We start from the raw sequence: 115,571 nt of genomic DNA, 5'->3' as shown, positions 1-115,571 counted from the left end.
ATTGATTTACAATTGAATTCATCTTTGTATATTCAATAATTTATATTTGGACTTATGCACCTATTTGGACATTAATATGTAATATTTGCTTCAACACTATTGTCAGATAAAAGTATCCAAATTTAACAAAAGACAGTGAAAGTATATACTTTGCAATCATGTATATAAACAAATCTACTGACATTTTTTGATTTATTTTGGAAAAAACATGTGCACTCTAACTTCAGCAGCTGGTGTTGCCCAATTTGGCTGAAATACAACTTAATGTAGCTTTGCCTTGTAAATATCATTCTGGTACGAATGGTACACATTTTTGCCCTCTCTTCACAGTACTGCTTTTACTGTGTCAACAGGACTGAGATCTTGGCTTTCACTCGGCTATTCCATAACCCTCCTTTTATTCTTTTTGACCTATTCTGTTGTTGCTCTGTTTGTTTTACAAGTTCAGTTTCACATTGTCTTTATATAGATTACCTCAGATTTTCCTCAATAATTCTCTGGTTCAATGGGGATTCATGGTTGACTCAATGGGAAGTTGGCCAGGCCCTGAGGCAGCAATGAATCCCCAAACCATTATGCCCCACCAATTGGCACAAGCATATATGTTCTATCTTAAAGATGTGACGAGGTCATGCTTATGCTCTCAGTTTCCAAGGTGTTACGCTGCTATTTTATTGTGCTGGGGGACATGAGGGATGTACTACTAACTTTTCTCAGTTTCCTCCAATTTTAAATTTTAGAAGGAGATGAGGTCCTGGTCCACACCTGCGGATTACCTGGTTTGGGGGGACCGTTGCTGTTCCTGTCCTTGTCCACTTGGTCATACTTCTGACCTAGTCTAAAATCAAATATACTCTGGATTTAGCCAAGAGAAATTTATTTATTATTCCAATTGGACTCTTAATATCTCACCCGGCACAGCCAGAAGAGGACTGGTCACCCCTCTGAGCCTGGGTCCTCTCTAGGTTTCTTCCTAAAATTCGACCTTCTTAGGGAGTTTTTCCTAGCCACTGAAATTCAACACTACTGTTGTTTGCTCCTTGGGGTTTAAGGCCGGGTGTCTCTGTAAAGCACTTTGTGACAACTGCTGTTGTAAAAAGCGCTTTATAAATAAATTTTGATTGATTGATTGATTGATTGCTTATATGCATTGCATCCTTTTTATTAGTAATGGTCTAAAGTGTGTAAAGAAGGGGAAATGCTGTTTTCTGTGGTCCAAATAATGAACTCAACTGCTTTAACACTACGACATACAGTGGATGTAAAGTCTACACACCCCTGTTAAAATGCCAGGTTTTTGTGATGTAAAAGAATGAGACAAAGATAAATCAGGTTACAACTTTTTCCACTTTTAATGTGACCTTTAATGTAAACAATTCAATTGAAAAACAAACTTAAATCTTTGGGGGTGTGCAGACTTTTTATATCCACTTGGGGTGTGCAGACTTTTTATATCCACTGTAGAATAAAAATAGGTGAAAGGTGAAAGGGCCTGTATACTTTATTAATTTTCTTTCCAATTTTCGGACTCCTTATTATGAATTGACACCTGTCACTCTAACAAAAAAAAAATTAAATAAAAAAAGAATAGCAACAGCACTGAATCCACAAGCAGTAAAAAATTTGGCACATTAAGTAATCGTTTACAGAGATCATAGCTGTACTAATGAACACTGCGCTTCACTAGTTAGACAGCTGTGCAAACAGGCAAATACACTGAACTAGCTTTTTAGAATTAGCACAAACATACTATGTACAATCAGGCTTAGCTTACCAGCGGATCCTGTTGCTGAGATAATTAGATTCAGAGACCTTTAACATAGAAATACGGACCATTAACATAAAAATACTCAATTGCATGAATTTATTAACCTTTCTGAAATTACTTATTTGGAGTGGTAACTAGAGCTCTTGGACATTTCAGGTTAAGGGTTCAAATCTTTCTAGGAATCTGAAAGACAATTTTGGCACTTCACAAAACATTTTTTATATTAAAGGCCCATAGTAATTTTTCTCCATAAGCCATTATTCACATCGGTCCCAGCCTGAAATGTGCATTATTAGTATTGTCCAAATTCATAAATTGAAACTGTAAAAATGGCAAATAAAGATGCACGGAAACAAACTCAGAAAAACTCTTCAAACTAAAATCTGTAATAGGTTGTACTATCATCGATTTTATTCGGCAGTGATGTAGCTAGAAAATGCTAAGTTGTTGTTCAGGGTTGTTAATAGTTATGTCGAAATAAGGATCAATACCATTGTGAACAAACTGACCATTGAAAATTAGACTGAAAATTATTGTAAATGCTAAACCTCTGTTATATACACAGTGGAAGGACCTAGTAGAAGTTGAGGTGGAGAACTTCATCAGGAATATAGAAAAGATATTGGGTCTTGCCACTGTCCTTGCTGTGAGAAGAGTACTTGGGTGCATTAACTTGATGTATTAATCAGGCAAATAATTTGTTTATTGCAAATGCTGAACTTTTTCTCTTGTCGTTTACACAGTAAAAGGACCTGTCTCTGGTGAAATTGATGTTGAGGTTGAAGCATCCAGCGAGCAACACCAGGAAGAAAGAAAAACTAGGATGTCTCGCCACTGTCCTTACTGTGAGAAGAGTTTCCAGTTCCCATCAAATCTTAGAAAGCATCTGCGAATACATACTGGCGAAAAACCTTACTCTTGTTCTGACTGTGGGAAGTGCTTTACCTTTTCACATCATCTAACAAATCATGCGAGAGTGCACACAGTGCAGAAGCTTTATGCATGTTCTGATTGTGGAAAGAGTTTCCCGCTACCTGGCAACTTAAAGCGACACCTGCGAACACATACAGGAGAGAAACCATACTCATGCCCTGACTGTGGAAAGTGTTTATCTCAACCAGAAAATTACATCAGCGAACGCACACAGGTGAGAGATCATATTCATGCTCTGACTGTAGGATGTGCTTTACAACATCAAGCAATGTGACTGTTCATCAGAGAGCACACACTGGGGAGAAATCATACTCCTGTTTAGACTGTGGTAAGTGTTTTGCAATATTGAGTAATTTACGAGCTCATCAGAGAGTGCACACAGGGGGAAAGCCATATTCCTGTTCTGACTGTGAGAAGAGTTTCTTTCGACTGTACAGTCTGAAATTGCACCAGCGAACACACACTGGGGAGAAACCTTCCACCTGTTCCACCTGTGGGAAGTGCTTCATTTCATCACATAATTTGACAGATCATAAAAGACTACATGCAGACGACAAGCCATACTCCTGCCCTGACTGTGAAAAGTGCTTTACAATGTCAAGTAATCTAACTGTTCATCAGAGAGTGCACACAGGGGAGAAATCTTACCCATGTTCTGATAGTGGAAAGAATTTCAGTCGAATGCACAGCCTAAAACTTCACCAGGAAACACACACAGACTACCAGAATGAAAGGCATAAATCAAAGTAGAGCACACAGACTCAAACCTGCTCGGTTTTCTTCTGCTCTTACTGTGGATGGGGAAAAGTTAGGGAAAAGATAAAGTAGCAATAGTCTTTCAACATAAACAAGGTGTCCTGCACAAAGATAAAGTATTAAGTGTAATATCATCTGTCTGACAAGTTACTGCTGCTCAAAATGTGTTGTCCAGTTGGAAGAGATAACAAACTGATGGAACCAGTAGGTTAGGAAAACTGAACCAGTCATGAATTTCTTTTAATGAGGATCCTTTTTTTATATAAACATCCCCTTTTTGTTTGTGACATTGTGTTGTGTAGCTTAAAATAATGATTTCTAAGGCTGTTGTCAAAAAACCTCCCAATCAGAGGCTGTTTCAAAGTCATCATGTTTGACCGACCCTGAGAGAACTCAATAGCCACTGAAGGTTTTTAAATACACCTATTAATTGCATTTTTTTAGCCTGTGGTGGCTAAAGATACCTGAAGTTTGAAATGTATGTTTAGAGAACTGAACTACAGACTACATTTAGGGTGAAGAGCCATACACAATAATTTTGTAAACTGAACGTCTTTTATATATGGGGGATATTTGTAGGATTTTAACTCTACTACTAGCATTAATACAAGCAGAAATCACCAGTAGACATCTGCAGCTAGTGTTTCAAGTTAATGTTTCAAAGTATATTTTCCAAAATTGATCAGAATTCCAAGGATATTCCCTATTTACACTTTCTCGCCAGGCCGTCTATCAGTTTGCAACTTGTTATTCTTTAGAAGCGGGATTCTTCACAGTGCCTCTTTAACAAAACTGCTTACTTATTGTGTTTTTAAATGCTTGTAATTAATCATTGATGACAGTTCTAGGACTGTTTTATATGGTTAAGTTATTCCACTCAGCACAAATGTGCCTGTTCTTCTTGATGTGTAAAGCAATTTTGTCTTCTTGTCTTCGGGATAATTTCTGGTCATTTGCCAAATTACACCCACAGACAGTAGGGGACCAGTACATCCTTGTGGTTTTTAGATGCTATTAAGACAAAAGACACAAGGATGGTTTGCAGAGTTTTTGATGTATTCAGAAACCTTTGGCGATCAAAAGTTCACAAACTGATGGAAGCTACAATCCTGACTCTGTATTTTAAATGCAGTTATTAATGCATGCTGTCAATTATGAATGCATGCTGACTGTTTTTTTAAACATCTTTTATAAGAGCTTAACATTTTGCTAGATGTTGTAATAAATACACAATAAATCTGGCCCTCAGAGCCAGTTCCACTCCATTTGTTCATTGCAAACCCCTTATCAAGTACTTATTCAAACCTGTGACCAATTCAATAAGGTGCACAATTACAGGACATATTAGGTGATATCCAACAGGAATGTTATATTTAACGGTTTGGTCAATCCTCTTTTTGTATGTTATGTGGAGAAATGCATACAGTGCAGTCCATAAGTATTTATATACAACATTTAATTTGGAAAGAAGCATTGACTCAAGAGGTTGGTGCAGACTGTCAACTTTTTGTGGGTGCAAATCTGAGTCGGTTTGAAGACCTCACATTAATAAAAGGACTGTAACTTAAATGAAAGGTTTGCTATTTTTGATCCTGGGGCTTTTTTTGATTATATAGCTTAATCCTGAATTGTGGAGACATTTATTTTTTTTCTGCAGTCTCTCTCTAAGTTAAAATGGAACTATGATGGGGCAACCTATGTAGTTGTGCTGTTTCAAAACAGCTGAACTATGGTGCTGACCTCATTGGAGTTTACTAGCTAGCAACAAGCACAATTTACGGACATTTATCAAAATGTTTTGAGAATGTGCCGTCCCCTATCGGGTTAATAAAATGAAATACAGGCTGTGATTCTGGAATGTTATCAGTCAGGGAAAATAACTGACTTGGCCATTCCCAACAGTATGAACATTTTGTCAATGCTCCGTAGTAGTAATAATTTCAGTACCTCCCCATACTATTTGTGCAGAATGGGACTTACAAATGAATTATTCAAATAGCTATTACATGCCTACTTAGAGAATTGAGAGTTGTGCGTTTGGTCCCTCCAGCCTCTGCCTCTTTAATTTTATTTGGGGACTTGGAAGGTTTCCAAAACTGCAGGGTTGATAAGAGCTTGAAAGTTAATGCCATCTGTTGCATGCGCTGGAGTCGATTCAGCCTCATCCACGGACACATTAAGGTCCTTGATGGCATTAGGTAGCAATAAATCCCACTCCTAACGAGAGTTTAGTAAACAAACCCGGTTGTCCAGACAGATTTGTATCGGTTTACCAGTAGCAAATAGAACTTGTTGGCATTTTTGTTGGCATCGTCAATACCTCTTCCAAAAAATGTGTACAAAGACTTCAGTGAAATATATAGAGTCAACCTATTAATATCTGGCCCTGTAAAGGAAAAACATAGGTACAGACGCATTTTGTGTTATTAAACAAAACCCATAATTTTCTGTTGTTAAAGTTCATTAACGCTCATACTGTTGGCCACAATGTAACTCAGTTGATATGAAATCCATATCGCCCTATACAGAAAAAACTATTCTATAAGTCTCAGTGATTTTTTGCATATAGTCATTATTCCCTCTCCTGAACATTTCCTAAAATACATTAACTGCGGCATATAGAATGTTTTTTTCTGTATGAGAATATGTATTTCATATCCATTGATTTACATTGTGGCCAATGGTATGGGCGTAGTAAATTACATAGTGCCCCTTGATTTTTTGCATATAATCACTCTAGACAGTCTCCTGAACATTTCCTACAATACATTCACTGTGCCATATAGAATCGTTTTTTTCTGTATAGAGCAATATGAACATGTCTATTATTGTGTTTTGCATTGGAGGCAAAAGAGGGTGTGGAAAATATTGTTTTGCTAGATGTAACACACCAGATGTGCCTTGGTCTACTGACCATTTCCTACATTGCTTTTTCTGTGGAACATTAAGTTGTTTATTGAGCTAGGAGGCTATATGTATTCCATATTCAGTCATTGTCTGAATTTTGAACTTGGTACGTGTTTTAATATCCAGTTTGTATTTGAATTACTCTTAAATATGATAAAATATGAATTGCTGTCAATGTTTTGAGAGGTAAATTTTCATAAACAATGAATAAATTCAAATTATATCAGTTTTGAAGTAATTCGTTGGCCTCCGTTATTTTGAAATGTTCCCAATTGATGTGACCCGGAAGTGTTTTTTGAATGTTGCTCACAAAACGCTGGTAGCGTTATGTTGGCAACATTAGAGAACGTATTTTAATGCCCACGTTTTATTGAAATGACTCTTAAATATGATCATATTTAAATTGTTGTCAATGTTTTGAGAGGTACATGTTCTCGAACAATGAATAAACTATTTTTTTTAAGTAATTCGTTGGTGACTTTTATTTTAAAAAGATCCCGATTTCCGTGACCCGGAAGTGTTTCTTTAATGTTGCTCAAAAGACGCTGATTGCTCTGGGGCGAATCTGTTTCCGTTATGTTTTGGTACTATTGGCAGTGAGCGTACTCAAATAAATTACATAAACCAGTCTGCAAATAATAATGTATGATTCAGTTTTAACGAGAATATGTATCAGGTAAGAACCTTCCTGATTAGAAGTCTGTTGCAGGAGTCTGTAAAGTGGCTAGACAAGGCCTTATCTTAGCTAGGTAACGTCGCGTTAGCGCATTCATTTTTACTTACATTTTGCTGAAATAATAAATAATTGGAAACCAATGTCTTTACATATGTTTAATTTTAACGTAGGCAAAAATCGAAAAATTATAAATACTGGATATTTGGGCCGAAGTGGCCACGAAGAAAAGAAAATATACAAACCCAAAAAAGCCGGCTTAAATTTAGCCTTTATTTTGTATTTTTACCAACCATACGAGTTAGCGTAACAACCTTAATTGAATAGCTGGGCTAAGTAATAAGCACTCAAATTACAACAATAGTTTTCTTTTCCCTTTCTACAGGTTGGTCTGGTCTTTATTTTAGAACAGCGAAAGTAGCCGCCTGTCGTTCTGCTACACCAAGATAAAACCTAATTTAACTTTTCCCCGGTTCTGATTATATAAAGTTCACTGGACACATCATACGAAATGGCTTCAGTAAATGACAGCAGTGAACCACTCCAGCTCAAGGTGACGACTAAAGAAGAAGAAGAGGAAGTGAAGATTTGGGAATATGGTGATGGGTTTCAAGGTAAAAAAACAACCTTTTTAACCGAGGGTTTAGGTCAGTGGTGAATGTTTTGGAGCTAACCTATCCTTCACTTAGCTTAGGTTTACAGTATTTTCTGTATTGAGCCAGGTAGATTTAAAGTATACGTTAATTAAAATGTTTTGTTCTCATTTACCCAGAAGAGGAACCAGAGGTTCAATCAATGGAGCTAGTAGCCGGGAGTTCAACACTGGGGCTAAATATCATAATTAAAGAAGAGGAAGAAACTAGAGAATCCGTTGATCATGGTAAGAGCAGGTATTATATAGCATTTTTACTAGGGCTGTAATGGTACAAATATTTGTAACTGTATCAGTCTTCGCAGTTCTCAGGGGAACCCAAATTAATACATTTCAAAAAATGTGTTGAATACCTCTTGAATAAATGATTCAGCTGAAAACATGATTATAACATGGTTGTAATAATTGATGGTTGCTTTTCCAACTGTGGTTTTGTGATCCAAACTCAAAGAGGAACAGCTAGTTTTCCAATGGCGAGTGGTGTTTTTTGATAAACTAACACTGTAGAATCCTCTAGTTCTGTTTAAATCTCCAGTTTGGCAGCATTTTGGCTTTCAAGTAGACTACATCATGATGAACAGAGAGTTATTGATAAAAACATTACCTGTATGTCACCAGTGCTGGACAAAACTATGGTGCCAACACCCAGACATGTTGACATGTATACACTGACATCACTCCAGTATCAGTATCCCCGAAGCCACACAAACAACACAACTTTGTCTCCCCAGTGCGTTCAAGCAGTGCTGGCTACTTTAGGTAAATGGAGCCACAAGAACTTGGTCACTGAAAAGATTCAGAATTCCCATCACTACATTTTGATTGGGATAAAAAAATAACAAGAGCAATGGGTGTGTTTATGGCCTCATATATGCACCCGTACTCTGGCTGAGGATAGTGTGTTTCAGCTCATAAGGTGCTTGAGCTGTACCACAAATGTGCGAGTACAGGTACAGCATTCTGCTGGATTGGAGAGGCTTTCTTGTTAACATTTTGATGTTTGCTCTTGTATGACAAAATTGTTCTGTCAGCAAGATTATATATTCTCTAAGAGCTAAAAACGAGGGGCTAACTAAAATTTTAGTCTGTAGAAGACGACATACGAGCTGCACTCTTAGTACAAGAAAAGAGAGATTACTTGGTTTACTTTAGGCAGTCCTAAGGTGATTCACCTCTTTTTTGTTGTTTCTGTGATGTGGTGGGTATGGAAACCAGATTGACGTGTACATTTTTAAAAATGTTTACTAAAATAATAAAAAAAGAAAAGGACTGAAAACAAAAAGTACAGGAGCTCAGTCAGGAGGCTCCTGAATTGCACCGCAGAAATGAGTACTTGTGTTCTAGCTCGACAAGTTTAAAAAGTACAGGTTTATTTGGTAATTCATGTATTTCAGTTTGATGCAATGATTAGGCATGTGTGTTGCCTTTATTCACGTTCTGTTGTCATTCTCACAGAAGAGTCCCCTAACTCCTCACACCAAGTGGAGGCATCTCCTTCATCAACGAAGCACCATCAGGAAGGGAGCAAAGGAAAGGGCCCTCCATCACTGCCCACACTGTGAAAAGAGTTTCCCATTCCCATCTTTTCTTGAAAGACACCTGCGGAATCACTCTGGAGAGAAACCTTACTCGTGCTCCATCTGTGGGAAGCGCTTCCCTGCATCACACCATCTGACAGTGCATCAAAGAGTGCACACTGGAGAGAAGCCTTACAGCTGCTCTGACTGTGGGATGAGTTTCTCTCAACTGAATGGTTTGAAAGGCCACCAGCGGACGCACACTGGAGAAAAGCCTTACTGCTGTGCCATCTGTGGGAAGCGCTTCCCTGCATCCCACCATCTGACAGTGCATCAAAGAGTGCACACTGGAGAGAAACCTTACAACTGCTCTGACTGTGGGATGAGTTTCTCTCAACTGAGTGGCTTGAAAGGCCACCAGCGGACCCACACTGGAGAAAAGCCTCACCACTGTTCCACATGTAGTAAGAGTTTCTCCTATCTGAGAGACCTGCAACGTCATCAGTTGATTCACACAGGAGAAAAGCCCTATTCCTGTAACGATTGTGGGAAGGGTTTCACCTCACCTAGCCGTCTAACAGTTCATAAGAGAGTGCACACAGGAGAAAAGCCATATCAATGTTCAGAATGTGGGGAGAGTTTCTCCTTTGTGGGTACCTTCAGACATCACCAGCGTGTTCATACAGGAGAGAAACCATACTCCTGTCCTGACTGTGAGAAGTGCTTCACCTCTTCCAATCAGCTGACTGTTCATCAGAGGGTGCACACAGGAGAGAAACCTTTCTGCTGCTCTGAATGTGGGGACTTTTTTTCTCAACAAAGTAACCTGAAATCTCACCAACGAACACACAAGAGAGGCTTTACTCCTGCTCTGACTGCAGAGCGGAAAGGCCTCATGACTGAATAAATTTCTTCAAATCGTTCTTAGAATCCATTCATGAGAACACAGAGGTCCTAGGGTAATGAGAGACCTAAAGATTAGCGTCAAATGTCCTTAATTGAAGAAGTGGTGTTTTCCATATACACTCACCTAAAGGATTATTAGGAACACCTGTTCAATTTCTCATTAATGCAATTATCTAATCAAGCAATCACATGGCAGTTGCTTCAATGCATTTAGGGGTGTGGTCCTGGTCAAGACAATCTCCTGAACTCCAAACTGAATGTCAGAATGGGAAAAAAAGGTGATTTAAGCAATTGTGAGCGTGGCATGGTTGTTGGTGCCAGACGGGCCGGTCTGAGTATTTCACAATCTGCTCAGTTACTGGGGTTTTCACGCACAAACATTTCTAGGGTTTACAAAGAATGGTGTGAAAGGGGAAAAACATCCAGTATGCGGCAGTCCTGTGGGCGAAAATGCCTTGTTGATGCAAGAGGTCAGAGGAGAATGGGCCGACTGATTCAAGCTGATAGAAGAGCAACTTAAATAACCACTCATTACAACCGAGGTATGCAGCCAAGCATTTGTGAAGCCACAACACGCACAACCTTGAGGCGGATAGGCTACAATAGCAGAAGACCCCACCGGGTACCACTCATCTCCTCTACAAATAGGAAAAAGAGGCTACAATTTGCACTAGCTCACCAAAATTGGACAGTTGAAGACTGGAAGAATGTTGCCTGGTCGATTTCTGTTGAGACATTCAGATGGTAGAGTCAGAATTTGGCGTAAACAGAATGAGAACATGGATCCATCATGCCTTGTTACCACTGTGCAGGCTGGTGGTGGTGGTGTAATGGTGTGGGGGATGTTTTCTGGGCAACACTTTAGGCCCCTTAGTGCCAATTGGGCATGGTTTAAATGCCACGGCCTACCTGAGCGTTGTTTCTGACCATGTCCATCCCTTTATGACCACCATCAATAAAGCTATGCCCTTACACCTAAATTAACTTCAATATGCTTGGTCTAACTTCACAGTGAAACCGAAACAAACCGATACATTTTAGTTTTTTTGCTAACACTAAAGAACAGACCCACGTAATGTGTTATTGATGCATATTTCAAGTAAAAATATTTAATATGCTTATGAAACACACGTCTGGTCAGTTATTTAATTTTGTCTGTAGTTTTTGTAATATAAACTGGATTAAGGCTGTTAAAGTCTGTTTCTTGTTTTTCTTTCCTCTTTGATTTAGGAAAAATATTAACAAATAAATATGTTTATCTCTGTAACACCCAAATACAGACCCAAATTAGGAAAACATTTGTATTACATTTTATATATACCTGTTTCGGTCCTCTGATTATGTTTATGCCTTGTTTGTTCCATAATCAACATTAGTAGGGGGAATGTACTCACATTGTGAAATGCTGTTACAGTATGAAATTATTAATGTCATAGAGAATCCTTTCTTAATGTCTGAAATTAAGTATACTGTATATATTGATAAACCCCTATTCAGTGGATTTTTTGTGTGTATGAAGAATATCTACCTTACTTTCAGCATAAAATGTGTTTGTCACTGGCATTCTTCTGTTTTAAGAGTAAAATCAAAGTTTCTTTTTTCATTCATATTTGATGAGCCATTTTGAAATTACAGAGTGACCAACTTAAATGCTCATCTAGGTTTTTGACACTTAAGAACTTTTCAGCTTGAGTTGTGATTTTATGTCTAAAACATGTTCATTGAAGGAGGTACAACACTTTGTAGGCCCTACAAAGTTATACACAATATAGAGCAGTTCTGCACATGAGAACTGGATAATCCATGATAATCTATGGCATATGATGAAGCTGATTTAACAGTCTGATCATTATACAAGTGCACCTTGTCCTGGTGACAATAAATGGCTGCAGGTTTTGTGTAGTTCTGTTACATAACACAATGCCACAGATGTTTTGTGTTCTGAGGGAACGTGCAGTTAGCATGCTGACTGCAGGAATGTCCACCAGACCTTCATATCTAGTTTCTTCTTTCTTTGTCTGAGACCGGCCATCTGGACAACAACTCGTGAATAAAAAACACTGCACTTAATTGGGAAGGTTAACTTGATGAATTTACATGGCAAATAAATTGTGTTATTGCAAATGCAGAACCTCTGTTGTTATATACACAGTGGAAGGACATAACACTTTCAAAATTGAAGTTGAGGTTGGAGTATCCAGAGAACATCATCATGAAGAAATCAAAGCTATGGGGTCTTGCCACAGTCTTTGCTGTGTGAAGAGTACTTGGGTGCGTTAACTTGATGTATTAATCAGGCAAATAACTTGTTTATTGCAAATGCTGAACTTTTTTCTCTTGCCGTTTAAACAGTAGAAGGACCTGTCTCTGCTGAAATTGATGTTGAGGTTGAAGCATCCAGCGAGCAACACCAAGAAGAAAGCGAAGCTAGGGTGTCTCGCCACTGTCCTTACTGTGAGAAGAGGTTCCAGTTCCCATCAAATCTTAAAAAGCCCCTGCAAATACATACTGCAGAGAAACCTTGTTTGAGTTTCCCGGGACCAGGCAGTCTAAAACGATACCAGCGAGAGAGACTGGAGAGAAATCTTACTTATGCCCTGACTGTTTTCTCTCAAACTGACAGCCTAAAATTACATCAGCCAACTCACAGAGGAGAGAGAACATATTCATGCTCTGACTGTGGGATGTGCTTTACAATATCAAGCAATCTGACTGTTCACTTGAGAGCACACACTGGGGAGAAATCGTACTGCTGCCCTGATTGTGAAAAGTGTTTTTCTCAAACTGACAGCCTAAAATTACATCAGCGAACGCACAGCAGAGAGAGATCATATTCATGTTCTGACTGTGGGACATGCTTTGCAACATCAAGCAATCTGACTGTTCACCAGAGAGCACACACTGGGGAGAAATCATACTCCTGTTCAGACCTTGGAAAGTGTTTTGCAATATTGAGTAATTTACGAGCTCATCAGAGAGTGCACACAGGGGAGAAGCTATATTCCGGTTTTCATTGTGAGAATAGTTTCCTTTGACTGTACAGTCTGAAATTGCACCAGAGAACACACACTGGGGAGAAAGCTTGCACCTTCTCTGACTGTGGGAAGCACTTAATTTCCTCATATAATTTGACAGATCATAAGAGGCTACATGCAGGCGATAGATCATACTCCTGCCCTGACTGTGGAAAGTGCTTCACAATGTCAAGTAATATAACTGTTATAGCTTGAAACAATGATTTCTAAGGCTTTTGTCAAAAACCCTCCCAAACAGAGGCTGTTTCAAAGTCATCCTGTTTGACAAACCCTGAGAGAACTCAATAGCCACTGAAGGTTTTTAAATACACAGAGACCCATTAATTGCATTTTTTTTAGCAGGTGGTGGCTAAAGATACCTGAAGTTTTATATGTATGTTTAGAGAACTGAACTACAGACTACATTTAGGGTGAAGAGCCATACACAATCATGTTTGTAAACTGAACTTCTATATATGGGGGAAAATATGTAGGATTTTAACTGTACTACTAGCATTAATACAAGCAGAAATCACCAGTAGACACCTGCAGTTAGTGTTCAAGTTAATGTTTCAAACTATATTTTTTTACACTTTCAGATTGCAATGACTTCTCTCCTTATACTTGCTTTAGACATGCCGTATTTCTTTCCCACTCTAAACCACCTTGACTAACTAATAGTATTCTAGTCTCGATCAGTAATGGAAGTGAAGGAGGATACATCTTGTGTATTTGTTTAGAAGCAGTGCCCCTTTAACAAAACCTCTTACTATTAGTGTATTTAAATGCTTGTAATTAGTCATTGATGACAGTTATAGGAGTGTTTTATATGGTTAAGTTATTCCACTCAGCACAAATGCGCCTGTTCTTCTTGATGTGTAAAGCAATTTTGTCTTCGGGATAATTTCTGGTAATTTGCCAAAATACACCCACAGACAGTAGGGGACCAGTACATCCTTGTGGTTTTTAGATCCTATTAAGACAAAAGACACAAGGATGGTTTGCAGAGTTTTTGATGTATTCAGAAACATTTGGCCAGAGGCGTTGCTAGGATCACAATACATTCGGGGCTTAGCCCCGCCGACAGAAAGCAAAAGGTTTTGAATGTACATGAGGAACATTATATGTACATGCTAGCGGCATACGCATACGCGATCAGATTTATAGATGCATAGATCAGGGGCTATTTATATATTAAAAAATTGTGGTCAATTTGAGATCCGGGGCTATTCATAAAAGATCGAGTTGCGTCACCTATGCCTAACGACGCCATTGCATTTGGCAATCGTAAAAAAATCACAAACTGATGGAAGCTACAATCTTGACTCTGTATTTTAAATGTCAGTTATTAATGCATGGTGACTGGTTATTTAAACATCTTTCATAAGATCTTTGAATCTCGCTAGATGTTGTAATAAACACACAATTACTGTACTAAGCCTGGCCCTCAGAGCCTGTTCTAGTCTACTTTCGGTTTTGCAACCCATTAATCAATCCTGTGACCAATTCAATAAAAGACCAATTCTAGGATAGAGATTATATCTAACAGGAATGTGATGTAACGGGTTGGGCAATCCTCTTTTTGTCTGTTATATGGAGAAATGCATACAGTGCAGTCCATAAGCATTTGTATTATATATGACATTTAATTTGAAAAGAAGCATTGACTCGAGAGGTTTAAGAACATACTTTTTATCATGACCTGAAGTGTACACTCCCGCACACAGATGGCGTAACGTTTTCATTTGTGTTGTTTAACAGCTCAGTTGATACGGAATAAAGATTCCGTAGCAACAATAAGACTTCGGGTTTTCGGATTTTGCCTTCGGTAAAACGCGATTTTAATTATATTAAATGTATCGATTTTGACACTTTGCTTAGTGTATACTGTAAAAATGTTCTCTAGGAAATGTTCAGGAGAGTGGGTAGAATAATTATATGCAAATAAATCTAGGGGCACTGTGTATTTGCAATTGTTGCTGGCATTTTACTCCACCCACCCTAGATCCTATTGGCCACAATGTAACTCAATGGATATTAAATATATATTGCCCTATAGAAAAAAATATATCTATACGCTGCAGTGAATGTATTGTATGAAATGTTCAGGAGACTCTATAGATTGATTATATGCAAAGAAATCAAGGGGCACTGTGTATTTGCAATTGTTGCTGGTGTTTTACTCCACCCATTCCATTGGCCACAATGTAACTCAATGGATATGAAATACATATTGGCCTATAAAAAAAAAAAACTGTTCTATACGCCGCAGTGAATGTATTTTAGGAAATGTTCAGGATACTCTATAGATTGATTATATGCAAAGAAATCAAGGGGCACTGTGTATTTGCAATTGTTGCTGGTGTTTTACTCTGCTCACCCCATTGGCCATAATGTAACTCAATGCATATGAAATATATATTGGCCTATAAAAAAAAACTGTTCTATACGCCACGGTGAATGTATTGTAGGAAATGTCAAGGAAGGTGGATAGAGTTATTATATGCAAAAAAATCAAGGGGCACTGTGTATTTGCAATTGTTGCTGGTGTTTTACTCCGCCCACCCCATTGGCCATAATGTAACTCAATGCATATGAAATACATATTGGCCTATAAAAAAAAAACTGTTCCATACGCCGCGGTGAATGTATTGTAGGAAATGTCAAGGAAGGTGGATAGAGTTATTATATGCAAAAAAATGAAGGGGCACTCTGTATTTGCAATTGTTGCTGGTGTTTTACTCCACCCATTCCATTGGCCATAATGTAACTCAATGCATATGAAATATATATTGGCCTATAAAAAGAAAACTGTTCTATACGCTGCGGTGAATGTATTGTAGGAAATGTCAAGGAAGGTGGATAGAGTAATTATATGCAAAGAAATCAAGGGGCACTCTGTATTTGCAATTGTTGCTGGTGTTTTACTCCGCCCACTCCATTGGCCACAATGTAACTCAATGGATATTAAAAATGTATTGGCCTATAAAAAAAACTGTTCTATACGCCGCAGTGAAAAGTGGGTGTTAAAACACGCTCAAGGGTAAAATTCAGACAATGCCAATGACAGAATATGGAATACATATTGCCTCATAGCTCATAAACTATTGAATATTCCACAGAGAAAGCAGTGTAGGAAATGTCCAGGAGAATGTATAGAGTAAGACAAACGTGTCTAATCATGGGGAACGGTGTGTTACATCTAGCAACACAATATTTCCACACCCTCTTTTTCCACAATGTATCTTAATGGATATGAAATACATATTGACTCATACAGAAAAAACAATTCTATACGCCGCAGTGAATGTATCGAAATTACTCTTAAATATGATCATATTTGAATTGTTGTCAATGTTTTGAGAGGTACATGTTCTCAAACAATTAATAAACTCAATTTATCTCAGTTTTTAAGTAATTCGTTGGTCTCTTTTATTTTGAAAAATTCCAGATTTTCGTGACCCGGAAGTGTTTCTTTAATGTTGCTCACAAGATGCAGATACAATTTTGGGACAATTGGCACTAAACACTGTACTCTGTAAATTACTTAAACCAGTCTGCAAACAATAATGTATGATTACTTTTTAGCGAAAACATTTATCAGGTAAGAACCCTCCTCATTAGAAGTATGTTGCAGGATACTGTAAAGTGGCTAGACAAGGCATTATGGTTAGCTAGGTAACGACGTTAGCGCATTCATTTTTACTTAAATCTTGCTGAAATAATAAATAATTGGAAACCAATGTCATACTTTTAATTCTAAAATCGGCAAGATAGGCAAACTGGATATTTGGGCAGAAGTGGAAACGAAGAAAAGATAATATACAAAGCCTAAATAGCCAGCTTACATTTGGGATTTATTTTGTATTTTTACCAACCGTTACAATACAAGTTAGCGTAACAACGTTAATTGAATGGCTGGGCCGCCAAATGACAACAATAGTTTTCTTTTCCCTTTCTACAGGTTGTTGTTCTGGTCTATAATTTAGAACTGTGAAAGTAGCCGCTTGTCATTCTGCTACACCAAGATAAAGCCTAATTGAACTTTTCCCCGGTTCTGATTATATAAAGTTCACTGGACACATCATACGAGATGGCATCAGTAAAGGACAGCAGTGAAACACTCCAGCTCAAGGTGATGACGAAAGACGAAGAAGAGGAAATAAAGATTTGGGAATATGGTGATGGGTTTCAAGGTAAAAAAAAACACATTTTTTACCGAGGTTTAGGTCAGTGGTGAATGCTTTGGAGCTATCCTATCATTCACTTAGCATAGGTTTACAGTATTTTATGGATCGAGCCATGTAAATTTAAAGTACACTAAGTACATTAATTGAAATCTATTTTGTTGCTTTATTTTGGGCTTTTCAAAACACAACTTATTTCAATCACAAAAAAGGCAAGATGACTGTAGTTTGAATACTTTAGTTTTACTGCACATTTTGACTTTTCTTTTTGTTCTCATTTACCCAGAAGAGGTTCAATCAATGGCGCTAGCAGCCAGGAGTTCAACACTGGGTCTAAATATCATAATTAAAGAAGAGGAAGAAACTAGAGAATCCATTGATCATGGTAAGAGCAGGTATTATATAGCATTTTTACTAGGGCTGTAATGGTACAAATATTTGTAACTGTATCAGTCTTCGCAGTTCTCAGGGGAACCCAAATTAATACATTTCAAAATATGAACAGAGAGTTATTGATAAAAACATTACCTGTATGTCACCAGTGCCGGACAAAACTATGGTGCCAACACCCAGACATATTGACATGTATACACTGACATCACTCCAGTATCAGTATCCCCGAAGCAACACAAACAACACAACTTTGTCTCCCCAATGCGTTCAAGCAGCCGTCCGCAGAAGTCTGATATTGATGTTCATTTGGCTCTATGATTTCCTTACTTTTGGAGCATAATCACAGATTATTTGACTCATGCACAAATTATTCATTAGAGATTGCATATCCGCGATGCAGAATCAATAAATAGTAGGGAGAGCGCATATTTCCGTTTCAGCAAATTTTTCAATTCTAGCACATTTTTAGTTTAGCAACATTTGGTAAAAACACATGCCAGACCATCAGGTTCAGGTAAGATGACATTTTCTCATGCATTTCGTACACAATTATAGTCTCATACAGCTTTACATTGGCAATTTACACTTGTTTCATTGATTTGGGTTGTTTTTAATAATTGTGAATGAAGAGCCCCTCCGAGTCAAAGAAGTTGGCTACTTTAAGTAAATGGAGCCACTAGAACTTGTGCTTGAGCTGTACCACAAATGTGTGAGTACAGGTACAGCATTCTGCTGGATTGGAGAGACTTTCTTATTTACATTTTGCTTATGATTTCACAACTCTGGCTAATGTTTTGTAAAAGAGAAACCCATGACTTTTTGCAAGATTATATATTTTTTAAGAGCTAAAATCAAGGGGCTAACTAAATTTTTAGTCTGAATAAGAGAACATGATTAAGGCCTGTTCTCTAGTAGTAGTATTACGAGCTGCACTCTCTACAAGAAAAGAGAGATTACTGGGTTTACTTTAGGCAAACCTAAGGTGATTCACCACTTTTGAGTTGTTTCTGTACTGTGGTGGGTATGGAAACCAGATTCACATGTTTAAAATGTTTACTAAAAAAATAAAGGACTAAAAAACAAATGGCACCGGACCTCCATCAGAAGGCCCAGCCTTCAGAAAGGCACAGCTGAAATTGGTACTTGTATTCTGGCTCAATAACTTACTCAGTAAAATACAGCTTTATTTGATAATTAATTTCTTGCAATTTGATGCAATGTGTTACCTTTATCCACGTTCTGTTGTCATTCTCACAGAAGAGTCCCCTAACTCCTCACACCAAGTGGTGGCATCTCCTGCATCACTGAATCACCATCAGGAAGGGAGCAAAGGAAAGGGCCCTCATCACTGCCCACACTGTGAAAAGAGTTTCCCATTCCCATCTTATCTTGAAAGACATCTGCGGAAACACTCTGGAGAGAAGCCTTACTCCTGCTCCATCTGTGGGAAGCGATTCCCTGCATCCCACCATCTGACAGTGCATCAAAGAGTGCACACTGGAGAGAAGCCTTACAGCTGCTCTGACTGTGGGATGAGTTTCTCTCAACTGAGTGGCTTGAAAGGCCACCAGCGGACGCACACTGGAGAAAAGCCTCACCACTGTTCCACATGTAGTAAGAGTTTCTCTTATCTGAGAGACCTGCAACGTCATCAGTTGATTCACACAGGTGAAAAGCCCTTTTCCTGTACCGATTGTGGGAAGGGTTTCACCTCACCTAGCCATCTAACAGTTCATAAGAGAGTGCACACTGGAGAAAAGCCATATCGATGTTCAGAATGTGGGGAGAGTTTCTCCTATGTGGGTAGCTTCAAACATCACCAGCGTATACATACAGGAGAGAAACCATACTCCTGTCCTGACTGTGAGAAGTGCTTCACCTCTTCCAATCAGCTGACTGTTCATCAGAGGGTGCACACAGGAGAGAAACCTTTCTGCTGCTCTGAATGTGGGGAGTTTTTTTCTCAACAAAGTAACCTGAAATCCCACCAGCGAACACACAGGAGAGAGGCTTTACCCCTGCTCTGACTGCAAAGAGGGAAGGTCTTATAACTGAATAAAATTCTTCTTGTCATCTTTAGAATCGATTCATGAGAACACAGAGGTTCTAGGGTCAAGATTAGTGTCAGATGTCCTTAATTGAAGACGTGGTGTTTTCCATATACAGTAGAGAGAACAAGCATTTGATAATGTGCCGATTTTGCACGTTTTCCTCACATACAAAGCATGTAGAAGTCTGTCATTTTTATCATAGGAACTCTTCAACTGAGTGACGGAATCTAAAAAATAAATCCAGAAAATCACATTGTATGATTTGTAAGTAATTAATTTGCATTTTATTGCCTGACAAGTATTTGATACATCAGAAAAGCAGAACTTAATATTTGGTACAGAAACCTTTGTTTGCAATTACAGAGATCATACTTTTCCTGTAGTTCTTGACCAGGTTTGCACACACTGCAGCAGGGATTTTGGCCCACTCCTCCATACAGACCTTCTCCAGATCCTTCAGGTTTCGGGGCTGTCGCTGGGCAATACGGACTTTCAGCTCCCTCCAAAGATTTTCTATTGGGTTCAGGTCTGGAGACTGGCTAGGCCACTCCAGGACCTTGAGTTGCTTCTTATGGAGCCACTCCTTAGTTGCCCTGGCTGTGTGTTTCGGGTTGTTGTCATGCTGGAAGACCCAGCCACGACCCATCTTCAATGGTCTTACTGAGGGAAGGAGGTTGTTGGCCAAGATCTCGTGTTACATGGCCCCATCCATCCTACCCCCAATACGGTGCAGTCGTCCTGTCCCCTTTGCAGAAAAGCATCCCCAAAGAATGATGTTTCCACCTCCATGCTTCACGGTTGGGATGGTGTTCTTGGGGTTGTACTCATCCTTCTTCATCCTCCAAACACGGCGAGTGGAGTTTAGACCAAAAAGCTCTTTTTGTTTCATCAGACCACATAACCTTCTCCCATTCCTCCTCTGGATCATCCAGATGGTCATTGGCAAACTTCAGACGGGCCTGGAAATGCGCTGGCTTGAGCAGGGGGACTTTGCGTGCGCTGCATGATTTTAATCCATGACGGCGTAGTGTGTTACGAATGGTTTTCTTTGAGACTCTGGTCCCAGCTCTCTTCAGGTCATTGACCAGGTCCTGCCGTGTAGTTCTGGGCTGATCCCTCACCTTCCTCATGATCATTGATGCCCCACGAGGTGAGATCTTACATGGAGCCCCAGACCAAGGGAGATTGACCATCATCTTCTTCCATTTTTAATAATTGCGCCAACAGTTGTTGCCTTCTCACCAAGCTGCTTGCCTATTGTCCTGTCCTTACACAGCTCTCTGGTCTTGGCCATTGTGGAGAGGTTGGAGTCTGTTTGATTGAGTGTGTGGACAGGTGTCTTTTATACAGGTAACGATTTCAAACTGGTGCAGTTCATACAAGTAATGAGTGGGGAACAGAAGGGCTTCTTTAAGAAAAACTAACAGGTCTGTGAGAGCCGGAATTCTTACTGGTTGGTAGGTGATCAAATACTTATGTCATGCAATAAAATGCAAATTATTTAAAAATCATACAATGTGATTTTCTAGATTACATGCTTTGTAAGTAGGAAAACCTGCAAAATCGGCAATGTATCAAATACTTGTTCTCCCCACTGTATGTCTTCATTTATCTGGTATTAGAAAATAAAAGTGGAAGAACCTGAGAGCAAAAATCCAAGTGTTACAGTAATGTTGTGTAAAAATGCAGCCAAATAAAGTAAAGCTATGCCCTTACATGACCTTCCATATGCTTAGTCTAACTTCAAAGTAAAACAAAAACGAACAGATACATTTAAAAAAAAAATTGCTAACACTAAAGAAATGACTCAAGTAATTTTATTGATGCATATTTCACGTAAGAATATTTAATATGCTTATGTAACTAACGTTTGGTCAATTATTACATTTTATTTGTCTGTATTTTATGTAATGTAAACCGAAGTAAGGCTTTTAATAAAGTCTTTATCTTGTATTTCTTTCCTCTTTGATTTAGGATAAATATTAACAAATAAACATGTTTAACCCTGTAACACTCAAACATAGACCCAAATTAGGATACCATTTGTATTACATTTTATATATACCTGTATTGGGCCTCTATGCGTTATTAGTTCCATAATCAACATTAGTAGGGGGAATGTATACACATTTTGAAAGGCTGTTACAGTACGACATACAGTATGACAGCCCATGTCATAGAGAATATTTTCTTAAAGTCATTTTGTCTGAAAATAAGTATACTGTAAATAATGATCAATCCCCATTCAGTGTTTGTTTTTCATGTATGATGAATATCTACCTTAATTTTAGCATAAAATTAATCTTTGTCACAGGCAGTCTTCTGTTTTAAGAGTAACATCAAAGATCCTTTTTTCTTTCAGATTTGATGAACCATTTAGAAATTACAGGGTGACCAACTTAAATGCTTGTCTAGGTTTTTGTCACTTAAGAACATTTTGTGATTCTGTGTCTAAAACATGTTAATTGAAGGAGCACTTTGTAGGCCCTACAAAGTCATACACAACAACCCTTGAGAATGCCCTGTAACCAAAGCCTTTGAGCTTGGAGTTGGGGATTATGAGGTGGCCTGCAGTACTGGAACGGAATGTGTGTGTTGGTTGATCATCGATGCTATCCCTGCATTTCAGTTGCACATGCTACCTTACTCCTTCAATTTACCTCAATTGCAAATTCAGAATGCCATTGTGAATTGCCACAACTATTTATCTCACTTGTACATACATTATATTTAATGCCTGTCAATTTTCAGTACATGTGTGAATTTTCCACCCGCACATTTAGAATTGCCATATGTAATGCATTTGCATCAATTGCACATTTATTCATTCCACTTGTATATAGATATTTTTTTCTGCACTCCTCTATTTGCACTTCTGGTTAGATTCAAACTGCATTTTGTTTTACTGTATAATGACTGCTCAATGAACCTGAACCTGTCCAAAACCTGTTTTCAGAAAAATATTTATGTTTGTGTTAGACATTCAGCAAGCGAGGCCAGAATCTTTAAGTTGTAATGCTTTCGCAGCTTTGGTCATGGGGTTTTGTTTTGATGTGTGCAACAATTGGGAAATGTAATAAAAAAAGTCTGTGGACGATTCTGTATTGGTCAACACAAAATGTACCCTCCGGGACGAAAGGTGGCAACCGAGATTCCGTTTACCGTCATAGCAGGAAGCGATTGAATTACGGCGTCGTCTTAGAGAGGCCGTTTTCTTAGATAAGGTATGTAAAATGAGTTGAGTTCGTTTCATATAATTTGTTAACTTCTTAAATTGGTATACATTGTTCAGTTTGCATGTCCAATCTATGTACAGCCTTGTGAGTAACCTGCAAATAAGAAACGCGTGCACGTGTTCAAAATATGTACATTTTTCGGTTCATTTGCAGCTAGCTAGTTAGCTAACGTGTTAGCTCAGTCATTCACAGAACAAGGACCAACAACCAGAGGCCAGTTAGATCGTTAGTTAATTACCGCTAGCCACCTGTATAAAAAAAATCTGGGTACTTATATTATCTCGCTAGTATGGCTAGCAATTAACTAACCATAGCTGGATATCGAACCAACTAACCCGAAACGCGACCACGATAGCTTTGCAAACCGTCAAGCTGTTGACTTCGGTTGAGTTAAATAGTCCACTCTTTTTGCTGCGATTAGAAACCAATACTACTGCATAACACTGTACTGTACTGTACTGCTAGTTACTAGTTAGTTCAAAGGAATAGCCGATCCAGATTTGCGTTCTGTTCGTTTGAACAATTGCTACGTTACTTACTCGTAGCTAACACCTAATTTTTCTCTCGTCTTTTGGTTACGTTTTATAATATTTAAAGTTAGGGTCTATCTGATACAATGGGCACAAATCTGTTGTCACTGTTATCATGTGACTGTTGTTCCTTTATGGTCAATCAAAACAAAAAGACACATTGCCATTTATTTGCCTGTCATATATGTTTATTGTACCAGGTACATTTAATTCAGTTGTTAGCAGTGTAAATACCTAATATGTTTGGACAGTCGCCTCCATACCTATTTGCATACTAGGTAAATAGGAATGAATGTTGTTTAACAGCTTGATATCTTACAACAAAAATATTGCATGAAGCTAATAATACCCAATAATATGTTTGGACAGTCGCCTCCATAATTATTTGCATACTAGGTATATAGGAATGAATGTTGTTTAACAGCTTGATATCTTACAACAAAAATATTACATGAAGAAAATCATGTATCATCAGAATACAAAGATTTTATTCAAAAACATGCATCCCATTTTACCCCTATGTTTAGTACTTGTGTGCACCATCACTTTCGTAAGATAACAGCTCTGAGTTGTCTCTCTTAATGTTTGAGGAGATAAAGGGATAAAGGCCATTCCTCTATACAGAAACGCTACTTGGTCTTTGCTTATGGACTCTCTTCTACTCATCTTAAAGGTTTTCTAATGAAAGTTATATCATGGGACTGATGACTATTGGTCAGTGATACATTTTCATGTGGATACAAATGGGTAGATGAACAGTGTACAATTTTATCAACCAGGAAATAACAGACAGATTTGACTTGTCCCCGTTTGTCGTTCATCAATTTGCTAGTGGATGCAATGACCACGGCTCTTGGTGACACTAATGAAAGGGTGCATCTTTTCCATTTGACAACAGAAATCAGTCGGGCTTGTACTGTCCCAATAAAACGTCGCATTTTAGAATGAATATTTTCTGGGTGAAACAATAGTGTAAAACCTTATTATGCTGTTGATGAAAGTATGTTATGGACATTTTGGGATATTACAATGCAATGTTGCTACATATTGCTCTTTTCTATTTATTGTAGTGCATAGATTCTAAGTAGGCAGCAAGTCAAGCCAGTGATTTTCATTATCGTTCTTTGTGTGTGATTCTATTTCAGGAGAACGAGGGGCCTTTTGTGCCCCTTGAAGGCAGTACTCAACATTATTTGTATGTAAGCCTCAGCACAGTTCACATGAAAGACATTTGAAGATCTAGCTGGCTAACCAGTTGTGGTTTCCACCCATCACACGCAGGACAACATGAGTCGAGAGAGGGAAACCTTGTTGGACGAAATTGAACTGAGTTTATATACTTTAACAGATGACAATTTACGCTACTTGTGCAAAAGTTGTGGAATAGGGGGCAAAGATGGATCTGAGGTCAAAGGGAAAAGTCAGCGCTCATTGCGTCGTATAATAGGGGAATATTGTGAAAATGTTAATTTAATAGATCCCGATGACCAGGGAATATCTCGGTTACTCCAACTGAAAGAAGATATAAAAAGAATACAGAAAGATGCTAGCTGTATGCCCACAAGGACCAGCCTGTCAGCTACAACAGTGTTGGGAACGACACAAATAAGCTGCGACACTGAACAAAATAAGGAAGGAGGAGTTTGGATGCCCAACAGCAGGAAATCGACTGAGCCAGCTCCAAAGTGGCTCATTGTAACAGAGCAGACCGTGCCACTGGGTCCGGAGAGTGACTGCGGAGCCCGGAAGATACGGCGAGATGCGAAAGTACTGCTAGAGGACTGCAGGTCGGTGCTAGGACAGAGATTTGACATCAAAGTGGAAGATGATGAGGAGAGGATTTCGGGCTTTGCTAATGAAGGTATGAATAGATCCAATTGCCCTACTACAAATGGGCATTCTATATATATATATATATATATATATATATATATATATATATATATATATATATATATATATATATATATATATATATATATATATATATATATATATATATAGGAGATATATATATATATATATAGGAGATATATATATATATATATATAGGAGATATATATATATATATATATTGGAGATATATATATATATATATATTGGAGATATATATATATATATATATTGGAGATATATATATATATATATATTGGAGATATATATATATATATATATTGGAGATATATATATATATTGGAGATATATATATATATATATATTGGAGATATATATATATATATATATTGGATATATATATATATATATATATTGGATATATATATATATATATATATTGGATATATATATATATATATATATTGGATATATATATATATATATATATTGGATATATATATATATATATATATTGGATATATATATATATATATATATTGGATATATATATATATATATATATTGGATATATATATATATATATATATTGGATATATATATATATATATATATTGGATATATATATATATATATATATTGGGTATATACACAGTACCAGTCAATAGTTTGGACACAGCCACTCATTTAAGGGTATTTTCTTGTTTCATTACGATTTTCCACTTTTAAAGTTGAGAGAATACAAAAACTGTGCAAATGTCAAGGCAAAGGTGGCTGCTTTTATGAATCTAAAATATAAATGTTTTGGTTTATTTAACACTTTTTTTGGTTACTACTCGATTCCATGTGTTATGTCATAGTTTTCACATCTTCACTATTATTCTACAATGTGGAAAATAGTACAAATAAAGAAATACTCTTGAATGAGTAGTGTCCAAACATTTGACTGGTACTGTGTATGTACCCAATCAGATGTTGATGTATATGTATACATTAGTTTTGTTAGTATTCTATTGTAATGAGAGAATAGTAGGGAAGAGGTACATGTATATTTTATTGTAATGACAGGAGAGTATGATAGATATTTTATTGTAATGACAGGACAGTAGGATCGAGGGACAGGTATATTTTATTGTAATGACAGGACAGTAGGATAGAGGGACAGGTATATTTTATTGTAATGACAGGACAGTAGGATAGAGGGACAGGTATATTTTATTGTAGTGACAATACAGTAGGATAGAGGGACAGGTATATTTTATTGTGGTGACAGGGCAGTAGGATAGAGGGACATGTATATTTTATTGTGGTGACAGGACAGTATGATAGAGGGACAGGTATATTTTATTGTGACAGGACAGTAGGATGGAGGGACATGTATATTTTATTGTAGTGACAGGACAGTAGGATAGAGGGACAGGTATATTTTATTGTGGTGACAGGACAGTAGGATGGAGGGACATGTATATTTTATTGTAGTGACAGGACAGTAGGATAGAGGGACAGGTATATTTTATTGTAGGGACAGGACAGTAGGATAGAGGGACAGGTATGTAGAGGGAGACATAGACGAAGGGCACAGATCGTTCAAAATTATATACCTCTTATTTAAATAAAATGTTCTTCTCTAAGTTCATAGTGTAACTTGCTGTGACTGGTGACATCAGTTTCTGTTGTCTTTTGTACAGGCGACTGTCCGCCTGACTCCCGACACTCCCGATCTCGCGAACAACATCAAGAAGCTGACAAAGGCAAGAGATCTCTCCACAGACCTCAACGTAAGAAGAGATGCACAAAACGAGATCACCCCAAACCACAGCCGCACTCAGAAAAGACCTCTTCTCATTGTTCAGACAGCGATGAAGATTTGTCTTTGAGCTCTTACCAATGCCCTGAATGTAAGAAGAGGTTCTCTAGCAATGCAGGCCTTCAAAAACACACACGAATACATAGCGGTGAGAGGCTTTTCCAGTGTTCGCATTGTGACAAGAGTTTCATTAATAGTTCAAACCTTCATCAGCACCTACCAGTTCACTCCAGAGAGAAGCCTCACCACTGCTCTGACTGTGGGCGAACTTTTTCCACTGCACGCTATTTAACTAAACACAAGAGGCTACATTCGGGGATCAAGCCATTCTGCTGCATCCACTGTGACAAGAGGTACACCCGGTCAGACCAGTTGAAAGTTCATATGATGACACATACAGGTGAGCGCCCTTACCACTGCGGTCAATGCAAGAAGAGTTTTAAAATGAAAGCAAATCTTAAAGATCACCTGTTATTGCACGAGGTTGAGATGTCTCACCGCTGCCCCGAATGTGATCAAAGGTTCTCAAATGTGGAGTGTTTTAAAGAGCACATGTGTTTGCATACTGGAGAGAAACCTTTCCACTGTCTGCATTGCAAGAGGAGGTACTGCACTCCAGAAGAGTTTAAAGATCATATGAAAACTCATAATGAGGAGCAGCCTAGCCAGTGCCCTGAGTCTAAAAATAGATTAGTATGTAATACAAATACAGAAAAAGATTGTCAGGAAGTATCACATGCTGTAGAAGAAAGTTCTGATCCTAGTCAACACATAGAAGATATGCCTTGCGCGAAGCCATTCCACCTTCTGAAATCCGAGAAGAGGCCTGGTACTTCTGACAAGTTGAAAGAACACTGTGAAGAGCAGCCTGACCAGTGCACTGAGTCGGAAAATGAAACACTAAGTTTGAGAAATGAAGTTGCACAATGTCAAGGAACGACCCAAATTGTTGAAAAGCCCAATGGTAGCTCTGACTGTGGAAGAGAGTTTGGGCAAGAAGATAATCTGACAGATCACCAGCAAACGCAAACTGGAGAAAATACAACCCAGAGTGAGGAGAACACAACACGCACTGGAAAAAAGCCTTATCACTGCCCTGAATGTGGAAAAGAATATCATAGCGCTTCGCACTTCAAAGAACACCTGCGTTCGCACACTGGTGAAAGACCTTACCAGTGTAGTCAGTGTGAGAAGACTTTCATAAAACAAATACATCTTAAGCGACATATCTATTCACACACGGGAGAGAAACTTTACCATTGTGGAGAGTGCAATTTATACTTTCTCAATGAAATTGAATTTAAAAGACACAAGCACACTGGAGAGAAGCCTCACCAGTGTCTTGTATGTCGAGCTAGCTTCCCTTCATCCGAAGATCTAAAAGCCCACAAAGAAGTTCACATAGGAGAAGATCCACACCACTGCTTTGACTGTGGGCGAAATTTCTCCACTGCCGGTTGTTTAAAGAAACACAGGCTTTTACATTCAGGGGAGAAACCTTTCCGCTGCCCACAGTGTGATAAAAGGTACACCAGAGCTGACCAGTTAAAAGAGCATATGAAGACACATTCTGAAGAGAAGCCTTACCAATGCCCAGTTTGCGAAAAGAAATTCCATGATTCTAGCAAATTGAAAGTTCATCAGAGAGCAGTGCATTCAGCATCATCTTACATTTGTTCTGACTGTGGCAAGAGCTTTGCTCTACTGGGCAACCTTAATGCCCACCTGCGAACGCACACTGGAGAAAAGCCACACCAGTGCCCCAATTGTGAGAAGAGGTACACAAAACGATCACATCTCAAGGAACACATGCGGGTACACACTGGTGAGAAACCTTACCAGTGCTCTCAGTGTGAGAAAACGTTCACAACGCAAACGGGACTTAACCATCATGTATACACACATACAGGAGAAAAGCCCCGTCACCACTGTCCTGACTGTAATGAAATCTTTACATCTTGGAAACCATTTAAAAGACATAAACAAGAACATACCGGAGAGAAGCCTCATCTGTGCTCCAACTGTGGTCTTACCTTCCTTATAGAAGAAGACCTAAGAGCACACGAAAGAACGCACACTGGAGAGAAGCCTCACCTCTGCTCTGACTGTGGGAAAGGTTTCTCTTCAGCGGGTAACTTAAAAAAACACAAGCGGTTACATACAGGAGAGAAACCTTTTCACTGCGAGCATTGTGAAGAGAAATTCACAAGATCAGATCGGTTAAAAGTTCACATAATGTCACATACTGGAGAGAAACTGTATCAGTGTCCTGAATGTGAGAAAAGCTACACTAATTCGACTCAGTTGAAAAATCACCAGAGAATAATACATCGGGGTGAGAAACCATTTCTTTGCTCTGAATGTGGAAAGAGCTTTGGAAAGCTAGGCAACCTCACAGACCACCAGCGCATGCACACCGGGGAGAAACCGTATGTCTGCCCAGATTGTGGCAAACAGTTTGCACATGCAAAACACTTAAAGATTCATCAACGTGAGCACACCGGAGAGAAGCCCTATCAATGTCCTGACTGTGAGAAGTGTTTTAGCCGGGCAGATTACCTGAAAACACATCAGATGACACACATGCCTCCTCACATGCGTTCCTTGGCAGGAGACAAGCCTCACCGCTGCTCTGATTGTGGGAAGCGTTTCAGGCAAATGGCAGGTCTTAGGGCACATCAACAAACCCACACCGGAGAGAATCCATATGAATGTACTGGATATGAAAAAAGTTTTGTAAACCTTTAAAAAAAGCAAAGTTGCATTCTGGTGAGAAGCCATAGTACAGTTTTGACTGTGGGATGAACACAAATAGGAACCTTCTAGAAGCCAGGTCTGAAAACAAAACAATCATTGACCTATCCAAATAGTCCAATCATTGACCGCTAGATGTAAATGTGATTATACTAGTTTATTTAGCTGTACTTTGGTACCATGTTTGGTACCTTGTAGTTGGCATGTGAAGATTCTGTTAGCATAGGATAATGTGCAGTCACAATACATGAGCTACAAGTCTCCTATTGAACTGCGACCTGTAAATGTTCAGTTTAAACAACAAAATATTAGAGACAAACAAAAAGAGAACACGATTCTGTGTGTGTGTGTGTATGTTCAGGTTGGAACAGCAGGGATGTGAATCTTGTTTTAATGTCTACTTGGTCAATTATTCCGATGTTAAATATAAACTTTTATTTCTGTGATTTCCACCATGTTCCCTTAGAATAACTTGGGTCTCTACACACATTGAGTCATATTGATTCTACCTTTGCTGAGCTGAGACAAATGTTGAAGTTGCCCTGACTTAAGTGATGTGGTAATTACAGGAACTTTGCTATAAAAGGCAAAAAAAAGAAGTGTTAGTACAGTTTAGACTCGATTACTAATCCTAATGCAAAATGTTGTCCTAGCCTGTTGTGTCATTTTGGTCTAAGAAGTAATTCTCCCAATTAAGTTCATTATTGATTTATGTGTGTGTCTGTTGTGCACACTATCGCCACTCAGTCTACGATTTCTCTAAGATGCCAGTTATTTTTACCACCAGATGGCAGTGTTTCATCTAGCTTTGAGGAAGTCATCTTAATATTTACTTACCCAAACTCATTTGTTGCACAATTACAGTTTCATGGTTGCACAATAATTGATATTGATCTTTTTAGGGGTTAATTACACCCAGGAAAACAAAGAAAATAATGTTTGCCGAACTTCAGAATTAAATCAATCTGCTTTAATAAATCTACATAGTTCAAGTACCGCTTTTTATAGGTCTGTAACATTTTCAAATTTACTTTAGTCTTTGAAACTCAGGAATCCATATTATGTGCCTCAGTTGGCCTTCCTGTCTTGTATATCCTGTTTAAATTATGCCTGAAAGCAGTCAGACAAATTCCAGGGGTGGAGGATGGAGGAAGCTTTTTCAGTAGTCTTGTCGGCTTCTCTGCTGGACATAGTTAGTTGTTAGTGCTCCATGCAATTTTCTGGAGGGATCCCTGGTTGATTCTCTACCCTCTGTGACTCCATTCATCACTACCCTTCTCTCGCCCATAACAACCCCCTGCCGTTTGGGGAACAAGACCTGACTAACCCCTGGAGCCTGGGCCTCCCAGCTGAGTGCAGGACCATGATGGTTTACACAGAACATTCCAGAATAACATTGGGCTCCATTTCAGACAGGGGCCAGCTCAGTGTGAGCCACTAGTATCATTAACTTAGTTTACTCAATAGGTGGCAGGGTCCAGGGTGGTAGCTGTCATTCTGTAATTATGCATGGATTGTTGTTGAGCTTGTATTATAAACATAATACACACCATTAACAAACTCAATTTGGTGGGCTATTAATGTGTAACAAGAAACATGCACTCCAGACGTTAACTGAGCCAACAGTGAATTTTGAAATGTTTTACACATGGAATGACTGCAGTAGTAAGAATAAGAGACCAAAATAGTAAGGGTTGCGTGCGCCAAAAAGATGAGTCTCTAGACAAGGGGAATTGAGTGATGTAAGATAGTCACGTTAGTGTTTTGAATCGTTCCCATTTCTGGTAAATGGATCCATTCACTGATCAACTTTCCTGGGATGCAGCTGTTTCCCTAATAACAGGACAGGGCTGGTAGTACTGACAGATTTATTGTAATTTACCGAACCACACCTCACAGAAGAGAGGAGTCATGCCCCCAGTTGTAAGATGTCTTTGGTCCATGGTCTATCATGGCAGCCGTTTTGGCACATCGTGTATACTAGTGGGCTTCACCATTCTGTTTTGGTGAATGAATACGTAGATCAGTTCCCTGAGTTTTTCCTTGTAAGCAGATAAGGTAAAACTCTAGACCCTGGTAATAGTAATAAATTTTACCACTATTGCAGAAAATTCATTTATGCTTACACTAGACCGAGTATTTATAACAGGGTTCCCCCACACACTTACCAGTAGTTTATCAAAATATTCGTAACTAGTTTTTTTTTCTGCAGGCACTAATGAACAAATCAAGGATGCAATACTGGAGTCTCCCAGCTGCTATCTAACTTATGCAACATTGTTTCTATTTCTCTTGTGTTAAACCATCTGTTTAACAAAAAGTCTAACCCTAACACTATTTTGCAAATCATTTCCTGCCCTGTGCAACTAGTTTAACAACTGACTTGGGGTTGAAAGAAGTACACCTGACAGATGTACATCATCATTAAGTAAATATGTTAATGCTATCAGCCAGGTTGTGACAGTTCTATTTAAAACAGTTCTTAGTTTTTTTCCCCCCTCATTGCCTGTGAGGTTGCCTTCAATCCGCTGGTGTAAGTCAGTCAAAAAATAGCATGGGGCCTGTGAAAAGCATTATTTTTCGAGACATAAGTTTCTAAAGAAGACAACACAATTTTGTTTTAGCTAATTCAAATAATGTGATAATATTTTAGAAATAGGCATTAAAACTCAATCTAATTGTTAAATGATCCATGGTATGATCTTAAAACAATCCCATATGTTAGCTTATATATTTCAAATGTGGGGCCTTAGGGAATAAGACAAACTACTGTGGTAGTTTTATTCCAGACCAAAATGTTTTGAACAAAATCAGGAAATATACAACTTAAAATATTTGTTTCATTAGCCTTTACTTATTTTGCAGTACTTTTTATTGAACACTAAATATCTGGAGAAGTTGCTGTAGAGAAACAACAAATGTGCTTACATTCAGGCTAGAAAAAGTATATTATGCTAGAAAATGGTTTGGAGGTCACTGCAATAGGTTATGGGAAAGAATAACAGTGACTGTTTCATCTTGACTCATCCTCATTGAGGGTGAGCTGTAGAAATCCTGGTGAACATTGGTTAATCTCCCTGGCAATTCACTGGCCCACCTCCACAGAGTTTGAATTTGCCTCCCTGGCGACTTCAATAATCTGATTGGTTCCAGAAACTGAGTATTAAACGACCATTAATATTGTTAGAGATTATCCGATCAGTCATTAATTTGTTTTGTACATACTTAAAAAGATATCGAATGGTGGTTTCAGACTGCAAGTACATAGTGATTGACTGAGCAGAGGAATTCTATTCATGGTAAGTTATCAGAAGCCACACCTTCACCGATGTGTGCAATACCTCAACGTTTACTGGCAAGTGGAGGTTGTGCATGGAGACTATGAAAGGCGGAACTCTTAAATGAATTTCAACATTTTACTGGGTTTGTCTGGCTCCTTGACACTATTGCTGGCTTTTGAATCAGTGAGGGAAGGTTTCTTGTTGGCAGGAGTGAACAGATATATATATGAATTTTTTAACAGCATTTGTAGCCTATATTTGAGCAACGGGAACCTCTTAAATGAGATGGCTCTGTGACGTTGAGCATGTGTCAAGTGATTGTAATCCCGCCAAACTGCTGCTGTTTTGAGATTGAATCCATTGCCATTTTTTTTCACTTATTTTCGTTTGATCCGGGCTGTGTAGCCTATGTCCCAGTATCTTAGCATGAATGCAATTCCAGTTATCCTAGAACATCTGTTCATCTCCTTTAACTCGGTGGTGAAAGGGTTTGTTTTTGATGGTTGTCCCCGGTTGACCTACAGTGAAGCTTTACACCGGATGAAAGTTGCTACTTATTTATTCTTAGCTGTAGATTCTCGGTTGCCTGCTTGTTTTCAAGATTCAGAATGGTAAAGGCGGAAATGCCGATTATGCTTTAAATTTGTTGTCTTTGAGGAAGGCCTCTATATATTCTTCTCAATATCCGAATGAATTTCTTCACAGAAAATGTTCTCCCCTGTTACCTTTCAAGAGAATAGACATGTTGCTACACCTTGCAGATTATTTATGTTTCTTGACAATCTTAGGAATCTCTCAGCTTGTAGCCCTTCCAGATGTTAGGTCCTTTACTTTGTGTTGGCCAACCAGATTAATCAAACTAGCTTAATTTATATAGCCCATTTTATACACCAATGTGCTTCACAGACAAATTTGAATAAATAAATGAAAGTAAAAATAATACTCATATTCCAACAGGACAATTACTCAAAAGACCAGACCTCAATCCAATTAGAAATATGTGGAAAAAGTTTCAATTTGTTGTTCACAAAAGGTCCTCATCCAACTTGACGGCGCTTAAGCAATTTTGCAATGAAGAATGGAGAAAACAATGTGTCCAGATGTGGAAGGAGTAATAGCTGTAATTGCTGCCAATGGTGGCTCTACTAAATAGTGACTAAAGGGTGTGAAAACCTATGGAGTCCATGATTTTAAATTAGTTTACTCAATAGGGGCAGTCACCAATAATATGCTATGCTTCATCTCTTCTCCGGGCTGGGTCTGGCCACAATACTTTGTCCACATCATAAGATATGTTTTCTCTTGCCAAACATTGAGGGAAGTATCCCCTAGCATGGTGTATCCAACCTTGGACAGAGGCAACCTCTATGTCCCCACATGCGTCCTCCATTGCCTGGAGAAGCGGCATGCGGGCATAGGGTTGGTGATCATACACTTTCCAGCACCAGGCTTAGAAGAATTCCTCTATGGGATTTAGAAAAGGTGAATATGGGTACAAACTACAAATTGTGGATGGGTGGCAAACCAGTTTTGGACCAGAACAGCCTAGTGAAAACTAACATTGTCCCATATAACCACAAATCTAGCAGGCTCCTGATCTGGATCAGGTGGGGACAAGCATTGTGTAAATTGCATCCAGAAAAGTGAGCCGTACAGACTCAGTGTGGCCTTGTGATGGAGGACCCCGTTTTGAGTGATGGCAGCACAGTTATATTACCCCCCACTGTCCAGGGACTTTGGTAATTGGTAATCTCCAATACTCTGTAACAGACAAAAGGATATACAGATGAGTAAATACGCTATATCTGAAGTACTAGAAGTAGTGTTGCATGCATACATACCTCTACAAAATCATGTTGCAGATTCTTGACTCTGTCAGTTTCTCTCAAATGGCACCTTGTAAAGTTGTTTCATCGTCATTTGGTGCCATTGGAGGATCAATCAATCAAATTTATTTATAAAGCCCTTTTACAGAAACACCCAGCCTTTAACCCCAAGGAGCAAACAACATTAGTGTTGAATTTGGCTAGGAAAAACTCCCTAAGAAGGCCGAAACCTAGAGAGGACTGAGGCTCAGAAGGGTGACCAGTCCACTTCTGGCTGTGCCGGGTGAGATATTATAATATTATATAAATGCATGTGGGCTAAATCCAGAGTCTATTTTAATTTAGACTAGGTCAGAAGCATGACCAGATGGACAAGGATAGGGACAACACGGGAGGGAGGAGGTGTCAGCACAGTGGCAGCTGAAATTATCAGGTATCGTCTTGATCTGCAACACAACCAGGAGGATTTTGGACAGGGACAGCAATGGGCCCCCCAAACCCGGTGCTCAGGTGTGGACCAGGACTTCATGTCCTCCTAAAGTTTAAAACGAGAGGTGACTGGGAAAATTCAGAAAATGCATTCCTCACATGAACAACGATTTATAGTGGGGAAGGAGAACTGACCCTACTCCCCCAGCACAATAGTATAGCAGCGTAAGACCTTGGGACTGAGACGGGGGGGTCCGACGACACTGTGGCCCTACCCGGGGGAGGCCCCGGACAGGGCCCAACAGTCAGGAAATCAATCCACCCACATTGCCAAGTATCAACCAAAGGGACACCCACCAACCGCAACCACCCTGAATGAGGGCCAAGTATTGCCAGCAGAGTACAGCCCAATTGCACAAGTCCGCAACAGAGAGACAACAACAAGCCAGTGACTCTTCCCCCGAAAGGCATTGGAGGGAGGGCAATCCCAGTGGTGACGAGAGGCCACCTGGCAAGACAGCAAGGGTGGACAGAATCAAGCCTTCTGGTCACCTTCACGCCCCTGGGCCAGGCTACACCCAATCATAAACCGTGTTTTTAGTAAACACTTGAAAGTTTGCACTGAGTTTGCACCTTAATTGGCAGATCATTCCACAGTAGTGGAGCTCTATGAGAAAAGGCCCTGCCTCCGGCTGTTTGTTTAGAAAATCTAGGTACAATTAAAAGGCCTGCATCTTCTGATCGTAGGTTACGTGTAGGTACAGTGGGGAGAACAAGTATTTGATACACTGCCGATTTTGCAGGTTTTCTCACTTACAAAGCATGTAGAGATCTGTAATTTTTATCATAGGTACACTTCAACTGTGAGAGACGGAATCTAAAACAAAAATCCAGAAAATCACATGGTATGATTTTTATATAATAAATGTGCATTTTATTGCCTAACAAACAGTAAGAATTCCGGCTCTACCAGACCTGTTAGTTTTTCTTTAAGAAGCCTTCCTGTTCTCCACTCATTACCTGTATTAACTGCACCTGTTTGAACTTGTTACCTGTATAAAAGACACCTGTCCACACACTCAATCAAACAGGCTCCAACCTCTCCACAATGGCCAAGACCAGTGAGCTGTTTAAGGAAATCAGGGATAAATGTGTAGACCTGCACAAGGCTGGGCTGGGCTACAGTACAATAGGCAAGCAGCTTGGTGAGAAGGCAACAACTGTTGGTGCAATTATTAGAAAATGGAAGAAGTTCAAGATGACAGTCAATTTCCTTCGGTCTGGGGCTCCATACAAGATCTCACCTCGTGGGGCATCAATGATCATGAGGAAGGTGAGGGCTCAGCCCAGAACTACACGGCAGGACCTGGTCAATGACCTGAAGAGAGCTGGGACCAGAGTCTCAAAGAAAACCATTACTAACACACTACGCTGTCATGGATTAAAATTCTGCAGTGCACGTAAGGTCCCCCTGCTCAAGCCAGCACATGTCCAGGCCTGTCTGAAGTTTGCCAATGACCATCTGGGTGATCCAGAGGAGGAATGGGAGAAGGTCATATGGTCTGATGAGACAAAAATAGAGCTTTTTGGTCTAAACTCCACTTGCCGTGTTTGGAGGAAGAAGAAGGATGAGTAAAAACCCAAAAACACCATCCCAACCGTGAAGCATGGAGGTGGAAACATAATTCTTTTGGGATGCTTTTCTGCAAAGGGGACAGGACAACTGCACCCTATTGAGGGGAGGATAGATGGGGCCATGTATCGCGAGATCTTGGCCAACAACCTCCTTCCTTCAGTAAGAGCATTAAAGATGGGTCATGGCTGGGTCTTTCAGCATGACAACGACCTGAAACACACAGCCAGGGCAACTATGGAGTGGCTCCATGAGAAGCATCTCAAGGTCCTGGAGTGGCCTAGCCATTCTCCGGACCTGAACCCAATAGAAAATCTTTGGAGGGAGCTGAAAATCTGTATTGCCCAGCGACAGCTGGAAAACGTAAACGATCTCTGTAATTGCAAACAAAGGTTTCTGTACCGAATATTCCGTTCTGCTTTTCTGATGTATCAAATACTTATGTCATGCAATAAAATGCTAATTAATTACTTGAAAATCATACAATGTTATTTTCTGGATTCTTTTTTTAGATTCCGTCACTCACAGTTGAAGAGAACCTATGATAAAAATTACAGACTTCTACATGCTTTGTAAGTGGGAAAACCTGCAAAATTGGCAGTGTATCAAATACTTGTTCTCCCCACTGTATGTATGGCTGGATCATTTCAGCAAGGTAAGTAGGAGCAAATCCATGTATTGAGTTATAGGTTAACAATAAACCTTAAAATCAGCCCTTACCCTAACAGGCAGCCAGTGTAAGGACGCTAGTACAGGAGTAATGTGTTCAAATATTTTTTTGTTCTAGTTAGGATTCTAGCAGCCGTGTGCAGCACTAATTGAAGTTTGTTTATTGATTTGTCAGGTTAACCGGAAAGATTAGCATTGCAGTAATCTAGTCTAGATGTAACGAAAGCATGGATTATTTGCAATGTTTCGAAGATGAAAATATTCAGCTCTTGAGACATATTTTATATGTTCATCAAAGGAGAGGTCAGGGTCAAGGGTAACGCCGAGGTTTCTTACAGTTTTTTTTATGCAGCCGTCAAGGTTCACAGTGAGATCTGCTAACAACGCTTTTTGTTTCTTGGGTCATAAAACGAGCGTTTCTGTTTTTCTTGAGTTTAAGAGCAAGAAGTTCTCTGTCATCCACTTCCTAATATCTGAAACGCATGCTTCCAAAGTAGCAAATTTTGGGGCTTATCCATGCTTCATTTAAATATATAACTGTGTCTCATCAGCATAACAGTGAAAACTTACATTGCGATTTCGGATTACATCGCCCGGAGGCAGCATACATAGTGAGAACAATAATGGGCCCAGAACTGAGCCTTGAGGAACACCAAAATATACCATATCAGAGGATATGCCATCCACACTAACAAACTGATATCTTTCAGATGAATGAGATTTAAACCAGGCAAGAACATGTCCACGTAGCCCAATATGGGTTTCCATTCTGTCTAAGAGAAGGGAGTGATCAATAGTGTCAAACGCAGCACTAAGATCAAGAAGCAACAGGCCGGATGCAGAACCTTTGTCTGAGGCCATTAGAAGGTCATTTGTTACCTTCACGAGTGGTCTCAGTACTATGATGGGGTCTGAAACCGGACTGGAGCATTTCTTAAATGTTATTAGTCTTCAGGAAGGCATTCAGTTGTTGGGAAACACATTTATCTGGCCTATAATTGTTTAATATGTTGGGATCCAGATTGGATTTTTTTACAAGAGGCTTAATTTCCGCTATTTTTAGTGAGTTTGGTACACATCCGATGGAAAGGGAGCAATTTATTATGTTCAACGTTGGCTGACCTAGCACAGGAAATAGCTCCTTAAGTAATATTGTTGGAATCGGGTCTAGCTGACAGTTTGTGGGTTTAGAACTCATTACAAATTTAGTGAATGTGTCGAGCAATACGGTATCAAAAAGTGTCCTCATTGACACCTGGTCAGGGAGGTTCAGGACATTCTCCGGACAACTGAGATTTTGAGGACCATAACTATTTAAGGAGGAGTCAGTTATCTGTTTTCTAATGGTGATGATCTTTTCATCAAAGTAGTTCATGTATTCATTACAACTAAAGTGAAGACCCACTTCACTTGTTGAGCTTTGCAACTGTATTGAAGATACATTTTTTCTTTGTTCACCTCAATCAAGTTGGAGATATAAGCTGATTGAGCAGACGTGAGTGATTTTCAGTATTGTAGTGTACTGTCTATCCAGGCTAGTCTGAATACTTCCAACTTGGTGGAGTGCCCCTTTCTCCAATTTTCTGGAGGCTTGCTTGGAGGATGTGTTTTATGATTGACAGGCTTGCAGCATTGATGTTGTTAAATATGATGTCATTATTTAAGATATGCTCTTTTACAGTGGGGCAAAAAAGTATTTAGTCAGCCACCAATTGTGCAAGTTCTCCCACTTTAAAAGATGAGAGAGGCCTGTAATTTTCATCAAAGGTACACTTCAACTATAAGAGACAAAAAAAGAATCCAGAAAATCACATTGCATGATTTTTAATGAATTCATTGGTAAATTCCTCTGTAAAATAAATATTTGGTCACCTAAAAAGAAAGCAAGATTTCTGTCTCTCACAGACCTGTAACTTCTTCTTTAAGAGGCTCCTCTGTCCTCCACTCGTTACCTTATTAATGGTGCCTGTTTGAACTTATCAGTATAAAAGAGACCTGTCCACAACCTCAAACAGTCCCACTCTAAACTCCACTATGGCCAAGACCAAAAAGCTGTCAAAGGACACCCGAAACAAAATTGTAGACATGCACTAGGTTGGGAAGACTGAATCTGCAATAGATAAGCAGCTTGGTGTGAAGAAATCAACTTTGGGAGCAATTATAAGAAAATGGAAGACATACAAGACCACTGATAATCTCCCTCGATCTGGGGCTCCACACAAGATTTCACCCCTTGGGGTCAAAATGATCACAAGAATGGTGAGCAAAAATCCCAGAACCACACGGGGGGACCTAGTGAATGACCTGCTGAGAGCTGGGACCAAAGTAACAAAGGCTACCATTAGGAACACACTACGCCGCCAGGGACTCAAATCCTGCAGTGCCAGACATGTCCCCCTGCTTAAACCAGTACATGTCCAGGCCCGTCTGAGGTTTGCTAGAGAGCATTTGGATGGTGCAGAAGAGGATTGGGAGAATGTCATATGGTCAGATGAAACCAAAATAGAACTTTTTCGTAAAAACTCAACTCGTCGTGTTTGGAGGAGAAAGAATGCTGAGTTGCATCCGAAGAACACCATACCTACTGTGAAGCATGGGGGTGGAAACATCATGCTTTGGGGCTGTTTTTCTGCAAAGGGACCAGGACGACCGATCTATGTAAAGGAAAGAATGAATGGGGCCATGTATCGTGAGATTTTGAGTGAAAACCTCCTTCCATCAGCAAGGGCATTGAAGATGAAACGTGGCTGGGTCTTTCAGCATGACAATGATCCCAAACACACCGCCCGGGCAAAGAAGGAGTGGCTTCGTAAGAAGCATTTCAAGGTCCTGGAGTGGCCTAGCCTGTTACCAGATCTCAACCCCATAGAAAATCTTTGGAGGGAGCTGAAAGTCTGTGTTGCCCAGCGACAGCCCCAAAACATCACTGCTCTAGAGGAGATCTGCATGGAGGAATGGGCCAAAATACCAGCAACAGTGTGTGCAAACCTTGTGAAGACTTACAGAAAACGCTTAACCTCTGTCATTGCCAACAAAGGGTATATAACAAAGTATTGAGATGAACTTTTGTTATTGACCAAATACTTATTTTCCACCATAATTCACCAATAAATTCATTACAAATCCTACAATGTGATTTTCTGGATTTCTTTTTCTGAAATCTGATTTCTAATAGACTTTGTAGATAGTTACTTTTTCAGAATATCATAGTGGACCTGCAACTTTAACTTTCTCAACTTTCACACAGCATTTCACTTCACTCGTAATTGTTCCATCACTAATCGACGTACATTATAATTGTACACACTGTGGGGTTAAGCGCACCTTAACATAAATGTGTTCTCCCCATGTTGTCATGTCCTTTTTTCTCAGAGTGCAATGTTGACTGTATAATTAGTAGAGTTCAAAACATTCTCACACTTAAACCATGAAAAGCAAAAACCAAAGGACACCCAGATACTTAATTAAATCCATGCCCAGACTAATAGAACAGGTGAAAGGGCAAAGTGTAAAAAACATTGAGCAAGGACTTGAATATAATGAAATTCTGGCAGCTGGGGCAACAAACACACTTCACAAAGCATGATCTATGGGTCAATATATGAGCTCCAGCACCAGTGATTCATTACAGAAATGTTCTGTACAAAGTGGCACCTTATTACCTGTTTAGTGGACTACTAAACAAAGTATGTTGGTCTTTTTCAAAAGTAGTATACTGCATGATTGGGTGCCAATTCATATCACTTGCGGTGCTTTTATTAGTCCAGTTCAATGTGCAGTCATTGGTAGGATGGCAGAAGAACAAAGCATGGTCAGACCTAATCTTTCTATGGTTATCTCCTTGGTATGAATTTATAAGGTAAATCCAAAAGGAGCAGTAAACTACTGTTTCATTAACAGCATGATTGCAAAGGTTTACTTTTCACTGAAACAATTTTGCACTCTCAGTATGCCTAAATGATGCATCTGTATTGCGTAGATTGGAACAGTGTTCAGTTTTTTTATACAGTGTTAAGATTATTACTTCATGATCCATTACTTGTATTCAAATCCAACATTGATTTTCAAAAGCCCTCTCAGGCAAAAAGGATGATAACACTCTGGCAAAAAGTAGGCTGTGTCTTTACCATAGCTATTCATCTGCTCAGGGTAAAACAAATTGGAAAAGATTGTCCAAGCCAAACCATGGACTTGTCTGGTGGACAACAGGCCATGCTGGACTGATCTAGTGCATCCTGGGTTTGTTTTGTCTCATGCAAGGGGCAAAATAGAAGAGCAGATGAGAAAGCCATATATAATTGTTTCCATCTAGTCTGTATAACTCACACTGATGTCATTCCATTATAGCAATTTTTGTCATGCAGTCTTGTTGGTTAGTTTGATCAACCCAGGACTTTGTACACAATGATTACGCATGGTTTATGAATGTTTCCCAAAGTCCTTGTGTGGGTGCTATTCAAAATGTGATTGAACAAAACACGTTCTGACGCTTTCAGAGGCTATTCTCACCTTTAAACTCCCATAGTGCTCAGTCAACTCCAGCTCTGCCTTTCCCCCTCTTGTCCCTTCCTTTCTCGATGGCCGTCATTTCTCACCCAACCCATTTGGCCCAATCACAACCAGGCATTACTCAACACTATACAAACAGACAAGGCTAGCGCTATTGCCAAGCCGGGACACAGACTTCAAACAGCGAAAAGATGTTGATTAATACCAGGGTATTTCCTAACATCTGTTTCACTGGGAGTATCCTCAGTTCATAGAAAATAATAATATATTGGATTTGTAAAGCCTTTTCATTATAGAGGAATAATCTCCAAGTGCATGAAAAAGAAAATAATGATATTAAATAAATAAAAGAACTATCAGATACAAATAAAATAGGAATATACACATAATATATACATTAAACTATAATGATAACTAATATTATAATATAAATGGGGAAAGTAAGCCTTAAACTCTAGTTATACCTTTACTTGTCTTTCATTGGTGCAAGGAACAACATGCGGCCAAAGTTTTTGAGAATAATTAATTTCCTTAAAACCACACACACCCATGTGCATCAATGAGCCTTGGCCGCCCAAGCAGTTCACCGCTTTTCCTTCATTGGACCACTTTTGATAGGTACTGACCACTGCAGACCGGGAAAACCCCACAAGGGCTGCAGTTCTGGAGATGCTCTGAACCAGTCGTCTAGCCATCACAATTTGTCCCTTGTCAAAGTCGCTCAGATCCTTATGCTTGCCCATTTTTCCTGCTTCTAACAGACTTTGAGGACAGAATGTTCACTTGCTGACAGGTGCCATGATAACGAGATTATCAGTGTTATTCACTTCACCTGTCAGTGGTCATAATGTTATGGCTGATCAGTGTATATGTTCCCTCTGCTCCCCTTGTCTTTGTGTGTGATCGTCTCCTCTGGAGTTACGTCAGGTTGTTCGCTCTCTTATTTTCTATGTGACCTTTACTGCTGGGTCTAGTTATTTACCTCTTGAGGTGGGTGAATGACTATACCATCTACGGCAGGGGCTGAGGTCAGTGTGGGATTACTCATTGGAATTCTGAACCCTGGCAGGGGGGTCTGGGTGGAACAAACCACTACAGTTGCAGTCTTTGGGAGGACGTCCAAAGGGAGCTAGCATGTCGGGAAAGGGTCTGCCTGTTCCACCCCAACATCAGAATACTGCCATCCCTATGGACCTGGGGGTGGCTGCACTACTGGGCAGAGGGCGTGGACGTCGGGTGCGGAGAGCCACCAAGAGGAGACTAGGCCGTTTCACCGTAGCACCTGGTTCACGCTCCGCTGGGCAGGCAAGACACTTCCGTGTCATCCCAGGTAGCCCATGCTTGCTCACCTATAGTTTCCCTTCTCACTCAGTACACTGTTCCTATTGGGTTTTCCGGGTTTCCGCAGGCTGCCCTGTGTAAGGCGCTAGTAGTTTCAGGCACAGCTGGGAATTTCATGGATAGGTAATTTGCCTCGCACGCACGTACTGTATTCCCCTCAAGGTTCTCATCTGTCCTTTGCCTGTTAGAGCTTTAGACAACCGGGTCTAGTTTGGTTGCAGAGCACACAGTTATGATCACCAATAATGTCAAGTAAAATGTGTCTCGAAAGAAAACCCACGGAAATATACTGTGGCGTACTTTTGGTTGTATACCCTGTCTACATCTGTGGGAACAAGGGAACACTAGCAGTAGCTTACCCTGTAATGACCTGTGATATGATTATCTGGTGACTGATGTCAAATCACAGAGCCAAACCAATCAATAATGTCTCTGTTACAAACAGGAAGAGTTGCATACAACACACAACTGCATCCTCCCAGCAGTCTTCTACTAGATACAACCTGGGTTAAATCTGGATTCATCATATTTTTTTCAGAACAAACGCACACTTTGTTTCTTTTTTGTCACAAGGACATCCTTTGACATCATCTACCTTAATTATCCTCCTTTTTATATTTTTATACCAAGGACATTATGGGTCAAGGCCACTGCAAAGCCCTAACATAGAACTTCTGGGGCGTAAAAACTGACCTGAACATCTGTTCCCAGCGCTTTTGTCTGACATCTTCAGGAAGGTCACCAAGGTTACTTCTTTTGCGTAGAAGGATGTCGTGGATGTGTTACTTTACATCAGCCATTGTTTCATGAATCCCTAAGGAAAGGCGCACACTAATCCATATTCAAAGTGTCTGCGCACAAAAATGATAAGAGTAACAAGAGTTTTGACAATTAACTAGTTCTATAGAAAGATCCTAGAGATGTGATGGCGATAATGTAGGTTAATCAAATGTACTTTTTTGTGTGTATTGTCATTCAAGTTTTACAAAAAATGTATATCACAGTAAGGACAAAAATGTTACAACATCCCAACCACCGTTTCTCCACTCAAGCTATCCATCCCCCAACCCAATCAGCCCAGTCTCTTCCCTTCCTCTCCACCCAATCCCTGTCTACCATCCACTCACCCCAGTCCTTTTTCATGGCACTGTAATGTTAAGCTGCCAGCCAGTTAGCCAATCTGTTTCTCCCTCTCTCTTTCCTTCACTTTCCCCTCTTTTATTCTTTTACTCCAGTAGATAACAACCAAATATTTTATTCTCAACTGTGACACGCTATGATAGAAGTTGTTAACTTTTTACACTAAAGCAGTTACCTTAAAGGGGCCATAGCTAACAATTGTATTGTACCATTTGAATAAATACAAGCATAAATGTCCAGAAGACATCTGCAGTTTTTTTCTACAAAAATGGTTTAGAGATATTGAGTGTTAGAGAGATTCTCTATTTAAACATTCTCACCGGTCCATCCATCAGTTTGCAATGCTGTGTGTGCTCATACTTGCTTTATATTTTTTAGCTCTTTTTATTATTAACTAGACTTATTCATTAACAGGAACAAAGGCAGAGACTTAGGTTAGACATAACGAAAGCTTTACTGGAAAACGGTACCAAACACCAGGTCAGAAAATTCCTCTCTTTTAAGATACAACTTACATTCCCACAATCCCTAATGCTAGAACTATATCAAGAGAGATCCACATAGACCACAAATAATTACTTCGAAAGCAACCCAAAACATCACCCACCCTGGACTAGCTAATACTATTCCGGTCTTGTTTGGTAAGGGGATAGGAGAATACAAGTTGTATTAAGTTTAAATTCAGCCTTGTAAACATTAGAGACAGGATTCTACACAGTTCCCCTTTCAGAAACATATCCCAGACCATGTACATAAAGATTGTAGGTTGTCTGGGAAAAATGTCAATCTACTTGAGGTGGCTATTTAGTTGAGTTCCTGTATGAAGTAAATAGGGCAAAATCATTGGAAACTGATTTTGTCCAGAATGCTTTCCATGACCAACAACCAAGATTGAGCTAGCAGGCACCGGACCTACCACAATGAATCGCTAGAGTATGGCAAAAGAAGGCTCTGATGTCAACCTGTTGACACCTTGCAGTACTGAGCTAATTTGTGCCACCATCTGTTGGACCTCTCGGATAGTTGGTGTACTGCAAAATCACCTGGTTGTAATAACACCGCTATACTGCAAAGTGTCGAGTTAGAATTTTAGGCCATTTGATGGCCCTATTAAAAGGGCTTTTTCATATTGTTAGAATTTTAGTTTCTTCAAACAGGAAAATATTTTATTAAAAAGAAAAGTTATTAAAATAGCCACGAAGTTGACTGACAGGCTTTACAAACTGCCTCCTGTCTTTAAACCTTTCCCTCAAGGTGTCAAGTGTACCAAGTTTGATACTTCTATCAACAGATGCACAATCACCTCACTTATCCACTGAACAAAACCTGTCTCCATTTATCGCTAACCTAATCTCTCTATTTTAACTCTGCTACCCAGAGCATAGTGAAGGCCTGCACACACCACTCCTTCTGTTTTCTATGTAAAGAGACTCCTATGGCATTATGTCAAACATTATGTCAACCCTTCTACTCTTCCATCCAGGCCTCCAACCTTTCTACCGTTCCGGCGGATGGCAATGACTGGCTCAACCCAAGGGAAAAAAACTAGTTTCTGTCTTATTTCTTTCCAAAACTGGCTTGTGGTTTCCTCATCTCAGGAACAGAGGCACCTTGAGAATAATAATAAAAAAAAGCTGACTGTGTTTAAGTTCCACAGCAGATTAACAGACAGAAAAGTGACTAAATGGCCATTTCATAATACTGACAATTCTTTCAATTGTAACTAATTTATATTTTCTTTGGCTTCTCATTCATAAAGTTTAGAGAACAGAAAGAGAAAGGACACACTGAATGTGTCCTGTCTTTAGCTATGTTAATCTTTAAATCCTCCGATCAGTAGACTTTGACAGGCCCATTATTATTATTAATAAAATTATTAATAATCCGAGACTACACTCAAGAGAAAGGTGACAACCAGCCCGTAATGGTACTGAAAAGACTGATGTTTTCAACTTCCATCGGCAGTCTGCAGAGTAATAGACAAGTCGACCCAAACTATGTCTGGAGAAGAGCTTCACCCAAGAAAGATGGTAAGATGGAGGACCAGACTGGATTTCCACTCTGCTGTGTTAGTGTGTGCGTGTGTTGCAAGCTTGCCTTAGTGAACGTGTGTGGGATGTTCGGCCCTCTCCTTCCTGGTTATGAGAAAGAGGGGAGCAGTGAGGAGTGGAGAAGAAGAATATCCAGCTTCAGTAGACACCATTGTACTCAGTCTAAATTTGACAGTGCAGCAACCAGTCATAAAGAAGCATTCACCCAACTGCTTTTAAACCATCTGGTTTGGCTCGGTTATTAAATATGGCCCTTTGACTCCATCCCCTATCTTCCTATCTTCAGATGTGTTCCGGAAGAGTTCCCTTGTAAAACCAGACAAATCCATTAATGTTTTTTTTTTCTGTCATTGGCACACCAGTGAAGTGTTATATGAACTCGCCTTTAGAGGCGTTGGGGAGATGGGAAAATGGCCAAGGATTCACTTTACACTGGCTTCTCCTGGAGGGAGAGTGCACGTTTTCATAGTATTAAAGTAAAGATGTTGATGTGTGTATTTTGTGTGTGTCAATCAATCAGCCCAGTCCCAGGTGTTAAGGTCCTATTTTATCTAGGATCACCACTGCCTCAGGAAAGGCTCATTAAGGGGGTTGTGGGGCTAGAGGGGGGTCGGGGGGTTCACTGAGAGAAAACATACTCCCGTCCAAAACTGAGCTCATACCCAGAGTGGGGGTGGGGGGGTGTTGGACGGACTTGTGGAGGGATATCGGGGTCGTATTTCACTGCCGGTAAAGAAGTTAAACACTGCATTGGTCCAACCACGATACAGGGCAGCTTTGAGATGGACTAAGCTAAGTGAGGGTGAGGGGGCTAGAGAGACAGATTGCAAAAGTTACATTGAAAAAGGGAGAGAGCAATTATAGAGAAAAAAGGAGGAGAGGAATAGAGAGGGAGCAGTCCTACTTTTGGCTGAACCCTCCACCATTGTATGGAGGCCATTTCCATCAGGGATCGTAGGAGGTACATCTGGGACAAACAGAGGATTTAGAATTACGATAGAATACAGCTCGAATTCCCAATGTTTATTCCTCTTCCTTTAGATAGGCCTGATGCATTGTTCATTCCCTGAATGCAAAAAAGGGAGGGAGGGAGGAAGAAGCTGGCATGGTAAATTGTTGCAGAAACACGTCAGCTGTCCCATGTACTGAGTGGGGATATTGAAAGCATTGTGGTTTGTGAGGACTTCAAACCACTTTGAATAAAAGGCCAAAAGCCCTCAAAACTTGGCCTGGGTTTTCTCCGTTACTTTGGTCTGTTAGCTGTTAGGTGTTTAAACATCTCTAACAAGACCTGGCAAGGAGATCATTTGTTTTGTTTTTGTTTCAGCTGTCAGTCTCTCACCTCCCCCTAACTGAGCTTAAGTTCTTACATCATCGAAATGATCTTCAGCCAGGATCAGAGTGAAACACAATGGCATTTGTTGTTGTTTTGGCACAATAGCATTTTGTTAGAAGGGAACGTAATCCATAATTACCGGCAACATTTCCTTCTGTGATGCGTGTAAGTGCAAGATAGAGCTGCCCCTAGGAAAATGTGCGAGTTCTATTTCATTCTGTTTTTTACCTTCCTTCCTGAGTTTGGTGAAGTCTGTTTTTCCCCCTAAACAAGCTTATATGGCCTTCTGTCTACCTGTTGTAACATCCAGACCATGGAGCCACCCCTAGGACTATAGTGTATTGGCATGGCTCCAGGCCAGCCTTCCTCCTCTCTTTCTCTGTTTCTCTTCCCTCTTGTTACATAGTGCTCTAGGAGTCACTAGAGCCTGATGTGACAAGGCAGCCGTCTGACTTCCACCTGTCCACCTCGGGCAATCCTGAACCAAATTGCTCAGCCCTATGCTAGACCCTAGGGCATTATAATAGGTTTCAGGAGGTAAACCATTTTCTAAGGATTAGTTTCATTACAGAAGTTGGTTGAAACTTTAGGGTCAGCAGGTCTCCAAAACTACATTAGTTGTCAACTTCATTTCAACAAGATATTTGGATGTCTTGTCAAAATGCCTCTACTCTTATCAAGACAAGACATCTGACCATAGAACCCAGTTCCAATCAAAGTTCCAATGATGTATAGCAAACTCCAGGCGCTGGTGTTTGTGTTGATGAGAGGCTTTCTTCTGGTAAGACGTACAAATTGCTTGTGGTGAAAGACAAAAGAGAAAGTTTATGCTGAAAGAACATTGTGTTGGATTTGAACTCATTCTGTAACAGTACATGTGAAATAGAGGCAGCTGCATCGACCACTGATCTACCCGAGGCCATTCCCAAAATACATTTTAAATGTATATTTTGTTCTTATGAGTTTGACATTCTGAGGTTGAAACTTATCATAGGACCTCAGGGACACATGATTTTATTATATGTTTGGCCAAATAAAATATTAAGACAGCTATGTTAGAAAATCCATTTGAATTACATTAAATCCCCTGTACAGAATGCAAAGTAACTCCATGCATACAGAAACACAGAACTAACTGAAATCCTTATCTAATGTCAACTAACTTCTGTACTGTTTTGCCGTATTTGATACACTCAGCTTTTCCAGCGGAATGGAAAGATAATCTTTTCCCACACTTCCCAAGACCAAGCAATGATTTCCATAATTCTGATAAAGTTCCCTCTTGTGAGGCACGTCATCTGTAGGATGGAGCTACCCCTGGTATTAAGTGTCTTGGTGTGGTCTGTTCCATTGTTTTCCCTGTTTCATAATAAGGTGGGTGAAGTCTATTTTCCGTCTAATCCAACTGATTAGTCATAAAACATAAGATTTGGCAATTGTTTTATACATTACATGTATCTACTATAGTGCCTCCAAAGAGTTTGATGTCTTTCAGATGAATGTAATAACAGCCTTACTCATTCATTATGTTATATCTTCATAAATGGAGCCAATATTTTCCGCTGCTCAATACCTGCATCTCCCAAGCACAAATTATCCCCTTACCTTTCCCTAAATTCATTATCCAATTATTTTACAATGTGATTGAAGCAAAAAATTATTTATTTTACTATGAAGCAAAGACAATAATTCTATCAATTTCAAACATTTCAGAATGTCTAGAGTGCTTGAAGTGTAAAAGTGTAATAGTTTTCTTTTGAAGTTTGAGCAACAGAGTTATTTTAGGGATGGTATTTGTGAATCAGGTAGATCTAGGACATGAGCATTTTGTTTAAACATGTTTCCCAATTCATTTTTCCAGGGAGTGGCCTGGGGTGGCACGGGCTAACCCTGGAATCTGATTGGCCACCCCAGATGCCACTCCATTATCCTTAACTATGATCATTATCTGGCGGGACTTTAATTTGAACTGTCTGACAGGTAACCAACCTTATGTTAATAGGTGCAATTCAGTCTTAAACCTGAGTGGCAGTAGTGCGCCAGAGTAGTGTCTAGCCTGTCAAAAACCCAGATAAAGGTTTTGATTTTGAGCTCCTCCATGAACTGCCAACTTAACGTGGTGGAGGGGTTTGAGTATCCGAGTGACCCTAGGAGGAGCTATGTTGTCTGGGGCTATATGCCCCTGGTAGGGTCTCCCAAGGCAAACAGGTCCTGGGCGACGGGTCAGACTAAGAGCGGTTCAAAAACCCTTTAATGATGGAAACAATTTTGAGGACTGTGACGTCGCCCAGTATGGCGCAGCCGGGGCCCCACCCTGGAGCCAGGCCAGGGGTTGGGGTTCGTATGCGAGCGCCTGGTGGCCGGGCCTTTCCCCACGGGGTCCGCCCGGGCTCAGCCAAAGGAGCGACGTGGGGCCGCCTTCCTGTGGGCTCACCACCTGCAGGAGGGACCATAAGGGGTCGGTGCGTAGAGGATCGGGCTGCAGTCGAAGGCAGGGGCCTCGACAACACGATCCCTGGACATGGAAACTAGTTCTAGGGACGCGGAACGTCACCTCGCTGGCGGAGCCTGAGATTGTGCGTGAGGTTGAGAGAGGCTAGAGATAGTCGGGATCACCTCTACGCATGGCTTGGGCTCTGGAACCACACTCCTTGGGAGAGGATGGACTCTTAACCACTCTGGAGTTGCCAATGGTGAGATGCGGCAGGCTGGTGTGGGTTTGCTTATAGCCCCCCAGCTCTGCAACCATGTGTTGGAGTTTACCCCGGTGAACGAGAGGGTCGTTTCCCTGCACCTACGGGTCGGGGATAGGTCTTTCACTGTTGTTTGTGCCTACGGGCCGAACGGCAGTGCAGAGTACCCGACCTTCTTGGAGTCTTTGGGAGGGGTGCTGGAAAGTGCTCCGACTGGGGACTGCATCGTTCTACTGGGGGACTTCAACGCCCATGTGGGCAACGACAGTGACACCTGGAGGGCCGTGATTGGGAGGAACGGCCACCCTGATCTGAACCCGAGCGGTGTTCAGTTATTGGACTTCTGTGCTAGTCACAGTTTGTCCATAACGAACACCATGTTCAAGCATAAGGGTGTCCATCAGTGCATGTGGCACCAGGACACCCTAGGCCGTAGGTCGATGATCGACTTTGTTGTCGTTTCATCTGACCTGCGGCCATATGTCTTGGACACTCGGGTAAAGAGAGGGGCGGAGCTGTCAACTGATCACCACCTGGTGGTGAGTTGGATCCGATGGCGGAGGAGGAAGCTGCACAGACTCTGCAGACCCAAGCGTACTGTAAGGGTCTGCTGGGAACGTCTGGCCGAGTCTCCTGTCAGAGAGATCTTTAACTCCCACCTCCGGCAGAACTTTGACCTTGATCCCGAGGGAGGCTGGAGATAGTGAGTCCGAGGGGACCATGTTCTCCACCTCTATTGTCGAAGTGGCCGCTCGGAGCTGTGGCCGTAAGGTCTCCGGTGCCTGTCGAGGCGGCAATCCTCGAACCCGGTGGTGGACACCGGAAGTAAGGGATGCCGTCAAGCTGAAGAAGGAGTCCTATCAGGCCTGGTTGGCTTGTGGTACTCCTGAGGCAGCTGACGGGTACCGACAGGCCAAGCGGACTGCAGCCCGGGTGGTTGTGGAGGCAAAAACTCGGGCCTGGGAGGAGTTCGGTGAGGCCATGGAGAAGGACTATTGGCTGGACTCGAAGAGATTCTGGCAAACCGTCCGGCGCCTCAGGAGAGGGAAACAGTGCCCTACCAATGCTGTTTACAGTGGAGGTAGGCAGCTGTTGACCTCAACTGGGGATGTCGTCGGGTGGTGGAAGGAGTACTTCAAGGATCTCCTCAATCCCACCGTCATGTCTTCCATTGAGGAAGCAGAGGGTGAGGGCTCAGAGGTGGACTCGTCCATCACCCGGGCTGAAGTCACTGAGGTAGTCAAGAAACTCCTCGGTGGCAAGGCACCGGGGGTGGATGAGATCCGCCCTGAGTACCTCAAGTCTCTGGATGTTGTGGGGCTGTCTTGGTTGACACGCCTCTGCAGCATCGCATGGCAGTCAGGGACAGTGCCTCTGGGATGGCAGATGATGGTGGTCCCTCTTTTTAAGAAGGGGGACCGGAGGGTGTGTTCCAACTACAGGGGGATCACACTTCTCAGCCTCCCCGGGAAAGTCTATGCCAGGGTACTGGAGAGGTGAATATGGCCGATAGTAGAACCTTGGATTCAGGAGGAACAGGGTGTTTTTTGTCCGGGCCGTGGAACACTGGACCAGCTCTATACCCTCTACAGGGTGCTGGAGGGTTCATGGGAGTTTGCCCAACCAATCCACATGTGTTTTGTGTATTTGGAGAAGGCATTCGACTGTGTCCCTCGCGGCATCCTGTGGAGGGTGCTTCGGGAGTATGGGGTCCTGGGTCCTTTGCTAAGGGCTGTCAGGTCCCTGTACAACCGAAGCAGGAGCTTGGTTCACATTGCCGGCAGTAAGTCAGACATGTTCCCATTGCATGTTGGACTCCGGCAGCGCTGCCCTTTGTCGCCGGTTCTGTTCGTAATTTTTATGGACAGAATTTATAGGCGCAGCCAGGGGCCGGAGGGTGTCAGGTTTGGGGACCACACGATTTCGTCTCAGCTCTTTTGCGGATGATGTTGTCGTGTTGGCCCCTTCAAACCAGGACCTTCAGCATGCACTGGGACGGTTTGCAGCCGAGTGTGAAGCGGTTGGGATGAAAATCAGTACCTCCAAATCCGAGGCCATGGTCCTCAGTCGGAAAAGAGTGGCTTTCAGGTTGGTGGAGAGTTCTTGGGTGAGAAGCTCGGTCACCCGAGAGGAGCTCAGAGTAGAGCCGCTGCTCCTCCACATCGAGAGGGGTCAGCTGAGGTGGCTTGGGCATCTGTTCCGGATGCCTCCCGGGAAGGTGTTCCCGGGCCCGTCCCACCGGGGGGAGACCCCGGGGAAAAACTAGGACACGCTGGAGGGACTGTCTCCCGGCTGGCCTGGGAACGCCTCAGTGTCCCCCCCGGAAGAGCTAGAGGAAGTGTCTAGGGAGAGGGAAGTCTGGGCATCTCTGCTTAGACTGCTGCCCCCGCGACCCGGCCCCGGATAAGTGGAAGAAGATGATGATGATTTTGAGCGTGCCGGTTATCGTTGAGTACCAGCTGCCAATAAACCAACAGAAGAGCGGTAGATCAACCATGCGCCATGCGATAAACATTTTTATGCTTGGTCATATCTCGCTAGTCACTACTTGTCGCTCTTGAAAGATGTGAGTAGACTTAATACACATACTGAGCCTGTGGTTAAAAAAGTTTTAGCCGTAATAAACTAAATAGTTTCACCTCGTCTTTTTTGATTTCCATGATGCTTGTTAGCAAATCTGATCTGCTTCCTATTGGATCATGAACTTTAGCAGGAAATGCTGGTGCTGCCATCTTTTGTCAACGGTGCTAATGTTAGCTATGTACTTTAACACAATGCATAATTGTCATTATTACACCTTACACATATACCCCGACCCAGTCCGCCCCACATACAGGAAAAAATGCAATAGTGTATATCAGGCGTTTGTTTTGCATGTCACATTGATTCATGCATACATAATAAAACGTGTTGTGCAAGATATAAAGTGAGATGTGTCATGCGACTATTACAGAATGAAAAGAAATCTGAACATTAAGAACATTTTCAAAAGAAAAAAATCCAGAACAGCAGAGCTGGATCCAGTGCTAGCCAGTCAGAGGATGAGAGTCAGCTTGACACTGGAAGGGATATACAGCAGGAGCTTCCAGATTTAGCTTTAAACATGGGTATGTCCAATCCTGATCATTCCAGATTCCTCTTTAGTAAGTACTTTCCATTGGTAATATTAATGACATTGCAGTTAATTGTCAGACATTGAAACTAAAGTTAAAAGTCAATTGTGTAAAAGTGCAATACTCATTTATTTTAGGTTGTTTAACATACCACTTAGCCTACTTAAAAAAGGCTGATTCTATTAACATTCTGCAGACAACTTATTTTGTGTTTTTGTAGACTAGCTAGGATACTGGTGATGAAGGCCTTTCAGCTCTACCTGCACATCACTGTATGTATGCATTTTCCTTCTTTAAAACTTTGTCTGCTTTGACTTGGGATGTGGATGTTTCACTTTTGCTATATTTATATACAGTGGTTTATACTGTCATTCATAGCAAAGCCCATTTTATCAATACAAATATAAGCTAAATATGACTAATTTGACATACAAATAAATAGATACCACTGTTAAAATCCCTGTATTGTTCAGGTGTGTCAAGTTAGCCACTCTCAGTCAAACACCTGTCAATGCGAAGTATCAGACAATACCTGCAGGTCATGCAGTGTCACATGGGGATAAGTGATGTGGCAGCCCTTGTCACCCCACCTGGATCTCATGGTGTGCCTTAATATTGTATTTTTCATGGAAAATATATTGTCCAAAATTAATATATTGTACTTTCATCTGTATTCAACAACTTAGATTTTATATTTCTCACTGAAACGTGGCTAACAGAAGATTGTTACTGTTCTCAACGAGACAGCCCCTGAAAAATGTGGTTGTATGAATACGTGTCGAAATGGTTGGAGTGGCTGCCCTATTCAAAGATATATTCCAGTGCAAAGAAAATACACTTGGTAATTTTATTTCTTTTGAATACCTGTTTTCATTGAAGGGTGCTCCCAAAATGTTGCTTTTAACCATTTACAGACCTCCACGATATTCTGCAAATTTTATTGATGATTTTGCTGAACTACTGTATTATATCCGTTGAATACTTGTTTATTATAACAGGGTATTTTAACATCCACATAGGTAGTAATACGGACTATAATGCCAAATAACTTTTATTTGTCACTACTTGACACTTCTGATCTCACTCAACATGTGCAAGAGCATAAGCACACTTGAAGCCTCATTTTAGATCTGGTTATCTCAAAATGTCTCAATATTTCCTCAGTCATGGTTGAAGGCTTGGCCCTGTCTGATAATTTCTGTGTCTTTTTTGAATCCCTGATCACACCGGATGTTCATGTAAACTCTGCTTCTGTTAAGATAAAGGGTACATTAATGAGAGTACTAATGCTCAGTTTAAGGACATAGCTATCTTACCAACAATAAGTGCAGAGTCAGTTCATGTACTCCTGGATCATTTTAACGAACAAAATATTGAAATTCATGGATCGTGTTGTAACGGTAAAGGTAAAGAAAACTCTGAGCAAACAAAATACTCTGGAGAAACACCATGATGGTAAGTGCCCTGAAAAATGAATGCAGAAATGTTGGAGTGGAGAAAAACTAAACTTTAAATCCACTATGACATCTGAAAACAAAGCCTTTGTAGCTTCAACTATGAATTACGCAGGGCTAGACAGCAACATTTATCTGGAATGAACAACAAGCACATTAAAAATACCAGCACTCAACAAGCTTACAACCACCTAAAGCAGATAGCATCAGAACTCTTGTCCATTGAGAAATTTTATGAATTTGCTTGTTTCTTTAGTGGAAAAAATCAAGTATTAGACGGACCAACTACACAGTCAAACAATGACACTGTACCTTCACTGTGACCACCAAAATAACTTATGTCACAATTTAATACAATTGATCAAAAAGCCATAAAAGAGACATCTTAAAGCTTCCACATGTTGTCTCAACACACTGCCATCCAACGTTTTTTTCTTTTTTCTAAAAACAGCTGCCATTAAGCCCCTATTAAAAAATAGAACACTGGATGCATCTATATTGAACAACTATAGACCTTTATCAAATCTCCCTTTTATAGCCAAGATCATTGAGAAATTTGTATTCAATCAACTTAGCTATTTTGTGAACTCAAGCGGTCTCTTGGACAAATTTCAGTCAGGCTTCTGACCTCACCACAGTACTGAAACGGCACTGATAAAACTTTTAAATTATATATAACTGAATACTGATTTGGATAAAATAACAGTTCTGGTTTGATTAGATCTGAGTGTTGCATTTGACACTGTAGATCATAGAACAGTTCTGGACAGGCTGGAAAATTGGGTAGGACTCTCCGGGACAGTCCTTAATTGGTTCAGGTCTTATTTAGATGGTCGTAGTTACTTTGTCATCTTTGGCAATCATGAATCTGATAGGGTGTCTATGCGTAATTCCCCAGGAATCCGTTCTCTGTTCAATCTCTATATGCTACCCCTGGGCCAAATTCTGCAGAACAACATGAACTACCATAGCTATGCAGATGATACAAAAATTTACAGTATAACATTTTACCAAAGTGTGACAAAGGCAAAGACATCTGTTTATAGCTCAAATATTTTGATAATGGTGTTACAAACACAGTGTGACCCGCCTAATGATTAGGAATTGTTGTTTTTCAATTACAGTGGGTATAGAAAATAATCCAATTTTGTTGCTTTGCAGCCTGAAATGAAAACGGACAATTTTGTTTTTTGTTTTATTCAGCTGTATTTACAACTTATTTACAACATCCAAGTGAACTTGTCAGAAAAAAAACAGAATCACTGAGTTGGAAAAAGAATCACCACCCTCCTAAAAATGACTTGTAAACCCAACCAGGTGTAGTTAATCACCTTCTCAATAGCACACAAAGCCAATTGACTTTCAACTGTGATCAGCTATGGTCATTTTGATTAGCTCAGCATGAAACAAGCTTTTCCTGAAGCATTTCAGTCCTTGGTAGTGCAACTGAAGAAAACAATCAACTATGGGTGGCAAGGCAATGTCAAAAGATCTCCGGGATAATGTTGTGGACAGGCACAAGTCAGGAGATGGATAAAAAATGTTTTTAAAGGATGGATACAAAAAAAATTATAATGTCAAAGGCCTAGAAGCACAGTGAAGTCTATTATTAAGAAGTAGAAGGTATTTGGTACAACACAGACCCTCCCTGGGTCAGGACGTCGCTCCAAACCTGATGAAAGAGCCAGGAGGAAACTGGTCAGAGAGGCTACCAAGAGGCCGACAGCAACTCTGAAGCAGTTGAAGGAATTCATGACAAAGAGTGGTCATTGTGTGCATGTAACAACAATATCACAAATTCTCCACAAATGTAGCTTGTATGCGAGGGCTGCAAGAAAAAACCCACTCCTCAAGAAAGGCCACATGCAGTCACGACTGAGCTTTGCCAAAACGCACCTTGAAGATTCTAAGGCCACGTGGAAAAAGGTGTTGTGGTCAGATGAGACTAAAATTGCCTCAATGCCAAATGATATGTCTGGCGAAAATACAATACAGCTCACCATCCAAATAACACCATTCCTACAATAAAGCATGGAGGTCGTAATATCATTATGGGGTTGTTTCTCTGCAGCAGGGATTGGAGCACTTGACAGGATAAAAGGAAAAATGGATGGGGCAAAATACTGTCAAATTCTTGAGGAAAATCTGCTGTTCTCTGCCAGAAAGTTGTCAATGGGAAGAAGATTTACCTTCCAACATGACAATGACCCAAAGCACACAGCAAAACTTACCACAGAGTGGTTGAAGGAGAAAAAGGTCCTTGCATGGCCTAGTCAGAGCCCAGACTTAAACCCCATTGAAGATCTGTGGAATGACTTGAAGACAGCAGTCCACAAACGGTCACCATCAAATTGAACTGAACTTGAGCAGTTCTGCTAAGAAGAGTGGTCAAATATTGCAACGTCTAGATGTGCAAAGATAGTAGGGACACATCCCAACAGACTAAAGGCTGTAATTAAAGCAAAAGGTGGTTCAACAAAATACTGACACAAGGGGGTGATCCTTTTTCTAACTCAGTGATTGTTTTTTATTTTTTTTCTGAGATGTTGGTGTTATATCTTTCACTTGGATGTTATAAGTTGTAGTCAAGTAAATAGTTTGTCCACACAGGCTCATTTATTAATATGTTTGTTGGCACTTCATTCTATTACTAGTTTTTTTTAATGTGCATTGTTTTCTTTTATATGTAGCCTACTATTGGAAGTACAAACTCTTTAAATAAAGTATGGAAGATTTATATTACATTTGTAGGGTGCCACTCTGTTGCGTTGTGATTGGTAGGCTTTTCAATACAGGAATGTAAAGTAGATATGGGTAGCGGAGATAAATAGTAAATTAATGCTAATCAGATGTGTGTGCGTGTGCACATGCTCGTACTTCAGTGCCCCATTTGGGTCACCCCAGTCAAAAAAGTCTGGACACGGCACTGTTCCAGAGCTCTGCTTGTTCTAATCGTTGTGTCTATACTCATCTTTTCTGGCACACCCAGCAGAGACAAACATAAAATCTGCCATTAATTACAGACCAACATGGTGTATCTGCCTCCCTCTTCCTGTAAAAACTTCTGGAAGAACCTAGTAGGTCTGTTTTGAAACATCTGGATGGAAATTTTACAGGGCATGAGCCTATATTATAGACATGCATTTATATGCTACCTCCAATCTCTGAATAGTGGTGTGGGTGGGGGCATGTTCATTCACGCGCCCATGTGCTTCCAGTACAGAGTCTTTGTCCTTGCAGTAATTCTCAGCGTTTATTCATGTGCATTGTCTGGATTCTACAGTATACGGTCAAACACATTTTTTTGTTGTCATGAACACTAAAACTGATTCCATGAGAAGATTCGGGTGACCCTGTCCGAAGAAAAACCACAGCCAACATAATGTCATTCAAGGCATTTACACTCAGCAGTGGAGGCAAGACTGTAATAGGTATTTTTATCCCTGAGTGCTCAATTTTTTATTTTTTTTTAGCCCCATGGGATCTTTACATGGGGGATGGGCAGAGAGAGTAAAAGTGGATCCAAAGAGCCCTTGTCCAAGTGACCAGGGGGACAGAACAGACAGACAGTAAAAAAATAAGAAAAGTATTTACTACGAACACACATGGCACAATTCTACTCATTCTTAACATGCAAAGTTGATACCAGGCAATTTCAAAATGGGCCTAGAGACCAGGAATACAGAAAGAACATCAGTGAATACAACAAAGAGATTCTGCTTTTATGAGGTGAGTTCAGGTTTTGTTATTAATTTAGCACTGTCAACACTTTTTATGCTAGACTTTTATAAAGTCATAAAATGCCCATCTCTGGTTGCAACCAGCCCTTCAGCTTTATGAGTAGCAAAGTGTATCAATTCGCATACAAATTAATGATTTGTGTGTTTTTCAATACCATGTAATACTTCACTTTGTCTGGTTGTCTGCTCATTTTAAGGTTCATTTCCACGTATAAAAATGTTCAGACATTTGAAGGGCTGCCAAAGGCTGCTCTCTCCTTCCTCCACTGAGACGGACCAGATGCAGTCCCCAGGAAAATAAAGAGCTAATAATTAACATTGTCAGATGTTCCTCACAAGTTTATAAAACAATTACAGTTAGGTCTGGAAATATTTGGACAATGACACAATTTTCATAATTTTGTCTCTGTACGCCTCCACAATAGATTTGAAATAAAACAACTGAGATGAAATTAAAGTGCAGACTTTCAGCTTTAATTCAAGGGGTTGAACAAAAATATTGTATCAATCGTTTAGGAATTGCAACCATTTTCATACACAGTCCCCTTATTTCAGGGGCTCAAATTTAATTGGACAAATTAACACAATCATAAATAAAAAGTTCATTTTTTATATTTTGTCGGGAATCCTTTGCAGGCAATGACTGTTTGAAGTCAGGAATGCATGGACATCACATAACACTGGGTTTCCTCCTTTGTGACGCTTTGCCAGGCCTTTACTGCAGCTGTCTTCAGTTGTTTGTTCGTTGGTTTTTCTGCCTTAAGTTTTGTCTTCAGCAAGTGAAATGCATATGCAGTTAGGTTAAGATCATGTAGTTGACTCGGCCACTGCAGAATATTCCACTACTTAGCCTTAAAAAACTCCTGGGTTACATCTGCAGTATGCTTTGGGTCATTGTCCATCTTTAAATTGAAGTGCCATCCATTCAACTTCGCTGAATTAGGCTGAATCTGAGCAGACAATATATCCCTCTATCCTTCAGAATCCATCCAGCTGCTTCTGTCACATCAGTAAACACTAGTGATCAAGTGCCATTGGAAGCCATGCATGCCCATGCCATAACACTGCCTCCAAAATGTTTTTCCAGATAATGTGGTATGTTTCAGATCATGAGCCATTCCAAGCCTTCACCAAATGTTTTTCTTACCATCATTCTGGTACAGGTTGATCTTAGTTTCATCTGTCCAAAATGCTGTTCCACACCTGGGCTGGCTTTTTTGATGTTTTTTGGCCAAGTCTATTCTGGCCTCTCTATTTTTTAGGCTTATGAATAGTTTTCACCTTGTGGTGAACCCTCTGCATTTGCTCTCATGAAGTCTTCTCTTTACGGTAGACTTGGATAATGATATGCCTACCTCATGGAGAGTGTTCTTCACTTGGCTGGATGTTGTGAAGGGGTTTTTCTTTACCATGGAAAGGATCCTACAATCATCCACCACTGTTGTCTTCCGTGGACGTCCAGGCCATTTTGTGTTGCAGAGCTCACCAGTGTGTGCTTTTTTTCTCAGCCTAAGGATGGCCTGTTTCACAGCCACACTTCCAAGTGCGAATACCACACCTAGGATCAACTCTAGACCTTTTACCTGCTTAATTGATGATGAAATAAAAATTGAATAGCCCACACCTGTCCATGAAACAGCTTTTGGGTCAATTGTCCAATTACTTTTGGTCTCTTGAAAAATAGGGGGCTACATATTACAGAGCTGTAGTTCCTAAACCCTTCCTCCAAATTGGATGTGAATACCAAATTAATGCTGAGAAACTGCATTTTAAGCCCATATTCATTATTTAACTGTAACTTGAATATATTTTGTTTGACAGACAAAATAACAAAACTTGTGTTAGTGTCCAATTATTTCCAGACCTAACTGCATTTATTACCAGTGAGATCAAAGACATTAGATCTTTGTAAATATAAATGTATTGCCAATTTAAGGATTGCCATTATTCAGTGATAATATATTGGGTCTATATCCTATCAGATAACACATTGTTACTTCAGCACTCTTTATAATAGGGTAATGTTGCATAGGCTTTTAGTTTAAAAATAATCCTGAACAATAGATCTCTGGCTATATTTTGACAAAAAATTTATCATTTTTCAGAAAGGTTTGGCGAGCACTGGAGCTTATTACTGTTGCCGACTTAAAGATTTTATTTGCAACATGTCTACTGACTTCCTGGTGTGGATACAGTATGTTGAAAGATAAGGTAGCTGAGGAGGGATACAGGGAGGTCTGAATGACCTAACACGGTTGAATGAACTGAAGTAAACTGACATTACTGTAGAAAAAATTATGACTCAGCATCTACATCATCCTAAGCACCTAGAGGGGCGTAGGAACCTGCAGTATGACATCCTGTCTAAGGGAAACAAGGGTCTCACTGCTGCAGACACACCCAGGTAATAACCTGCAATAACTGATGGTCGATGAGTGTTGTGGTTCAAGATGGCTGCCATTTATAACCCTTATGAGAGACATATGTTGGCAGGTGATGAGGTGAGTTTCCCTCCACAGGACCACTTTTCTGACAGTATATGGGGAAGTCAATGAACTGCAAACTGTAGTCCAAATAAATCACCTTCTGGCTTAGTCATTTAAGCAGACAGCCCAAGGTTAAAAAGAATGGGTAAAGCACCAACCACCCCCAGGGGGACCATTGAATGTTTGTTGTTTGTCCCAACCTTATCCCTGTAGTCGACTCATGTCCCAGGGAATTACATTTGACTTTGCACAGGCAAACCTCAATTTAAGGAATATGGATGGTAAATATCTGCTAACTAGCTACCTACTTAAATTTTACTGCAAGTAAACTGCACTTGCATCATGAAGTATTAGCTACATCAGTTGCAATTCCAACAAATTTTGTAGCTACCTAGCCTAACATTATAAAGCACACTTCTAGAACCTAACAAGTTAGCAGAGCCTAGGCTCCATTAGCTAGCCATGTTGGCTGGGGTATGGCAAGGCCACACCTCCAAATTGTCCCACCTTGGAAGTCTGAAGCTCCCCTTTCATGAATGTTGAATTCATGGTAGGTGTTATGTTTGTTATTTGCTGCTGTTTTCCATCTGATTGTTACTGCCGGGATTGGAAACATATTTCATGGGAGTTGGACAATATGCTAGTATAGCACACTGAAAAGAAATGGACAAAAACAAGGAAGAAAAAATGTGATGATTCAACAAATAGGGTAAAATGGGGCAAATACGTCTCCCCTAAGATCAATATTTATTTACTGAACAAAAAAAGAAAAGTTGAGTGAAGATGGCAATGCGTAGGGTAATGGATTTTAAAGCAAAATAAATGGCAACAGTTGACAGATTAATTAGTATTTCATAAAGTGTATTTCATAAAGGGGCATTTTTTCCAGCTACTGGGGTAATATGCCCCCTCATGGGGTAGGTTGACCCCCAGGGAATCTTATCCCAATAGAAGATAATGCCTAATGTTTTTTACGAATTGGCCACATTTTTACACCACTTACATTTTCCTTACATGCCATTTTATACAGCAAAACTTACTATAATTTAAATAAGGCAATGTTTTAAATCCAAGCAGTCCTTAAAATGAGATACATAATAAAAAAAAAAATTGTAGTTGAGAAGGTGGCTGAGAAGATGTCATGATACAGAGGAAATTTGTAGTTAAGACTAGTGGCAGCCAGAGGAGGTGTTGGGGGATTTTTACATGGGGGGGCTTCTTACCCCAGGGGGGTCTTGCCCCATGTTAACCTGCAGTCAGAATTCGATTAAGAATGGAAAATTGCGAAAGAGTCCTTTCTCCTCTAATTTCACCAATCAAGGATCATGTTTGTGTCATGAATACCATTGCATATGCAGGTCAAATTGAAGTGCAGTCTGATTCTAGCCCAGCTGTAATCCATTGGTTTTTCAAAACCATTTTAATGGGATTAGAGTTTGTTGACGTAAATGTATTCCACAGCTAGATTGAAATATTGTTGATGGTGTTATCTGTCCACCATACAAACACAGAAAAATGCAAATATCATATTTTCCATTGTTGCTGCAAGGTTTTATGGGTATTTTTACTCCATTTCAGTTGATACAAAGGCTAATACTGACGTCAAAGTCGAACTGTTGGCCCTATTTCTCTTTCAGTTAAACTGTCCATAGCAAGCTAGCCTATCTAGAGCTAGTTGTAAGCTACCCTTCATATTTCTCTCTCCAGTGCCACACTAGCCTGGGAAAAGTATACAAAAAGTGTTAAGTTTGCTAGGTTATTGTTATACCTCAGGCAAGATAGGTGACAAAAAAATCAGGCAGACGCTATTTGCACCCAGGTGTCCGTAGCCAACAATGCTATTTGTACCCAGGTGTCCATTGCCAACAATGCTATTTGCACCCAGGTGTCCGTAGCCAACAATGCTATTTATACCCAGGTGTCCGTAGCCAACAATGCTATTTGCACCCAGGTGTCCGTAGCCAACAATGCTATTTGTACCCAGGTGTCCGTAGCCAACAATGCTATTTATACCCAGGTGTCCATAGCCAACAATGCTATTTGCACCCAAGTGTCCCTAGCCAACAATGCTATTTGCACACAAGTGTATGTACCTAACAATGATATTTGCACCAGGAGTGGAAATAGCCTATGTATCTATTTACACCCAGGTGTATATAATGGCAGACAATTTGTACCCATGTGTCTGTAGCCAACTACCCGAGTGCAAATACTGAAACTAATCACACCCCAATACTATTTGCATCGATCTACATTTACTTTGACTAGTACACGGTAAACACCCTATGATTTGGTGAGGTAGAGACTTCATTCATCTGTAAGTTTCAGGTTTATTACTACAGCCTGTGTATGCATGTCACTAATACAAAAAACACCCAGAATTAGTTCTACCTGTTGTAATTTTTTCATGATGCAGACAAGCACTATATTCACATTTTGGCCTTGGCCAGGTAGCACAAAACATGAATATCTGTGCTGAGCCTTGGAATTATTAATCACATATGTCACAAGAACAATTGTATAAAACCAAATTCAGGACATCAAATGCACCTTTGAAACTTTGATAATATGCATATAAATTCCCCAATGTACCCATCCAAAGTTAGCTAGCGAACATCATTGTTACTACATCATCTGTTACTACAGTCTAAAATTGAACCATTAGCCCTATTTTTAGTGGTTAAAAACGTAATATAGCTATATGGCAACACCGCACAGTATTTCAATTAACTGCAGGAGATACAGTTGCTAAATTAGCTGGGCATAGCTAACCATAGAAGTTTGCACATTGGATCATTTAATTTAATTATACCAAGAGCGAGAAAATACAACGTTGTTGAACATTTTATATTTTGTATTTAATGTAGCCGACCTTTTTTAATTGAATCCTCCTTTGCCACCTGCAACCGTTGAGGCACGTAGCCATCAACTTTTGTACATATTTTTTTACTTTATTGTTATTGAACAAGTACAGCACAAGGACATGCAGTAAAATGCATGCCCCCTTTGAGGATCAAACTCACAATCTAAAGATCACGAGACTAACGACCTAACTACTGCGCTGAGTATGCTGCCAGTGCCGGATGACCAGTATCCTTTGGTGCCTGCTACCGTTGATGCACGTATCTCTCCGTCACGTAGTGTCATTTATTTGGGTGAGTGTAAATAGCCTATTAGCAGCCTTGTGGCTATTAGACCCCTGCTGTGTCAAATAGACACCTCGAAAAAATTATTCCAAACCAAACATTGTAGCTATACAGTTGTTATATAGTTATCTGCTTAGGTTATCTAGAGTTCAAAATACATTGTTTCTGTATTTTTTTCTTGTATTCCCGTAGACGCTAGAGGGAGGAAACTACAAATTATTGTAATGTGTAATTCGAGTAAACAACCATCAAAGCTGCAGTCTTACAAATAAACCTATTCAAATCTCAATTCTGAAATGATGTCAGGGTCGATTACAATAACTGCTGTCTGTTGCAATGCTCAAAGCAAGGGGTAAATCAATGAGGGTGAGACTAGAAGGCAGCCAGCAGTAAAATCCGATCTTTATTGCTGCGCTAGTGATCCTCTGGAGGCATTACTGTACCTCAAGTGTTATATTTGGAAGTATAAGAATCACAAGAGTCTGATGCTTAATAGGAGGATTTGGTTTGAAGCTTTCTGTCTTTTATCCCTTTTATTGACTGTTTGATTTGTTGAGTCTTATTGGCTATGCTCAGATAAAGAACAGCTTGTCTGCAAAACAAAGTACCTGGTGTAAAGGAAAGACAGTGACCTGTCATCTTCCATTGTGAATAATGAATGCAAATCAGTTTGGCCTTTTATATCTCCAACCTAAACAACATGGCGCAGCGGCTTTGATATTGCAATAAATGGATTTTACATGGTCTTGCATGTTTGAAATACAGCACTTGTACCAGCAATTTGTGGTGAGTAGAGAAACCTCATGATATTGCTGTTGGGATTCTTGAAACGAACGACTTGGAGCTTGTCTGAGGGAAGTGAAATGATAGGCTCCAGACACTAAGTTCAAATAATTACCAACATCTCCGTGGACCCAACAGAAAAACACACAGGAATGGGTATTTTCCATAACACATACTTTGTCTGTATGTGTATGTATACAACACTCTTGCCATACATATTTTACCAATTACTCGATTGCGAGCTGTTGAGTGTGTGGCTGTGTGGGTGACCTAGCCGCTGGGGAGGTGAGCTCTAGCCAAAGATGTTGTGGGAAGGAAATGAGTTGAAAATAACAAATACATGCAAGGAAACAGTGCCAATGTACAGTTGTAACAGCTCTGGAAACACTGTAGTCTTGCGTGCTCCAATAGTGGCTCAATCTCCTTGACCACAGAAATGTCCTCAGTCGACCAGTTGGGGGTGGGCTGGGTTCATTGCTGTAAGTGAGGGTTTTGCTCAAAGGAAGGAAACGTTTCAAAGGTCATTTTGTGACTTTCTGAACCTGAGATATTATAGCACTGAGTAAACAATGCTCTAGACCTCTAATGTTGTTTCCTCAACCTGAATACCATTGTGGGGAAAATCTAATGACTTGCCTTTTAAACATTTGATTTCATATTAAATTCAAGTTAGCTGACCAATTAAGCTTATGTAAATGAAAACTATGCAGTATGTTGAAATGTCACATGCACCCGGTGGGATTTGATTTTAAGTGCAAACCTTTAGAACTGGGTGTTCTTTCATGTGTTAATGGTAGGGGTACAATGTCAAGGTTTGTTTAGGCCAACTTATAAACTAGTTAATTAACCATAACATGCCACAGTGATATTAAAGGCTATTAGAGCCTGTGTTTGGTACCATTACCAAAAGGGAATTGCACAGGAGGGTTAAGTAATTATTGGGAACACAGTGAGAAGCTTGACATCTAAATTGTAAAACCTTACCAGGAAGTTGATGAAGTCATAAGGCAGAGGGTTTAATATGACTGGATCACATTCAGTAGACAGAAATGGAAGAACACAATGTTGAATAGAAAACAAAAATGTGTTCTGCTGCCTTGCCTCTTCAAAATCATTTGCTAAGCACTGAGCTGACGCCCTGCAGGTACAAGCACAAGGTGTCATGGGAATTTCAAGTGGAAATATTTGCAAGGACACACACGATCCATTGTAAGACGTATTTCCACAGGAGGTTGTGTGTTCTTTAAATGCTTTTAGGGACAATGTTGGTGTGGCTTTTCCTTTTCATGCTAAATTGTGGGCCTTCTGTTGCAGAAAAAAACAAGATTATATCAAAACTCTCACCCGCAAGTCGAACCCAAATTACATGTTACTGCTAATTGTAGTTGTTTTTGGGGTCAGACTTGTGTCTTTAACCAGAGCGTTGGGTTGGAGCATTATTTCTCATGATTACAGGGTAGGCCCGTGTTCTGGTAGGATTCACAATTAACTGTGTCGAGTCCATACCTGACGGTACTGCTGCAGCCTGCAAAGAAGGAGGATAGTAGTTGGCATAAAGGGACAGTTTTGATCTTTTTGATATGATGTTAGGGGGCATGTACACTACATCTGTGAAGTGACAGAAAATAATCAGACTGAAATTCAGAGTTCCTTTTGAAGTTTCCTTTTATAAATAATAATGCAGGGTAAAAAAAGAAGGGGTGTGAATGGATGGAAACCTCTGTCTTCAATGCCGTTCAATAAGAGATGTAAGAGAATAATGGCACCGAGACTTGTTGAAATGTTGCATGAGTTGGAAAATACAATGGGAGGGATCTTAGAACTATTAATCCATACAGAATATTTATAAATGCTTTGAAGACCTTGTCTGCACTTACTGACTTCTCTCTTCAACTTCAAATTTTGTCTAACCAATAGGTCCTGCGTTCAAATCTCGTTACAGTCAAAGCAAATTTGGCATTAGGATTTGTTCCGGATATTTAAAAACATTGCTGGCTACAACCTTCAGTAGCTATGTTATAGTAAGCCTGAAATTACACTGTTCTCATTTATGTTGCAACTATTTCTGGTGTGTTTTCGAAGTATGCATCCGTGCATGCTTTTTGGGTCAGGATAGACAAAAACTTTGCTGGCTACAACCTTCAGTAGCTACGTTAGTAAGCCTAAAATAAAAATGCAACTATTTCTGTTGAATTTTTAAAGTACACGTCCGTGCATGATTTTTGAAGTAATATAGGCAAGATAAAAACCCCTTGGGCAGGGTAAGGGTAGGGGTTTCCAGGATTCCGCAAAAGTCAGTTATCATAACCTATATTGATAGTTATTGTATCAATGTCATTCACAAATGAAAGAAAAACAAATGTTTTTGCACAATGAAATAGCTTTGGTTGGGTTAAGTTCAAGTAGTAAGTTAGATATTAGTAAGCCTATTACTGGCTAATAAGCTGTTTAAACGGCCAGTGGCAAAAGCCATGCATTTCATAGATGCTATTTGTAGTGGAGGTAAACTTAATAAGAAACATTAGTCAGTTTAACACAATGCTAAATGGTGTCTAGCGAAATATTCAAACTTGGCGTGATGTTAATGCTTGACAAAATGATCTAATGTCGAGATGCTTTACCGATACTGGGTAAACCTACAGTGTTGTGGTGTAGTGGTTAAACACACAGCTGCTTAAGTGAGAGATCCAGGTTTGAATCCAGTGAGGGCCACAACTTTCATCACTTATAATTGCGGGCCAGCTGAACTAGGCATGCCTGGTTCCTTTTCTGTTAGTTTTTTTGCTGTTTAATAAGCTGTTTTCTGCTTATTCATTCAAATTTCGACATCATTCACAATTTGGATATCACAAAATTGGCAAGAAAAACAAAGTACATGAAAGATAGAGAACTGGAACCATTGCGTTGTTCAGATATGTCTATTAAACAGAAGAAATTATTATTATATGTTGACATTTATAGATGCATTATGTAAGTTGCTTCGGATGAAATCATATGCTGCATACTATTCATTATTATGTAGTCAAGTCTAAAACGTTTTGGAGAAAAACATATAAGTATTATAATAATATAATATAATTATAATATAATTGTATATAATTCAAAGACAGCTATATTGAATGCTCAAAAAGGTGACACTATTTGTTCATGCTAATACAATTGCTCAGAGAAACATATTTGACCAACTCTGCTTTCTATTCTGTACAAACCTGACTGAATGATTAATGTGATTTTAACCAGACTTAATTATGATATAATGTAAATGGCCAAAAAATTTAAAGAAATCAATCAATGTCTTAGTTGTAGTAATAAGACATCTGTTCATATTTAGATCTAGCCACCCATAATGACCTACGATTGATGGGATTTCATTCTCTCTCTGTTGAAAAATGGTTTAGTGTTCTTGGCAAAGCTCATCTTTACCCAATATTGAATATTGTACATATATGATATCAACAGTTTGAATGTATGTGCTTCCATTTGGGTTTGCTTGTGTGTGTGTCTGTGTATGTGTGTGTGTGAGAGAGAGGAAGTGTTTTGGAGTGTGTTTTTGCTTGAAGAGGGCTGTTACAGCAGGCTCAGCCAACACATTCTCCCCAACAGCGGCCATGCCTACAGGAGCCAGAGACTGACGCACATAGACTGGGTTCATTTGGATCAACGTCAGACACGACCCCCTAGACAGAACATTTAACGTTGGCATTTTTCGTCATTTGGCAGACGCCATTATCCTGATCCACTTTTAATTTGTGGATTCATCTTAAGACAGCTGTGTCAGACAAAATTATCTCAGTCAAAGTGGGTACACACACAGACAGAGTCCACTACATTAATTGCCCATGTGCTGAGGAGTGGTGTATACAAAGGTCCTCTGTTCTTTTACGCATGTAGTGTAATTTTGGGATCCCAGGCCAAAAGCCTTGTCCTGTTTGAGGTAAAAGTACTATTTATAGAACAGAACATATCCCTCACAGCAGCTTTATTATGTCATGCCCTGCCAACACACTGTAGCCATGATTCCCATGCATGATGTAATAAAAATAGTATTGAAAGACAATGGACTTGGCCGTTATATCATTGTTTGATGGTTGATATTTTGATATTCTTTGATATTTTGGTTGCACTTTTTGAAGTTTGCCTTATGTCTCACTACTCCCTCAAAAACACAATGCGATCTGAGTCATAGAACCTCTTTGAAAGCCCTGGAATCATAAAGGTGAATTTCCCATACCTATGGCTTTTTAAATTGCAATTAGCGTCTGTGTATAAATATTCAATGAGTTTGTTAGCTCTCACATGGATGCACTGAGCAGGCTAGATACTGAGCCATGGGGAGCAGAAAAGAACTGTCAAAAGACCTGCGTAATAAGGTAATTGAACTTTATAAAGATGGAAAAGGATATAAAAAGATATACAAAGCCTTACAAATGCCAGTCAGTACTGTTCAATCACTTACTAAAAAGTGGAAAATTCGGGGATTTCTTGATACCAAGCTAAGGTCAGGTAGGCCAAGGAAGATTTTAGCCAAAACTGCCAGAAGAATGGTTTGGGATACAAAGAAAAACCCACAGGTAACCTCAGGAGGAATACAGCCTCTGGAAAAAGACGGTGTGGTTGTTTCAAGGAGCACACTATGACGATACGACAAAGAATCCTTTACTGCACCAATGCCACCAAAAGGCTTGGTTACAATATGCCCGACAACACCTTGACACGCCTCACAGCTTCTGGCACACTAATTTAGAGTGACCAGACCAAAATAGAGCTTTATGGTCACAGCCATACGCGCTATGTTTGGAGAGGGATCAACAAGGCCTATAGTGAACAGAATACCATCCCCACAGTGAAGCATGGTGACGGCTAACTGATGTTTTGGGGGTGTGTGAGCTCTGAAGGCATGGGGAATCTTGTGAAATTTGATGGCAAGATGAATGCAGTATGTTATCAGGAAATACTGGCAGACAATTTGCATTCTTCTGCACGAAAGCTGCGCATGGGATGCTATTAGACTTTCGTGCACGACAATCACCCTAAGCACAAGGCCAAGTTGACCCTCCAGTGGTTACAGCAGAAAAAGGTGAAGGTTCTGGAGAGGCCATCACAGTCTCCTGAACTTAAAATCATCAAGCCAGTCTGGGGAGATCTCAAATGTGCGATTCATGCAAGACGACCAAATTCGGGACCTGTCATTGATGCTAAAGGGGGCAATACACAGTATTAAGAACTATGGGTATGCAGACTTGAACAGAGGTCAGTTCATTTTTTTCTTTGTTGCCATGTTTTGTTTCATGATTGTGCCATTCTGTCATGACCTACAGTTGAATGTGAATCCCATAAGAAATAAAATGTGTTTTGCCTGCTCACTCACGTTGTCTTTACAAAAGGTACATATATTACCAATTCTCCAGGGGTATGCAAACTTTTGAGCACAACCGTATGTACAAAATGTGAGTGTGAACTCCAAAGCTGTTTGCTTAACTCAACCTGGCACTGGTAGTACTTGGAGGGATGGGAAGGACGACAAGATGGAAGGATTAGAACGGGTCTGTGAGAAAGATACCCATTCAGAGGATCCGGGGAACGTTGTCATAAACACAGTGTTTACTCCATGGTGCATATAGCAGTGAGGAGTGTGGCCCCTCCCCCCGGGTTAGAATTGATTTACTACCGTCCCCTGTTTGCAGTGGCCTTATCTGCTCCATAGGGCTCCCAGCGCCCGTGACCTCTGCTCCACGCCGTTAGTCGGACCCTTTAACTCCAGCTAAGAGCACCCTTAAAGAGCTTCTTAGAGATCTGTCTGTCATAGCCCCGTCTCCCGGTTTTTGTCTAATTGGTCATATATTTTATCTATCTCCCTAAAGCACTAAACCTATGCCCCTCTCTACCGCCATATCATAACAAAGCCATAAACGATCTACCTCTGTTAGTCTTTAAACAACAGGACCCTAAAAACAAACCCTCTTTGTCTGCTGGTACATGAGAACACACAGAGCCTCTCACTAAGGCCCAATGTGAATTCATGGACAACTAAAGTTACTCTTCATCTGATAAACACTCAGCTAGAGCACAATAACCCTGGATCTTGTATATTACCCCACATTAAGCTACGTCTATTACACTGGTCCTTTGACCATCACAGGGATCTTTAAGAACAAGGCCAGATAAACAGAAGGCCCTAACTTTGTTTTGCAGACACACTCCACCGGCTCCCTATTACGAAACATGTCAATGTGAAGGTAGAGAGGGGCGTCAGGCATGCTTGTCAGTGGTAAGAGGAGGCAGAAAGAAATGACTAGACCATCAGTCACTGTTTTCTTTAAGCAGGTAACTCACTGTAGACAGCCAGATGGATCTGGTATCACGGAGGGAAATTCCATTTACAGTATTTGTGGAATATTTCATATAGGGCCAATCTGATGGTGGGTTTTTGCAGTATCAAAGAATGGTCCTTTTCTATTTAGGCTATATATATTTCACATGAGTAAGGATTGCCTTCAGAAACACGTTACTGTGAAGGAGAATGCATTTTTGATAATTTTGCTGGTTAAATGCAAATTAAAATTCTGTATTACTTTTGTCCATGAAAACGTATTATAGTCTTTATTGAATAGCTTCGCAACAAAGAAGGCTACATCTTTCGATAACACCCACTTTTCTGATAAACAGCAAATGCACTGCAAATGCATTGGTTCTTTAAATGTTTTAAAAGGTTTGTCTGCTTCTGAAGCATACAAAGTAGTCAGGAATACTATTAATCACTGTATAAAACAATACTGGCGATGCAGTTCCTTGGCTGTAACTCCTCTGGTCTCAGTAGGTGGCATCATCCCATAAACATCTGAGGCTCTGAATGGTATTATGGGAGTTTGTCACGCATTCATCTCAGACTCGCTCCCTGTGCAGGCAGCTTTAGCCCAGGCAATTCCCTCGTTAACTGTTAGCTAGACTGCTTGCATGACAAACTACGCAATGTTGCACATTACTGTGGACATTGTTTTTCTTCATAATCCTGGACTATCTGACCACCAATTTCCAGTTGCAACAACAAATTCACAAATCCAAAGTAGGGATTTGCAAAAGCTTTGCTATAAATTCTCTGACAAACCTGGGATTGCTGGATGCTTTTCCAGACTCCCTCCACCTACCCAATAACATAAGAATAAAAACATCTGTTCCCCACCTAAAATCTTAACTTAATCCTACATAATGGATATGCAACAAGAAACCAGCTCCCTGATTTACAGAAAACATGAAAAAAAACTAAACAGCCATACAAAATTGGAAGTATTTTGACTAGCCTGGAAAGACAGTATGGTGCAACACTATAAAGCAGTCACTACTGCTTGATTAGCCCACTTTTCCAACCTGATTGAAGAGAAAGTAAATATATATTTGATACAATTTCAAATAACTAAAAGCATCATTCTCCATGTAAAGTTGGCCTTCTCTACAGCAGTGATAAATTCATGAACTTCGTCGATGAAAGGTCATGATAATTAATGTGAGTTCCTCCCTAAACATACATATCTTTCCAAACTCGGTTGTCTTGACACTACACAGGACTGACAGGGCCTCGGTTCAATGGCGACACTTGAGTCTTAATCCTGTATCCCTCGACACATTTATTAAAATATAAACCTTCCAGCTGTCTACTGGACCCAATTCCAACCAAACTGCGAGACAACTGGCTACAATTCAAAACTTACTGTGGTGAGCTTTCTGGCACCCAGAGTGGCTGAGGCATCACCCAATTCAGTGCAACGCAGAATGGAAGAAAACTCCCGGGGCTTTATGAGTCCAAACTGTTTCCCAGACTTGCCCTCTACAAGATCATAAGCAGACTGCATCATTGTCATCTTTCATTTGCTTTTCACCCCCTCTCTGCACCCCCACATTGCCAAGTGAAGCCGTGTAAAAATGGCCATCCTGCCAAACCTTGACAATGGTGACGTACTGTACTGGATTACAGCAAAACAGCTATTTGATCAATTAGATGCAATTCACCACACTGCTGCCTCTTGTCTCACCATGTCCCCCTCAACATTCATCACTGTGACCTTTATACTGCGGTTGAGCTGAAACCTCACTCCTTAACATTTGTTACTCCAGTAGTAACTTGTTCTCCAGTTGATATTGCACTCTGGTTTTTCCTAAAGCTCATTCTTTTTTTTTATCATCACTTATTTTAGTTCACCTCAGCCAAATGAGAAAATAACTTTAAGACTGACGCATTCATTACTCCTCATTCTTACAAAAATAAGTTACAAAAATAAAATATTCTGTCTGTCATTTTTGTCAAAATTTGTAAAGGACATAAGTTGATCTATAGGATGTTCTTCACATGTACAGTAAGATATATCAGAAACACAATTTTTTTTTACTTTGCAAACCCCTTTTGAACTTGCTGGTACACTCTCAAAGTCTCTAAATGATTAGAATTATTGCTAATGTATGTGGAATGGGAAGTGCAACAGCTGTGATATAGGCTAGTAGCTTGTTAGGGCATTGAGATGGGGATGACAAATGGTGTAAAGCTTCGATACTGGCTCTGAAGGTTGCATGTTACAGTACATCACAATAATAGACAGAGCCTTAGTTTGTGCTATCACAGCTATTGCCAGTACTAGTGCGTTAATGTTATTTTATTTTGATTTATTTGCTTAGTTTAGCTTTTCCTAAACTGTGGCTATTAACATACAATCACTTGGAATGATTCCCTTAACTTTCGAGTTTTGTTTTGTTTTTATTTTGATAGTTTAGGTACCAATGCCCTAGCCTAACCCAATCTTCAATAGGTATTTGTGTAAAAAAAATTATGCCTCTTTCATCCATTGACTCTTATCATGTGTGGATGAACCAGTGAATTTGTGATATAATGTTGGAAGTTCATAATGCCATTGATATAAACATATGCCCCAGAGCCAGTGGAAGCAAAATCACCCCATAATATCAAATATGCACTACCATATTTAACATTATGTTAAACCTAAGGTTATTTTCTGTATAGGCGTTCTCCTATCAATATTAAATACCTGGTGTGTGTTAAATACCTGGTGTGTGTTGCCAAAGAGCTCTATTCTTTCTGTCAGCTGGTTATTTCTTGCCAATGCTGCTTTGCAAGCTCCAGGCATTTACATTTGTTGGGTACTGTAAACACAAAATACAACCCCTCCTTTGACCAATGCCAAATTTAGGTGAAACTGAAGTTATGTCAAAACAGCAACAGAAAGTATAGCCTTTAGGGACACGTGTTATATTTGACTTAAATCACATGGATGCAGTAGATGTGCTTAAAGCTGTTCATGGGGCCTTTGCTATCGGAAGGAAAAAATAAGTAAATGCTTTCAATGAAAAATAAATGTTCCTAATTATAAACTGAGGTCATTACACTCTTAATTTGGAGTTTCCAAGCGTAATAAAATAGTAATTTTGTGTAAAGCCTGAAATGGTTTGGCAGTGGGGTCTGCAGCCTGACATTTTCGCTTTGTGGAGGAAAACCAACTATGTTAAACAATACACTCACACACACTCAGCCACACACAGACCAGAGAATGAGTAAACGTGGCAACAGGCGTTTCATTTACGCCACAGTGTGTTTGTGTGTGTTTAAGTGCCAGTGTTCACAATGTGTATGCATGAGAGTGCCTGGATTCTTTAGTCTCTGTCTTAAATATGCTTTAGTTCAGGCAAGGGTGTGTTTGACAACCTTTGCGGCTGCCTACTTTAAACTCTTATACATAAAAAAACAATCTCAATCTATTAATAGTAATAGTAAGGCATGTGTAGAAAATTCCACATGCCTTACTACACATAAGGCAAGTGTAGAAAATTCCAGAGGCACCCATAAACTCACTCACCTTCCCTCCTGCCTACCCTCTCCCTTTGCTGGGGCCTTGGCACTGGCTGGTCTGGGCAAGGCCTCAGTGCATTTCACTTTAATTTCATCTCCTCTGAGTAACTGGAACCAGCAGCCAGAGAGAGATTTGGACTGGGGAGAGAGGAAGGGGGGGGGGGGCTGAGGTGAGAGAGTGAAACGAGAGGGAGAGAGAGTTGGCGTTTCCTTTGTAATGTCCTCATGTGGTAATATTTTTCATGGAAATTGAGAGGCAGAATATTTTTCATATACTCAACTCAATCACAATCTGTTAAAGGGCATCAACAGTGTCTCTTCCAGATTTTGAATGTTTATCCTAACTCTCCTTCGCTCCCCCTGTATTTATTATAATCCCTCTCACCATCCCTCCCTCTCTCGACCCTCACTCCATCCTCTCCTCTCTCCCCTATCTTTTTTTCCCGTCAAATCTCTGAAGGGAGTCTGGGTGAAAACTAAACCACCCTGAACGAGCACTCTAAACAATCCCCTGATCTCAGTGGTACTTATTGAAAAACAACAGGACATATTTCTATTGCCTCAAGCATTCAACAGTCTTTGAGTGCCCATGTAAAATACACACACATCATGTCTTAAAGGTAGATCTTAGCCTTCTATTGTATGATACTATGTTGCGCTAATGATGCCCAGTTCTGCTTGTTCTCTGGGTTTCCCAGTGGAGACTGCATACAGGTATGCTACAAAGTGGGATCAAGAGTTAGCCGGCTGACTTGTTTTTATTAAAGAGGCTTTATGTATATGTTTTGCATTGTAATATCAGAAAATCTCCATTAACTGAGGCTGTCCGTCCGTCCGTCCCTGACTGACTGAGTGGCTGACTGATAACCCCTTGTTGAATAGCGTAGTGGTTACACTACTCGGGCTACATAACCCGGTCCAGGTTAGACTCCTGTCATTCACGAATGGCTAATTAGCTGTTAAAACTGCCAGTGGTAAAAGAGGACTTGTTCAGAATTGACAAAAACATCGCTGGCTACAACCTTCTGCAGCTACGGGAAGCCTAAAATTAAACTGTTTACTGTAGTCATGGCCAAACAAGGCTTCATTAGCGTTTTTTTAGCAGCAGGATATTATGCTGGCAGCACTCAGATTTTCATTATCACAATAAAAGCCATCAATAACATTTAGAAGGCCATATAGTTAACAATCTAGCATGTAAAAAAAGAACAGACAAGAGCAAAATTGGAATGGACATTAAACATAAAATGACAAGCCTAGATTGGCAGAATAGATTGTTAACTATATCGCCTTATTTAATTCAATTATAGCTTTTATCTTGAATCTGAGTTAGCGCTGCTACCATAATATCCTGCTGCTAAAAGAACGGACATCACCAGTTTACTGTTATATTGCAACTATTTCAGGTGGATTTTCGAATTATGTCTTAGAATTTCTTCAGGATAGTCAAACTCTTCACTGGCTACACGATTCTCTCGTCTTTTCACTTGATGTAAAAGTCTGTTATCGTCACCTATATTGATACAGTAGTTATTGTATCAATGTCATTCACAAATGGCAAATAAGCTGTTAAAACGGCCAGTGGCAAAAGCCATACAGTTAATAGATGCTGTTTGTTGTGCAGGTAAACTTAATAAGAAACGTTACTAAGTTTAACACAATGCGTAATGGCGTCTAACGAAATATTAAAACTTGATGTGATGTTAATGCATGACAACATTATATAATGTCAATATGCTACACCATGGATGTAGCACAAAATTCTGGGCCCTGTACATAGGCGGTCTCTGAGGGCCCCTCCCCACTTTATTCAAGATTCAAACATTTTTGAGGGCCCCTCTACACATTAGGGCCCTATATACTTAGTACCCAACGCCCCTGTGCTAAACTGACACCCTGTAAATGGTCAGCTCTTTGGTGTTGTGGTTAAAGACACAGACTTTCACATGGGCGACCTAGTTTAGAATCTAGAGAGGGCAGCCATGATCAACACTTTCTATTCCGGGCCGGCTGAACTAGGCTTGCCTGGTTTCTTGTTTTTAAAGAAAAACACGCTAAAAGCCTAAACAAGCCCAGAAACAAAACACAGTGTTAATATTATTTATTTAATTGTTACTATGGAAAATGTCTTACTGTTACTTATTTTGTGACTGAACAGACTTTAGCTACCCTAGCTGTCTTTTGCGTAGCAGCACGAGGTCGACTGACTTTAAGCTAGCTATAAGGAGCATGTTAGCTAAAATTATTAATCACTGCCAAAAACAATGCAGTAGATCAATTGAAAGACATGCTCTAACCAAACATCCACGCAAAATATTAAAAAGCCTTTTCAAATAGCGTCTTTCAAGATGATCTCAGACAATGGGATCAGATACGTGCTTCTAGTCTGTATTTAATAGAACTTGCCGTGTCCCATCTTTCATCTGGATGATGTGACACTGAGGAGGCGGAACGACTCACACGTTGTGTTTCTTATTACCAGCAGTGTGGCTCAATTCTAATCCAACCCAGAGTTTCAGTATGAGCAGGAGGGGGAGGGGTGGGGTTTGTGGGAGCTGCTGCATCTGCACAGGACAAGGAGATCCCATATAGCTGGCTTGGTGAGGGCATGGTGCTTGTAATGCCAGAGTCTTGGATTTGAATAGCAGGGCTGGGCGCAAGAATGATAATGTACGCATTCATTACTTTCAGTCACTCTGGATGAAAGCGTCTGCTGAATGTCTTAACTTAAATGTAATGAGAGAAGAAAGGCATTAGTAGAACAGACACACAATAAACCAAAACTAGAGAGTTTTACATCTTTGAAGTGGAAAAGATTAAGAAACAGGGGCGAGAGAGAGACAAAGAGTATGAGAAAAATAATACAAGAAAGAGAGTCATGCTATGCAAGATTTTACTGGAATGGCATTTCCTTTGACCAATCTATGGATTGGTCTCTATCCTAAACTGTCAACTGTACGTTCCTAAATGGTTGTCCTCCCCTCTGCATCTATCCCAGACGAAGACTTTGATGATAGGACTTTTGTAGGGGTTCTTACACTGTGAAAATATCCATTTGGGATGCAGTAAAAGTGGACCGCAGGGCTTCAAGAGCTGTTGCCTTCTCAAACATGGTAGTTGGATCCATATTAAAGCAGGAATCCAGTGTTAGTTTACTCAGATTTGCTGTGCTTTTGCAGTTGTCCGTGAAGCCACACAGTAAAACCACCGCTCAGTGTAGCAGCCCCTTACTGTAAGGAACAGGCTAATAATCGACCTCACAGCACATGAATAAACACTAAACAAGGTTTGACGTTATTAGTGAGGTTCACAACAACATTGCTGCCAGTTGTGCTTGGACTGAGAGAATGTTTACTCTGAGTTTCAGTAGCTAGCTTTATCCTATGACAAGTGTGAAACCTGAAAGACTTACAGGTGGCACTCTGTTAAAACCAACACCTCTTGCACTGTAAAAAATGTATACATTTGGAAGCATTTTATGTCTGCTTAAATTTTTCCCATGTTTATTCTATTTACAACATCAATGCATTCTTTTAAATCACATTATGTGAACTAAACATCTACATAAAAAATTGAGACACATAGAAAAAATGACTTCTGTGGCCTGTGGTGCACATGAATTGTTGTAGCAGAAATGCATGTCACACTATTGAATAATTCTTATGGATGACATTCTACTAGGAGTGCCAAGATTGCTGACTGGTGGCTTCCCTCCCTCTTTCCCCTTTCTCTCAAACAAGGAGAGACTCCCCCCAGCGCTGCAGTCAACGGACCTCAGCAGACAGATTTGGTTCTCTAAACTCGGAGCCTCACTCTAGCCATGCTCAGAGAGTATCTCAGTATTTCCACATTCAACAATGAAATACCTTGCCAAGCAACAGAAAGCCTGCTAAAGCAACATCCAACTGGCGTCTAGGCTGCTGAATCTAATTGATTTCAGTCTATTCTTGTCAAAGTGGTATTTAAACACGCAACACATAGCCAAAGAATTTCACTTGCAGGACAATGGGGAGATCAGTAACTCATCAAAACAATGTATGACACGAAAAAACTTCCAATGACTTCAATCGGAAAATTAAGCTCCTGCTTAAAATCACATTACTGCACTCAGAATTGTACAACTTGGAATTTAAGTGGTCAGACTGGAGTGAATATTTTTTTAGAGAGAGAGCTAGATAGAAAGACTTTGACCTTAAGTTCCTTTCTTTGGTTGCCAAACAAAGAGAAATGCTTCAGTTTGCTATGGTCCAAAAGCAATGGGCTCAGAGGCAGAAGGGAAACCACACAGGGATTCAGCCATGTTGGAATTCCTCCTGTGAATACCCTGGCAGGACTGCTGCAAATAGATCTTCAGCCTGAAGCCCATCTCAGAGACAAACGCACGGGCAGACTTGCAGACACATACACACATTCTCACCAACACACATTACTGGCGGGCCAACACACATCCCTATTATTCATCCTTTGGAAGAGGCGCCAATGTAAGCTCATAAATTTAATCTGTGATGATTGTGTGTGTGTGTGTGTTTCTTGTGCAGAGGCTGTTACGGGGCCTGTGTGTCTTTAGAAGGATAGTGTCTTAAGATGTTCATTTGCGATCAACTTTGCCCAACAGAGGATGATTTGGGATCGAACTTTGGTTGTCCAACAGGCAAGGGATTCCAGCAAAACATAACAGCAACCCTGGTAATTGGTTATAGGCGAGGGTAATGATGACGTAGTCTAAATAGTAAACTGCTTCACAAGCCTGAATTGCTGACCTGTGCTCACAGCCTAACACTGTGCAGCTCGATTGGCATTCGCCAGAGAATACCAGAATTGGCAGGTCTGCCATTAGCTCTCCGTTCTCTGAGAGTACAGTAGGTTCACACTGAGCACATGTGACAGACGTGAATGAGTCTGGAGATTCCATGGTGAACGTTATGCTGCCCGCAACATCATCCAGCATGACCGGTTTGGCGGTGGGTCAGTGATGGTCTGAGGAGGCATGTCCTTGGAGGGTCGCACAGCCTTCTGCGGCAAAAATCGCTTGTCGATGGTTCATATTGAAATGAATAGGAGCTGGGTGCGTGGCTTTGGTCCTGTATGTGTACCATGAACTTTAGCAGGACGTGCTGCTGCTACCATCTTTGCATCCTTTTGTTGCCCCTTACTAGTGGAGAAAAAACGCAATGTAAAGCTGCTTTGGTTGCACTGAGGTAAATTGAGTTGTCTGTTATTTATTTGAAAAAGGTATTACTTAAAAAAAATAACTAATGTGTTAAGTTACTCGTTACCGTTAAAAAGTCATCTGACTACTGTAACGCATTACTTTATGTGTTTCCCCCAACACGTCCTTTGACCTATGTCTCTTTCCACACTAATTTCCCCCTTTCTTTCTCTAAGTGTCTGTCTTTGATAGTGTGCTACCACTATTTGAACATGCTGTGAATTATCTGCAAAAAAACCTTTTTTTATCTGAAAGATATCCAAAAGGTAAGCCAATACATTTATTTTCAGGAAACAAACTTAATGATAATTTCAGTTGAGTTCTGCCTCCGGCTTAGTATAAACGGAACTGTAATGATGAGATGGTGTTTACACACACTTTGCTTATTTATCACATGCGGGTTGCAGAAATAGCCTAGTCGGAGTTAAACTGTCAGGCAGAGAGAGCGTGTAGTTCTCAAACAGTTGGCTCTTAAGTTATGCAGCTCACTGAAGAATGGAGGAAATGTTATAGAAAATATTTTTCAAGTAAAGTTTAGGCTGTCTACTGGAAATTGCAGAGGAAATGATGGTTATGCAAAGTAGCATTTAAAAAGTTTGAAGCAATGCGCCAATTAGTCTTCATGCAATGGAAATGCCTATCTTGATGCTTTCTCATTTAAAAATATGATACATTAACCCCCCAATAAAGCAATGCCTATATACACTCAAACAACTGCTATATAAAATGTGCTTACTGACAAGAAAGGGCTAGACATTTGTTTCTATAAAAGGGGTCCATATAAACATTACCCAAATTCCTGTATCCGGAAAAACACTTATACAATTCCTCTCTGAAAGGGATCTGACTGACCCTTTGGTTTCATGGTCCTGTCGCTGACAGCAGATAATGCACAGGGCATTCAGGACCATGTTCCCAACATCCCAAGTCACATCAACACCTCTAAAAATGTCCCTTGGAGGTAGACAGACAGAAGGGACTGAAAGACAGAAGAAAGCAAGTTAAAGTGGGTGAGGAAGAGTTGAGCCATATTCAGACCGAGTTTTGTGGGTCCTCATGACTGAACAACTTGAGAGAATCAGGCAGACCAGAACAACACTTCTATTCTGCGCACAAAGACAGAAGACACACAGGAAGAGAGCCCTCGCACGTCACAGTACTGACATGGTTCTCCTATTTGGCCACCTGTTTCGAAGAAATAACGGCTTGTATTCTGTAGAGGGAAAAACTATTATTAGGGATGATTCCGGCATTATAGACATTGTCTTTCCTTGCAAAATTACAACCTGCATGTTTCACAGCAAAGTGCAAATTACATTCCATCTTTTGAGTTACTATTGTGCATCCCGGTTTGCACAATGGAAGAAAAAAAGTACACTGCTCAAAATAATTCAGGGAACACATTACCATCACAGCATAACACAAAGTCAGTTAATCGTCCTGTCCAGTTAGGAAACAAAAGTGATGGTTTTGCAGGTGGTGCCCACAGATAATTGCTCTTTCCTTACCCTTCCTGGCTGATTCTTCTCTAGTTTTGCTAGTGTCCTTGTCACTACTGGTAGCATGAGGCGGTACCTGCATTCCATTCAGGTTGCACAGGGAGTCCAGCTCCTCCAGGATGACACATCCATTAGTGCCGTTGCAAGAAGGTTTGCTGTGTCTCCCAGTACAGTCTCAAGAGCATGGAGGAGATACTAGGAGACAGGCTGTTACACAAGGAGAACTGGACAGGGCCATAGAAGAGCATCAACCCAGCAGCAGGACCGGTATCTGCTCCTTTGTGTGAGGAGGAACAGGAGGAGCACTGCCAGAGCCCTACAAACTGACCTCCAGCGGGCTACTGGTGTGCATGTTTCTGACCAAACTGTCAGAAACAGACTCCATGAGGGTGGCATGAGGGCCCAACGTCCTCTAGCCCAACACTGTGCAGCTCGATTGGCATTTGCCATAGAATACCAGAATTGGCAGGTCCGCCATTATCTCTATGTTCTCTTCACAGATGAGAGTACAGTAGGTTCACACTGCAAAATCTGCCTGCAAAATCATCCAGCATGACCGGTTTGGCGGTGGATCAGTGATGGTCCGGGGAGGCATATCCTTGGATGGCCGCACAGACCTCTAGCCAATGCTAGCCAACATACCCTCACTGCTGTTAGGAAACGGGATAAAATCTTCAGACACATTGTCAAACCTTATGCTGGTGCAGTGGGCCCTGGGTTCCTCCTGGTGCAGGACAATGCCCGGCCTCATGTGGCCAGAGTGTGTAGGCAGTTCCTGGATGACGAAGGCATGGATGCCATTGACTAGCCCTCAGGTTCCCCAGACAAGAATCCAAAATTGAGAAGCTCTGGGACATTATGTTTCAGTGAATGCAATGCCACTATGTAGTGCCACAGACCGTCCAGGAGCTCACTGTTCCCCTGATCCAGGTCTGAGACGAGATCCCCCAGGACGCCATCCACCATCTCATCCCAGACAATGTCAGAAGTGCATACAGGCACGTTAGACCATACTCACTACTGAGTCACATTATGATTTACTTAGATTTTCGGTGTGAGAATCGGTTGGCGATTTTGGTTTCCATAGAACGTTGTTATGTCATTATGTCTCAACAAATTACACAATGAACAGTAAAGATTTTGATCTTTAATATATTTTGTTGATCAAGACCCGATGTGTGATTTAAGTGTTCCTTTAATGTTTTTTGAGCAGTGTTTATTATTTAATGGGAAATTAACACAACCAGTCAAGATATGATAATCTGATTGTAAAACACATTCCTTCAAAAAGTAATGGACGTACAAATGTCCAGTGTCTAAAGAGAAACAGTTCAGTAGGAATACTTTGTGAACATTCAAGCATCCCTGGTTGGTCGTCGACTTTCAAAGTATGTTGCATTATGCACGATTAAAGGACATGATGGTTGGTCTGCAGTCACCTTTCAATTTGATGCAGTTACTTTCTACCAACTGCACCTTGCAGCCGTCGCCTGTTTATTCAGTCAACCAACCATTCAGTCCGTTTAGTCAACCAGTCATTTGATTGTGCTTTCGATATGACCAACACAGGAAGGATGTGTTGTGATTCAGGATGTGTTGTGATTCTTATATACAGTGGACAAATAAATTAGATATTTGAGACCTCTTTCTCGCAAAATAGATGTTTACACACATTATTTCCATTTGTTATAGGGTAGACTTTTGTATGTGGGACACTGAGAAGGAAACATCCGGTATTCAGAGATGCATTTTCAACTTTAATTATTTTTAAATTCATTTCACTAGGTAGGTATGCAAAGAACACATTCTCATTTATGGCAACAACCTGGGAAAACTCTGAGTTCATTGTCTTGCTCTAGGATTAGAGACAGCAACCTTTCGTTTAATGGCCAAACACTTGACCGCTGGGCCACCCTGCCCCACATCTGACATTGATGTTAGAACTTGCCTCAGGTGATTCTTTTTACGCCTGCCATGTTTGGGTTTGGCTCGAGGTGAGACAAACTTCTGAGATATCAGCCAGGCACGTATTCTCCCTAATATACAAACACATCTCTCCTAAGCGTTGTGGGTCATCTCAGCTGATCTTCAGGCCATCTGGGTTCCATGTAAACAGCAGTTACCATGCATGCCCCTTACCTCATGGAGGCACTCTCTTTCTCACACACAAACAAACAAGCTATCTACACCATCTACTCTTCAGCTGATGTAAATCTCACAGAGACATGTCTGTGAATTATTGGACTGGCCACTCTAAACAGCTGGCCTGAGGGGTTGAACTTATGACTGAAATTGAATCTTCGTGACATTTATTTTTTTCCATGCATTCTGCTATTCAGATTAGGCTAAGTTTACATCAATTTGAGACTGTCATTAATAGAACGCTCTGGTTCTATTCCAACAGAACACTCAGGGGAATTACTTTCCAAGAAGTCCATTGGAATTCCTATCCAACATTCAATGGTAAATCTAGGATTTCCTATAAACTGTGTGCAGGGTTGCAGCTGTGGCATCAAGCAATCAGTATTATCCTTGGACTGCCCATTAAGACCTTGGAGGAATGGCTGCTAGAGATATCTTAAAAATTTAGAGATACTTCCTGAAAAGCAGGACCAGCATTGGCCATTACAACTGCCTTGTTAATGGGTTCTAATGGGCTTGGTTGTCCACAGAGTAACCTTTCTAAGGGTTGTGGTTTGTTTCATTCTTTCTGACCTGTCTAGCCTGGGTGCCACACCAGGACAGCCAGAAAGATTTGTGGTGTCTCAGTTTGTCCTAGCATTTTCACACAAAATACTAAATGGGAGAAGGATTTTGGATATACTTTTTAAATTTTTATGTTTTTCTTAAAAATTCATAAGAGGCATTTGTAGGCCATTTTTATGACATGAACCATACATATTGGAGAGGTTATACTAAGTATTGTGTGCTTTTCACAATAGTTTATTCAATAAATAAATTGCCTGACTGTAAGGACTCATAGGGTAGGGTGACCAGACAATCCCTGTTTTTGGTGGCCTGTGCCCAACTGGAGTGGTCCCTGGAAAAGGTCCCCGTTTTTAACTGTGGGTTAAAATCAGCAAAGAGAAATAATATTTTACGTGGCAAGAAAGACAGGTTAGTAGAGCCTACAAGTTGATGTCTCAATTGCGTTGTGCTTGTTTTGGTAGAGGGGGCAGGTCGCTATAGCAACTACATTAACTCTTCTACTAAATACTTGCTCACGCTAATTTTAGAGAAAACTGCTTTGGAAAACTCGGCCAGAAGCTCACAAGCGGCAAGTGAATCCACAACATCACCACAAATGTATTTTCAAGACAGGTTTGTCTGTAGTGTTGCTGTATTATAGCTAGTTCTCTTTTAGTGTGCGTGTGAGACTAAATACAATGAACTGGAATTGTGTCCCCCTTTTGTATTTTATAGGTAATAACATTGGACATTTTAATGGTATATTGACCGCCAAACTGGAAATGTCCCCATTTTTCATTTCAAAAATCTGGTGACCTTATCATAGGGATAGGCATTCACTGAGAAGATTAACCTTGAAGCCCGGAAAAAACAATGAGAGTTGAAATATTCTTAGACGTTTAGTTTTTCTGACGTTTTTTCATTGAGCTGAAACCTAGTTATGATCACCGATGGCTCACCCAAGGCTTCCAGGCTTAGGCAAGGTGACTCAGTTCTGTTCCACCATTGGACACTCAACATATTTACAAGTTGTATAGTTGTACTGTGAATTGCCTGTGTTTTGTCTTAGTGGTGGGTGAATTCCTTCCATTCCAGCTGCGGCATACCCTACTGAATCAAACAGAAATATTCCAGTGCATGAGATTTTGCTACATGTTTCTGTTAGGGCTTTTTACACTACCATGTATTTTGCAAAATGCATGAAGGAATGTAAACTGAAGTGATTTGAAGATGGTTATGCACAATAAGGTATCTTTTCTGTCTTGTTTACCCTTTGAAGATTACAAATGTCCTAAAACACCCTGCTTTTAAGATTAGATCAAAAGGAAAGATGTTGTTCAGCTCGTCAGTGGTGGAACAGCTTTCCCTGGAGGCTAGGATAGCAGAGTCTCTGACCATTTTCTGAGGAAATCGGTCAAAAACTAGTGCATTGATTAGACTGCATTAACAACTAAGCTGTATAGCTTTCTTAAAAAGGGTCCTGTACATACAGTTTGCGCTCAGATGCTAGTGAAATTAGCACCTCTCCCAACTAGCGATCATGAGCTTCACTCTGGCTGTGCTCAGGATCGAACGCTATGTAGGAGTTAAGTCCCCCTGAGTGGTCAATAAAACACAGCATGAGGTGAGTTAATGATCAGAGGCAAGATGAATGCCAAGTGACTCAAGGTCTACAAATGCTGTAGTGTGCCACCACCATTAGTCGCTCTGGATAAGAAAGACAGCTCAATTACTAAAATATAAAACAGTAATCAATGAGTGGATCATCTCTAACCAATAACAGTATCAAAGCCAGTAACATAAAAAATAAATCGTTGCTTTCCCCACGTTACCCATGTGTTCTGGCTCAACCCATCAGTTCCTGATACCAATCAGATGTTTTGTTTGATTTTGTCACCAGGGAGGCATCTGGGAGGTGTTTGAATCCTGACTCCTTGCGAGAAGAAGCTAATCTCAGCGGGCCAGGTGTTGCCGTTGGCCAGAGCAAGGAGTCTGAGCAGCCAGGCAAAGGTGTGGAATGCTTTATCTCCTAATGCTAGACACTGACCCTTCTGTGGTTCCTTTGTCTTCCATTTTTAAGGTGTGTGCACGCTTGCCTGTGTGCATGTGAGAGGTGTTTCAACAGAAGGCAGCTCCCTCTTGAACTCTGTGGCAGGCTGGCGTCCTTGTAGGTCATGCCAGACATTTGGAGTAGTTTATCCACTGCGGCTAGATTAACCAACACACCCACATGGCAGGGCAGCATGCAGGAAAATCAGCTTCATCAGACATAAGGCCAGTGTCAGGGTCCCAATGTAGTGGAACTCTCTGTACTCCTCCAAATGACATCTGAAGGCTTCAGGGAGTCACTTGGGGCCAAAATGTGAGAGAGAATCTATCATAGTTGATCATGTTTGATCCGACATGGTTGATCACACATCTCTATTTCAACCTTCCCCTTAGCTCAGTGTTTCCCAATGTAGGGGTCCAGACTACATGTGGGGACGCCTAAAACTACAAAGGGGTCACGAGAAAATAAAGAAAATAACTGCACTGGTATATATCACAAGGTATACATGAGTAACCTCTGAAAGTCACAAAACAGCCTGTTTTGATGGGATACTTCGAGATTTCTCTGTGTGCAGTTTGAAAAAAGTAGAGGTGTAACATATCATTAGCTTAGCAGAATTGCTGGTTTACAGTGAGTCAAGTCAAATCTAATCCTTTACCTGGGTGCCCCACTTACCCATACTTTATCATACTGGGCCCAAGCAACCTATACAACTGAAGTTGTATACAGCATTTTCATCAAAGAAAACATGGCTCAAAATACGCAGAAAGCCTCTGACCTGGTTACATCTGTCTTATTGCTTTTAGAACCTCTTAGCCTCCACTGAAGAGGCTGGAGAGTGGGGGTATAGGGAATGAGTTCATTTGTATATGCAGGTGTGTGCTTTACTATGTAAATAATGTTCCAATAATGCTATGTTAAAGTGATGGTTTGACCTCAGCGCAGTGTTTACACTGGCTTCAGCGTCAGTGGAAAGTGGTGTCATGTCCCTGAGTTGGTTGTCCGCAAAGAGACAACAACAATGATGCAGTGATGACGCTCTGGTTTTAGAGTGTGTGATGTTTGGTATACACATGTATTTTGTCCCATGTGCACGCATGCACACACACACACACAAAGTCTTAAAGCCGTGATGCCTGATGTTACAAATTGACCTTGGTTATCTTCTCTTGGCTTTGAGAAGGGTTATGTTATCAGTTTCACAACCTGGTGTCTGTGGAATGAACAGAACACCAGGCCGTCAGAGCTTGCAATTTTAAGAGTAGAATAGTCAACTCTTAGAATTTTATAAAGATTTAAGGAGTAAATATATGGATCCTCAGTAGAGGGTCTTGGAACTGGTTTCTGAATATACAACAATCTGATTAACAGGAACTGCCTGATACCATCAAATCAGCATGGTCCAACATCCCAATGGAATGTTTCTGACACCTAGTAGCTTTCATACCCCAAAGAATTCAGGCTGTTCTGAGGGCAAAGTGTCCAACCTGGTGGAATAGAGGTGAAACTAATAAAATGACCACTCAAAATATTCAACAGCAGCTTTGTTTCCTTGTTAGCCTAGTACATTTTTTATCAAAGAAATACATGTTTCTACCTTCCAGCAGGCTCCACAATTCTTACTGTGATATCAGAAATGGGAAGGTTATGAGCATCCATTCCTTCATCTACTCACCAACCATCTTGTTTCGTTGAGACTGACCTGCTGAATTCTTTACCGTCCCTTAATCTCATTCATTATTATGCTCTTTTACCAATGCCTCTGGTAGAACTGGAACCTTCATTTCTAGAAGGAGTTGCTGTTTAAACTGGCTACATTGACTACAGGTGCATTGACTACAGGTGCATTGACTAAAGGCGGAGCATCACTGAGAAAAAATCCAGGCCAGGGCTTACATTTAAGCATTACACAATGAAGTCTGCACTTATTGTATTCGGCTCTTGTGACAAATACAATTTGATCTGGACTCCTAATCTGACTGTCTTTTGGCAGTCATATTTGTTTTGTGGTCTTTTCCCGCTACAGTATCTTAACTATCTCTTAGTGGCCAAGTAGATATGTGGGATTAGATCTGGTATTTTCAAAACAAGACAAAAGGATGAATGCATAAATAGAAGCTATGACTTCATATTAGCCAGTGAGTCCTCCTTGGTCTGCCAAGGTTTGTCCAATAAGCTTCTGAGATCCAGCCTGAGAAAGAGCCAGTGAATTAGTTACTCCCTCCCCCTGGATGTACTGCTCAACAGGTTCCACTTTGTTTCGGCTTTTTATATGCATCAATTTGGGTGATTCTTCAAAGGACTATTAGGGGATTGGGTTAAAGGGCCTGGAACAGTGTGCTGCTCCACTACTCAAAAATGTGTACAGCCAACTGGGACAGAAAATGTGTTAGGGTGTAGAGGGACTTCAGGGTGTATCATTCTCCCCTGTGTGTATCATTCTCCCCTGTGTGTATCATTGCTGTTTCCATTCAGTCATTCAGTTGTTTCCATGCAAGGGATTTTGTTACCTATTAACAGACAATGGATGGAATGTATCACTTGTCTTGAAGTAGGATGGCTGTCTTATATTCTTACTCTTACCTCCTATCTCTCCATCTTTCTCTCTTTCTCCATCCTTTCATCTCCAATCTCAGTCTCTTTCTCTCGCACCCTCTCGTTTTCCCTCTCTCTCTGTGATCCGTTATCAATTCAATTTAAATTCAAAATACTTTATTGGCATGGAAAACATTGCTTTATATTGCCAAAGCAAGTGATAAAAATAAAGGAAAGGAATGAAACATTTAAAAAATGAAATTCCAAGTAAACATTACTCACACTCACAGAAAAGTTTGTCTCTCCCCAACTGTCTCTCTCGGGGGTTTAGTTGGTCATGGAAGTTTTTGGGCGTGTATGGAGACAGTGGCCAGCTGTGAGGAAACAGGGGAAGTTCCCTCCTTAGAGCTCTCTGCTCCTTTCACTGTGTGTTCTCAGACAGGGAACCTGAACCTACATCAAAACAGAAGCTTGGTAGAGATCGGTCACATTAATACCCAGACACGAAAATGTAGTATAGACAGGCACATGCCCAGATGAAGCCCTAGGATGACTGAGACACCTGCCCATTTGCCCTTCTATGGCATTGTCTCAACGCAGCGACTCACATCAGATTTGAACTGCGGCAATCCTTTCTCCATGCAAAGCCTGCTTCTATTTTATTCCACACTGCTCCTCCGACCCCATTAAAGTGGGTCATTGTGTGTGAGGCCGCGCTTACTCACCTGACAACCTTATCTAGCTTTTTAAGTGCCCGAAGGTATCATTAGAACTCAATGAGACCAGGATCGCCCTGCTGATTATGTCGCTTCCTTTCCAGTTGATGCTGGCAGATTTGCATTGCCGATGGGGCTCCCCAGCCAATCGTCAGCTAAACCTACGAATCTAGGCTTAAGTTGCTGCCTTCGTTCTTATTGCATGAACAAGCTACACACCGATGCCAAGTACATTTTAAATGAACACAGCCTGAGGCTACTTTGGAATTGCTAGCATGTTGTCTAAGATACTTGAGGGGTTCTAGTAGCAGTTCTAATAGCAGAACAGATTCAAATCATGTAAAGAGTAACTTGTTTTGACAGTGTAGCCTAGCTAACTAGCTGAGCCATTTAGCTTACATTAGCAATGTCCACACGATGTAACCCAGCCCTGTAGGGATTCTAGCAAAGATTCATAACTCTCTTTGATCTCTGAATTTTGCTTGCTTTTCCTACACTGTGTAATGAGATAAAGGGTATGTTAACAGAACATAATGAAGAATTCTTAGTGAGTCCCACCAGTCTGTGCACAGCCCTGAGTGTCTAGCTTGGTCCCTTTCAGTCTTCAGAAATAGTAAAAAAAATACGTATTCACTGAATCTGATAACAGAATCCACAATATGTTTTTTAAATAGTACCGACATTGCTTATAACAACTATATTGACGGAGGTGTTTACTTATGGCAACTGAAATGGCTTTCTTGTGATTATAACTTGTTCGTCTCTCTCTGATTCTCTGTCTCTTTCGGTGTCTCAGTCTCTCAAGATCGTTTAGATGAAATTTCAATTGAAAGGGTTTTATTGGCGTCGGAAAGATTTGTTGACATTACCAAAGCAAGTCAAAAAAGAGAAAGATAAAATAAAAAAGCGGAAGAAAAAACATCAGAAATTCTAAACAAACATTACACATGTTGTTAGGTATGTGAAGTGTTGTAACAATGTGTAAATTGTTAAAGTATGGATGGCAAGGGAAAATAATATCTAATCAATCTCTCTCTCACTGAATCTCTTTCAGTGCCCCTCTCTTGATTCTTTGTCTTGCTCTGATTCTTTTTCTCACTCTCCCGCTCTCTAAATCCTTTGTCTCTGATTCTCCATTTGACTCTGTCCCTCTCCGATTATCTTTCAGACTCTTTCTGACTCTCTGTTCACTCTGTTTCAGATTTCCCTCTCTCTCTACATCTCTTCCATTGGCAATTCTGCTGCCTTCCTTGCATAGAGCCCCTCCCTTCATCTGTTGGAACAAAGCCTCAGTGCCAATTCTTACCGACCACGGATCGTCAAGATCAAGGCAGACAGCTTGTTTTCACAAGGCAGCAGGCGCAAACACACACACACACACACACACAACAGACCCAAACACATCTGGGTCCCATCAGCATTGTGGAGGAGCCTACAGACCCAGGCGTTCCAGCAGAGCAGTGTGCTTGGGCCTGGCTCGGTGCCCAAACTAGCTGATAGAACCAGATAAGCTTTTGTTCAAGGTTTGGTGACTGATGGGAAATGGAGTGCTGTGGGATGACAGTGAGTAAGGGAGACAGATGGGGATAGAGAGTGAGAGAGACAGAGGGAGAGGGTTGTTTGAGAGAATTAGGGTTTATACAAGGATCAATTGCTTTGGGTTTGTCCAGGCATGTTTTGCAGGTTTGCTGATGATGATGTTAATGCAAACATGTCCCAAATATATTTCTCAAATATTCGTCCTGAACACGCACACACGAACACACATTCCCGGAATTGCCTCGTCAACTTTTAGTGATTCCACAGCCCGGTCATACCAATGAAAACAGCACACTCCAGGAGAGGTCTACAAAGCCTATTTTCAGGTCTACCAACCAAAATACAGGGTGTGGAGAAACCCTGGCTACGGATGACGGGCAAAATGAACAACTTGTTTCCTGCCCTTTCTCTCACTCTCTTCTTCCTCAAATGCAAGCAGTTTAACCTATTCATTTTCTTGACCAGCAGTATTTTTCCATTTCTACCACCTGAGTCACTTTTCAATGCGCAGCTTTGTAAAGCAGACGAGGCACATCCTTTTTCTGAAAGCGAAAAGGAGATAAATTTACAGACACCCGACATGCTTTATATGAAGAGGGAAATCATGTTATGAAACTCCCCTCCCAACCTGGTGTTTTTCATTAGCGTGATGTGGGAACAAAGCCTTCCGTACTCTTTCATCCACCAGCTACCTGTTGGACCTAGATCAAACATCTTATTGCGTTAGCTGGTAACTATCACATCAGAGAACCATCCCAGGACGCTGTGATGGTCTGGTGTGTGTAGAGTCTGTGGAATTCAGCCCATTGCCATCTGACAAACATTATAGGATGGACAGTAGTTGATAGATGGGTATTAGTGTTTTTGGTATGGTGGTTTGTTGGGGAGGTCAGCCCCAGGTAATGGTTCGGGTTTGGTAGATGGATTTCTGGAAGGGTGTAGAAAAGTTTACTGAACCTCTTGAGGGTTTTAGTGCATCTGTGGTTAAATAAGGAGTTAATGGTCTGAAAGACCCTTATTGACACCAGAGCAGGCAGGATACACTGGGGTACCCCATGCAGAAAAGGATGTGTGAGCATTTAGTTCACTAAACATTATTAATCACCACAGAAGAAAGAAATGGGCAGCAAACATGTTGCCATTGGCTGTAATGGTCACACTACTAGGTGGTGATGTTTTCCAGTTGAAGGCTTACAGCTTACACCAAGGTTTCACACTGTCCTTGTGTCCAGGCTTTGAATACAGGAATCAAAGGATTAGGAAGTTTGTCTCATCTCATTCAAATCGGCAGTAGCTACAAAATGACAGGGTGGCTGTAGGATAAAGTATATTTTTTTGTGTTTGGAATGAAGGGTGCAGGTATCGTACCGTCCACGGGGGACTGGTTACATGAGATAGAATTGACTCATTCGCAAAATGCCTTGAAGTTGTTTTGTGAGAATGGGGGGCAGGCTCTCTCAAAATCCAGGGGTTGTATGTTTGATTCATGTCAGGGGACACCTGTAAACAGTTAACAAAACCACACCATAACCTTTTTTACATTAACCAAATTCACCTGACCTACTTCAAGTATCTTCTTTAACTTAGTTTATAGTCAAGGGTGGAAAGAGAGCTGAACATTTGAGTTAGTTGGAAGAACTTTGTGATGTGTACAATAAAACGTTGCATGCATCTGTTTGACAGATTTTGTCATCATATACACAATTCTGTATGGAGAAATAGTCAAAGATCTCTTCCAAAGTGTTCTCTGATCTCATAAAGTATAAGAAAAAGCACTGTACCATCCTTGGTAGGGGAGTGTGCCTAAAAGACTGAAAACAAGAGTGCCAATAATATAAAGACACATTTTATATTATGTTTACTTTGGGGTATATGTTTACTTTGAAAAATGTCTTTGGTGGATTCTGGTTGATCATTAACACTTAAGTACACTGAACGTCATTAATGAAGTACTCTATGCTCCATGTTTGAAAAAAGCAAATACCTTGTTACATGTTATTTCACACAGCCTCGTCTTCATCAAGGGTTGCAATAATGTATAGGTGACCGTGTGATAAAATATTACCAAATTGGAAAATGTTTCACAAAGCTAAACACACATATCCATACAGTACATCATAAACAGACACTTTTCTCAAGCAAAACTTTGGATAATCCAAAATGTATTGATTAGGTTTAAACTGTAACCTACCCAACCCTGACCTTACCCTGCCAGAATGTACAAGAACACCTGACAGTCGATGAAAGAAAATCTAGTGAAAGACAATAAAGTCTAGCTCCTGTTATGTATTACATCAAGGCCCACATTCCTCTCATCTGGAGCCAAGTGTCAGACACATATCTTACATTGTTGTGAACCTGTTCCCTGATGGAGGGATTGACTTGTATATTTTCCTTCTTCTCTGTTCTGTTTCAGGGAGGTTTGAGGCCCATTCTCCCATCCTTCTCAAGGTAAGCAGGGTTAAACACTTACAGGTGTCTTAGTCTCTCTCCCTCTGTCTCACTCTCACTCACTCCGTCTCTATTCATTCTGTTGAGTTTGTTGTCTTGGCATGATGTAACAATGTACATGCCGCCAAAGCATAAACATAATGCTCTGTCTCCTTCACTGCCCATTATACTGCACAGTACTATGAAGAGAAGTCTAGAAATACAAATATATGTGGGGATCAGCGATAGCATCACCTCTCACATGTCCTTCTAGTTTCGTGACGCTCAGTTCCTTATGCTGTTGCTCATGGCAACAATTCCCAGCCAGCTCAGAGGGTCAGTCAGAACGTCCCCCTTCCAAGTTGTCGGCTTCTTATCACAACGCTCACGCAACCAGGAGGTTTTCACTGTAACCTATGTGTTTGGAGGAAGACCACGTGATCCAGCCTACAACCTCACTTGAACGTACATGTGCCTGACCCACCAGGAGAGTCTGTAGATACATACAAATTAAGGAAAGCTTGCCCTCCATGGGGATCACGGCACTATCAGTATGCCACAATGCTGAAGCATGGGTTGCAATCTGGTGCACTGCTCTTTCAGCAAAAAAAAGTCCTGTCTTTCACTACTTTCCTTTCCAGTGAAGCATAAGATTCTTATTTACATTTTTTAAATATGTAAACTCCTGCCCTTTCCGAGGTCCCGGAAAGTCTGGTTGTGTTACAGACCTAGCTTCTGCCCGACGATTCCTGCTCACACTGCCCACATCTCACCCGGTCGTCTCTGTCTTTGTCCACTCGACTGTGCAGCTGATCTGGACTCTGTCTAAAGACTCTGAACACAACCCAGCTGTATTCATTGACCCGCCGGTCATCTGAATGCACTATATATTGATGTGGTCAGGAAGGTAATATACTCTAGTAATCTTCACCCGGTAAAGCCAGACAGCCATCAGAGTCTGGCTGTTCCCTAGATTTCTTATGTTCCAACCATGCGAGGGAGTTTCTCACTGTGCGTCCATTACTTGTTATTGCTTGCTCACAGGGGTTTCTAGGCTGGGTATCTGTCTGAGCACTTTGTGACAGCTGCTGATGTAAAAAGGACTTCATAAATACATTTGATTGATGTACTGTACTGCAGGGCCGTAACTTAGACCCCTGAAAGCCAGAAAATAAATCCATAAACTGCCATCCCAAATAAAAGAAGAATTTTTCGCAAAAGGTGGTTAAGCTGTCGCACAAAATAATAGGTTGGTTAAATGTGTTATTATTGACTCTTTCCCTCACTGGGCCACTGAAGAGGGCCTCATGACTGTGACTTAGTCTTTCCATAATGGAAGCCTGAGTTCTGTGTTTTGGTAGTGTTGTCTTGCCAACCAAGGCAACTCAGTGTTGTAATAATGCTGAACGCAGCCTTATCCCCAAAAGATCACCTGCCTCATATGTGTCATGTGTTTCCTTACCAGTCAGGGGTCTAGATACAAATGAAAAGAATTATTCTCAGGGTTCCATGCTCAGTATCCGAGGACATAAAAGATTGAGACGTATAATTGTTCCAAACCATAGATCAAAACCAGAGCTCTGGTATCATATTCAGCCCAGCAGTAGAGGAACCAGCTCCCTGATACTATCGTCTCTATTCTGTCAGGTCTAACTTGACATTGAACTGTTTCCAGTCATAACAACAGGAGGCGTGTGGTCAGGCTGCTCTCCGCTTCTCTGCTTGAGTAATGGTGCTCTTTTATAACAGAAGATTCCTGTTTCTTTGTGCCGAAGCATAATCACAGTATGGTCTGAGATTGGGTTACTGTGTGTGTGTGTTTGTGTGTGTATGCGTCAGTCAACAGGCTAGCACCCTGCATCCCACTGCAGGTTTGACTCTGAAGCCAAGTCAGTCATGGTCAGTCCAGGGACTGTAGACCAGGTGCTGCTGGAAGGATGGTTGAAGGACCAGTAAGAGGGCACATTTATTAAAACCCAATGCCCCAGGGCAATAAAAAGGTAGTGCTGTCTTTGGAATTAGACGTTAAGTGGATCCTGAATGCTTGTGCTCAATAATGATCCCTAATTTCCCATCTGACCCTTATACCAACATGGCTACTAATCATCCCTAGCTTCAAATTGGTTCATTTATCCCATCTCCTTCGCCTTGCACTATTCCCCATTGCTGCACATGTTCTCAGTCAACTTACCTGATGATAAAATGCTGGTAAATTAATATTCTAAGCAACAAGACCACATCAAGGTTGTCAAAAAGTATTTTTGAAAATACTAAATAAAAGCTCAAAATTACAATGTAACCCATATTAGTCTTCATATGTATTTCAAAAACCTTTCAAAAAAAGGGACAATTTCTGCATTCATGCACAAACACACAGACACGTGCGCGCACACGCACGCGCACACACACACACTCACACTCAAACACACGTACAACGACACATTGACATGTTCACATACCGCAACAAACAAAGAGACACACAGGACTAAATCCACACTTACACACATTTGTCACTCTGTTTGACACAAAGCCCAAATGAGCCCTGAAAAAGAGACAAACAGGCCCTTGTTAAGGTCAACACACATTGCCTCCAATCCTCTAATACAATCCCTACACAGCAAACATGAGCCGGCAGGAATTCACAGCTCACTTAGACAATTGTAAACAACTTGTTAATAAGCAACCACTGGATTTTGCAAGCCGGACATGACTGTTGTTTCCCTGCATCCACAGACTTGTTGGAAGACAATTTGTAGAAAAATGGTGTGTTCACTGTGACATGTATATAAATATTCCCAATCGAGTGCACCATTGCTGGCTAGAGCCCGTTGGGCTGTGGTAATAAAGAGCAACATGTACAGTGGAATAGTGGGCCGTTTGGGATAGAGCCAACTGTCTTTGTCAGTTGAGACAGGTCAAACTCCTAACTTTGAGGGCACATACTGGAGTTAGTGAAATTCCCTCCACCCCCTTTACACACTTTGCTGCCTTCTGTTGTCTTTTCCCCCTAAAGAGAATACATAAGATTTATCATTAGAAATCAACCCAACTTACTTCCTATGTCCAATGTTTAAGAATCATTTTCAAGTATTTCAAGCTTAGTACAAATTGTAGTGAAGATATACTATTTCCAACACAGACCTGATTGGCTGGAAGAATGATGTGGAGCACACCCCCTTAGTTGGTCTGTTAAAATCGCAAGAGCCCTATGACATCATGCAGTTGGCCAATAGCTTGGTCCAATACAAGGCTAGGACAACTTAAGATTCTAGAGAAAAGTGTGTGAAAATTAAAAAAATTATGGGACCAGCACATTGCCAGAAATGTTTATGCTATTCACACAATTATGTGGTAACATTTCATCATCCTTCACACAAAAAACACAACTGGTCATAAAACCCTAAGCACATTTCACATTCACTGAGTAACACACGCTAGGTCAAACATCAATGTGTCATCTAGAAAGTTTATACTTAGTACATGCATAGCTTTTGATAGGATTTTCTTCCATATTGTTAAAATAATTTACTATCACAATAATCATTCATCTTAATTGATCATCACTCATCCATTGGGGTGAATATATTATCTAGATTTTACAATACTTTGCCTACCATGTTCAGATTGAAAAATACAGAATCACTGCACTAAGGCCATACATTTGTATGTGACCTCAGTGGGATTCAAACCCACAACACTGGTGTTGGTAGTATTGTGCTCTAACAACAGATCCACAAAAGACTGCTGCATTGCTTATGTACAATACAATAGTGTAAAATACAGAATATGATTGCCATCTATAGTAGTAACCACATATGGTAACCATATAAGAGTGACCACTGGCAATGTCTTTCACATGTCAAGACAGAGGAGAAAATCAGAAAGCCACTGGACAGGGTCAAAACACCTAACTGAGCTGCTGTGAACCATCACAGCAGATATTCATTGTGATATGGACAAAATATCAGGGCCAAAAGCCTATGACAGAATTGATGCAAACTACTGTATTGTGTGCTAAACAACGTCATTTCTTTCTAATAATATTAGTTTCCAATTGATCAGTCAATAAAACACATTGCAATAAAAGTTAGGTTTTTGCGTAAATGATTTCAGATGTCTTCACTGATCACAATTCTGAATATGGGATAGAACTTATGGAAATTACTTTCTGCAATTTGTTATCGGTAGTGTACAGTAAAACTTTTGCCTAATGTGAAAACAGCTAAATACACTGTAACAGATTACCTTTAGCACTTCAAAAAGTATTTTTGAAACACATGACTTGCATTGTTTGTTCTTGGACTAATTGATTGTTACAATGACTAAACTAAGAGAATTGCACTATATTTTATGTTTGGATGTACTCATTATATTTCACCAAAATGTTTACAAACCAAATGAGATTTTTGAATGCTGAATTTAATAAGTTACAAGTGTGAACAGTTTGGAGTTTTGTAAAAAGATTTTTGAAAAACCACAACATACCAGTGATAATAGTACCAAAGCAACACATTTTTTTTAAAGGACCACTGTAAATCAGTTATGCTATGTTTTTGTGGGGTACTTTGCATGTGTACTGGATTTCACTATGTTGGCAATATATTTGTGTTGCTGCTGTTTACTCACAGTCATACCCCTTGCTGGTCCCTTGTCAAGCAACACTAAGCTATATTAGAATTCCTCGTCCTAACTTTGTATTGTTGAACCTTGGCCAATAGTATAATCCCACCCAAACAAAATGTAATTCAAATTCAAACACATCACAACACTATCATCATTTTCACCATTTCAGAGTGTTATTTTGACCCTTTAGTGTAGAAATCTAATTCCCCCCAAATTTGAATGTACTGGCCTTTAATGCTAGCAAAACGTTACATTAGTTACTTGAGCAGTTAGACCTTACGGTGGATTGGAAAAACAACCATTAGGCAAAGGGAGGTTTATGGCACGACCATTCAACCTAACACATTTCCAGAAACCTGTGGCATTTGGCAGTAAGGTGAGAAGACATAACAGATCTGATTTGAACCTGCTGTGTGCCATGTAAACACAGAGGTGATACCTTCTTTATTGTTTCCTTACTTGGGCGTTGTGCCTTTAGCTTTCCGAGCTAGCACTAGTGTTGTTCTTAAGCTTGGCCCTGTAAACTGGATCTGGGTATGGTAACTGATTACCTTACCCTCCCACTCACCCCTAAACACAAACTCTGAAGTCAGGGACGCCCAAGTTCAAGAGCCAAGTTGTTAAGTTGGAAACACCAGACCCAAGGCTCCACTACTTCATTACTGGTAATGAGGCTTACTCCATGTATTCAAGTTTTAATTCAGGTTTAGGTTTCAACTGTATTTTCCAAGAGGACAATAGGTATTACAGCAAATTATCTTATGAATAACATTGAACTTATATACTGTAATCCACATTGATCATAGTTGTATCCACAGTTGTAGTGAGAAGCAATGAGGTAGCTAGGACATCAAGTCTGAACCATCCATACAAATACAGAGTGATCAACATTTGTACCAGGGGCCCAGCAAGAGTCTAGCAAATCAAATTTGCAAATTGTTTTCTGAATTTCGAGACGAGTAAACCACATATTAGCAACTTGCAAACAAAAAATTCACATTAAAAATAAAGTTGGCGTCAACCTCAGTTTCGTCGCTATATACAACAATATTACATCAATTTTACACCAAGCCACATTTCTGTGTTTTTAGGGATGTATCTGTTAGGCTTACTACACACACAAAACAGGCACATGCGTGCGCACACACACACACACACACGCAAGGACACACACAAGCACACGCGTATACAGCGCTTGGATTTCAATGTAGGAACATTACAATGACCCCTCCACCCTACACACACACGCAAACAGACATCCTTTGATTTCAATGAGGCGCTTTGCCGCTGCTGAAGTATCAAAGTGTTTTTGCCGGCTGTAGATTAGGCCTAATCTCCTGGTGCGTAACATTGTCGCAGTTTTGGCCAAGTCCAGAGCTGCTCTGCTTTTCTTGGCCCCACTGGGCCGTCCTTGCAGTAGTCTCCCTACTGTTAGCAGGGTATTAGCCTCTCACTAGCCCCTCCAACCGCACCACGACCCCACCGACTGTGGGGGTGGGTGTGTGTGTGTCTGTGCTTCTGCATTTCAACCGTAATCAAACCCTGAGAAAGACACTGCACTGTTTAAACATATGAGCTCATGGCTATTAAAGACACTAAGAGAGGATATCCAACCTCCAGGCCAAAGATATGTCTTTTGGAGAAGAACAAGGTTTGGGTATGCAGTAATGCACCCATTAACACACAATTCTGGCTGATTAGCACTAACCGCGACAGAGTCATTTGTGTATCTGTTTAGGCGTAATAGAGGCTGATTCGATTCGACTAATTAATATTCATGTTATCAGATGGGTGTGGGGTTTCCACAGGCTGTGTGTTCTGGCCAAGAATGTGTTTTTCCACAGGCTCCTAGTAGACCCATAAGGGTTCCAAAGTCGTGATTGAACAGAAGGAAAGAAGTGATTGTAATCTGTTATATTTAAGACAGTAAACACGAGACAGGCATTCTTCGTTCCATGTAGCTCAGTGCAAGACGGCGCCAGTGTTGTAGGTTTGATTCCCACAGGGGGCTGTATGAAATGTATGCACTCTCTCTAAGTCCATCTGGAAGAGAGGGTCTGCTAAAACACTTACATGTAAATGTTGCCGATCCAAAAGACAGGGACTGTAAAATTTCAGTAACATAAAGACGTTGGAAAAAGCCATGGATACGTATGTCTTGTGCATTTAGTAATAAAGAAAGTTCACTGCGATTAGCTGTTTTTTTGTGTGTGGATTTTTTGGCGAAAACCAATCTAATGAAAAGACTGAAAAGCGACTAATATGGCCTACTGCCATAATCAGATTAAGATCTAATTATTAAAGTGAATGTAAATGTGCCCCAATTGCTGTTATTGGGGGACATTTTCAAGACAAGGCTCATTCCATTTATAGATCCTTGGTCAGACAAAGGGAGTCTTTGCTGGAGGCCAGGACCTTACCACTGGCCCAAAATGGAAACAGGAGTGGGGGGATATTTGGCTTGTATGGAGTTACAGAGCTCCTATGGACCCTGTGGACTGATGCTGGTGGTGGGGAGAGTTTGGGAGGGGGGTGGGGGGAGGGGGAGTTGGGGAGGGGGGGGGTTGGGCAGAGGGGGGAGGAGTTGGGGAGAGGGGGGAGGATCGCTTTCTGTCCCTCCAGCCTTAACACAAAGGAGAGCTTTCTTTCCATCTCTCCCTCTTTTTTGCTTTCTCAACTCCTTTACCCATAAAGCCCCCCCCCTCCCCCCCGTCCCACCTCTCTCAACTGCATGCATCATTGGGGAACCGGAGGGGGGTTCTTGTGAAAAGTTGCTGCAGAGAATGTTAAACTCACTAAGGGACAAGGTCGACCCCCCTCCAACCCTGGCCGATCCACGCTGGTCCCCATAACGCCACAGTGATGTGAATACCTGCTGTTCTTAAAGAGAAGAGGCAGAGGTGTTTTGACAGGATAATGGCGCTATTGAATTCTATGCTCAGGAGGCAAGGCCACTACAAGCCAGTTACACTTGAAAAACCACTGATTTGTGAGCAGTTTTTTCTCCATATTCCCCGGGATTGTATTCCTGCAATGTAATACCACCCAGCTTTTAAACAGCAACCATCCATTCAAACTAATAAAGAGAAGCCAAGGGAGGTTGAATAGTACCGTTATTACTGCGAAGGCTGGGATTTAGAAACGCTGGTGGTTTCAGGACCTTTTCTAAAGTTGAATCGTTAGTGTTATGTGCCGAATGCAGACTCCCATTTTACAGTCATTGTCGAAGGGCTGGTACTGATATAAATGAGGTGACTGGGCGACCATATGAATGATGCATACCCTGTGAATGAGGAATGGCTTGATTTACAGTTCCTATGATTATTGGATAAAGATGTTAATAATTGCAACCAAATAAAAGAGCAACACAGCTAATTTACTCTTATGTGACTATTCAACATATGGAATACATTGTATGTTATGTTAATGATTCCAACCTCCTGTCATCAACCAAATTATAATAATTGTAATAATCAGTTCATAAATGCATTTCCCCCAATAGTATTGGCACCCTTGTTTTCAATACTTGGTGCATGCTCACTTTGTAAGAATAACTGCATTGAGCCTCAAACCTCAACTGCCATTACCTCATCCACAGTCGCCAAACCAGAGGACTAGGAGATAGAGGGAACATCTGAGACCCGCCAGTGACTCTAACCCGCGAATATATGAAATGCACTGTAGTAGCCTATTTCCCTTGTGGTTGAACCATATCTAGATACTGTTTATTAAGAAATATTATTCATATATGTTAATAAGACTGCTTGAAAGGTGAAATAGAGCCACTAGTGGTAAAATAAATATACGTAGGGACTTATGAAAAATGCAGGTAAGTTAATATACTACGTGAGATAACATTTAAGATACTAGGATTTGAGCGAGGAATATGGAATAAAATACATTTCCAACAGAATGTCAGATACTGTGGCACTTTGTCTGCTAGGTTAATGTTATCCACACAAACATGTGCTGTAATATCAAAGTGCTGTTCTGTGAAAAGTGGGAAACACACCTTGGGGCCTACTTAACCTTGTTTGCCTTTTCCCCTAGGCCTGTTTTCATGACTGTCTTCAGCTTCACCCCCCCCCCCATTTTCATTGTTTATTTTCTTAAATTGCCGCTATTTCAATTCCCTAAGAGCAAATGGTTTGTCCTGTAGTAGGTAGAGGCCATGTTGAGTGAGAGGCCAATGAATGAGGGTCATTGAGCAAACCTGTGTGTGTATGTGCGTGCGTGTGAGAACTTGTCAGGATAACCTAAAAAATAAGGTCTGACTTCATAACCGTCTACGTAAGCGTAGGGGTGATACAACGTTTTCCCTTTTCAAATAAAGTCTAATGCATCATCAGTCATCACGTGCCACAGAGAAACAAAAAACAGAGTGGGGAAGAAATCCCCGGAACGCAGAAAACTGAAACCAGATTCCTTGTTTTTTTTACATTTCCTTGTTTGCGAACCAGAAACCATTTGACTTCATGGTCATGTTGCTTTTCCCAGGAGGACCCAGCGGTTACCCAGAGCTGTACAACATGCTTCCAGCATGCCAGGCGATTTACCCCAGTCCGCTGCACTCCGCCCTGGGCAGCTGGGAGGCATTAGCCCCTGAGAAATGCACCCATCTACCCCACTCCATCTTATTCCATCTGTGGGCCCTATTTTTCCACATTATAATCACATACATTTTTCGTTGTGTGTGATTTATGTTGAGGACATGGGCTTTTAAGAGCCATGTAGCACATGTAGAGTTAATTGAATGTAAAGTGCTCAAAAACGTATATGTCTCTTGACAGTGAAAATAACCTCAAATAAAATATGCCATTTGTTGAAAGTCTCAGAGGCTCTGGGAAGATTGACCACACCCCAATGACTGTTCATTTCTCCTAGAGTCTCATTTCGGCCCAAAAAAATCCGGGGACGGTGAGTGTTTTTTATTACTCTTTGTTACGTTTTTGGGGGTCTGTGTAATTTTTTGTTGTTGTTGTTGTTATTTATATTTATATGCAAGTGTGGCGGGTGTGAAATGGCTAGCCAGTTAGAATTCGGCATTAGTAGGATTTCTGTTGGCTGCGTCACTCTCTCTGAGACCTTGAAGTAGTTGTTTCCTTTACCCCGCAAGGCCCAGCTTTTATGGGGTACTTGTAAAAACGTCCCACCTTGGCTGTTAAGAGAACCACTGGTTCAAGTCCTGCTTGTTATACAAGCACTCATCCTGTCTACATTTGTCATTGTTTATATGCGATTTCCATTAAAACATTTTTTTAAATGAATATATAAAAGCTGCTAACAGCATTTAGCGGGTTTCAACATTGAAGCTACTACTAGCCAGAGTGCACATTTTTTTCAACTTATATCCAAAGTTGCAAGCAATATGACATTTATGGTTTTTCCTTCCCTATAGTGCCCCCAAGTGGCCAACTTGAAACATTATTCACACAAAGTAAAATCACAACCCTGATCATGTGTACCAAATGTGAAAAAGAACAACAGATTCTGTTTTATGGCTATTATGGCGCCACTGTTCAACCAAACTTAATTAACTTGCATGTGACATTGCAGTAGTTTTCAGGACATTTACCTCAATTGACATAATAAAATCTTCTGCATCAGATAAATATGGATACTTCAAAAGTCTGACACTTTCAGAACAGTACAACACCTTAAGCACCAAACAATGTTACCAGGAAGTTGCTTGAATTTTTCAGAATGTAATAAATGTACACTAATCACATGGTAAATGTAACTGAATGGAGGTTTGTCAGACTTCCCCAGCACAGAGCATATTAATAATTTCAACTTTTGCTTGTTGTATGATAATGATGGGTTCAGAACAGATAATCATTATAATTTTCAAAGGTATGCTTACTTAAGTATGTGTATTAACATCAATGATTGAGCAAAATATTTATTTTAGAATTGTTTAATTTTGATGATCAACAGTTTAGCCCTCAGTTAGAAGTGGAGCTGAAACCAATGAAACTACTGAGAATGGATTATCTACTGAGGCTTAAACACATAAAACCCTCTCTACCAAAGACAAATTGTAATAGCCAAATCATTGGTTATAATGTTTATGTCACCAGAATGATTTAAGGTGAATTAATGCTAGTTTAGACAGAGACTCTTCTAGCATTTATTATTGATGAAATAATCATGGCAATGTTGCATTCCACAAAATATTTGACTATAGTAGCCAGTCATTGTACAAATGAAAACAGTGGATGAATTAGCTACTGAGGCTGGAACTCATAACACCATATCTAAAAGGCAAATTATTAATAGCTAAACTGTCTGTTATAATGTTCACGCCATCAGAATAATGTTAGATGGAATAACTTTGCCAGACTCCTAAAAAAAGCCACTAGCTGCTAACTAATGAGGCAATATGAATTCCATGAACAGTAGTGTGTGGCATTGGGGGTTAAAGAGGGACAACAATATATTGTTTGGCTGGATGTAGCAAAGTGCCCCATGATTTTACATTATTTGTAATTTTACAAACTCTCCTGAGTATTTCGGACAATACATTCACAGCGGTACTGAAGAGTTTTTCCGCATATTACAGAGGGGGGATGGAAAATAAGGCTTTTACACACTGCATTGTTCCAGGCTAAGACTGGCCTCAGGTTAGCTTAGCTTGTGTTCACACAAGAGTTTATTAACCCTGGGCTAAGTCTTAACCCTAGGCTGAGGATTCACACTTGTGTTCCTAAGCCCCGGGCTTATGGACAAATACGACACAATACCATTTTACATTCTATGATAAGCTGCAAATGTTTTTTTCTCTCAGGCATCCGAATAATGTTACAGTAGCCTACATCACTGACACATGATCAATGTTATGCTACCACGATTCAATTAACGACTTCATGACATTGACTGATCAAGATGCTTGAACAACTTTGTCAAAACTATGCAAAGAAAGAGAAAATTAGTCAACATTAATTATTTCGACATATTTGCTGGATTTACATCCAAAGCAAGCTGCAATAACTACCTTGCTAAGAATTAGCAGGTATAATGACACAACAAAACTTTGCAGAGTGATAGGAGCAAAACAGACGAGGCATTTGGTAACAGTGTGCATCACAAGCATATGTAAATTAAGTGAAAGGACAGGTTTTGTGATTGGACAATAAACGTTCTATGGTTTTGTTCTTGACCCCGTTTCACACTGATTACTTTGTCACTGTGTTTCTGGGGCTAGCCCCGAAAAGTCAAGGCTAACTCTGCTCCAGGGCATGGCCAGCTAGCCCTAGGCTAAGGGTAGTGCTTTCCCAATTCAAAATATGCAAGTGTGAACAACCATCTTTGATCGTGGGGAACCTCAATAGCGCAACCATGTGGATGATAAAAAAACTTTGCAGTCATTATTGTCGTATCATCTTTGTTAACATACGTACCAAGTAGAATTATTATACCGTTATCCTTGTAGGAGATGTGTCTATTTATGTGCAAAACCACGCCCCCTGACATGTTCATTGGTCAATAGCATCTATGATTATGACATAATGGTCTGGCTGATATATCTTTTGAAGACCATGGTCCTTAGATGCCAAATATCAAAGTATGTGAAGATCGGACATTTGGTGCCAGAGGAAGTAATTTGTGTTTTTCAAAAAATCTAAAAAGGTGAACTGCTGAAACCCCAATAATAATAATGAACAGGAACAAACACAATCAGGTTTCACCAGTGAACTGCTAAAACCCTAAACATGTTCACTTCATATGTTGTCTCAAATGCTGCCTTAAACAAAACTGTAATGCACAGAAAGACACATTTTCATACGTATACCAAATTTGTTAATAGCAATTGGTGTGCGTGAAATCTTTCAGTCTTTGATTGCCTCAATCAGGTATGTCATGTATGTGAGCTTCCATGGCCTTGGTTGGTGAAAAGCAAGTAAGACTTGAGAGTGTAAAATTGAAACACAACAGTAAATAAACTGTCCAGCCTTTCGTTCAAACATACAGTACCCCACTATGCCAGACCCTTTCTACGGACGCACACGTCTCAGCAGACCAACATAACACTCTAAAACACTAGCTAGTCATGGCTTCCCAAGTACTTTCTTTCAGAAACCCGACACTAACAGTCCGAATACCAGCAGCGAATGCTGACGTAAAACACCAAGGTTTTGCATAATTTGATTAACACGACGTTGCAACAACTGTAAGTGCGTAGGCCGCATCTCATGTCATGATTCAGGCCCAGGAGAGTGTAAAAGCTGTTGAGAGCAGGTCAGAGCAGCAGTGAAGTAATGGTAGTCATGCCAGATGAGGGAGCTCTTCCTGCTGGAGGCCATTAGAAACGTGGATTAGAAAAGTGTCTCGGGGAGTGGTGTCTGTTACATAACTTCCCTACCCCTCTCAATCTCTACATCTCTCTCCTTCGTTCTCTCTACACCGACCCCCTTGGCAAGTACCCACTTCTATTGTGTATAATCAACTTTCATTCTTGGCGGGACTAGGACTTATAAGCGTGTTAACCCTGGCGAGGCGGCTGGGCTGGATGACGTCCCCTAGTCTCTTTCTGCTTCAGTATGTCCACCGCCATTGTGGTATCCAACGATGCAATGGTGTCCGAGCTAAATGGCCACCGCCCCCTGGCACCATGTAACCACCATCACACTCACCACCCCGGACCCCTTTCATTGTACACTGTGTTCACGTTGTGTTTATTGTCTGCAGCACGGCTTTCCACACCGCAGTGCTTCGAAAGCCTGTGTATAAGATAGGAGGTCTTCACCTGGACCCACACTCCTGCGCAACTAGATCCTTGACTTCCTTACAGACCATCTACAGGTGTTGTGTGTGGGCCAGGCCACCTCCTTCATTCTGACACTCAACACGGGGGACCCCTGGAGGACATGTGCTCAGCCTCCTAGAGCCCTTGGTCATTGGCCTTGAAAGGCATGATTGTACAGTGAGTTTATATGTTCACAGTGTACCCCATTATGCATCTTACCAAAATTGGAAAATTGGAGAAACGTAGAATTTAATACTTTAAAACATTTCACTTTTCCAGCCACTCCATTTCTCTTTTACTCCCCCCTTTTCTATCTCAATCTTAATGCCTCTTTACCTTTTTCAACCTCTCCTTTAGTATTTTGCATCTCTCCTTGTCTTCATCTTTGTCTACATCTCCATGTCTCTTTTTCAAACTCTTTATCTCTCTATCTTAATTTTGGTTAGGACCTAGGGGTGGGGTATTTGTGTGTAGGTGTGTGTGTGTGTTGGTGCTTACAGTAACTTAGTTCAGCTGTAAATCCTCTCTGAAGACCTCCCTCTGTGTCCATATGTCTGCCGTGGATGAAACTCCCCACCATAGTATAAACCATAAAGCAGCTTGTTGTGCTTGTACCAGGTCCATGTTTAAAGTACCTCCCCCTCCTTCACACTCCCCCATCTCCTCCTACCTCTTTTCCCTCTTCCATTCTCTTGTTGTACAGTAATTCTCCTCACCTCCTGCGTTACGTCTCTTCACACTCGCAGTGCTCCTTTGAGCCAAAAACCATAAAGTCGGTGCCTTCGATGGCAGCCATGTTGTGTCATTGAACGACTCTCTTCAACCCCAAACACTATTCTGTGGTTCGCTAGGCTGGCCCGGACCTCCCGTTGTAGCAACATGCTTGAGTTAAACGACCTCACCACAGACACTGTACGACACGCACGTGAACAACCGCATGTACTTCCTCCGTCACTTGGACACAGCCACAGCACAACCAAACGTCAACGACAGCACTTGAAAGAAAACGTACAGCAGGGCAAGCGCTGACATACTTTCTTTGTAGAAAAACATTCTGGGGTTGCAGTTTCGTAGTCACGGTGAACTGCTTAGTGCTCAAGGGGACAGGACGTCAAACACAACAAATATATTCTTTCACCACTCATGAGGCCGTGAACTCTAAGACTTTGTCGCTGGTATTCCTGGTTGCGGGATAACTAACCCTTTCTTATATTGTTCCACGTGCCGGCTGTCTGTTTTTCTCTGTGGTCCCTGGTCACATTCTTGGCCTCTACCACCTATGCAGCCTGCCGGTGCCTTCATAAACCTGTTAAGGTATGCAGCAAGGCAGACCACCTACCGCAAGTGGTAAAGGAGAAGTGAAAAAAACAAGCCACGTGGGAGACGGCCCAGTATAACAGAAATGTGTGCTGCAAATAGGAATGGACACGATTGGCTTTGGAAGACAGAAGTTGAGAGAGAGAACAAATCAAAGAGAGAAAGAGGGAGGGAGAGAGAGAGAAACAGATGGGGGGGGCTACAAGTGGCTTTGGGTTGCAGCCATGGCTGTGTGAAGACATGTTACAACCGTCTGACTTCCTACCTGGAGTGGTTAGAGAGAGAGAGTCAAATAAAGCCACGTCGCCGCCCAAACGCCAGCTGCAATGGCCGTCCGGTGTGGACAAACACACGCATAAAGGACACCTATGTGAGCTGTCAGTCACAAATCACAGTCACTCACACACATATTGCACACGCGCAGAGACGCACATTCTGATTCAGGTCACATATGGAGGACTGTGGCCTGACAGCGCTAAAATAAACACTGCACTTAGTTTATTAGCCTAACCCCACTGCCATGACAGAAAAATGGATTCCTCCTCTAAACGGCCAGGAGAGTGATTGATAGACCACGGTGTGAGAACCGTGTGCCTCTGCTGGGCTGTGTCGCTTCAGAGTCAGACGCTGCCTTGAGGAACTGGTGTCACCTGGCCCTGCCTGGTTTGAGAAATGACAAATTAAAGAGTGGTGATACTGTAAAACTTGACCAATTTCATAGAACATTCTGTGAAAACCTCCAGAAATTAGATACAGGACACAGACACACACACACACACACAGACTCAGGCAAGAGCTATATTTGGCGCATTTCTCAAAAGTCCTTTTTTAGGCACCCGATGCTCAGTGCCAGAGCCTGACAGATTGTTTGGGCCGTGGAATGTGTGTGTATGTGTATGTTTTTGTGTGAGCATCAGTGCATACATTCTTGGGTTATGTAGGAGTCAGGGACTTTTGAGGGGAGGTCTGGTGAGTGAACTGTGGTGAAAGTGACCTGTCTGCTCTGAGTCAGCCAACAGTCACACTGTTACTGGACATATGTGTGTCAGAACTATTCAAGTTATAGGGAGCCTGTTGTGAGTCTCCTTCATATTGGGGGTTAGACAGATAGAGAGCATTCCCAGAGACAAACAGCAAAATAGACATTATCCTGAACCTGAACGGCTGACGTTAAACTTGGTGGACAAGACAAAGCTGCAGCAGACCAACGACAAAAGACAAGGTGAAACGGAATGCTATTAAACAAACGTTTGGCATCCTTCCATCGGAGCCATCCTATGTCCAACAGTAATTACTCCAACTGACGTGTGAACCATGACATATGACATTGTAAGAAGAATCTTCAGCTCAAGCCACATTTCCCACACCTGGCTACCCTAAAGCCAGATGAAGCCCGAAGGAAGGAGCGCAGAGTTGTGCCCCTCGTTAAAACACTGAATGGCTCAGAGATTGTTAGTGTCAAGGAATTTGCCTTTTGGGTATTTGTTTTCCTTTGAATTATTTTCTTGACCGGCTGTGCCATTGCAGAATTCCACAAGAATAGCCGTCCTAATTCTGATGTCATCAATCACATTTTTAGGATAGGAGGACAAATGTCAACTGAGCTTGAAAGTGTTTCATCTAGCGCTGTGTGTAATGTGTTATAATGGGACATTTTCTTCAGTGTATTGTCCCTTCAGGGTAGGTGGCTGTAGACTGGTGATTGGGCTTTAAAGGACCTTAAATGGCCCACTCACACATGCCAAGAAACATGAAGCAATTTCTTTCTTAAATAGTTTGGAAGGAGTTATAGGAGAATTCACAGCAAAGATAACAAGTGAAAATCCATCCCAACCTAATGATCCCGGCAATTCTAGTGCGACCGCAAGATGTTTTGTACAAGATTGTGAAAACACAAGGCTAATGGCATGTATTATAATAGGAATCTACTTCATATAACTTTGTTCCCACACAGGGTGATTAAGAAATAGGCCTGGTTGGGCCTTGTTCAATGTCCTTCTCAAGTTTCTCATTGTGCTTTGATTAATTGTATTGATGTTAAGTATGCGAACCTCATTGTGGTGACCTTATTGCTCTCCCATCACATTTTTGTGCAGTAAAATAAAGACAGAAATAGAGGAGGCGATTCTATTACCTATAAGTGGTGGTTTCTCATACACAGTTTAAGCCAAATCCTTCAAAACAAAATTTATAGTTAAGGACTAAGCTCAATCTGTGTCCCGGAACAAGACATCCATCTGCCAGACATGAATGCCCAGAGTCTAGCTTGTTTCAGGAAAACCAAGGTTTGTGTACAAATGTGTTACCCAGAAAGAGAATTACAACAGAACGCAGTATGCAAACATGAGCCCCATTGTCACCTGGTTATAACATACGCAACTTGTCCCCATAATGTCCACACTCTGATTGTGTCCACATTTGTTGATGAGTTTAGAAAAAGATGCATCTGGTTTGAATAACTAAAACATATACAACCCTGTTTCCAAAAACTTTGGGATGCTGGGTAAAATACAAATAAATACAGAATACAATGATGTGCAAATCATTGATCCCTATATTTATTATTGTAAATAGTAAAAAGACAACATATCAAGTGTTGATATTGAGACCTTTTTTTGTTTTTGGAAAAATACATGCCCATTTTGAATGTGAAGCCAGCAACACATTTAAAAAAAATTGGGACAGGGGCATGTTTACCACTGTGTTGCATCACCTCTTCTTTTAACAACACTCTGCAAGTATTTGGGAACTGAGGAGACCAGTTGCTGTAGTTTTGAAAGTGAAATGTTTTCCCATTCTTGATTATTATGGGATTTTAGCTGCTCAACATTTCGGGGTCTCCTTTGTCATATTTTTCATTTCATAATGCGCTAAATATTTTTCAATACAGGACAGGTCTGGGCTGCAGCCAGGCCAGTCTAGGACCCAGACTCTTTTACTACGGAGTCATGCTGCTGTGATACGTGCAGAATATGGTTTGGCATTGTCTTTCTGAAATAAGCAAGGTCTTCCGTGATAAAGATGTTTTTTGTTGCTCCAAAACTTGTATGTATTTTTCAGTATTAATGGTGCCTTCATAGATGTCCAAAAATAATTTCATATTTTTATTCACCAGACCACAGGACAGTTTTCTACTTTGCCTTAACGAGTTTTCTACTTTGCCTTTACTTTTGCCTTAAACGAGCTTGGGCCCAGAGAAGGTGGCAGTGTTTCTGGTTCTTGTTTATATCTGGTTTCTTCTTTGCATGAAAGTTTTAGCTATCATATGTGGATGAAGCGACGTACTGTGTTCACAGACAATGGTTTTCAGAAGTGTTCCTGAGCCCATGCAGTGAGACATAATTGTGTCTGTTTTTAAAGCAGTCCCGTCTGAGGGCCCGAAGATCACAAACATCTAGTATTGGTTTTCGGCCTTGTTCCTTGCGTACAGAGATTTCTCTAGATTCTCTGAATCTTTTAATGATATTATGTACCGTAGATGATGAGATTCCCAAACTCTTTGCAACATTTATTCTTGAATTGTTGCACTATATGCCTGCACAGCCTTTCGAAGTGGTGAACCCCTCCCCATCTTTGCTTCTGAAAAACGTATCTTCTCTAGGATGCTCTTTTTATACCTATTCATGTTACTAACCAGTTGCTAATTAACCTAATTAGTTGTTCTTTTTGTAGCATTACACATCTTTTCCAGTCTTTTGTTGCCCCTGTCCCAGCTTTTCTGAAACATGTTGCTGGCATCACATTAAAAGTGGGCATATATTTTTCAAGAAACAATAACATTTCTCAGTTTTAATGGTTGACATGTTGTGTTTGGACTATTTTATATTGAATATAGGGTTTAAATGATTTGCACATCATTGCATTCTGTTTTTCTTTACATATTACACAGCATCCCAACATTTTTGGGAACAGGGTTGTACAACTGGCCAAATTCAAACTGAAGTTTGATAAATTATCTTAAAACTCTGACACCCAAAATAAATTATTGTAAGGTGATATTGGTTTCATTTTGGGAAATATTTGTAAGAAAAATAATAAATGTAAACATCTTGCTTGCATAAGTATTCAAGCCTATGCTTTGGGAATGAAGTTAAAAGAGCATTCTAAACCAGTTAGAGAGATAAATATATACAAATTCATAGTGTTAGGAAATCCCAGTGAGCGCTGTTGGATCAATAAGTAGAAGCTGCGTCCAACCACAGAGACACGGCCAAGAAAAGGCTGACCATAAAAACTTAGCGCTCAAACAAAAAGGAAACTTGTGAGAGAAGCCACAGTGATAAACCATATCAAAAGCTCTGCAAAAAACTTGCATGTACTGGAGAGTGTCAAGAAAGAAGTCATTACTCAAAACATACCAACAAGAGTGACCTAGTTGCAATGTGGGAACAGGCTGTGTGGTCAGATGTTTTTAGGCAAATGCTAATATGATATTTTCTCGTTTAGTTTCCTGTTTCCTGGATAAAATTATGTGAATGCTTGTGCATCTGGTGCATGTGCATCCTTATTCTTTGAAAGACACAGTGTCCTCGGGTCTCCCTGTTCCCTGCCTGCTCAACCCTCCCCTCCCTGCAAACCAACACGCCAGACATTCCCAAATAATTCAGTGTGAAAGTAATCCTACATTTTGGCTTCAACACTCATCCTTCAAGGTCTTGGTTGGAAAGAAAGAATTGATACGGACCTGCTTAATTCAACATGAAAAAGGCTATTGTAATCATGGAGGAGAAACTAGCGGCTACTATACTCCTCAAGAGGGACCTCAATGAGCACCAACCTACACGATATACCACGGTCACTTCACTGGTACCTATTTTTTAGATGGTTCTTGGTTAGGTATTAAGTTAAAACCACTTTTGACTAAGTCTTGACTAAGAGGTCATTTGACTAAGACGACTTGAGCAAGAGGTCAGTGTTACCCATGAATTTACGTCTGCAGTGTGGTGAGAGCGGATATATGAAAACAATCGGTATGACCAGCAAAGCACTCAACCGTGTCGGCCTGCAATTCATTTCCATTCAGTTCATCTCCTCAGAAATTCCACGTCTGAACTGTGCCATAGTGTGTGCTGCCAAACAGATTTATTCTGGGCCGCTCTGGACCGCAGCCTCTTGGTCATTGGTGCAGTCAACCCTCGTAAAAGGGAGAACTACATCAGGGGTCAATCACAGCCATTTCCAGAACGTGGGAAATCATTTATGCTATGTTAACGGCATAACGGCTCTGACGAGATCCAATGCAGCTACACTGATAACCTGTTACATGTGACCATTCCCCCTCTGAACGGTCGGGCCCACTGACCTTTGACAGATGGGGTCATGGAGTCTGGTGAGTAAGGACGTCAGAATGAACATTCCACAAGATACAAGGCAGTCAAAAAAGCACAATAACATGTAATTTCACACATTGTGTACACTTCCTATACATTTTCCATTCGTTATAATTTGCATTTTTAAGTTTATGAAGAAATCTAAAGACGGTGAAGGGTTAGAGTTGAGGTTGATTAGGTGAATTACTGTTGCCACGGTACCAGTAAACGATGTACGGTTGGAGAGGTTATTTTCAGTTTTTCTACAGCTGGGTAGGTGACAGGGGAAGACAGAAAACCTTTGAAGGGAGATGAAAATGAAGAGGGGAAAGAGACGGGGGTAGGTTTCGATTTGGTGGTGGATTTTTATGAGAAGATGAAAAACCACACTCACAATAAGAACAATGCAAGTCTGTATTTTTAGTTCTTATCAATTCATCAGATCCCTGTTGTTTCACAAGATACATTTTACATCACCGCTCAAAAACCCCTGTAGGGTGTGAGGATGGTCGGAAATTTAAATGACAACTGTATTGCCAGTGTTTAAAAGCCATGTTGTAAAACAATTCTTATTGTTAATTAGGACGTCGGGGTGGTCTAAACTCCAGCTTCTACTAATGCCAACTCAACAAAAAGGAAAGAGGGGGAGGGAAATTATGCTTCACAGGAAAGAAGCCTTGTGTTCCCTAAAATTACCACAGCATAGTCAACAGCCTTGGCAGGCCCGTCTCACACACACACACACCCCAATACACACACAAACCGACAATGTCCAGCTGATTGCTATTAGCAGCTTTGAGGGAGGGAAAAGGTCAGAGAAATATTTCTGATCCAAACTCCGGTCAGAATTTCCGAGAATTTTTGGCTGCAGCTGTCAGGCAGTGGTCAACATCCTCCTTGGACTTCTGTGTGCTGTGTCCCGCATCTCTGTTATGATAAACTTTGGCTGTATTTTGTACACTTACATTTCTTTTTATTGAACAAAACACAAATAAACAACACAGATGATTTTATTTATATATATATATATATATATATATATATATATATATATATATATATATATACATTATTTTTGTTCCTGTGAAGCATAAAATAAATGACATTCAATCTGCCTGGTGCAGCTGTCCAGTGGGCCGCGGGGCCCCACCTGAAGTCTGATTTGCTTTTTGAGTGTCCCTCCAGTGTCACTGCAAAAATATAAAACGTTATTTCCAATTTAAAATGAAACTTTCACTAAACAATACATAATGTACTCCACAGTCCTGAGATCCCCAAATTAGAAAATAGAAAGTGCAACATTTAAATCAGCGTCAGTACTATAACGGAGCCATGGTAGAGGATGTTGCAACAGTTCCCCACGCTGCACGTCGTTGAGGACTGTGTGCAGGTCATCCGACTACAGAAGTCATAACACCGAATCAGAGATGGAGCATAAATGGATCATGTTTAAATGCTTTTGGAATGAATTGTATTCCTGCAAAGACATTTA

The 115,571-nt window shown here is 40.6% G+C and overlaps 3 protein-coding genes across 6 annotated transcripts; all 3 read left to right on the top strand.

The window, feature by feature from the left end:
* Nucleotides 1–6,915: 6,915 nt before the first annotated feature.
* Nucleotides 6,916–10,292, top strand: LOC105023266 (zinc finger protein 239-like). Of its 2 annotated transcripts, none has more exons than XM_010892334.3 (4): nt 6,916–7,040; nt 7,527–7,651; nt 7,810–7,917; nt 9,145–10,292. In XM_010892334.3, the coding sequence occupies exons 3-4, from the start codon at nt 7,915–7,917 to the stop codon at nt 10,111–10,113; spliced, it is 972 nt and encodes a 323-aa protein (XP_010890636.2). In that variant the 5' UTR covers nt 6,916–7,040; nt 7,527–7,651; nt 7,810–7,914; the 3' UTR covers nt 10,114–10,292. The 2 variants fall into 2 exon arrangements, with proteins under 2 accessions (XP_010890636.2, XP_010890637.2); XM_010892335.4 differs by having other exon boundaries at nt 7,423–7,651.
* Nucleotides 10,293–16,627: 6,335 nt separating this feature from the next.
* Nucleotides 16,628–19,995, top strand: LOC105023265 (zinc finger protein 239-like). 3 transcript variants are annotated; one of them, XM_010892332.5, is made up of 4 exons: nt 16,628–16,730; nt 17,198–17,322; nt 17,600–17,698; nt 18,964–19,995. In XM_010892332.5, exons 1-4 carry the CDS (start codon nt 16,696–16,698, stop codon nt 19,731–19,733), a joined length of 1,029 nt encoding a protein of 342 aa, XP_010890634.2. In that variant the 5' UTR covers nt 16,628–16,695; the 3' UTR covers nt 19,734–19,995. The 3 variants fall into 3 exon arrangements, with proteins under 3 accessions (XP_010890634.2, XP_010890633.2, XP_019909902.2); XM_010892331.5 differs by having other exon boundaries at nt 16,643–16,730; nt 17,091–17,322; XM_020054343.3 differs by lacking the exon at nt 16,628–16,730 and adding an exon at nt 17,043–17,090.
* A 2,908-nt stretch (nt 19,996–22,903) lies between these two features.
* LOC105023315 (zinc finger protein 583) lies at nt 22,904–94,962 on the top strand. Its single transcript, XM_020054341.3, has 5 exons — nt 22,904–22,981; nt 24,669–25,384; nt 27,066–27,584; nt 94,071–94,105; nt 94,894–94,962. The coding sequence occupies exons 2-5, from the start codon at nt 24,811–24,813 to the stop codon at nt 94,960–94,962; spliced, it is 1,197 nt and encodes a 398-aa protein (XP_019909900.3). The 5' UTR covers nt 22,904–22,981; nt 24,669–24,810.
* Nucleotides 94,963–115,571: the final 20,609 nt, after the last annotated feature.

The sequence above is a fragment of the Esox lucius genome, chromosome 15 (genome assembly GCF_011004845.1).
Source record: "Esox lucius isolate fEsoLuc1 chromosome 15, fEsoLuc1.pri, whole genome shotgun sequence".
Taxonomy (NCBI): domain Eukaryota; kingdom Metazoa; phylum Chordata; class Actinopteri; order Esociformes; family Esocidae; genus Esox; species Esox lucius.
Note: the sequence above shows the minus strand (reverse complement) of the source record. Positions and strands in the feature narration are given on the sequence as shown.

Excerpts from the sequence above, each read along its gene's own strand:
- LOC105023315 (XM_020054341.3), top strand. The coding sequence starts at position 24,811 with ATGAGTCGAGAGAGGGAAACCTTGTTGGACGAAATTGAACTGAGTTTA. Across the intron at positions 25,385-27,065 it reads TTCGGGCTTTGCTAATGAAG|GCGACTGTCCGCCTGACTCC; the intron begins GTATGAATAGAT and ends TCTTTTGTACAG. Across the intron at positions 27,585-94,070 it reads TCATATGATGACACATACAG|GGAGGTTTGAGGCCCATTCT; the intron begins GTGAGCGCCCTT and ends GTTCTGTTTCAG.
- LOC105023265 (XM_010892332.5), top strand. The coding sequence starts at position 16,696 with ATGTATGATTACTTTTTAGCGAAAACATTTATCAG. Across the intron at positions 17,323-17,599 it reads ATATGGTGATGGGTTTCAAG|AAGAGGTTCAATCAATGGCG; the intron begins GTAAAAAAAAAC and ends TCATTTACCCAG. Across the intron at positions 17,699-18,963 it reads TAGAGAATCCATTGATCATG|AAGAGTCCCCTAACTCCTCA; the intron begins GTAAGAGCAGGT and ends TCATTCTCACAG.